This window comes from Mya arenaria, chromosome 11 (assembly GCF_026914265.1).
Source record: "Mya arenaria isolate MELC-2E11 chromosome 11, ASM2691426v1".
Taxonomy (NCBI): Eukaryota; Metazoa; Mollusca; class Bivalvia; order Myida; family Myidae; genus Mya; species Mya arenaria.
Window position 1 is genome coordinate 42,409,276 of NC_069132.1, and position 111,954 is coordinate 42,521,229.

The following is a 111,954-nucleotide window of genomic DNA, read 5'->3' on the forward strand; positions in this document are numbered from 1 at the left end:
TGTTCGCGCTGATGCCTCTGGCTCAGTGCCTGTGGACGTCCGTGCCCTACACCTGAAACGAGAAGATACCGAACTGTTCCTTGTAGGGCAGGTTAATGCCAGAAAAAGCAACCACGTCGTTCTCATGAGGTTGTTAATAATGCCTGCAGAATAAGCGTTTTACTAAATATTTGTGGACCATCCACAGTGCGTGCTTACTATATGTTGGTTATCCAGTTAGTGAATAAAAGTTATGAAACGGTAAAAATGACTTCCTTGATGTTAGTGTCAAAAAGTCCAACACAGACAAATGAAAGAGGAAATTTCTTAGTTAGTAAACATTTGGAAAGAAAAGTATCTTCATAAAATTATATTAGCCTAGTTGAGAAAACTTCCTGCACTTAGATCCAAATATCACTTTATCTCTTTGAAAGCTTAAATCAAATTAGGAAATCACGTAGAAGAAGATCATTACATTGTGTCGATTGAGGGTTTTTAGTTTTATCATTGTATTAGATGTATTGTTGGCCATAAAATCTCGGTGTCATTAAAATGAAATAGAGCTGTGTCGCCTTCCTTGTTTCTTTTATTCCAATTAAAAATAATTTCAAGTTATCCAAACATTTCGAATATAAAAATTACGCCACAGGCTTGCTTCATTTTAAAGTGTGTCTTGTACTTTTATTTAAATTGGTTCGATACCATAACGAATTTTCCATCAGAATAGCTGTCATCTTTTCCTGCGTAATTTTCAGTATTATTGCTATAAATCAGTATCAGTGTGTGTATACCACGTGATAAATTGCGTCATAAATGCTACGTTGGAAGGCAATATTTTGGTTCGAATGAATACTTAAAACAACGATATCTTCACTATTTCTTCACCATTTTAGATGAAACATAGCGCAGTCTACGCCTCTTACGGAGCCCCGCCTTCGTTACTTTAAGTTAGATTGACAACTTGATACCTTCAAACCTTTTCACAATACGGCCGTCTGACGGAGCAATGTCAAAACATTATTATGGAAACAGGTTTGTTGAAGTGTTTGGGGATACTAATCACCTAATCAAACTGTGGTAATAACACGAAGGCGGGGCTCTTTAAGTGCCATAGACTGCCCTTCGTTTTATTTAAAATGGTGAAGTAAAAGAAAAGTTATCTTTGATTTAAGTCTTCATTTTATGCAAAATGTTGCCTTCCGACGTAGCATATATGACGCAATTTATCACGTGGTATATACACACACTGAGTATTATTGCTGTTACATTCAGATTTACATTTTGCTGTGTTTTTCCTGTTTTTAATCACATCTTTATTATGCTGTTTTTTTTACTTAGAACTCCTATGACTTTTTTATATTTTAAATTTAAATTTTATATTTTGTTAAACTACGAATCGATTAAAATTTTGAAACAATTATTAAAGCATTGCTTTTCATAATAATTCAGATGCTCCTATTAAAGGGTAGTGCCATTCAATGATGTTGTAATAACTTGTGGCCCGTCCCATTTGTAACTTTTCATCATATATGTGTGATATGTACTTGCTATTGTATAACTTATAAAAACAAAACATGGTAAAATCATATTATCACAGATTTATATTTCATCTTTATCTCAGTGTTTTGCCCAACCGGTCGGGCGCAGAGCACACCAAGGAGTTTTGTCAAAACTTAAAGAGTGTTGTCCATATCCCAGCCGGGGAGCAGAATATTTGTCAAAATCCCGATGTTTGGATGAAAAAAGTCAATTTCAAGGGTGGTGGTCGCACCAGGCTTGTTTCAACAGCGTCGAAATATTGAAAAGCTCCGTCACGTTTAAATTCCCTTTTAACAGGATTAAGCTACGTGCACTATTTTTATGTTGGTATAATTTTTGGTATATCCGAATTTTGAAGAGTTACGTTGAATTTACGTTAATCACGATAACCTAGTTTAAATTTTGTTACATTAAGTGACATATCATTCACGGTGTCAAACAGCAAACTCGCGAAATGGCAGAAATCAGCCATCATAGAAAACAGCAATTGTGCTGTGATTTGATTTTTTCACTGACATAAATGGTAAGTACTATAGAGACATCGTCCCCAGGCACCGATGTAAACTGTTATCATTAAGAATTATTTGATTATCCCAAATGCCATGAAAATACATAGGAGGAAGCCTTAAAAAATATGATAATCTGATTAGCGTTAGCCATATGTCAGTTGTCTTGAGAGCTTGTCATGAGGGAGCCATAGTGTAAATGTGTGAATTTTGTTATATGTTGTTTGCACTGTTTTTTACGTAGTTGGGTGCATGCTTGATTTTTTTACTAATATGCTTTTCCCTGTATTTTTCTTCCTTTTTAAATTTACTTAATTATATAGTTTAGCTCTATTAAACTTACTTTGAAATTACAGAATAGTTTTTGATAATATGCATAACTGGAAAAAGCAAACAACATTGTGCAGCAAACTCGTTTTTAAATCGAGTCCATGCTTTGTGAATATTTACACCTTAAGTGTAATCTTGATAAATCCTTTACATAATATAATAAATGCCACGCTGTAAGTCTACACTGGTTATCGATCATAAGCATATTTTCCTAAACTGCTTTCGTGTTTGCCTCCCTTTACTATTTCAATAATGTATCTTTTCCAACAGTATGGAGTTAAAGATGCACTCTAACTCCCCAATACAAATTACCATAATTAATACAGATGTTTTGATATACCAAACAATATGAAGAGAAGTCGACAAAAATGAATGAACTTATGAACGATACCTAGTTTAATTTGAACGAAAGGTGCAGAAAACATGGTATATCTACCGTATGAGACTAAATTAGGTCATAGTAGATATTTTAGCATTCACCAATCAATTAAAAAAATGCGTTTTCAGCTATTCAATACACGGTTACAATCTTGTTATTAGTGTTAAATATTTTCCATAAACGCATTATTTAGTAAGTGTTTAAAGGTTTAGCACTTAAAAATTACGTTTGTTATACATGTGTATGTATTGATTTTGAATAAGAGTGTCACTTTCAAGGGACTCGCTCATGTCTTGGCACCAAAAATAGAGGGGGGGGGGGGGGGGTCCGGAAATGCATCTGAAAACATTTACAACTGATACTCGCCGAGTCAAAATTAAAGTGAATATGGCAGACGTTTGTTATAATCTGGTAGGCAAATTGTTAATGGTAGATGTGGGGAAGATAATCTTGTGGGTGAGTTTACATGTGTTGACAGTCAGGGCTGTACCGTAACTGTAAAATTAGTTGTATTAAAAATATTTCATCTTTTGAGGTTATAGAACCTAGCATTAAATCTGATCAATGTGTTGTTAATTATTGGATACAGTTTATACAATGTGTTGAAAAAATGAAACTTGATACTGACTCTCTCTTTGTATATATGAAACAATGACAAAAAAATGATTCATTGCTAAGAGACGGTTGAGGAATGAGATTGATTATGTAAAAACATTAAAAAGTCAACTTGTCCTGCATATATAGATGAAATTTTATAAGAGTTTACAAATAAGTGGATAATGTCACTTTTGTTTAAAAATGAATATACCAAATAGGTATAATAAGCTGAATGTTGATCTAGTGGTGAATATGTTGATGGGTAATTCTACCGTGAGAAGTAACATTATTATAGATGTTTAAAGCACAGGTACCTGGTATTTGAAATACACTTTTTGGTTCGAGCATTCGGTCCCTAATTTGTTCTCTTGGTCTGACAATTATAAAATAGTGTTCTTGTACTCTATGATTCAAATACTAAACAATACTTTTGTCGTATATTTGTACATATAAACTATTTTAACTTTTCCACATGATGATAAAGATTGTATTAAAATTTAAAATATGTGACCAAAAATCCACTATTTATTTGTTCAGCATGTGTAAAAAAGGTGTTAGAAACATAAAGACTTTAAGATATAAAGGTGTATTGGAAAATGTTTTAATTCTCTGAAGTAATAATAACCTGTTAACTGACACCAAATGATTTTTTAAGTCATTAATGACCAAAATTCACATTGTTTTCAATCAGATGACGATTTCTTATATTTTAAAGATATGTACTTCAATGAAAAACGATGTTATTAGTTTAACAGCACATTTATGAATAGCATACAATGACTTACGTGTTAGCATGTCATAGGGCATACAGAGTGAACTGGCGGATAATCATGTCCATACAACACATGCAGCATGATCACAAATGCATCCAAAATATTTTCGTTTACAAATGGTGCGGTTCCATAGTGGGGAATGTCAACAAAACTGGAACTCACAGGAAGTTTAACTAGTGTATGTAAAATATCTCAAACCTAACGCTTCTTTTTCTACTGTATTTGCACCAGGCCTTAAAATACATTTTGTTTTCATTAACCCGACCGACCCTATTTTTCCTCCATACCTTACACTGTTTCGATCGATATATGAATTTTTGTAGTAATTTTCCAATTTCCTAAATAAATGAATGTATTTGAATGAAGATGATGAGATTAGACCATTGTATTTCTACAATAGAGCTATGCCTTGATATTGGTCCTGAGGGTACAGAATCCCGGTTTAAAAAAAAGTAAAGAATAAAAAGGTAATGCTTACTTACCTACCCTATTTTCTGGAAATGTTAGTGGAAACAAATAAAAATAATGTTCTTCGCATCTGTCTACTGCATCACAGGTGGGTATCTCTTTTTAAATCTCAACACGGTGACAGTGAAGGGCCAATTTGCATGTATGTAAGACTAACAAGCGACTACATGTGCTGATTGGATTTACCTCATTTGGTAACTGCGTGGGTTCCACCGGTTACCACCGAGTCTATTCCAATATTGGTTTTAATATCTTCTGTTCAGGACAACCATAGAATAACAATGAATTTCTTCCATCACTGCTTGGATTCTCCAGCAACAGCGAAAGTCGTCTATTCCTCAAAGGACATTAAGAATAATATTTCGTTTCTTGATTGGTACGTTTGCGATTGCCGGTTGTAGGTTTTCGATCAAAATTACCGATAAAGCAAGTGCACGTTGCGTCTATGAAACGGTGACGATCAGTAATCTTGGTCGTACTACGAAAATCAGTTAACGATCGCCTTAACGATAATCTTTGAAACGCACCCCAAGTGTTTGTACTAGAAGTGTACAGTCGATTTTTAACATGAACGTGTTTATTTTAAATAAAGCAATGGAAATAAACTCGTTTGTGAAATTCAATAATATGGCATATGACATCATAATCTAAAAGGGATGGGTGATTTTAGTTAGAAAACAATGTTTTATTAATACCGGCCCAGCAAAGTTTTTTTCAATAGCCTAAATATGGGTTGCTGGCATCATAACACGACGCACTTTTCGGAATTTGTATATAAACGAAGCTTAAGTAGGTCACGGAATCAAAGATGGCAGATTGTCAAACATGTTATTAATTAACATAAATTAAGACGGATTGTTTTAAATAAATGAAAAGGAAATAAACTAAACTTGAATAATGACATGAGTAGCAATGATGGTTCTAAATTAAAACTTCGTAATCCCTATACAATGGTATATATTCATTTTGGGTTTAGCACATTACAGGAATAATAAGTGTTTATTGCAATCATTGGATACAGAATTATATTTAATTATCCATGCATGTCGGTAATTAATGTTGTTTTAAGTCCAGTCTAGATAATAAGTCATCGTTTTTAATATTTTCGAACATTATGTTCGTCAACAGCGTGTTATGAGTGAACGCCGAGAAGAACTCAAATGATGTTTGTAAAACGAGTGTTGCCTTCCAAATGTCTTGATTACAAGTTTATAAACTATTATTAACAAAAGTGTACATTTTCTTTTAGCTCGGATATAACCAAAGATTTCACCTATTAAAATCACGCTTTTGTCGGTTTCCTGGGCAGAAACCTTCTCTCGCGTAAAATCTTGCCAACGAGAGTGATTGATATAATGTTGTAATAACTTGTTTCACAATCGTTGTGAAATAAATCTGTTAAAACTAAACTAAACCTTTTTTTAATCTCTATTGAAAAGGCTTGAAAACATCCTTGAAGGAGATCGGGCCCACAAAATCTTAGTGGAGAGGCGAAATCCTGTACAACTAAACCAATCCCGCTCTACAAAGAATGAGGGACAACAAAATGGGACTTAAGAACGGTTGGTTAATGTGTTTATCGGTGAACGTTATATATGTTTTTTGTAAACTATATTTATTATCAATTTACCAGCAAAAATATAGCTATTGAGTGGGGTGTCATTGTTGTTTTGTCCATGTGAAAATAGGATGTATTTAGAACATTACCTAATACTAACTCAAAAGCGTTCATTCTGAGACGGTGTAAGACACAAGCTAACTACTCAAACAATTGATTAACATATATCTACTTATGGGCTATTTTATTAAGAAACATCCTTAAGAAACGAAAAACAAGAAAGAGCAAATATACAAACGCGTTATTGGTATATTGTTGAAATTTCAAAAAACAGATCATTGTTTTCGTCATATTATGCACAAAAATAATAAAGATCTGAATCGGGCATTAAATAATGTAAAGAACAACAAGTCGTACCAACGTAAATGAAGTGTTCAACAAAAGTGGGAAAATTTGGAGATAAACGTCCAGTCAAATTAGGTTTGTTACTCTAAAAACATTTATATTATTACTTAGTTTTACAGTTTGACATCAAAATCGCTGAAAAATACATTTGTTGGTACAGTCAAAGAAAGAAAGAAAGACATATAACTTTCTTGACTTTACCGGTGTGGGTTCGCACACATAATAAACATTTTTTATACCAGGCAAGGCAATAATTATATCCTACTAGAGATTCAAGCGAGTAGTTTCATTGCGTTATCATGATTTAAAACATTCGGTCAAAATCACAAGGAAAGCGGTGTGCTTTATTTAAGGTCCGATCTGGCAAGGGGAAGGAATAGAACCATTTCTACTCATGTTATCCTTTTACATAAGGTATGCCTGTAGAATGGGTAGTAGGGCAGCCAAAACGAGCCAAAATGCTGTCAAAGGCGTGGTGGGTGTCCCAGTGTTCCCTCCAGTTGTAGTAACGGGAGCTTAAAAGACATTTTGGAAATATATTTTAAAGACCGCCAACAAGTATAAATGGTCTGATTGAAAATATTTTTATTGAATTGGCAATATGAAAAACACGGTTAATTATGAGCGCTAAAAAGTATAAATCAACATATTTAATTGTGTTTTAAATAGGCGTTGAAAAGTTTAAATTGTCATTGAATTTGATTTTCCAATTGTGTATATATTTTGTTAGATGCTGAAAAGTATAAACTTTCAAAATGCATTTAAATTAATATGCACAGGAATGTATACTTTGTTATACTGAATACTGCTTATTATAAAATGATGTTAAAAACATTCTTACCAGTGGTGGTAGTAACGGTAGTAGAAGCACCTGCAAAGAAGGAAAAAAATGTTTTTTTATTAATTATTGTTCTCATATTTAGAACATTGATACCTGTAAATATAGTTCAACATTACTTGTAAACATAAGTAGAAAAGGTTTCACATATTCACCTGAATGGAAACAAAATATCAGTTTATCGTCATAAAACTTCTCTTAGTTTACCACTATACAGTAGTATTTTAAGTATTTTAATGGATAGACACACACGATATTGATTTAACTTAAACAATTTGTAATGATTGAGACATTTGGTAATACAGTATATTCTTTAGTAGGAATTAAATCAAGACATTTAGTATTCAAAAAAGGTTGAGCATCTTACTCTGTACTGGTGCTGTCCAAAGCAGCATTACGACCAAACAGCAAACAAGGAACTGCTTCATCTGTTGTAGAAAAAGAAATATTCAGAGAGATTGTGATGGTTTTACGTGTCTGTTCATTGATTAAACATGTTTAAATTCATTTTCTAAAGGCAACATATTTTCAGCAATGCATAGTCATGAAGGTGAAATCGGTTTGGGTATGTGGATCATTGAATAGTGCCCGCAAATTTTCCTTGCCACATATTATATTGCCCCTTTCATTTCCATAGCACGGTTATAGTCACAAATATTGATTGGCATAGTAAATGGCAGTCAGTTCAATAAAATAGGCTATATGTTCAGTGAAATCTACAAGAAAATCAGTTGAAATGGAAGTAGGATTATATTCATGACCATCCTTTCCCAGTTGTCTTTTTAGTTATAAACATGACAGGGGTATATCATTTGTACAGAGACTTTAACTAGAAAAAAACAACACATAAAAACAAGGGCATTAATTGTGCTTACTGGAATGAATATTTATATTAGCCAAGCAATATCTTCATATCAAAAGTATCTTATAGTTTGTACTGACTTAGAAATTAAATAAAAAGCTTAAATGATTTGTCCACTGATCGTAGAATGCTGCATATGGTACGAAATTCATGTAAAACAAACACAATCTAAAAACCATTTAAAAAGGACCATTCGTTGTATAGTTCTAAGACTTAAAAGAATTAAACGCGATGAACATTTTTGTGTTGAATGTTTTAATCCCTTTGCTTGAACGTTGTGTATAAATGTTAACAGTGCTACATGGACCCTTTACAGCTTGTCTTTTGTTTTGTTTATATATAATTATGTAAATACAGTGAAGTATGATTAACAATAATGTCTACCTTATACTTTACATAACTGGTAAAATCTCATAGTTTAAAAAGGCGAGGAAATTGAAGTGAGTTAGCCCCTTTTAGTCAGTAAGATCATACAAATATTACCCAACTAAGAGTAGAACCTTTTTTACAAAGTCATGTCGTTTTAGATGTAATATGTAATTCTTAACGAGAAGAGTAGTACATACTGAATATCGTGAGGCGAATTCATTGGCTGGGAATGTAGGTCAATGTCTTAACTAGATTTAAGAGTTTTAGAACATCAATTGGCCGATTTAATAAGTGAAAAATAACCTTCGAGAAAGAAAACTAGTGCAAGTTATATAAATATTGGATACGTTGTCCACAGGTCATCGTCCTAATTCACATGAATCGGTTGATAGAAGATCAATACGGACCAAGCCATATTTCTTTTGATTAGAATTACATTTACTCAACCAAACAATTAAACAAGTCAAGTCAAAGTTTAATAAGCACATTCAATTTTGAATATTTCCTACACACGAAGAACATACTAGATGGCATTTAATGACAATATAGTTGGAGTGAAATATGAATATAAAATAAGTGTGATATCAGCTTTACAACATTTTATCGTAGGACGAGAAGTATGAACCAAAACTATTCTTTACTTTTATCTGTAGTAGTTGAATAATTATCAGTAATATCATTAATAAAATAGTAATATTACTATTTTTTCATTGTCTCAAGACAACAAGTTCGGTCACATTTTGCCAATGGATATAATCCGTAGGTGTATATATATTTAGTAGTCAGTTTTATACAATCAGCTACAGATCTTGGCATAAATGTATCTTCAATTAAATTAAATTTCCTGATTCTAGACAATTCAAAAACAAATCTTTGCAAATCTGGAAACCAAATGATATATAAGCCGTAATGGTTTTGAAATTTCAATGGTTTGCTACGTCACCTAGATCAGTTTTGAAGTCATGTACATACATGAAATTTGTCTGTTTTAAGAAAGTGAAATCTAAGTTTAAAGTTAAACATTCTGATCTCCAAATACTATTTCGTCTCGGAAGTTGCATTAAATAGTAGGTTATTATGTTAGATACGGTTAGTATTAGTTACATATACTAATTTCTTGGTGATGAACATTAATAACTATTTTTGTTTTACTTTAGAAACAAAGACAAATGTCCAATAGCATCTTGACTCTTGGTAAGTTCCCTTATTTAATTGTCAGTTACGCAAATGTACGAGTAAAATATTTCTTCAATAATATCTCCTTTTCAGTTGAAAAATGTTTGGTAAACTTCATAAATCCGTTTATCTCGTTCAGCTTGTTAAAACCTCAATATCTAAAGATAACACATAACATTTATAAACAGTGGCAATCATAGTTTATATTTTTTTAAAAATGGAATGAAAATCATTTGTTAAGTTATTATAAAAAAGAAATAAACTGTACAACTTATTTTTTGAAGACATATACCATTCCTTAAAGATATATCATAAAAGAATTATTAACAAACTACTTATCAAATTAATAACATAATTGAAACAAGATTACCTTAAAGTATTTGTGCAAAATATCCGCAGCGGTATCCGTCTGGGATCAGCAGTGTGATTATATAACCCGGCAGCCAAAATTACTATGGCGATCTACCCAAACATTTGTAAACGGAAGACATATTTCGTTATCAGCTTGACAAAAAGGGGTTTTTTATGGTTCATTTTCAGTTAACATGTGACAAATAAAAATGTTAAGGAATGAAAGGGGGATTTTCACAAAACAGCATGTTAGTCTGTGCCATAATACTTTAAGTGTCTTTAATTATACAAAGCATACGAGCATTTTTGCGCTTATCTATTAGTTTAAACAATGAAACAACAAATTGCACAAGCACGTAATTTGCTTGGTTTCAAAGCTCATGATTACAAGGCTAAAACGTGGAGTTCTGTCGATACACGATGTGAGGACAAGGTGCCATTTTGCAAGGGTTGTACAATAATGATCGTACGTTAGTCGCTGTTTTATGGCCACTAGGTTGTTGATCCGTCATTGCTTAAGTATTTACACATCAATTTCCGTTCCTTAAATGAACTGCCTTTCGGCGATTGCGAATATTTTCCAATAAACACAAAATCTTCGGATATGTTCGTATCGCGAATAATCGCATATTAATATACATGCAAATTGAAAACATTATTTATCTTGATATTGTTTTTATTGTGCCAGCCGGCCACAAAAATACATCAACATGTTAGAAAGTGTTAATTTATGATATGTTTAATCAATTGTTGTCATTAGCGTTCCAATTTCACGTTTAAAAGTGATTTAAGGTTATTATTTTTCCCCGCTTTATTGTGACGAAATGTGATAAACTGTTTCCGGTTACGGTCGGGTCTTATTATAAACCAAATGGGTGAGAAAGAGTTACTGTAAGTTTTTCTTAAATAAAATAAAGTATTTGTTTACATTTCTTGAAAGAAAAAATGAACTATTGGTGTAAATATAAGAAATGAATTGAGTGATTGATTTCATTATCAGGGATATGAACGCAGTTGGGCTGGTAAAAGTATCTCAACACCCTTTAACCAGTCCATCTGCGTTCATTATCCGATAACGACACCCATCCCGCAATTTATTCTTTAAATAGTGTCCTTATTTCTGTTCGATTAGGACACTCGAAAAGGTGAGTAAACATTCATCTTTACGCTAAAACAAATAATTTCCGGTGCTGATTTGGCTAGTTTAATCAGTATCTCTAAGCGCTTGATCTCCTTAATCATTAATCACTCTCAAGAGATAACGGAAGACGACTTGTGTTCACAAGATTAGAAGTGTTTCAGCCCGTCAGTATTTTTTCCGCATTTAATGTTTAAAATGTTCGTCCTAAAAAATAAAAACTTTCAAATTGTCATCCTTTATAGAAAATATCTGACGATAACAGCTCACAGTGCAGAATCGACCCGTAATATTCACGAATATTATGAAGCAGTAACGTTCAAATTCGAGAATATTTTTTTAAACGGACATTCTCCTAGTATCCAAATGAATATGACGTGCATGGAATGCGCATATATTCAAACCTTTAAATCAGTATATTTTGTTTTGCTTCGAACTGTGTCATTAGGTGCTGAAAATCTAAAGGGTTTCTTGACTGTCGGTTCGTAAATGGGATTCAATCAATTTGTAAATATAAAGAACCCTTTTCGACTTTCGTGACATAACGACGTCATTCTCAGCATAAACGTATGTACCAATTGAATGGTTTAGTAAACACATATTTCATGCCGTCATGTTTTCTAGAAAAAAAAAAAATATATTTTTTAAAATGCTTTTATATTTTCCTCAAAAATTAGCGCATCTGCTGTATGATGTTCGTGGTAGCCCGACTGCTTCTGTGCTTTAAACAGTTAATGCAAAAGAAAAACGAGTGTGCACTAGACTTGCGCATTTGTTTATAGTCTTGTCACCCGCTCATTTAAAGCTGCACTCTCACAGATTGAACGTTTTGACTACTTTTTATTTTTTTGCCTTGGAACGAGCCAATTTTGGCGAAAATCCATGGCAACCAGTTATATAAGACTGCTGACAAAAACTTAGATCGCAGATTTTTTATATTTAAGTTCAAAAATTGATGTTTTATGCATTTTTCTTAAACCGTAAGTGGTTAAGCCATAAAACATTAATTTTCGAACGGAAATATGAAAATTTACGATCTGATTTTTGTCAGCAATCTTATATTATTGTTTTGCAGATATTTACGTAAAAGAATGCTCTTTCCAAGACAAAATAGAAAAAAGTTGTAAAAATGGTATATCTGTGAGGGTGCGCCTTTAAAGCCCAGTTAGCCTTAGGCTTATGAGATACCTTGATTAATTAACATTTCTACAATGAACGATATATTTCCTATATGTCGGTAGCCTAGCAGGGAGACAGTTGGTCCCCATTACTTAAAATGCTGATTGTTAAACAAACGGATATGATATAACAAACCCCTCTTCGACCTCCCGCGTCTTTGGCACACACCATTACCACTAAGCCAAGGAGACAAATCGAGTTCCTCACCAGTGCCATGCAGATAACACACAGGCACTCTTTGTAACCAAAATAGTTTGATTAAAAAAAGAGTCCGTCAATGCTGTGAGGCAACTACTTAAATCTAAATCTGAAATGCTACAGTATGAGTGTGGTTTATTTGGTCGAAAATATAAGTTAACAAATGTAAACTACTAACAAACACAGTGCAACCTTACTAGTAACAAAATACTTGACTATTACGATATCTGTGTCCTGTAATTGTTACCTCTTTTTACTTAAGTAGTAATTAACATTAAAGCTGTACTCTCACAAATTGACGGGACCTTTTTTTATTCGTTTGTCTCAGAGTCAGCTCATTTTAGCATCAGTGCCTTCAATGCAGTCATATAAGATAACTCACAAAATACCAGATCTCCCATAATATGGAAAACTGCCGAAAATTCCATTTATTCTTATAGATTTAGTACCACTTTTAGCCCTAAAATTTTCCAACGTAAATATGAAAACTGCAGTCTGCTTTTCTGTCAGCAGTCTTGTATCACTTGTTTACATACATCTTCATAAAAATCAGCTCATTCAAAGACAAAACAAATAAATAAAAAAGGTCAATACAATCAATCTGTGAGGGTGCAGCTTTAAATAAGTAAATATATGTCTTACCACTAGCTTACATGTGACGAACAATCCACACAAATTGTAACCTTATTATTTACAAAATGCACATTATCATGTGAATTATGTGCTGATAAAGAAACCTTTTAACGTTTTTAAGCAAACATGTTATTAAATCTTAACAGGTGTGCATATCCATAATCATCACCAAAAATCGTTTTTTCTACCGACGTACAAACAAGATTGTGCAAATCAAGTACCGTTATCTGCAATACAAAAAAAATAAGGTTCTTATCAAGGAACTGTCAAGATTGTGTCTGGCACGATTATAAATGTATTTACATCATATCACTGATCAGGCATACGATGATTGGGCCTAGAATTCAACCATAGTTGTCATATTGTATTTTTTTAAATATGAACTTCAGTGCTTTAATGCATACACATGTATCAGTTCATTTAATTGCGATTACGACGATGATAAAACAGTCGCTATTATGATAAAATAGTCGCTATTATAAGTACGATCACGTTTCCGGTAAATGATGGAAATGCATCAAATAATGTTTCCGTAGCAGAAATGGATGAAAGGCACGCTTCGGTTTTGGCTGTTTGGTATTATACTTGTGCGATAAAAGGCACGCTTAGGTTTTGGCTGTTTGGTTTTATACTTGTGCGATGAAAGACATGCTTCATTGTTTGGCTGTTTGGTTTTATACTTGTGCAATGAAAGACACACTTCTGTGTTTGGCTATTTGGTTTTACACTTGTGCGATGAAAGACGTACTTCGGTGTTTGGCTTTTTGGCTGTATACTTTTGCGATGAAAGACACACTTCGGTGTTTGGCTGTTTCGTTTATACTTGTGCGATGAAAGTCACACTTCGGTGTTTTGCTGTTTGGTTGTATACTTGTGCGATGAAAGACACACTTCGGTGTTTAGCTACTTGGTTTTATACTTGTGCGATGAAATACACATTTCGGTGTTTAGCTGTTTGGTTGTATACTTGTGCGATCAAAGACACATTTCGGTGTTTGGCTACTTGGTTTTATACTTGTGAGATGAAAGACACACTTCGGTGACATAAGGAAAAAATACATAACTACATTTTACTATGCAAGACCAAACATGTTTAAATTCATTCAATTATTAAACTCGGAAAATGCTGCATTTCTACGAATACTAGCTTTGTATTGCAAACATGCTTTTGAGCTACGATATACTGCTTTGAATAATAATGCTTAACTTTTAACATGTTGAAATCATTGATAGTGTATATATGTATATATGTATAATGCACTCTCGCATTATCAACTATTGCCATGCCATGTGTTATGTTATTGTAACAACGATGAACTGTATATGTTCAAGTTAACAATAAATGTTCTGTTCTGTTCTGTTCTGTTCTGTTCTGATCGGTGTTTGGCTGTTTGGTTTTATATTTGTGAGATGAAAGACATACTTCTGTGTTTGTCTATTTGGTTTTATACTTGTGCGATGAAAGACATGCTTCATTGTTTGGCTGTTTGGTTTTATACTTGTGCAATGAAAAACAATCTTCGGTGTTTGGCTCGTGGGAATATCCCCCATTATTTCCAAAGTATTATTGAATATATTTACTAAATTTGCTACACAGCTTCAGCAAAATGGTTGAGGGAGAGAACAATGTATTATATGATTGCATTTAAGTAAGTAAAAACGGCTCAATTAGATGTAATTATTTCGCAATTATGCAAAATGGGAAAGCTGTAATTATCCTTATCATAATAGATCATTATGCAAAATTTTCCAACAATAACTGTACAAAAATGACTATCGCAACAGACTTGTTTTTGTAAGGATTAATCGTGTTTTGTTATGCAGCATTAAACTTATAGAAACGTGTAGTTTGCACCCTCAAGATTTCACTAAAAGCAATACATAATAAGGGAATGATCATGTGATCTGCACTGGAAGACTTACAAGTGTGTTTGTGCTGCAGTAATATAATAAAAAGAATGTCGATCAGTCAGTGGAACCTCTAAAAGTCAGCGGATACGATATCTAAATTGAATAAAACCTACATACTATTGTGCGTGATAAGCAAAGTTGTTTCAAAAAACGGAGTCACTTACATGACCTGAAGACAAAATGAAAGCGAAAATGTTGGTTTTCTTACTCTCTGCTTTTGTGGGTGAGTACAAACTAATAGTTTACCGATTCAATCAATATATGTAAGAATTATTTTGTAACTGTTAAGATTTCGACTAAATATTGTATGATTTAAACATAGCATATGAAAACCGGAAACAAAGCGTACTCTACGCCGATTATGGATCCCTGCCTTTGGTCTTTTACCAGAGTTTGATTGCGAGGTTAGTTTCTTAAAACACTTCGACAAACCTTTTCACAATACGGTCATCTGACGGAGCATTCTCCAAACATTATTTTGGAAACAGGTTTGTCGAAGTGTTTGATGAAACTAATTTGGTAATAAAGCAATTGCGGTGCTCTTTAAGCGGCATAGACTGCGTTTTCTTTTATCTAAAATGGTGTTATAAAAGAAAAGTTATCTTTGATTTAAGTCTTCATTTTAAGCAAAATGTTGCCTTCCGACGTAGCATATATAATATGACGTAATTTATGAATGAATGAATGAATGAATGAATGACTGAATGAATGAATGAATGAATGAATGAATGAATGAATGAATGAATGAATGAATGAATGAATGAATGAATGAATGAATGACTGAATGACGGAATGACTGAATGAATGAATGAATGAAAGAATGAATGAATGAATGGGGTGTATTGGCAGTGTTTTTCGGAATAAAAAATATTGGCGGGTGGGGTGAGCGGGGGCAGCAGACCAGGGTGCAGTGCGCTGCTCGGTGGCAATGGTGTGCGAAAACTGCCCCGGGCACTATCCCCAGTGCTGAAGAATGCCAATGCGGGTGTATTGGCAGTGTTTTTCGGAATACATCTTGTGTATCTTGGAGAGTACTCGCTTATTTCTGGGAGTAAAAGATGGATTTTGAAAGGTTGTCAAAATTCTAATCACGCTTTTTAAATTTAAAGAACAGAAAATGGCATTTTGACTATAAACATTGGCAACGAAAAATTAGAAAAAAGCCATCGGTAAATAGCATCGAGCATTTTGCAATGAGCAAATAGCAGGTGACATTTTCCGGCCGTTCTCACATACATGCTTAGCTTGAGCGCATATAGGTTAAATACGGGATCCACATGACTGTATTGTTAAAACATTTCATACTTAATTATTTTAATACCAAATAGATGGTTGACAGTTTTTAATTAACAACTGACAAGTAGCATTTAAAATTGGAATGTCTCGACCAGCTTTCTATATTATGACTTGAACTCCATGTTTAACACTGCGGAATCAGTTTTAAAAACGCAGTGTGTCATCTTCGGTAGAGGTCGTTTCCTCACCCCCATCACTCAGATATTGCTGATCAGAGAGAGCTCGGAATATCTCAGCTTTTGTTGCCTGCTCCTCTGTTTCCATGCCAACGGGCACCTGCTCATCCTCGTTCTCGTCTCCGGAACCGATTTGGAAACATCCGTAGTCCAGCTGAACGTTATTCTCAACGCCCTAAAAGAACGAATGCAAATAATTACGTAATGTTATGACACGATATACGTGACTTAATCTTTATAAGTCGAATTTATGCACTAGTCAATTGTAACCAAGCCCCCCCCCCCCCCCCCAAGTCCGAGAGATACCGGGAATAGCAGGGGAATGGGTCGTGTTTTTACCTTTCAGGTGGCATCGCAGTGCCGATTGACAGCGTTGGTTTTGTTCGGAATAGTGGGAAAATGGCCTAACCTAGGATGCCCCTAGGGTGGGGGGATTTTGGCAGGGCTTTTACCAGCAGTTTGTCCCTGGGGATTTTACCGGGGGTTGACTGGACCGAAAGTCAAAGTCCCCGCTATTTCCCGGTCCTGGGGGACCGTGGTTACAATTGACTGGTGCATTACATTCAACTAATAACATTGCTGTGAACTAAACCGCTAGTGAAAAGAACTTAAGTTTAAGATTTTGGTCGATTATATACCAGTATGTGGTTTATACAAGGCCGATTTGTCGAACCCGACCAAGACGTTTTTAGTCGGCCGTTAGGTAGGGACTTACTGTTTTGAAACGAAATGATGGCTTGACTAGGGCCCTACTAGAGCGTAACTTAGTTTTAGCTCAGCGGTGAAATTATATATTTAAGTTTATATCAATAACTCTCTTGTCCATGTGCTGGAAGACACCAGTGCTTAGTCCAATGGAAAGTTTGTCCTTGATACAACTAAAACCCCACAATGTTTTGGGTGAGAAGCGCACACCTACATGTAAACCACTAGACCACTCTCATTCATATTATGCACCAGTCAATTAAACCCCCTCCCCAGGTCCGGGGAATAGCGGTCCAGCCAAGCCCGGATAAAATATCCGTCCTGCGGGGACGAACTGCCGATAAAATCCCCGCCAAATGCCCCCGCAACACAGGTAAGGCCCATTTCTCGCTATATTGGCGCAAAGACAAAAGCATCGCATTCACCGGCACTGTGGGACCACCCGGGAGGTAAAAACACGGCCGGCTATCCCCGATATACCCCCGGGACCTGGAGGGTGGGGCGTGGTTACAATTGACTGGTGTATTATATTGTCCGTCATTGAGGCAAAGAGAACATTGTTCAGGCTGTGATCGAACCCACGTCTGTTATCACTGGTGAGGGGAAGACATCTAATCTCACTAGATCAGCTTCACCCTTATCATCTTATAAAATATTTAAAAGGTATTTTAAATAAGAGTGATGTTCTGCTTTGGGGATACCTTGATGACTGCTTTGCCATCCAGGGCAGCGCACATACGCTTGTGTTTCGTGCTGATCTTGTACAATTTAATGCAAATCTTGGCACCAGGGGCCAGCTGGGACGCCGAGAAACATTCCTCCATTTCATTCATCTTCACTGAAATACGTAAAAGATAGAATCTTAAGTTATTTAAATGTATTCCATCCCTAAAGGAAGACTCCCTGTGCCGACAAGATTAGTTGGTTATAATCGTGAAAAACATTGTCTCAGACCTCTTGAAGGCCGTAACATATTTAAGTATGAAACGTACGTTACAGCAGCTCGTAAACAATAACCTTTAAGATGTAATGTTTAAAGTGACACACTTATTCAAAATCAATACATGTGCAGTATAAAAAACATAAATTTTGAGTGATAATTTTTAACTACTTACTATATACTATATACTAGTTAATAGTAATGCATATATTATATATATGAAAATAAAGAGTACCACTTCACACTGATTTAGATAGTACACACGTCTGTCTGAGGGTGGTAGTCGCAGATAATTGACGTGTAAGGGAAAGATGCTGTAAACGTACGGTCTTTATCCTTGTGGAGGCGAGTATCCATTCACTATGAAGAAGACCTAGTACTCGTCAGTCTGAGCGTGGTAGTCGCAGATAAGTGATGTGTAAGGGAAAGATGATGTATACGTACAGTCTGTAATCTTTTGAAAGAGAGTACCTATTCACTATGAAGAAGACCGAGTACTTGTCAGTCTGAGGGTGTTAGTAAAGATAAGAGGGTGAATAATGATTTATGTATACGTACGGTCTGTGTCCTTATGGAAGAGGGAGTACCCATTCACACTGAAGTAGATTGAGTACTCGTCAGTCTGAGTGGGTTAAGAATTGAGTAATAAGTAAGAATAAGAGGGCGGATAATAACTTATCTATACGTACGGTCTGTGTCCTTGTGAAAGAGGGAGTACCCATTCACACTGAAGTAGACTGAGTACTCGTCAGTCTAAGGGGGTTATGAATTGAGTAATAAGTAAGAATAAGAGGCCGGATAATAATTCATGTATACGTACGGTCTGTGTCCTTGTGGAAGAGGGAGTACCCATTCACACTAAAGTAGACCGAGTACTCATTTGCATGGGGGTGGAAGTCCACGTTCACGCAAGCTGGCGGTAGAGACAGGAGTTAGATTATTGGTGGTCGAATTAATCAATTTAAAGTATCGAACTGGGAATACAGAGTTCTATAAATAAAAAGTAATCGTGATAAAATGAATTATTTCATGCACGTGTTAATGTTAATTACATAGCTACACAATTATTGTAAGTCAATGCAATTCTAATTTCTATCAAGTATAATTACAATTAATAAAGTTTGAAAACGTTAAGAAGTAGCCGGCCAATACAAATACTCCCGGATCTTTATGAAAATTGTCAAAACCAATGATTGACAAATCGCATGTTCTCGTCTTACGTCAATAATTTGTATCGAAGAAAAAATACTTGGTTATCTATTTTACAAAGCCAACCCGCTTTAAGTGTATAAACACTGAGATTTGATTGTTAAGTTATATCCTCATTTAGTATCCGTACTTTTAAGTTCTATCTACTTTTTATCGTTCTATCAACGCAAACAGACGACGAAAACTCAACGAGAATTTATAACATGATAACAACGCTGAATATTTTTTTCCTCCATCTCATGCATTTATTCTACTGATTGCCATCAAACTTTGCACACCACTGCATCCGTATTATTATCTTACCGTTCAAGTGATATGTCTTCCCGTGTGCGTGCATCGTCCTCTGCACACAGCAATCAGCCCCGGAAATATGCGACTGACACCAAGGGGCCGGATCTGTAAATTTCGTTTTTATATAATATATAATATTTATATAATCGATTTTTCAAACCTATTTCATCATATCACTGCCAGGTGCGTAGCTGACTGTACGCAAAAAAAGCAGTTGCGTAATGAAATTTTGAAAGGTCGAAGTTTTTGTCATACCAAAACCCCCTAATTTGAAATAAAAACCGAAGGGGGCAGAGGGTGAAGGGGTTAAAATACCCCAAGGCATCAATCTGCGTTATCCCAAATTGGCCCTAGCTACACGCCTGAGTGTTACTAAAATGCATTTATACCTTCTAAACAGTAAGTTAAAAAACTCAATTTCAACAAATAAAAGCGTTGCCTAAATACAATCTTGGACGAGTCCCTTAAAGATGCTCTTAAAAATACGAACCTTTACTGGTCTTGGTTTTATGATACCAACCCACATCGTCAGAAGCAGATGCACCTAAAGCAAGGAAAAACAACGTTTTCATTGCACCCAATATGGATCTAAAATCTAACTACAAAATAGTGATTTAATGCCGATATTTTTTTTACTTGACAAAGCCACAGTAAATTCCCTCACGATACCCCCAGACAAATTATCACAACCAATGTTTGCAAATGCTTTTAAACTTTTTACCATCAATTTATGAGGAGAAATATTGTTAAAATTTAATATTATTATATAAGTTATACAATGTGTACATATATCTCGCAACTAACCTTCAAAAGTGGAAAGAAAAGTTTACTATTATGTATTTTGTCTACAAACCCAGCCCCTGTTTGAATCCATCGATTGAATTTTCAAATAAAAAACAGCTGACTGATATTTATTTAAATAAAAGTACGGCAAATTTGAAAACAAAACTGCCATCCCATTGGACAAAATATAATTTTGAACACTGATGGTGGTATAGTGCCCTTTTATAACCCCCATTCAAATGCTCTATTTTGCCGAAAACCGTTAGTTACGCTTCTTAAAATAGAATCATTGTAGGTTTGGATTTAGAAATATATGTTCGATTATGAGAATCTGTCAGTTGCTGTTAGGTATATCAATTATAAAAATAAGTTTAAAAAAACTCAATTTCAACAAATAAAAGCGTCGCAAACATACAATCTGTGCACAAGTCCCTTTAAGATGCTTCCAAAAATACAAACCTTTCCTGGTCTTTGTTTTATAATGCCATCCGACATCGTCAGAAGCCGGTGCACCTAAAGCAAGGGAAAGAGACGTTTTCATTGCACTCGACATGGTTCTAAAAACCAACTACAAAATAGCACGATATATTTTTACTTGAAAAAGAACAATAAATTTCCTCAATATCCGAGGGTACGAAACGAGGTATTGTCAGCAATTTTTATAAGCGATCTTATTTTATTTTATTTCCAACAGATACTGTTATGCAGTTTATACCAATGTTTTGGTCGGATGGGGTTGGGTGATGGATTAAGGGGGGAGCATATGGGATCAGGCTTTAGACATCCGACCGGGAAACAAACAATTGAAAAAATCCGGATTATACATTCCGAGATCTTTGTTTCCTAGAACTACTCTGACCCTAAATAGTTTGACATCCAAACCCTACCCTAATCCGATGGAAATTTGCAAAAGGTCAAAATCCCCTGGCAAAAGCTTGGTCGAAATCTACCCGAATATATCAAGTGTACGACCAAATACAACCGGACAAAATACCCCAATCAATGTTTGCAAGTGTTTTTTTAACTGTTTACCATCGATTTATCAGTAGAAATATTGTAAAATGTAATGACATTATATATTATACAATGTGTACAAAATATCTGTAAAATAATCTTCAAAGGTGGCAAGAAAAGTTTACTATGACACAGGGGGGTCATATCCGCCTTCACAAAACATGGGTGGCGTGATTTTGACCGTCTCCCAAAATTAAAACCAACATTTTAGACCGGTTTTGAATTTATAAAACATTAAGAAACATCAGAAGAATATATATATATATTTCATGTGCTTCCTTTACATATGGGAACTACACACTTTTTGACACGCCTTTTTCCCACAATGTGTCATTTACTGACCTCATGATATTTTATTTTACAATATACACCATTCACAATTTGAACACTTTGGTTATAAATAAAGATTTTTCATTTTTTTTTTGATTTGTCAAATTTTTAATTCATCAAGTTATAATTTCAAATATTTATAATTGACGCACTGTTGTGGCCCGCCTTTACCGGTACATGATCGGAACCACGTGTCCGGTATGCAAGAAAAAGACACTGTCCATCAATGCAACTGTGCAATTTTCAATTTTTAAATAAATGACAAAGTTTCCATGAACTTTAATTTAATGTCAAAGACCAAAACGCTATTATATATAATGATATGCGTAGCCACGTGTATTAGGATTTGAAATAATACGATTAAAACCAATATTGAAGTAATGATTGAAATTGACAAAATGACTGTATTTGAATTTTGTCAATATTGAAAAGAATCGCATTTGCATTTAGACGACTATATAAAGAGTTTTCAAAAACGAAATATCGAAAGCAGAAGCTTACCCTTGTCATTCCCCAAAATCTGCTGAAGCTGGCCCTCGGTCAATCCTTTGACACTGGCCACAAGAATAACGCCCAGCAACAACACACATAAAAACGTGGACATCATTTCGTCTGCTTTCAGATGAAACTCCGACTAGTCTCAATCAGACGGATGTTCGAGCTGCAGTTATACTGCTCGCGATAGCTATCAGAGAGTGTTTTTTCCGCAACGTGTCATGAAGTTTTAAATTCACCGCGTGAATTTTAATGATAAAATTCATTAAAAAAATGCAACGTTGCAAGATTGTGTCCGTTGATCTAAGTCTACATAATATGGCCACTGTTTACTTGCTTGTAAAGCTATGTTTAAAATTAATTAAAGAAAACAGCCGATTTAATGATTTAAAAAGCGCAAAGCTTGATCTCGTGTTTCTCTTATTTCAAGCACTATCATTTCCTATTTTTGTCTTTTATAAGTATTATATTATTTTATATATAGAATTAGTATGCAGTTATGCTTAGCACCAACTATTTTTGCTCTGTTTATTGTTTTAGTAGTAGGATTTGCTTTCACTTTCAAATCAAACGTAAGCGTGCAAGGACGAAATAATTTCCGAAATGACTAAACAAAATTACGTTTGCGTGCAATTTCCGCGTTTGTTCTTAAAAAAATACAATTTGATATACCTGACATTCATTTAATATCCTTTTAAGGGAAATAATGAACAGAAAAAAATATTCGTTTCAGTGTAAGATTAAATATATTTCACTTAGTGAACACCAAAAGTAAATGTTTCACTCGCGCCTACGCCCCTCGTGAAATATAGCTTTTGTAGTGTATGAGTTTGTAGTACGAACTTTCACACAACAATCAACCAATATTTTTTCTTACCCCACCCACCTTAAACATGGCTAACAACCACGCGTGGTCTTCACACTTTATTAGGAAAACCACTCGTTTTCAAGCAAATCAGACAGATCCCTGACAATGGGTGGTGACTGAATACCCATGTATCATAAAACAAACTCTAAAAAACCTTCTTTAAATCGAACGTTTATTCTCATTTGTTTTATTTACACGTTCGCATTCATTAAATTGCTACCAATGTTGTTTTCGTCATGTATCCATGCCCTGTTAAATTTAAAAATAAGTTCGTGCTTAGTATGCACTGAGATATGAGTAAATGATAAACTATCAAAAAACACACTATTTGATGCCTTTTTCTTCAATAGCCGGATATGTAATTGAGCTACGTCATTAGCTATCAAAACTTGTCTAAGCATGCCTAAGGTTTTTTAATTTCACATTCACAGAATGATGATGCCAGACGTCAATTTGACCCCGCCCACCTGTTTAAGGCGATGACTTACGTATGCGAGATGCTCTGACCCGTCGAGGCCCCTGCGGAATAATAATCTTCCCCATTGCGGACCCCCCTACGGCGACAACCAGAACGACCGATCGACCGACTGATAACCGATAGTTTTAACTTGCAAGCATGAAATATTTGAAACGATCACTTTCGTTATGTTAGCAAGCAAATAAAGGGAAACAAACAGCACTGTTCTATGTTTTAAATTTCATAATGAAAAGGGTTGATGGACTTGCATGTGGAAGTCCTACGATGAATTTTTCATTCGGTCTGTATTTTTCAACTTATGGGTCATTACTCTGCATATTCAGACTTCCTGTTGTTATGAGTGTACCATACTTAAAACTTGAATTATGATCAAAGTAAAGTTTCTTTTGCAAAATGACGCCGATGCAGATGACGCCATCACCAAGGCTACGAGAAATTTCAAACTATTTTCTACGAAAAATTGATAAGCTAGAAGGCTCTATATACATTTTAACAAAGTTCGGTAAATATTGTATTAGAAATGTTTAACTAAGAGCGTAGACATGAAAGAGTGATGCAATGAACGACCGGACGCAGAAGACGCATGATACCTATTCTTGGCCAAACTTTCATCGTTGCAAACTGGAATTTGGTCAAAGATTGCATCAATAGAATACATGCAAATATAAAATATTTCACACGTGTAGAAACAGAAAATAGCATAGGCTTTTATGGGCTAAGAAAAATGATCATATACGAATTGAAGAAAAACATACAGTTATTGTATAAAAAAAGTATTTTGGTTTTAAGGAGGTACGAACCTACGGCACCTAAACCACAAGGACACCGGGACTTTTTCAAAGGTGGTAAATATTTTGACCTCTTAGCAAAACATTGATAACATCACGTGATAATGTCAATCAACCAATCACCTAACAACAAAGCTGTTATTTAGTGATTGTAAGCATTAATAACGCCAATGCAAATTGAGGTATTAAAAGACGATATGTGAGCAAATACCTTCATTTCCTGACGGGTTTCTTATTCAGTTTTAACACTCCTTATGATTTGCTACACTATATTTAGTCTTACAAAAAAAGTTATTTTTACAAACACATGAGCGAGTACCTTTAAAGACGCACTTTTACTACCAAATAAGATTTACTACAATTAATATAATTGTTTAAATATACCAGCAAGGATGAATATATGTCGAAAACAATGGTTTTTATGAAGGATTCAGAGTTTAATTTGAGAGAATTGTGCAGAAAACATGGTATTTCAACCTTATGAAACTATAGTATTTAACTGTAAATCTTTTAGCATTCACCAATCATTTAAAAAAAATTTTGGTTTTCAGCTACTATATACACTGTTACAATCTTGTTATCAGTAATAACTATTTTCCATTAATGCATTATTTAGTAAGTTGTTCAAGATTTGTCACTCAAACTTTATTTTTGTTATGCATGTGTTTGTATTGATTTTGAATAAGAGTGTCACTTTATAAGTACAAACAATCTACTAACTGATAATTATGCACAAATAAGAACAGAACAAAAATAGGGTAGATACTAATGTTTGGTAAAATCAGAACAATACAGACTTGTCTTCTCGACACTACGCTTTATCCTGTCAACAGGGGCGATGTCTTGTAAAAAGTGAGTCTTGATCGAGAACTGCATTAAAATGTCTAATAAACGTGTTATTATCTTAATAAACAATGATGTCTTGTCAGATGAGTCTGTATTTTGACAAGAAAACACATCATGTAAACACGTATTTTAAGATTTAATGTCTTTTTAACATGAAAAGTCGTGGATGGACAATATGTCGGTTTGACATAATTAAACATCAGTTTGACATAATAGCATTTAACTTAAAAATACATACATGCTATTTTGACATGATTACATATCAGTCTGACATAATACCATGTCAGGGGTAGTTATAATCACATGTCGGTTAAACAAAATTACATGTCAGTCTGACATAATAACATTTAAGGGAACTTTTAAGTCTGACATAATAACGGTAGAGAACCCACGTGACTTATTGCTAATTTTCCCCTTTGAAATAACTATAAGAAAACAACCATAGCCTCTAAACTTGCATATTAAAATGCATCAATTTACTGAAAATATGATTATCGTATGAATTACTTACGGCTAACCCCAATTTTAGTAATATATATTTGTCAGGAGCCGTGTACTCCGTCGAGAAATCTTTTGATCAAGATTTCCAGGAAAAAGTTTAGGCTTTTGGAGAAAGTTCCATATAGCCGTAGATAGTGATGGTGTATGGTCTAATATGACAAAAATTATCCCAGTATTAAGAAATTTCTTTAAAAAACCTTCCTGAATAGACCTGTTGTTTAAATATTTGCACGCGTGTCGGTGAGCCATGTCAGTTACACATGCACGCGTGTCGGTGAGCCATGTCAGTTACACATACACGCGTGTCGATGAGCCATGTCAGTTACACATACACACGTGTCGGTGAGCCATGTCAGTTACACATACACACGTGTCGGTGAGCCATGTCAGTTACACATACACACGTGTCGGTGAGCCATGTCAGTTACACATACACACGTGTCGGTGAGCCATGTCAGTTACACATACACACGTGTCGGTGAGCCATGTCAGTTACACATACACACATGTCGGTAAGACATGTCAGTTACACATACACACATGTCGGTTAGACATGATAACTTTTCATTAAGACATAATGACATGTCCATTAGACATGAGAGCATGTCAGTAAGACAAAATAGCATAGTCAAAATATAATGTTACCCTTTGTCCGACGCCGTCTATGTCGTCGGCACACATTAGTTTCATATCAATAACTCATCAACGACTTGGTGTATAGTGTTTAAACTTGGAATGCACATTGATCATGCTCAGGCCCCAATTTCTCGAAACTTCTTTAGCTAAACAGCCTTAAGTCGCTTATTTCAATTAGCCAAAATACATACTAATAATGGATTTTGATAAATGAAAAATGGTTTCTTCTTATTAGCATACAGATTTTTCTTATATAATTTCTAAAAACTCTTAAAGAAGTAAATATAACGCATATTATAGAACAACAAAAAAGTGAGTTTAGTTTAATCCTGTTATAAGGGACTTAAGAAGTTTCGAGAAACTGGGGCCCGTAGATTAGCCGTATTGATTTTGAGCTGAAAATGTGACCTGTTTTGGATGAACTATTCGCGCTCTCGACAAGTGACACACCCGATTCGTGGGATTCTAGTTTTATTTAGCAGCCTTGGACAAAACATTTGTCAGATCATGCAAAATTAATGTTTTCACATTTTATATCACCAAAAATTATAAATGAAACTTGTCATTTTTAGTATTCATTCACACTGCAAACAATATTTTTTTTTGCCATTTGGCAAATAAAATTCAGACAGGAAGAATGCCCAAAAATATAGACCCAAGTCTGTCCCTCAAAAGTAAAGGTCAAACTTAGAGATTAAATTTCATAATAAGTACAGGAAATACGTAACACAATTAATTATAACATAATGAATTTATTTCAAAACTGTTATAATATCAAAATGGCGAAGTAAATAACTTAGACCTCAATAGGGTCAGAGGTGTAATTCTTGTCTTGGTGAACTTTCGATTCGTTATTAACGTTGGGTTTCTGTGTTCTTGTGTGCCAGACTAGAACCTGCAATAACACAACATTTGACTTTACAACATACTATACTCCTTCTACCGACCTTCACTGGGCCTAAACCAATATTTCTGGTTCGGGTTACCCGACCTTACCTGCGAAATAGGCGCCGACCCTTCAAAAAGATAGAAAGTATGTTGTTTGTTATGAGTGTGTTTAATACGTAGTTTTAAAACCTTTAAAGCTTAATTAATACTTAAGTTTTCATTAACGCCATACCCGGTCATTGATAAAAATAACTTTCTTGAATAAAGCCTAATAAAGAAAAAAGCCTACCTATCCGCCATGTTTTTGGATAAGTTGTAACCATAACAACACATTAATTTTTGACCATGTGAATACTTTCAATATATATCTGTATTCGGTTTGGAATCAGGTATATCAACAAATGGGGTTTTAAACATGGAACTAAAACGTACATCCATTTGCACATAACCGAAGAGTGTTTTATTAAAATAACTTGACACATGTGTTCCACATACCAAGACGATGTCGCGTGCAAGACCCCTGTCCCTACCTCTAAGGTCAAGATCACACTTAGTGTTTATTCACAATAGAGTGCTGCATATAAGGACATAGAGTATAGGTTGTCGTGTCCGGGCTGTAACTTTCCCTTGTATGGACAGATTTTAAAATAACTTGACACATGTGTTCCACATACCAAGACGATGTCGCGTGCAAGACCCCTGTCCCTACCTCTAAGGTCAAGATCACACTTAGTGTTTATTCACAATGGAGTGCTGCATATAAGGACATAGAGTATAGGTTGTCGTGTCCGGGCTGTAACTTTCCCTTGTATGGACAGATTTTAAAATAACTTGCCACATGTGTTCCACATACCAAGACGACGTGTCGCGTGCAAGACCCCTGTCCCTACCTCTAAGGTCAAGGTCACACTTAGTGTTTATTCACAATGGAGTGCTGCATATAGGACATAGAGTATAGGTAGGGTGTCGTGTCCGGGCTGTAACTTTCCATTGTCTGGACAGATTTTAAAATAACTTGTTATATTCAAGCATTATTGAAAGTTGTAACCTTTTCTTAGGCAAGCTATGAACGCCTACTAAATGCCAGCTACACCACTTAAATTTTGTGGCAAGGGAATGAGCTGTGTGGATACGTGGTAGAGCTGTGGCTGTTGTTATTAACACACGTGGGTACAGTGCACCACGTGATAAGTTGCGTCTTAAATTCTACGTCGGAAGGCAACATTTTGCTTCGAATGAAGACTTTAAACAAAGATAACTTTACTGTTTCTTCGCTATTCAAAATGAAACGTAGGACAGTTTACTCCGCTTACGGAGCCCTGCCTTCGGTCGTTTACCAAGGCTTGATTGAGATTTTAGTTTCTTAAAACACTTCGAAAAACGTTTTCTTCGAAAAACCTTTTCACAAATACGGCCGTCTTACGGAGCACTGTCGAAACATTATTTCGGAAACAGGTTTGTTGACGTGTTTGATGATAGTAATCACCTTATCAAACTCCGGTAATAAAACGAAAGTGGGGTTTATTATGCGGCATAGACTGCCCATTGTCTTATTTAAAATGGTGTGGTAAAATAATTTAGTCTTCGTTTTAAGCAAAATGTTGCCTTCCGACGTAGCATATATGAAGTAATTTATCACGTGGTATACACACACTGGGGTATTTTTTCTGATTGTTTTAAGAGTAATCATACATGCATTACGAAAATCGAAAAATGCGGTACTGTGTAAGTACACTCGTACTCCAGATTGGCTACAATTTCGTTTCAATATTAGGCGAACTGTGGTGTCAGCAGCTTTTCTCCCGATTCGGACTTGTGCATAGTTTAAGATCTGCTAGCATTTTAACTACATTTTCGGTGCGTAGACACACCACAAGCACATGCTGGCGCATGTAAATAGAACTGTTATATGTGTAATACTTAATCGGCACTGATACTTTCTCAAACACTTACAAGCTCTTCTAAAAATGAAATAAATACAAAGTTGTGGCGTTGCTGATCTAGGAATGACGTTGTGAAATAATATCATTGTATTAATGTCATGTTCCATAGTGTAAGACTACCTTTAATATAGAGCCCTAACAAATACTTCTTTTTAAATATAACCGAGCATATTGTATCAAGAGTTTATAAACCTTTGTGCAGTTGGCAGCCAGCGGTTCCAAATCGGATAGTTCAACACCGAGTTGTTGAATAAAGTCTGTCTCGTGATGACCCGGTGGCGCTGAGGCTCGGAATTCTACACTGGTGATGTTCTTGAGCAGTTGCAGGTTTACCGCAAATCCTGCCATGTCCGTGCTAAACTTGCGTGGGAATGACGTGTGCCAACCAACAACCTGTGTGTATAATACAAAGAAGTTGTCTATTATTGAATATGCAAATTGGTACCGAGTTAAAGAGTGTTTACGTTAGCATAGAGGCGACACACGTGTTATTTTTTTATCTCATTCAAACGACTTATGTTCTTTACGACTTAGTTATTCGTTAAAAATACTTAGTCACTCGTTTAAACAGAACAGAACAGAACAGACAGTTTATTAGACTTATACAATAGTATATCGTCTTAATACATGATAGTATACACAAATCAATGCCACGTGTCTAAACATTATAGTTTTCAAAAGAAATAATTTCCATGATTTCAAACAGTAAAACTAATATTTACGAATAATAAATAGACTATAGATCAAAAGAACTAATTAAATAAATTCATTCAATCAAACCTAATATGTATGAGTAATAAATAGTATATAGATCAATTTTTAACATAGGCAGTGAGGAAAAAAAACTGCATAAAGTTAAGTCACAATGTTAATTAATGTATTTCTAATAACAAATGCCTCTTTCATATATTTACAAACATTTATAACCTCCAACCTATCAGTTGAAGTAAGCATATTATGGAACTTATATACAGATGGATTAACATAATACAAACGTTTAATGTACTTTTTTCGTAATTGAGTATAACAACGACAAATGCAAATAAAGTGGTATTCATCTTCTATATCGTTAGTATTACAACATAAGCCTAATAACGCTCATTGCGAGGTAAATTAATACGAGCATACCTTCCTGTCTGAATTCTTAAAGGGTGTACAGAAACCCTTAATCTAACAAAATACAATCGCAGAGTTCTAGGTACAATATCTAGATAATGCTCATAATCTAAAGTGGGTTTAAACACTCTATACATATCTAAAACTGGACTATTACCAGCAGTTACACACCATTCTTGGTTGAATGTATTTACAATTCTACTTTTAAATTCACTAATGAATGTATTAACATGTATCGCATTGGGATTATCAAACACATATGCAAAACCATAATTATTTAACAAAGTTTTCACATTTGAAACCCAGTTGGTATAACCCTTATTATTGTGATCATCAAGTGCATGATTATACATAGACTTCAGAATAATATTATTGCTATTAACAATTTTAAACCAGTACTTAATAATGCGTACATATCTATTAGTATATAGAGGATATCTTCCTAGTTCGCCATATACAGCAGCATTACATGTATTAAATTTCACTTGTAACAATCGTTTACAAAATTTCAAATGGATGCTTTCTATTTCTTTGGATTTACTAAAACCCCATATTTCGGATGCATAATTAAGTATAGAACCAACAAAGGCATCAAATAATTGACAAAATATTTTAGGTTTAAGATCAAATTGCTTGCATTTATATAACAATGTGTTCATAGCCTTGAGGGCTTTTCCAACTAAATGTTGTTGGTTCAATACAAAAGTACCAGTATAGTTAATAACAGTACCTAAATAATTAAAATTATCTACAACCTCAATGTTATGGCCATTATAAGTCCATGTCTCATTTTGACGTGTTCTACCCCGCTTACGGAATACCATAATCTTTGTTTTAATTGTGTTTACTTTTAGTCCCCATGCATTGCAATATAAATTAAGGTTGTCTAAATGTTCTTGTAATTCCTCTGGTGTTTTGCCTAAAATGGCCATATCATCTGCAAAGAGTAATAAAATTAACACAATATCATCAATATTTAAACCTGAATAAACAGACGCAGTGTTATTCAGTAGGTAAAATTCCAAGTCCTCTACGAATAGAGAAAACAATATTGGGGACATTACCTCCCCTTGACGCAAGCCAACAGCATAACTGAAATAGTCTGAGTAAGAAGTTCATGATTTCACACATGATTTAACATTTTCATACATATCCTTTACTATTCTAAGCAGTTTGCCTTTAATACCAGATTTGTACATTTTTAACCATAGTGCATTGCGATAAATACTATCAAAACATTTCAACATATCAACGTACACAACGTATAAACGTTTGTTTTCATTTAAATAGTTTTCTACAACGGATGTCAATATATATATGGCGTCAACAGTAGAACAACCTTTCCGAAATCCAAATTGGGCATCAGAAATAGTATCATTAGATTTGCAAAATGCTTCAATACGCTTATTTAATATAGTAGTAAATACTTTGGAAAAACAACTGACAAGTGTAATTCCTCGGTAAGTATTAACATCATTAACAGAACCTTTTTTATGTAAAGGAATTATAACACCTTCAGTCCATTTTTCAGGAAAATAACCAGACAATAAAATACCATTAAATACATCACATAAATGACTAGATAAAATATCGACACAATCAATAAAGTATTCATTTAGTATACAGTCGCTACCAGCAGCCTTATTATGTTTTAAATGCTTAATTGCCATGTGTACTTCATTAACAGTCATTTTCTGTCGATAACAACAATGTTTCCTTCTACGAATTAAATCTTTATAATACTTCTTTCGTGAACAAAGAGTAATCCTATTTACATCAGATTTGTCTATGTTATAACTACGTAAAGCCTCTTGGTATAATAGCCTTGCGTCAACACAATCGTTATCAAACCAATCAGCATTTTTCATACAACTATTATCATCAAACGATGGTTTATTACTATAACTAAACACTTTAGAAAATAACGGATCTGCAATATCACGGATAGTCGTTGTAAACCTATCTAAAACACTATTAATTGACATTCTACTTGTATAGTCTATATTTTCAACAATATCGTTTAATACAGGCAATTTTGTAATTAATCCTGAACGAAATTGTTCACGTAGCGTATTATCCCATTTATATTTAACATCACTGAATGTCTCATAACTCGGTGAATAATTATTACAATACAATGAAAAATGTAACGGGGCATGATCGCTCCATTCAGTAAAATCACCTATAGTAAACTTAGATAACAATGAAAAATTACATTCCTTGGTCAATACATAGTCAATGACGGAAGAACCGTTATGAGAATAAAATGTATGTTTACAACTATCGCCAATTCTACCATTGACAATGCGTATACAAGAAGATTTACAAAGATCAAGCAATTTGATCCCATGACTATTGTTAACCGTATCAACTGAGGCCCTAACAAAGGTGTAGTCTGGAACATAATCAATATCATCATATACAGTGTTTACATTATCATGTACAATAAAATCACATTTATTACCAACCCTGCTATTTAAATCGCCAGCAATATATACCTTGCCAATTTCAGAAAAATACGTTATATCATTTTCTAGAATATCGAATAGATCAACATTTATAGTATTATAAACAGGAGAGTCAGCTCCCCAAATATAGCTTGCACATATATACGTTTAAACGGCATACGTATCTCATTTAAACGATTAATTTTGCCGCTAAAACGAAAAAAATATCGTAAAAACAATTTACACATCTCGTTAAAAAAACATTATTTCTCGTTTAATATACTAACGTATCCCATTTTAACGACTTTTTTTATCGATTCCTCCCTTCAAATCGTTCAATATATATGCAAAAAGCTACAGAAACATGCTCAGTAGCAAAAAGTTTAAACATAGACCCGGTTTAGTGGCAATGGGCAAATATATATATATAAATAATTGGTATGTTTACCAAGAATTGTTAGGTACCGCCTTGGAATGGTCAGTAAAATGTAAATTTACTGGGGGTTTAAACCAGTTGATGTGCACAAACCTCACTCTTATCCCAACAATTCTTAATAAAGATAAAACGCAAAAGGTAAATCTTATCAAAGTATGCATTAACTTGAGGAAACTTATCAATAAAACAAATAATAATAAAAAACGTAAAGGTAAACCCCAAGTACTTCTATGATTAGAGATCCCAACTCTATCTGCAGACGGAGGGAAACAATTCAGAGCACCTAATGCAAATACTTTTCAAAGATACGATGCAGTCATCGTTTGAAACCAAAAACATCACACACAGTGTGAAAAAATATGCCGAGTTGAGTGTATTATTATACAGCGTATTGGCTCAGCCTCCACGCTTTGGCCCCAGCTCCCTGGCTTTTGGCTCCAGCTCAACCCAGAAAAAGAGTATAAACATGCTTATTCCGGTAAACAGGCGGTTATTTTTATTCCCGACAAAATAAAAGCACTCGATAATACTGGTTTTATCTTAAATGTAAGCTTCTTGAGTGAAATTCAGCTGAAAATTGATGGAAATGTTCTCCTTTCGTTTGTAAACATGCATGTGTTTGATGGGAGAATCGGTTTAATAACTCAATGAACAATATGTTTACAAAATAACCGAAATAGGTGTGAAGATTAAACCTATTTATATGGCACTGCATTCCCCGATTTCTCAAATAAGCCCTCATAATTGTGATATAAGATAAAATAACGAGTCATACTTACGTTTTATGATGATATCCGTACTATGCTCTAGCTCGGAAGTGTCATTGGCTCTTTCTATACACAGCTCCTAAAAGAGCTGGAGCCACTGTTCCGAACCCGTGTAGTTACTTCACCCACTACCCTCGCTTTTGAAATTATTCACTCTGTGTGTAAGGTGCAGTATCAAAAACGTAACCAATATTTTAACAGGACATAATTGAAGTCTATTTGACTCATGCAACAAAGCATCCCGTCTTACAATAATACACAACATAAATAAAATATCATACATGTGTTTATCGTAACGAGGTGATAAATATTGAAAAAAAAGAAAAAGGAAAACGTGTAGTTTAAGAATATTGAGAATGCTTATCTAATAATAATTTAATTCAAAACATGTTACAGATTGCCAGAACGGCGTGTAGTTATTTGATAATGCACTGGCCTTTTTGTTGCTGACCTTTGGCGCCTCATATCTCAAGCCAGCGACCAGCCCAACTGGCCACACTGACACGTTCTTTGTGTACCGCATCTGTTGAGAGATATTTCGAAAAACAGCTTTAATTATTAGTACTTAGTTGTAAATATAACATTTTGTCCAATGCGAAGGAAGTATTTCCTCAATTATTCTAATAATACTTAAAATTACTACAGTAAATTAGCTGTCTGTGTCGCATTAAATCATTATTATTTTTAGTACATCGTAACTTTATTTAACTGTTACAAAGTGATTCGAACGTACATACATTCTAATATGTATGCATGTATGTATGCATGTATGTATGTATGTATGTATGTATGTATGTATGTATATAATTCTTTAGACCTTGCAGTCAAGGATAAGCCGTGAAAGTGCAAGCACTTATTTCCAACGGGGTCTTTTGTTTTGGCTGAAGGGACAGCACGCTGTAGAAACAGTGCTGGGATACAAGGAAGTCCAGGTTCGATACCCTAGCCTTTTTCGAAGAGACCCCTTGGTTCGTTTACGTGCTCGATGTAAAGCACCGATACTCGGGGTACAACTTTCCTGGGTTAAACTGAGAACACCACTTTTCCAAGCATTACCCTTTTAAATGCCTAGCACCAGGCAAGGTGCTACTTGTTCTAACTTTCAACGTCTTTTGGTATGGCGCTGCCATGGATCGAACCCACGACCTCCCGCTCCGTAGGCAGACGCTAAACCACTAGACCACGGTGACGGTTAAATATAGGGTCAACAGCGGATTATGTGACACTTAAGACTGAGATTTGAAGACTGTTTCGCTTGTGTGTGTTATATGACAAAGGTTTTTGCTGATAAAATATATTTTACCTTCCAATGTCATCAATATCGACTGAAAACTATACTAACACACATTTTAAGAATCGTTGCTTTGCACTGAACCAAGTAATTCGGTTTGATGGCAAGTCCAGCATACATTTTGAAGTTGAATAACGTTGCGTACAGTTACAGAAAAGATGAGAAGATTACCTCTTCGAAAATTCTGATGTCATAGGTGTTATCGTCGTCAGCAAAGTAGACAACGCCTGGTGTCTGAGCAAACTGTCGGATCCATCGCACGGCTTCGTTTCTTTGGCTAATGCCTCGAATTTCCCAGCGATTTTTTACGTTCGGTGTTCTCTTATTCAGATGTATGAACTGAAGCTTACTATTGAAGAGAAAGTTTCTCACAAGCTCAGTTTTGTTATCAGCATCTTCTACAACTATCCAGTGAATGTTCGGCACAAGACGTAAGGTATAAGACAGTCTTGTCAAATCTGCTTTCTGTGCAAGCCGAGAATAGGTTGCTGTCACGATATAAATATTGGGGATGTCAGTTTTGTTTTCAACATTTGGTCGTTCTTGTACCTTTGCTATATTTCCATGCCCAGCTCTGAAAACCTTTGTCCGTTCTATGATTTTAATGTTTTCCTTGTATAAATTAAAATATACCCAGAGTAGAAATGATCCAACGATGCAAATTAATATCTCCTTGTGATTATTTTTAGCCATCCAAACCATTGTTGCTCTTACTGTTGATAATTTTGTCGTTGTTATTGTTGTCGTTGTTGTTGCTGTCGTCGCTGTTGTTCTTGTTGTCAATGCTGATGTTGCTGTTGTGGTTGATCGTTGTCAGTTTCTTTTTGATAATGATAACATTAATATTAGTACGGCGATCCCATTGGCGAGTATATGAGTTTAAACACAAACGATAATCCGAGAGCGTTTAATACATCGCATCGTATGATTATATGTCCATCTTTTTCAAGATTTTGATAAGATGCATAACGCCAAAAAGAGCAAATTAGTGTATATATCTAAAGACGTTTAAACATTCAAACACAATTTATATTAAACATGCGTCAATTCGAATACCAAAACTATACGTTTTGCAGATGTTTTGGCATCACAAAACACTACTTATTTCAAATTAGTTTAAAATCCAATTACTATATTTCGTAACACATTTACATTTAAGAAACAAAATTAAAAGTTTAATTATATTTAATGAATATTTTTATGGTGTCCTTAGGCCAAAATCAACTATAGTGTTGTGTATAAAACAAATATGAGTATATGTTGACTGAACGACGAATGTTCAGTGTGCCCGAGGGTCGGAATCGCAAACATATGACTTATTTTCTTATATTTTACATTTAAAGGTCAGAAATTTGAATTTCTTTTAGTTGTTTTTTAATTCATCAAAACTTATCTTCTATAAACACTATTTTTTAATAAGTTATATTTGTTTTAAAATAAAAGATTAAACAGTTGTTTGTCTAAACATTTTATGTACTATGAATGGCGCCGATTTTAACGTCGTGCAATAAAATGTATTTGTGACAATACTGCAAAATACGTTTTATGTAAGTATTTGATCATGCGGTATTTGTCCTATAATGCACAATAATTAAAGTAATGAGCAGTGATTTCTCTTGAAAACACATTTTGTTGTTAATTATATACTTGTGTTGTTCTTCATGGACATATTGTAGACACTCATTTTATCAATTGAGCTGAAATGAGCTCGTTAGTGTATTCATGAATATATTGATTATCACAACCCGTTGATGTTCTTAAAGCTTATATAATTATGATTTTATTCATAAACGGATTGTAGAATACAACTCAGATACGTGTGTGGGTTTTTTTCTCATGGTCGTATTGCAGACCGCCACTCGTTTGTGTTCATTATATACCTGTGATTTTCTACATGGTCGTATTGCAGACCGCCACTCGTTTGTTGTTCAGTATATACCTGTGATTTTCTACATGATCGTATTGCAGACCGCCACTCGTTTGTTGTTCAGTATATACCTGTGATTTTCTACATGGTCGTATTGCAGACCGCCACTCTTTTGTTGTTCATTATATACCTGTGATTTTCTACATGGTCGTATTGCAGACCGCCACTCGTTTGTTGTTCAGTATATACCTGTGATTTTCTACATGGTCGTATTGCAGACCGCCACTCGTTTGTTGTTCAGTATATACCTGTGATTTTCTACATGGTCGTATTGCAGACCGCCACTCTTTTGTTGTTCATTATATACCTGTGATTTTCTACATGGTCGTATTGCAGACCGCCACTCGTTTGTGTTCATTATATACCTGTGATTTTCTACATAGTCGTATTGCAGACCGCCACTCGTTTGTTGTTCAGTATATACCTGTGATTTTCTACATGGTCGTATTGCAGACCGCCACTCGTTTGTTGTTCAGTATATACCTGTGATTTCTACATGGTCGTATTGCAGACCGCCACTCGTTTGTTGTTCATTATATATCTGTGATTTCTACATGATCGTATTGCAGACCGCCACTCGTTTGTTGTTCAGTATATACCTGTGATTTCTACATGGTCGTACTGCAGACCGCCACTCGTTTGTTGTTCAGTATATACCTGTGATTTCTACATGATCGTATTGCAGACCGCCACTCGTTTGTTGTTCATTATATACCTGTGATTTTCTACATGGTCGTATTGCAGACCGCCACTCGTTTGTTGTTCATTATATACCTGTGATTTCTACATGATCGTATTGCAGACCGCCACTCGTTTGTTGTTCAGTATATACCTGTGATTTCTACATGGTCGTATTGCAGACCGCCACTCGTTTGTGTTCATTATATACCTGTGATTTCTACATGATCGTATTGCAGACCGCCACTCGTTTGTTGTTCATTATATACCTGTGATTTCTACATGATCGTATTGCAGACCGCCACTCGTTTGTTGTTCAGTATATACCTGTGATTTCTACATGATCGTATTGCAGACCGCCACTCGTTTGTGTTCATTATATACCTGTGATTTCTACATGATCGTATTGCAGACCGCCACTCGTTTGTGTTCATTATATACCTGTGATTTTCTACAAGGTCGTAATGCAGATCACCACTCGTTTGTTGTTCATTATATACCTGTGATTTTCTTCATGATCGTTTTGCATACAACCACCGTTTGTTGTTCATTATATACATGTGGTTTTCTTCATGGTCGGATTGCAGATCACCACTCGTCTGTTGTTCATTATATACTGGTGATTTTCCACATGGTCGGATTGCAGACAGCCACAATTTTGTTGTTCATTATATACTTGTGATTTTCTACATGGCGGATTGCAGACCGCCACTCGCTTGTGAGTTGTTCATTATATACTTGTAATTTTCTACATAGTCGTATTGCTGACCGCCAGTCTATTGTTTGCTGTTCATTATATACTTGATATTTTCTACAAGGTCGTATTGCAGATCACCACTCGTCTGTTGTTCATTATATACTGGTGATTTTCCACATGGTCGGATTGCAGACAGCCACTTTTTTGTTGTTCATTATATACTTGTGATTTTCTACATGATCGTATTGCAGATCACCACTGGTTTGTTGTTCATTATATACATGTGATTTTCTACATGGTCGTATTGCAGATCACCACTCGTTTGTTGTTCATTATATACTTGTGATTTTCTACATGATCGTATTGCATTCACCACTCGTTTGTTGTTCAGTATATACATGCGATGTTCTGCAGAATTTCCTCTTTTTTGTTGTTCATTATATACCTGTGATTTTCTTTATTGTCGTTTCGCAGGCTTCCTCGTGTTTCTTGTTTATTATATACCTGTGCTTTTCTATATGGTCGTATTGCAGACTTCCTCTTGTTTGGTGTTCATTATATACCTGTGATTTTCTATATGGTCGTATTGCAGACTTCCTCTTGTTTGGTGTTCATTATATACCTGTGATTTTCTATATGGTCGTATTGCAGACTTCCTCTTGTTTGGTGTTCATTATATACCTGTGATTATCTTTATGGTCGTTTTGCAGACTTCCTCTTGTTTGTTGTTCATTATATACTTGTGACTTTTGTCATGGTCGTATGGCTGATAAACACACGTTTGTATCAAGAATGACATAAGCAACATATTTTTATTGTTTACGTCGCGTATTTGGTTTGCTTAATCGACAGAGCAATGTATAAACTTGGCAGCTCTAATAATTTGCGGGAGAACAATCACCAACACCAATGATACACAAACTCTTACCAAGTTTCCATTACAGTACGCTGCGTAGTGCTTGTCGTTGACGTCTTTCTCTTTACTGTCACCTAAGAAACCGTTTAACTTCCGTTTTTGTTTTCGAAGTTATATTAATCATCACAAGACGTCGAAAGCTTGCACAGTAACATCTTACACTATAATTATTATCATAAGTCGTTTAAATAGTCAGTGATGTACCTAAGCATACTACAGTAGGTGAATGTTATATGTCAAATGTTTTCGCATCATTTAAATGATGGAATGGAATCATTACCTACCACCTTATCTTTACTCAAGCCCTAACCATAACCCTAACACTCGCTCAAGTGTCCGGGCGTACAGTTCATAAATGCTTCAGTTACGCCAATCGTTATCGTTATTTTAAAACGTGCTTCAAGAAATTCAACAATACAAGTTATGAATGTTATATTTCCAACATGATGAACTTAAGTGTCTGCTGTTATCAGCTTGTGCAAATATTTAAGCTCAGTGTCAAAACTTTATGGACTTCCCTTGTAGTACAGTTATAACTTATTTGTGAAGGAATTTGCCTATGTATATTTGCTTGATCCACCATGTTTGTTAGGATTTCATGAATCGTATGGTATCTCGTTAAAATTCATAAGAAACATTTCTACCAAACCAATGATAACGCATCTAAACCTGTCTCTTTCTAATCGAGATCACGTGGCATTATATTTACATATGCATCGTTTGGAGTTTGTTAGAATATATGACTTGTGAGAACTACTCTTTATCAAACGTTGGAATGTATTAGTGGCCGAACCTTACTTTTGAACTGTCTCAAAGATCAGCCAATCAAATTCCTAAACTGTATACACCAATGGTTACAACAGTCCAGAGTTTTTGCCCTCAAAACTTATCATTTTGATAAAGCTTACCCAGGGTCAGTGTTTATTAACACCTCTGTGATAATGATCTAAAGCAAGCCACAGAGTTATAAATACTGACTGCCCAGCTGGTATTAAATTTCTAACACATGTTTCTGAGAACCGAGCTATACATCGTATTTTCACTTGTTTTTGTCGTTCAAAACATGTCCGAACCGATTTACCGGTAGTATAATTTAAATATAGAAGAATTAATTTTATTGCATTTCTTTATAATAAGACACTTAGAATACAAGATTGAACACTTCAATGTACATGGAGTGATCATTTCAAGGCCAGAGCATGAAAAATATCCCATTTTTTCAATATTCATTTTTGTTTCTTTTTAAGTTTATTTAATTATTTTTACTTTCTTTGAGACTCACTTGCTATAAACATGGATTGCTAAAATTTCAAATACATTAAATTATCATGAAAAACCAGCACTTTCCTATTTCAGCTGATACTTTGGACGTTAACACATTCTTGGTTTTTATTTTTTAAGAATGAAAAAAATAATCGAAAATGCGTGCAGTTTAAATGTTTTCTGACAAGATAACATTTTTTTTTTCTCTTGAATTGCTGCAACATTATATCGGTGTAATAAATATTGATTTTAATATCTGACGTGAATAAAATGAGCTTCATCATTATGTCTCATGTTCTTTTCAACAAAAGCTAATGGCATTTTATTAACAAGTCAATGTTATCAATTACCATCTAAACGCGTTCAAAACATACCGCAGGTGCAAATTTGCATACGTGGCATAAAAACGCAACATATCGTCACGAATAGATGATATAACTGTTTCATGATGTACTTCATACGAACATAAAATACAACGCATTTTAAAATGCAGATCGACAGCGCTGTTTTGATAAAATCTTCGTTTTATTTGGAGTCATAACATAAATACAATCACAAAACAGCTAATAAATGTATTTTATCTCTTTTCCCATATTAAAAGTCAAGTCAACCATGCATCCAGTGGAAAACAAGCTACATATGTTAATATTCTGGTATCAAACAACCCAATAAACATCTTTCCACAGGTCGAAACAGTATTTAGAAAGCATTGTATTTAGAGTGGGTTTTGAGTGGTGAGTGAGTGAGTGGATGTGCCGGTGTGTCGGAAAGTTGGATGAGTGGACGGGCAGGCGTGAGAGTGAGCGAGCGAGTGCCATGTTATCAGTCATATGTTTTTATTTTTTTTATTTTTTATCTTATTATCACATAAAGGGAATCATCGTTCAAACCGTTCAGCACTATCAGTGCTTTGATTAAACATACAATTCATTCATGACAAACTCAATGTGAACATACTGAAATTGGTCAGTACAAGAAACATCTGGGAATACACACAGTAAATAGCCCAGCAGGATGACATGCCAAGTGGTGATTTATTGACTGGTTCAATTTCATAGACTGATAAGCCTTTTTCTCAAAATGAGGAGTTCGGGAGGCAATTTCCCTGGACTAAATAATCGTGTTTAATAAAAACAGTTTTATAATAAAATGCAAACAAAGAAAATATTTATCGTTTTTTGAATGCCATTTGAAAATAACTTGAATGCTTGTACCGGAAATCGTTTTCATCCGTATCAGAAATAGTATACCGGTCACTAGGTACCGTTCACTAGGTGGGGTAAAATACCGCTTTATGTTATGTCTCCAAGTGGCGAAGAATACTTTCAGCCACAATATCTGAACGCGATATAAGTCAAGCACATAAGATATTTTATTAACAATCCAAAACAAAATTACTTGCACATCATAATATTGTAATTCATTCAGACTTCAATATTTGGATCAGAGGTGTAGTTGTACCATTTCAGGATTAAAGCCTCGTTCTTAATTGATGGTTTTTCCGTTTTGGTATGCCAGACAAGAACCTGCAAAACAAAACATACGATCTGAAGTGGTTACGTTTTAAACTGTTAAATGCTTGGAACCCTACTTTTGTTAATGTCATCTGACAATGCTTAGTTTCGTCGTGATTTGCTCTCCTTTCCTACATCTGTTTTGGTAGTTTCCCTACGTAAAGACGCCGCAATGTTTATCTTTGAAAGAGCGCTTTAGTTAATGTTCACCCACACCAAATACCGCTGATTTTGAATGTTGACTAGAATATTCAGGCTCAAATTTACTTTACGAAAACAAACGAATCATGACCTACCTACCTTTTTAATTGTACGGCAGTAAGAGCGGATACAAATTAAAAAACACACACGAAATTGGCCTTATAATGTCAAGATCAATTAACCAAACATCTCCAAGTACTCATGAGTGAGTCTGAATCCAAACAATCCAAACATTCCTGACACATGTCGAAATTTAAAAAGTTACCAGACTATAAGAGTAGACACAAAACTCCCAACCATATCAATACAAACTTTAGTGCAGTCGTCAGCCCGAGGCTCCAAATCTGACAATGTCACGCCTAATTGTTGAATGAAATCCACTTCTAGATATCCTGACGCCGCAGTGGCTCGGAATTGTGCACGAGCATGGTCCTCCAACATATGTAGGCTTACTGCGAACCCCGCCATGTCCGTGCTTATCTTGCGACGGAAAGATGTGTGCCAACCAACAACCTGTGGTGACAAATTAAATGTTAAACGTGTTACCCAGCAGGCATTACACAAATACTACTAACTGAGTAGAATGCATGGTTAATAAAATGAACCATCAAGTTGGGAAAAACAATAAAGTAATGGCTGCTGTCCTCAGATGGTTTAATGGTTTGCTCCTTTTCGATACTGGCCGAAGTGATTACCTTTTGGTGTTTCCTGATCAGGATGATTTTGTCAAACTAACGCCACATCGGGTACAAAATAAAACTTAATCTAAATTACTCTAATCCTGTTTATAATGGCATTTAGTATATGTACAATCTGAAACAATGGTTGTTTACAATTAGGATAGATATGAATTCCTACCGTCAAGATATTTTTTCCTATAATAAATATATTGAGGTCGGTGAGATGGTTGTTGGAGGGGGTGGCAATCATATAGTACGATGTTTACGGAATTTTGAGTAGTAATAGAAGCAAATCCAACAATTGAAATACGTTTCCCGATCAGGAGACACTGACAATCTGTTTCACTGCCTAGTTGGGTTTGCTCCCGATTGCAAAATACAAGTGTTTCCAAATCTGGAAATATCTCGAAAAAGTACCGATTACTCAAGAGTATCGCGAAGAAACAAACCTGAATGGTAGGATTTAAGATTCATCTTTCTAGTAAAAGCATTGTTTAAGATTGGCCGTAGCCTGAATATTCTTATGCACATGACAGTTATATCAAAATGGGACTTGTTGTTTTCCAATCTGCCAACAATCGCCAAAAGCTTCCAGATCGGAAATCACTTTGTTTTACAATCGGGCAATACCTTGCCAAACGTTTCCCGATTGCAAAACTTCCCGATCGAGAATCCCATTGTTTCCCAATCGGCCATTAAGATGCCAGAAGTTCTCCGATTTTGAAACACTAAAGTAGAATGTCATTGCTTCCCAGTCGGGCAATTTTCCCACACTGGTCATTCTCTATAATACTGGATGTTCCGAACATTTATCATCCATTAATACTTTTAACTGCGTTTTTAGTTATGCTAATGTCGTGAGATGTTTTAACTCTTTGATTTCTCTATGGACTTGCCTTTCCATTACGGACTTTAGGCGACTCGTATCGTATACCAGCAACCAGCCCAACTGGCCACACAGATATCTTCTTAGTGTACCGCATCTGTTGACAAAATATTTTTGAAACATTGCTTTTATAGATAAACGAATTCATTAAGATATTTTATGTTGGCAAAAATTGTTTTCAAACTTGGTTGAAATTGACCCGATATTCTTCCTTTTTTAAATCCAATCGTTATTTATTTCAAGAGCATTACTATCGCCAATTTGATCTTTTGAATAAACAAGCATATTGGTCACATCATATACGAATTTTTTTTTGCAGTAAAACGATGAAAGTGGTAGCAGGGTAGTAAGAATTAACTTTTATTTCAAATTATGGAAATCTAATTTGAAATAAACCAACTTGTTTTTTAATTGACCATTGTGTAAAATAATCCTACTAGGTAGTCTTTCTGAACCAGTGTTAAAAAAGACCTACTTGGTCTTCTTACTTACTGCTGTTAAAACAAACCTTTTTTGTCTTCTAACTGACCATTGTTTTAAACAAACCTACTTGCTATTCTTACTTTCCATTGTTACAAACAAAATACTTGCTCTTCTTACTGACCATTGTAACAAACAAACCTACTTGCTATTCTTACTTTCCATTGTTACAAACAAAATACTTGCTCTTCTTACTGACCATTGTAACAAACAAACCTACTTTGTCCAATGTTTCTATTTGAAAACAAAATGTTAAAAGGGTCGTTCAAAAAGTAATGACCAATAGTTATATTTAAAAGAAGCTATTTTAAAATTTAAACATAATGGATGAACAACAACAACAGAACTTGGGGGGGAATTGAGTAATGGATGATGCAATACCTGCTCCTGATCCATTCGAACAAGCATTTATAAACTTAAGACAAGAAGTACATCAAGTTAGCACCAGTTTAGGAGTACAAGGTGCTTCACGAAACATTAAAAGTTTTGATGGGGTAAATAAAAGTGAATATAGGCACTAGGTACGAGATATTGAAAAGTTCCAGACAATGAGGCAACTATACACTAAGACAATTGCATACTTTTGGCCTATCAGTCAGCAAAAGGGGCAGTCACGGGATTTATACAAAGATTTAGACGGGAAAATCTCCAAGCTACCTGTGTAAAATGTAATGTTGAACTTACAAGTAGGTTTAGCGATGTATCTGGCAGACATTTTGCACTAACTCTACTAAGGCAGATTAGGCAAAAACAAGTTTGAACCTATATGCAGAGCGTTTACTTCAGTATATCTCAGGAAGCGTTCGAAAACGAGCAGGCGCCTGGAGTACAGGCCCAACTAGTTGACATTTTCTTTAATGGTCTGCAAAATGATCAGCTGAAATTGACTATTCTCAGGAGAAATTCTGATACGTTTATTATGCTGTATGCATAGCAACAACTGAAACAAACTTAATATGATTGCTACTGCCTCATGATAGGACATTAATAACAAAAGGTCACCATTTTGGGACAAATATCAGTACCATGGTAACTGAAATTCTCAGGAGCCTATGGAGGTTGACCACTCCAGAAGTTTGCGTTGTTTCAAATGTCAAGGTCGAGGTCAGCGTGCAAGGAACTGTCGAAAAGTTGAAAGTGTAGCATAGTGGGACAACAGAAATGTCAGTTGCTACAAATGTGACGTATTGGGTCACATTGTACGCGAATGCAGAAATCACGGTCAACATAGTCATGGTCAACATCAGGAAAACTAGGGTCCTTTTCCTACGCCAATGTCGGTGGAAAAAAAGGGAGAGCAACATTGAGAGCGAAAATATACCTATTATTGTTAATGCTTCGGGTAGCCCTAATTCCAGTTTGATATATATTTGGAAACAAAAAGTCCGTGCAATTGATTTGTAAAGGGTATTTAAGGGGTTGAAAAATAGACCAAAACTACATGACTGATATGTGGTGTGTTTTGTTTATGCCTTGTATCGACATTTAACTAATTATGTATTTTATTTCTAAATTTGAAGTATGAAAGTTGAAGTTATTTTATCTATACAAATGTATTTGTATTCAACTTTCTTCGATAATATTGATACAGATGTTACTGATTTTGGTGTGAGGTGGTGGTTAAGATACATACTCCATCTCTGAATATAGCTAAAGTGGCGGAAATGTCAAACCTGGATTAAGTGGCCACCTGTCTTAAGCAGCCACTTTGATCATTTCCCACGGGTGGCCACTTAATACAGGTTTAACTGTAATGCAAAAGACTATAAACTTGCAAACAGCAGGTGATGCACCTTTAAATGTCCTTGGATGCGTTAATGTTGATATCACTGTCGTTGGAGTTTGTAGCAACAAGTCAATTAAATAAGAATATTATTTTAAGATTAGACTGGCTTAAGCAAAATGATATAATGTTGCATTTTGACCTTAGGTTAATGAGAATAAATGGTAAAACCTACTGTAGACCTGAGGAAGATATTCACAATGCTAGTACAGTTAGGATACAATACACTGAAATTATCAAACCAAATACAGCTAAAAGTTGTTATGGTAAAGTTAGGGAACATCCAGATGTTAAAGAAGGATCTATGTTCAAAATTTCAGAAATTGATAGAGGCTTTATTACAAATGAACCTTGACTGAAAATAATGAATTCAGTTATCAAATTGTCTAACAATATAACTGTTTCCACGCTTGCAGATGACTCAAATATAAACAAATTTAATTCTATATTTGGAAAGGAAACTTTTGCAAATACAGTAAACATGCAAGATCTGGATGCACCTAAACAATATCGTTCACAAATGGAGAATTTGATCACGCAGAATCATGATCTATTTGCAAGCACTGACGCAGAATTAGGTCACACAAATACAGTCCGCATGAAAATAGGTGTAGGTGAAAACAAACCCATTCAATCAGACCATATAGAACACAGATACAAAATTTAAATTTTATTGATAAGGCAATATATATGAAATGTTAGATGCAGGTGTTATAATCTCAATCAGATCACAAAGAAAAATTCCAATGCCATTAATAGATTTGGAATTGCTTGGAAAGGCAAAGTTCTTAACGAGTTCTTTAAAGCTGGTTATTGGCAAGTTGCCATGGGTGAGAAAGATAAAGAGAAAATTGCTTTCACAGCATCTGGTAAACGTCTCAATGAATGGCCTTTCAAATGCACCAGCTATTATTATTTCAAGAATTATTGTTAGTTGTACTTAAAGGTTATAGTGACTTTAGTACAGCATACTTGGATGACATTCTCATATTCAGTGAAACTTTCGAGGAACATATCATGCACATAACATGAAACTTAAGTTGAAAAAGTGCAGTTTTCAAAAAATAGAAATTAAGTATCTTGGTTTTACCATCAATTCCAGTGGCATCATGCCAGACTAAGGAAAAGTTGAAGCCATTAGGAAGTTACTACCTCCTTCTTGCGTAAATGAAGTTTTATAGGAATGACAACTTATTATAGGAAATTTATACAAAACTTTAAGTGAAATTGCTAGCATTGACTAGGAAATATTCACACTTTACTTGATCTGCTGTGCATCAAAAATCTCAAAGATGATGACTTGTCACACAAACTCAGTAAAACACAAATTAATTACTTTGTGAAAAAGTGTTACGCAATTCACTTTGCACTTCGAAAATTATTTATATTTACATAATTCAGTCTGTGTTATCAAAACATCGCTGTCCTCTCCAATATTTACTTGAGTAACCAATGCAAAACATGAAATTTCAATTATGGGCACTCACAATGGCAGGATACAGTTGTACCATTGGGTATATTACAGGTGTTAAGAACACGTGTGCTGATCTACTTTCAAGACATCCATTGCACACAACAGAGTCTGATAACAATTTGAAAATGTCACAAAGTGTATTGGCTTATGATTTTTGTCTGAATCAGACTTGGATGTTAATGTTAACTTCTATCAAATAAATCCCATAAGCTCCAATCAATTTGATCCTAAATAACTTGCAAGTTGTACGTTGACAAAATTCAGAAAGCTGATGGTACAGAATTATCTAACTCTGCAATTTGTCCTTCAAACAATCAAAAGACGATAAGATAGTTGAAATAAAAAATAACTTGGTATTAAATGGAGAGGGTAAGAAAGAGCTATTGAAACATCACATAGTGGTTGATGATGTGCTGTATTACTTATCCAATGCTGATGATGACCCAAATGTAAGGTTATTTGTTCCTTCACATCTGAAATAAATGGTCATTAAAGGATACCATGATGGTAATGGTCACATAGAGATACAAGAGACATTTGATTCCATTAAGAAAAACATTATTGGGAAAATGTATTCATAGAAATAAATAAATTTGTCACATAATGTATTCTTTGTCAAACAAGATCGTTACAAAGAGCTAAGCAGCACTTATATACCACCATATCCGTTTGCAAATATAAGTTTAGATTTGTCAGGACCATACACTTTAAGAAAACTGTCCTCAAATCGTTACATTATTTCCATTGTTGATTGGTATTCTGGTTGGCCAGGAGCATTTGCAGTGAAAGACAGGTCAGCTGAAACAATGGCACATTTACTCATTGAAGAAATATTCCCACGATTTGGGTGTCTTTTACAAATAGTTACTGACAATGGCACTGAAAACGTAAGCAAAATAGTTTCAGAAACACCGAACACTCTAAAAATAGATAATGTAAAAACATCAGTGTTTCAACGCAATCAAATGCAAAGGTCGGAAGGTTCCACAGAACCTTACATAACGTTTTGGCCAAGAAGTTATCTGATAGAGAAGACATCTGAATCGAACATTAGCTGCCATTAAATTCAACATCAGTGAGTCATCAAAATACTAGACCACTCTTTTCTTTTGTACAATTGAGATGTTGTACTTCCGGTCGATAACATTCTCAAAGCTCGGAAAAAATATCAAGGTGAGGAATTACACTTTTTTCTTTTAAAGAACAGAATAAAGTTTTTTGCAGGGTTAGAAATAATTTGAAGAAAGCTAAGAAACAACAGGTTGCTGATAAAGGTACACAGTCAATAGAATATGGGGTTGATGACATATTCTTTTACAAAGCTCACACTATGAATAAGCTTGGACAAAAATGGGTACCATACCATAGAATAATTGAAAAGACTGGACCAGTTCCCTATGTGATATCAAATCAATTGACTGGCGCATCATCCTGAGTTCAGGCTCGTGACTATAGACTTGCCAAATATTGATGAGTGGCAAATTCAAACGTAGACGATAGACTTTTTTTAGAAAAGCAGCCTATGCTTTGCCTCCAGAGTCAGAATCAGACACTACAAATGTATTAAGTGATCAATTTATTGAACAAGGGGATACTAGTGATTCACAAAATATTCCTTTGGCTTGATGAGCTACAAAACTTCGTGTGGGAAGGTCAGATTCTTCTTCGAAAGATCATATACCTTTAATGGAACTTTCAAAACGCTTAAAATTGATTCGATTCATCAGTCGACAGTGAAAGCAATGGGGATGCATCTATTTAAAAACATAAAAGTTCAATTGAAGAAAGTCACCTGTCGGTATATATCGACAAAGGTAAAACCTAATCATAAGTGCAAGAAATATAATACTTCAATTGTAAAAAGTATACTAAAGCTTATTGCTGATATGTTGTAGAGGTAGTAGACCTCGTACATGGCTTATGATGAGAAGGTATTTTTGTCATTTTTGTGTATTTTCAGAAATTAGTGGGCACATTTACTGTCATACTCTATTGTGTCTCTGACTAATGTGTTTAGTAGTTATACTATAATTGTTAAAGAAAATGTCCCTTTTCAAAGAGTGAATGAACCTCATGAAGTTGAGGGGCGCTGGTTGGTTACAATGATACACGATTTACTACCTTTCAATTTGGTCGTCAGTGATATCGAAACTGTAATAAAAGACTGGTATATACCAAAGCCGATTTCATTCCTGGCAACGATTCAGAGATAATGTGTAGAAATTGATATGTTGAATGGAACACTACAGTCAATCGCCTCCGGATTCGAACATTTGGAGAATATGAGTGCAAAAGGTGCAACAAATAGTACTATTCCACCTACGCGTGTAAAAAGATCACTACTTCCTATAGTAGTTCAAGCGTTGTCTCTTTTATAGATTACTATATACTTTAAATGTATATAAAGCTTAAATCGGATTACCACAGTTTACGATAATTACCCACTTTGTTTAACAAAAGAAACCAAAATATTTAGGACCTTCAAATGAGCATATCTGTTTTAAACCAGACAAGAGTTGAGGTTTCTAAAATACGCAGATCTATAATGAAGGTTATTCACGTTGTTCATGAATTAAATACAGCAATAAGTAAATTAAAGACCGTCCTCGAACAACGAATTGCTCGTGTTGAACAATTTATGCCTGTATTTCTGCAATTACAAATGATAAGTGATGAACTTAAGATGTCTACTCAAAATGCGGTGACTTACTTTTAGAATCTTAAGTCCGAACTGAACATGCTGTCAATAAGTCATTTACCAACAGGTAAAATTGAACCTAATGATTTATTAAATGCTTTTCTTGTAATCGAAAACGAAATGCCAGTAAACCTTGGTTTACCTGTTGATCCTATAATTGATATTTGGCACTACTATAAAATAGTATCTTGCGATACCTACATGAAATGAATAATTACTATTAAAAGTATTAAATTCGGGCTTGTAGTTTGGTATTGCACATTTAAGTTCACCCCGTAACACATTTTGACAAAGAGGCCTACTTGGTGTTCTAACTGACCATTATTTAAAACAAATATTCTTGGTCATTTAGCAGACCAATGTTAAAAACACACTTGTACGCGCCCAACCTGACTCCTCATCTCAAAACAATCCTTTGATGGTGTCAGAAATATAGCAACTGTTTAATAACTGAGACTTTAAGCCACAATTTATAAAACTGTTTGTTTGGCGTTTCTTTACCGACTCTGGCGACCCGATGTTTTAGCCTCTCCGGCTTTCTCCCCACACCCCTGTTCTTTTCGTGAATGAATTAAGAAATTGGTCAATAGAAAAAAACACAAGCACTCTACCAACCTTCCTACCTAACCATACCTTAAAACGTTAGTAGGGAAACGTAAAACAAACGATTTATAAGTATATATTTTGTAGATGCTTACAATGGTCTTAGGTTTCCATGTTAAGGCTAATGTATAGAAATGATTGTAATTTAGCGAAAATAATATAACCTCTTCAAAGACCCTGATAGCATATGTGTTATCATCATCAGCAAAGTAGACAACTCCTGGATGTTGTGCATTTCGTCTAATCCAGCTTATGGCTTCGTTTCTTTGGTTTACTCCTCTGTGATTTCGCCGAGCTGCCTTCTTCAGTGATTCAGTCCGAGTTTTGGCAAACAAGTGCGTATAATGTAGTTCACTGTTTGCTAAAAGATTCTTCACAATATCTGATGGTTGGTCAGCATCTTCTACAACTATCCAGCGAATGTTTGGCACAAGACGCAATGTATATGATAGTCGCGTCAAGTCTGCTTTTTGTGTAAGCCGTGTATGAGTCGGCGTCACAATATAAATACGTGGAATGTCTTTTCTGACATGAAGCGTTTGACATTCGCGTTCCTTTGTATACTCGTTTGGTACAAATATATTACAAAATAAACCTGCAAAATTTGAAAAAGTACATAACTCATTAACAGCTATTAATCAAGGTACAAAGTAAGCACAACTGTTAAAACTTTGTCAATAAAATGTTTTGCTAAATCTAAAATTAGAAATGAACGGTAAGCGATATTTTCAACGACAGTTGTAACGCCGATTTAATGAGAGCTTCATAAATTGTTACGAAGATTAGTTTTTTAAATGATTTTTTTTCCATAGGGATCAGAATAAATGTCTGGTAAGACGAATCTTATTTAATTGACCAGTTATTATGTTACGTCGAATTTAGTCAATTTCAAGCCTGTTACAGTCTTATGATAGTATCTAACCGAAAAATGATCGTATATATTAACTTGATAGCTACATAATTATCAAAAGAAGGTAATCAGAATTCTTTCGGCAGTAATTTGCCACCATCATATGTATGAATACCTACTTCCTTTGGTTACAAATAAAGTAAGGCAGATCAAAAATATTCCAACAATGAACAGGCGAGTCAAATTCCTCTTGATCATCTTAGGATTTGGCTCGATTTCCAAATTAGGATTCTGTCCTGTAATACGTTGAAGTGCTTATATGCATGTTCTAACCAGTTAAGACGTCGTTCAAAATTCATGTTTAAATAGATTATAAAAATAATGAAGTTAAATTGGTCTTCAAAAATGTTTCTTAGTTCTAATTACAATGTAGAAAGAAACTTACCATTTAGTTGCAAACATCATTCCGCTGATCTTAAACGTCCAAAACATTCTATCACACCGTGTCAGTAGGAAATTGTTGATTAACTCGGAATAATTTGGGTAAACAAGTTACTTTGCAGATTTCTATAATGTAATTACAAATCGTTTGTCAAAAATTACATTGAATGCCGAACTAAAGAATAGTTCTATGCACAAGATGTCGCCGGATCGATTGCAATGAACAAGAAGGCGTTGAAACCTGTTGCTACATCTTTCAGACACATCGTCTGGGCAAAATAAACCTTTTTACGGTATTGCCTAAGAAAATAAGTGTTCACTCTAAATCAACACAATCATGTATTTGATACTAGGAGCGGTTCTAGGGTCCTCCGATAGAGGTGCGCACTTTTGAACATACACACACACAGAAACAGAACATAAATGATGTAAATGTTAGTAGGGGGTGGGGGAATTCACGAAGAAAAAAATTTCATATAATTATATTTTTATTGTGACTTAAAGTAAATAAAAATGTTTTGTCATGAGTAACAGAAGCTTTGTCGAAGGTTGCCTTTGTAGCAGTGTTCTCACTTACTGCGTTTATTATAGATGTAAAAATCGGCAATACCACTTATGAATGATGTATCTAGATCATGATATACTCAATGGTATGTTGTTATTAGCTTGTACATTAAGATTCAAGCTCAGTCACAAGTCTTTACGAACCCTCGTAGTGCAGTTATTGACGTCGCGTGGGATAGGTCTCAATGTTGTAACATGGAGGGTCACGTGATCAAAATGGACCAGCAACATAATTATTACGAAATAAAACTATAAAATATGTTTAATAATAAAAACAACCTTTATTAACAACAAATCGTATAAACTGATAAAAGAAAAAGGAAACATCAAGATATAAAAAAGTACCGTTATAACACTCCTTGTGGATACTTCCGTTTAGAGTTGAACAACAAGAAAAACTTGCGGTGATGGGGTCGGTGGAATTACTGGAAAAACAGAATAACTGGCAAACTCTTTAAAGATGGTAAGTATATAAAATAGAGAATGTGAAAGGGGATGGCGCGGCTGGGGTTCGTCCTATATTGTGTTGGAGGGGTGTATAACATTAACCAACATAGTAATATTCTTTCACAGTGGTAGGTGATGCTATTGTCAAAACAGTGGCCGGGCAGAGGTTTTGGGGTCACCTGTGGGTAGGAATTGACCATATCATGGAAGAAACCATTCTTAGTAACACCTTCCAAAGATTTTTCCTATTAAGCTAGATAAAGTTGAATATGTTGACCAACTACACATCAATGTACTATGCTGTAGTTCCCATGTATATAATGATTCTTACAATTTTGCTATTTTAATATATATAATAGTTGATGTTATCACTGTGCGCAGTGCTCAAATCCATCTTAGTTTTATGTAATTTATTACACGAATATAATAAGGGACAGCTTTTGTAAATACTTTATATTTGTGAAAAAATGGAAGGTAAATCTTATTGATTTTAATTAATTTTAACATGTATAGAGATGAATAGATGTGTATACATACATTTTTGTAAATCTTAGTTTCATTATATATAAACATTACTATCCAGTGGCGAGTCGTTAACCCCCCCCCCCCCTCCCTAATTTGTCGAAGTGAACTTTTCATATCAATATGGTCTGGGACAATTCCCGGATAATGAGATATGGTGGTCAAAATCAGGGTCAATGTCGTGGTAACCTTAAAATCACCTACAGCTGAAAATCGGTTTCCGATCAATACATGATAAACGCTTAGGCCTAGAGACCACGAACTTGTTAGACTCCCTCAAAAATGGCCAGTAGTAACCCTAACTATTATTATGTCAGTTGGTCAAAGGTCAAGGTCGTGGTATCTTAAGCTGAAAATCCGATTTCGTACAATAACTGAAGAATGCTTATTTCCACGTACCTCAAACTTGGTATGATTTAATTCATATGCTTCCTTATAGTCATGTTTCAAAAACATTCGCGACGTCTTTGATGCTTTGCATAAAAATTAGTCTTGTTATTTGATGGAATGCTAACTAAACTTGCCTCTTCAGATGCCTGTTACGGTATGTATGTTATGGTTCGGAGATTGCGTAGTATCTCGTTAACATTCATTAGAGCCATATATATCTGAGCGATATTCATAAAACATCTTAAGCCATTTCTTTACTTAAATTAATTTCTAAAAGTTTCTTTATAAAATTACAAAACAAGATTTGAGCTAGTGACCTAGTATTTTTAACCCAAAAGACCCATATTTATACTTATCGGGGATATCGTTCATACAAATAACCTGATCAACAGAAACTATTATATTTGTGTGAGGAAAAAGTAACATTTTATAAATACATCAGCTTTTCCAATACGATCTGTCCCAGAGACCTAGATTTTGACCCTAGATGACACACTTTATCATCTAAGATTTCATGTACACAAATATTTTGAAAGTTAATTAAAATTTAAATAAAGATGAGATAAAAATTGTGAAATTTATTACCGTGAAATATTTCTTCTAAAGATTTGACCTAGTGACTTAGTTTTTGATCTGAGATGACCGATAATCACATATATTATATACCTCACATCAATTTATCCCTTCTTTGTATATATAAACTCGATCGGTCCATATATCACTGTCCGGACCTCGCCAAAAATGTAATATGGACCGCTGACGTCATACAATTGGTAAGTGCGGCTTGCTATTTTCACAACGGCGAAAACTTGTCGCAAGTAAACATTTTTAGCTTTGTTCAATAAAACACATTTAAATCGCTTTAAAAATATTGAATTGTAATGAAAAGTGTTCGTCATAATATAAGAAATATAACACACCACTTCAGGACATATGACATTATAAGGATCGGTCAGTCAGCCCCCGAAGGTGAATGGACTTCGGCTAACGCCTCAGTCCATATACACCTTCGGTGGCATATACACCTTCGGTGGCTGACTGGCCGGTCCTTATAATGTCATATGACCCTCAGTGGTGTGTTATATTTCTTAAATATTCAAGATTACATGCCGACAAATAGTCTGACCACATTACATAAAATGAAAAGTTCAACGCAGAATTGTTAATGCATTTTACCCTGTTTATGTCTAATAAAGATCATGTGGCATTATATTTACACATGCAAATATTGGAGTAAGTTGGAATGTATGAGTTACAGTGTACACTGTATTAACGGCTGAACATTACCTTTGAAATCAGCCAATCTTATAGTTCCTTAAATGTATACACCAATTGTTACAATGTTAATAATCGCGTTAATAATACTTAATAATTGGAATTTAATATTAAAAACTGCAACTTTTTTTCGTCATTTGAATGTCATTTGGAAATAACTTGTTTGTACCGACACTCGTTTTCATCAGTATCAGAAATAGTTTACTGGTCACTGGGTACCGGTCCCCGGTTGGGAGAGAATACTTTCAGTCACAATATCCGAGCGCGATATAAGTAAAGCCAAAGCGTATTTATTTTTTATCCAAAACATAATCGATTGCACAACATAAAACTGTTAATCATTCAGACTTCAATATTAGGATCAGAGGTGTAGTTGTACCATTTCAGGATTAAAGCCTCGTTCTTAATTGATGATTTTTCCGTTTTTGTATGCCAGACAAGAACCTGCAAAACAAAACAAACGAGCTAAAGCGGTTACGTTTAATTTTGCTTTATGTGTCGAACTAAATATGAAATCTGTGTTGCACACAAAGCAACGTGTTGGAACCCTTTTAATACAAAGGAGATGAAAAAAAAAGCAACAAGGCAGTCCGGAGGACGGCTATATCCCCGCCGTTGTTTTTAGTATATTTTGTTTTTCTCGCAACCTGACTGGTTCGTTGAATCTGACCAAAATTGTACACAACCACTGGTCAAGAGTGGGAATATAGGAAATACAAGTTGTTTGATTGGTAACCTAAATATTCTTGGATAGTTGAACATATCATAAAAGGATATTTGTTAAAGTTTTTCATATTGTGTGTAGTGTAGGTAAAATCAATGTCAAGGTTATTTTGGCTAAAATAGGAAGGAAAATGAGTCCTTGATTTATAACATCGCTGAAATAGCAAGCCTTAAGTATTTTCGATACAGTGATACATATATATTGTGGTAACGTCAAAACATTGTTTTACTGCTTTTAAAGAGAAAACACATGTTATAAATATATTATCACATTTTTTGTTCATTGTTTTTTTTATTAAGCTTGTTGCACATAATGATAATGCTTGGTAGAGGGCCGTAAGTATCAATCTGTGCAACTTGTTTAACACTTTCAATGAATATTGATATCTTATCCTCTATTTAGCATTGTCATAATATGGACCCAAAACTTAATGATGGATTACTGGCACAAATTGCATTTGGTTGGAGTTCTTGGATCAATTCAGTTATTATTGCAAAAAATACATGAAATGTATAAGGTCAATAAATCCAGTAAGAATTGACATGCCTATACTGCTAAATGTAAAAAGCCCGGACACAAGCATGTGAACTATGACCTTTAAATGTCATATGTGACCTTGACCATTGAGGTATGGACCCTGGTCAAGGTAACTGTTCATTGTCTCAATGAAAACAACATTTGTACCAAGTAATATGTTAATCCATCAATGTATAATTCAGTTATAGCGCGGACATGAGCATGTGTTCTCTGACCTTTAATTGTCTCGTGTGACCTTGACCTTTGAGATATTGACCCGGGTCAAGGTATCTGCACATTGTCTCAATGAGAACAACATTTGTACCAAGAAATGTGGTAATCCACCAATGCATAAGTAAGGTATAGCGCGGACACAAGCATTTGTACTCTGACCTTTAAATGTTACGTGTGACCTTGACCTTTGAGGTATGGACCCTGGGTCAAGGTCACTGCACATCGTCTCAATGAGGACAACACTTGTACCAAGCAATATGGTAAACAATCAATGCATAAGTATGGTATAGCCCGGACACGAGCATGTGTACTTTGACCTTTAAATGTCTTGTGTGACCTTGACCTTTGAGGTATGGACCCGGTTAAAGGTCACTGCACATTGCCTCAATAAGGACAACATTTGTACCAAGTAATTTGGTAATCCATCAATGCATAAGTAAGTTATAGCGCGGACACAAGCCTTTGTACTTTGACCTTTAAATGTCTTGTGTGACCTTGACCTTTGAGGTATGGATCCGGTTCAAGGTCACTGCACATCGTCTCAATGAGGACAACAATTGTACCAAACAATGGTAATCCATTAATGAATAAGTAAGTTATAGCGCGAAGTACTGGTAATCACAAGGGAGTCTTTTGGTATTTCCAACATTCTTGACACATGTCGCCATTTAACCGTTTAACAACAAGACTATTAGAGTAGACAGAAAACATAGCAACCATATCAATACAAACCTTAGTGCATTCTTCAGCTCGAGGCTCCAAATCTGACAATGTCACACCGAGTTGTTTGATGAAATCCGCTTCTAGATATCCCGACGCCGCAGTGGCTCGGAATTGTGCACCAGCATTGTCATCCAACAGCTGTAGGCTTACTGCGAACCCCGCCATGTCAGTGCTTATATTGCGAGGTAAGGAGGTGTGCCAACCAACAACCTGAGGTGACAAATTAAATGTTAAAAGTGTTACCCAGCGGCCATTAAACAAATACTACTAACTGAGAAGGTTATGCATGGTTGATAAAATGAACATCAAGTTAGGAAAAACAATAAGGTGATAGCTGCTGTCCTCGGAGGGTTTGATAGTTTGCTTCTTTTCGACATTGGCCGAAGTGATTACACTTCGGTGTTTCCTGATCACGATTTTCTTTGTCAATTGAACGCCCAATCGGGAAACACCTAACATCTAAATCTAAATTAGTGTCCAGTTTATTACGGCATTTAGTATATGTACAATCTGAAACAATGGCTGTTTACAATTAAGTTAGATTCCTTCCGTTAAGATGTTTTTCCTATACCAGATATATTGAGGTCGGTGAGATGGTTTGGGGAGGGGTGTCAATCATATATGGTATGTTTACAGAATTTTAAGAAGTAATAGTAGCAAATCAAACAAATACATTTCCCGATCAGGAGGCACTGACAATCTGTTAAAAGTGCTACCCAGCAGGCATTAAACGAATACTACTAAGGGGAATACATGTTTGATAAAATGATCCATTTACTTAGAAAAAGCTGATGTCCTCGGAGGTTTAATGGTTTACTCCGTTTCTATATTGGCCGAAGGCATTATCCTTTTCTGGCAATTTAACCTCCGATCGGAAAAAAAACAACAAAACAAACATTTCAATTTATCTTGGTGTCCTGTATATTACGGTATTCAGTCCACGGACAATCTGAATCAATGGTTATGTACAAATACGATATATATGAATTCCTACCGCTAAGATTTCTCCCCATAATAAGTATATTGAGGTGGCTGTGATGGGGAGTTTGAAAGATATGGAATGTTTTCAGAATATTGAGTAGTGATAGTAGCAAAACAAAATAATTACATTTCCCGATCAGAAAACACAGACAAGATGTTTTCACTGTTTGGTTGGGTTTGCTCCCGATTTGAAAATACAAGTGCTGCCAATTCGGGAAACATATCGAAAAAAGGATTTCTCACATATATGGGGAGGAGGGATCTGAACTGATGGTTTTAGGTATAACCTTCTAGACAATAAACATCGAAGTCTAAAGATTCTTATGGGCGTGACATTTTTATGATAAATGGGCTTGTTGTTTCACAAACGGGCAATACCTAAAAGTACAACACTGATGAGGAAACATCCTCCCAATCGGCCAATAAATTGCCACACTGTCCCCGATCTGGAATCCCCTTGTTATACAATCGGGCAATGCCTTGCCAAAAGTTCCAGATAATAAAACATTGATGGAGAACCCTCTTCCTTCGGCCAATCGGCCAATAAATTGCCAAAATCTTCCCGATCGGGAAATACTAGAGCGGAATCCCATCGCTTTTAAAACGCTTTCCCCCACTGGTCATACGGTTGATGGTTGTATCTATAATACTGGATGTCCCCAAATTAAACATCCATTGATACTCTTTACTGCATTTTTAGTTATAATTATATCGTGGGTTGTTTTAATTCTATTATTACTTTATGGACTTGCCTTCCCATTGCGGACTTTAGGCGCCTCGTATCGTATACCAGCAACCAGCCCAACTGGCCACACAGACATCTTTTTAGTGTACCGCATCTGTTGACAATTTATATTAAAACATTGCTTTTTAAAGAAACGTGGACTGATTCGCAGATTTTATGTTGGCAATAATGTTTTAAATCTTTGTTGAAATTGTGTTCTTTAACTTACTTCTATCTATAAGTACCAGAAACTCGTTTTTTTTTTGAAAATGCAATCGTAAAATAGTTATATTTTCAAGAGCATTACTATCGCCAAGAAGATACAAACATACTGTTCACATTATACACGATTATGTTTTTATTTATATGTCTAAATCTATAGTATTTAGAATTAACTTTTGATTCAAATTTAGGGGACCTAATTTTAAACAAACCAACTTGGTCTTCCTACTGAACATTGTTCAAAATAAACCTTCATGATTTTCTAACCGACCATTGTTCAAAACAAACCTACTTTGTCTTCTTACTGAACATTGCTCAAAACAAACCTACTTTGTCTTCTTACTGACCATTGGTAAAAATAAACATTCTTTGTCTTCTAAATGACCATTGTTCAAAATAAACCTATTTGATCATCTTACTGACCATTGTTAAAAACAAACCTACTTGGTGTTCTCACTGACCATTGTTTAAAACAAACCTACCTTGTCTTCTAACTGGCCATTGGTCAAATAAATCTACTTTGTCTTCTCACTAAACATTATTAAAAACAATCCTACTTGGTCTTCGTTCTGACCATTGGTCAAAACTAAATCTGCTTGGTCTTCTTACTGACCATTGGTCTAAATAACTTTACTAGGTCTTCGGCCTGACCATAGTTCAAATAAAACTACTTGGTCTTCTTCCTGACCATTGTTCAAAATAACCCTACTTGGTCATCTTCCTGACAGTTGTTCAAAACAATCCTACTTTGTTTTCTTACTGACCATTGGTCAAAATAAGCCTTCTTTGTCTTCAAAATGACTTTTGTTCAAGACAAACTTACTTGATCTTTTTATTGACCAAAGCAAACCTTCTCTATCATCTTACTAACTATTGTTTAAAACAAACCTACTTGGTCTTCTTACTGACTCTTGCTACAAACAAACATACTAGTAGCTGGTCTTCTGACTGACCATTGTTGAAAACAAACCTACTTTGTCTTCTAAATGACCGTTGATCTTAACAAACCTACTTGGTATTCTAACTGACTATTTTTAAGAACTTGTATGCGCTCAACCTCACTTCAAATTAAAAAATACCTTTGACGGCATCAGGAGAAAGCAACTATTATATAACTGAGATTTTTATCCACAATTAATAATAAGTTGTTGGGCGTTCCTCTACAGACTAATTATAATGCATGCGCTTCGATTGTTTTAGCCTCTCCAGCTTTCATATCCCCCTCTCTCGTTCTTTTCCTTTAGGAATTAAGAAGTTGAGAGAAAGAGTAAAAAACACTCTACCAACCTACTTTCTAACCACACCTAAGAGGGTGGTAAGGAAACGTCAAACAAATGATTTATAAGTTGTTGCCTCATTGGTTTATTTTTGTAGAATGGTCTTAGTTGTGAATGCTAAGGTTAATGAATTATACATCATTAGTTCTAATTTCAAGGGAAAACAATATAACCTCTTCAAAGAGCCTGATATCATATGTGTTATCATCATCAGCAAAGTAGACAACTCCTGTTTGTTTCGCATTTTGTCTAATCCAGCGTATTGCTTCGTTTCTTTGGTCTACTCCTCTGTGTGGTCGCCATCTTTCAGCAGTCTTCTTCAGTGATTCAGGCCGAGTTTTGGCAAATAAGTGTGTGTAATGTAGTTCACTGCTTGCTAAAAGATTTTTCACAATATCTGATGGTTGGTCAGCATCTTCTACAACTATCCAGCGAATGTTTGGCACAAGACGCAATGTATAAGATAGTCGCGTCAAGTCTGCTTTTTGTGTAAGCCGTGTATGAGTTGGCGTCACAATATAAATACGTGGAATGTCTTTTTTGACATGAAGCGTTTGACATTCGCGTTCCTTTGTATACTCGTTTGGTACAAATATATTACAAAATAAACCTGCAAAATTTGAAAAAGTACATAAGTCATTAACAGCTATTAATCAAGGTACAAAGTAAGCACAACTCTTAAAACTTTGTCAATAAAATGTTTTGCTAAATCTAAAATTAGAAATGAACGGTAAGCGATATTTTCAACGACAGTTGTAACGCCGATTTAATGAGAGGTTTATAAATTGTTAAGAAGATTAGTTTTTGAAATGATTTTTTTTCCATAGGGATCAGAACAAATGTCTGGTAACATGAATCTTATTTAATTGACCAGTTATTATGTTACGTCGAATTTAGTCAATTTCAAGCCTGTTACAGTCTTATGATAGTATCTAACCGAAAAATGATCGTGTATATTAACTTGATAGCTACATAATTATCAAAAGAAGGTAATCAGAATTCTTTCGGCAGTAATTTGCCACCATAATATGTATGAATACCTACTTCCTTTGGTTACAAATAAAGTAAGGCAGATCAAAAATATTCCAACAATGAACAGGCGAGTCAAATTCCTCTTGATCATCTTAGGATTTGGCTCGATTTCCAAATTAGGATTCCGTCCTGTAATACGTTGAAGTGCTTATATGCATGTTTTACCAAAGGCTATGTGTTCTAACGAGTTTAGACGTCGTTCAAAATTCATGTTTAAATAGATTATAAAAATAATGAAGTTATACGTAAGTTTGTTTTTTATTTGAATTGTAGGTATTATTCTAGATCGCAAGAACATATACATACATACATACATATATATATATATTATAAATTGGTCTTCAAAAATATTTTTTAGTTTTAATTACAATGCAGAAAGAAACTTACCATTTCGTTGCAAACATCATTCCGCCGATCTTAAACTTCCATAAACTTTCTATCACGCCGTGTCAGTAAGAAATGGTTGACTAACTCGGAATAATTTGGGTAAACAAGTTGCTTTGCAGATTTCTATAATGTAATTACAAATCGTTTGTCAAAAACTACATTGAATGCCGAACTAAAGAATAGTTCTATGCACAAGATGTCGCCGGATCGATTGCAATGAACAAGAAGGCATTGAAACACGTTGCTACATCTTTCAGACACATCGTCTGGGCAAAAGAAACCTTTTTACGGTATTGCCTAAGAAAATAAGTGTTCACTCTAAATCAACACAATCATGTATTTGATACTAGGAGCGGTTCCAGGGTCCTCCGATAGAAGTGCGCACTTTTGAACATACACAGAAACAGAACATAAATGATGTAAATGTTAGTGGGGGGGGGGGTGAAAGGACTTCCCTTAGAGAATGTTTATCAATTTATTTATTTTATTTTTTTTAAAATTGATACGTACAATAAAATCCACCCAGATATTATTCAAATTTTAGAAAAGACGGAAGACTTTCATGGTTGTAATATGTATACATGCTCTTTAAACAAGACCGTCGGCTGATTTTTAATATCAACATTCTCAGTTTCTGACCGAGTTATGAATATTTTGTAGTAAAGATTATCTGTAGTTTTGAAGTTTCTTGCCCCTCAAAATTTTCTTATAACTGACGGATACACTTCTTTACTCGTCACAGCAGAGGTTGAAACGTAATCTAAAAATTCACGAAAAAAAAAAATCATTTAATTATATTTTTATTGTGATTTAAAGTAAATAAAAAAATATATTGTCATGAGCAACAGATGTTTGTCCAAGGTTGCCTTTGTAGCAGTTTTCTTACTTACTGGGTTTATTATCGATGTAAAAAACGGCAATACAACTTATGAATGATGTATCTAGATCATGATGTACTCAATGGTCTGCTGTTATTAGCTTGTACATTAAGATTCAAGCTCAGTCACAAGTCTTTACGAACCCTCGTAGTGCAGTTATTGACGTCGCGTCGTGTAGGTCTCAATGTTGTAACATGGAGGGTCACGTGATCAGAATGGACCAGCAACATAATTATTACGAAATAAAACTATAAAATATGTTTAATAATAAAAACAACCTTTATTAACAAACAATCGTATAAACTGATAAAAGATAAAGGAAACATCAAGATACCAAAAAACGTTTATCTTGTACCGTTATAACACTCCCTGTAATGGGTTTTTAATAATTCGTCCTAAAACTCTTGGTTTACCAACATAGTAACATTCTTTTATAGTGGTAGGTGCTGATATTGTCAGAACAGTGGCGGACAGAGGTTTAGAATAAGTAACACCTTCCAAAGTTTTTCCTATTAAGCTAGATTAAGTTAAACATGTTGACCAACTACACATCAATGTACTTTGCTGTAGTTCCCATGTATATAATGTATCTTCCAATTTTGCTAGTTATCACTGTGTTCAGTGCTCAAATCCATCTTACTTTTATGTAATTTATTACATGAAAATAATAAGGGACAGCTTTTGTAAATACTGTATATTTGTGAAAAATGGAAGGTAAATCTTATTGATTTGAATTCATATTAACATGTATAGAGATGAATAGATGTGTATACATACATCTGTGTAAATCTTAGTTTCATTATAAATAGACATTACGATCCAGTGGCGGGTCCCCCCCCCCCCCCCATTAAAGTGTCGAAGTGAACTTTTCATATCAATATGGCCTGGGACAACTCCCGGATAATGAGATATGGTGGTCAAATTCAGGGTCAATGTCGTGGTAACCTTAAAATCACTGTATCAGAAATAGTTTACTTGTCACTGGGTACCGGTCCCCAGGCTGGAAAAAATACTTTCAGTCACAATATCTGAACGCGATATAAGTAAAGCACATAACGTATTTTATTTTTTTTATCCAAAACAAAATTACTTGCACACCATAATACTGTAATTCATTCAGACTTCAATATTAGGATCAGAGGTGTGGTTGTACAATTTGAAGATTAAAGCCTCGTCCTTAATTGATGATTTTTCCGTTTTTGTATGCCAGACAAGTACCTGCAAAACAAAACAAACGAGCTAAAGCGGTTACGTTTAAATTTGCTATATGTGTCGAACTAAATATGGAATCAGGCAAGACAACGTGTTGGAACTTTTGTTATAAAAAGGAGATTGAAAGGAAACAAAAATATAAATGGTTTAAGATCCGGACTATTTATTGGCACTATTTTCCTACTGGACCCTATTTTTGTTAATGTCATCTGACAATTATTTCGTTATTTGCCGTCCTTATTTATATCTTTTTGAAAGACGTCTTAATGTTTAGTTTTGATAGAGGCTGTAGTTATAGCGCTGTTTTTGATGTACAAAAAATGTATTCAGCTACAAATTTACAAATCAAATCAATCCCGATCTACCTACCCTCTTAATTTCACGATCGGCAACAAAATGTCACGATAAATTTACCATAGATCATGAGGTACTGGTACTCATGAGTGAGTCTTTTAGTTAGTATTTCCAACTATCCAGACACATGACGCCGTTAAACACGTTTAACGTCGCAATGTTCCAGGCTATAAGATTAGACACAAAAGTCTCATCTATATCAATGCAAACCTTAGTGCAGTCTTCAGTTCGAGGCTCCAAATCTGGCAAATGTCACGCCGAGTTGTTGGATTAAATCCACCTCTTGATGTCCCAACATCGCAGAGGCTCGGAATTGTGCACGAGCATTGTCATCCAACAACTGTAGGCTTACTGCGAACCCAGCCATGTCCGTGCTAATCTCGCGAGGGAAGGAGGTGTGCCAACCAACAACCTGAGGTGACAAATTAGTTGTTAAAAGTGTTACCCAGCAGGCATTACACAAATATTACTTAATAGGAGGATTGCATGGTTATTAAAATAAACCATCAAGTTAGGGAAACAACTAGGTGATAGATGCTGTCCTCGGAGGGTTTGGTGATCTGCTCATTTTCTACATTGGCCGAAGTGCTTACTCTTCGGTGTTTCCTGATCACGATTCTCTTCTCAATTGAACGCCCAATCGGGAAGCAAAACGAACAATCAAATCTAACTTAGTGTCCAGTTTATTACGGCATTTAGCCTATGGACAATCTGGAACAATGGCTATTTACAATTAAGATAGATTCCTACCGTTAAGATGCCTTTTCCCATACTAAATATATTGATGTCGGTGGGATGGTTTGGGGAGGGTCGTTCTGTTTACAGAAGTTTGAGAAATAATAGTAGCAAGTCAAACAAATACGTTTCCCGATAAGGAGAAACTGACATATATATAAGTATCGGGGGAAAAAACCTTGAACGGTAGGATTTGAGATCTATCTCTTTAGTATACACATATTTTAAGATTGTCCGTAGCCTCAACATTCTTATGCACATGCCAATTTTATCAAAAAATGTTGTATCCCAATCTGCCAATAAATTGCCAAAGTTTCTCGATCGGGAATCCCTAATTGGCCAATAAGTTGCTAAAAGTGTTCCGATTGGGAAACATTGAAGGAGAATGCCTTTCCTTCCCAATCGGGGTATTTTCCCTAGTGGTCACTTGAACATGGTTGTATCTATAACACTGGGTGTTCCTGACATTTATCATTAATCAATACTTTTAACTGCGTTTCAGTCATATTTATATCGTGGGTTATTTTAATAATTGTAATTATTTTATGGACTTTCCTTCCCATTGCGGACTTTAGGCGCCTCGTATCGTATACCAGCAACTAGCCCAACAGGCCACACAGATATCTTCTTAGTGTACAGCATCTGTTGACAAATTATTTTAGAAACATTGTTTTACTTACTTTTATTTATAACCACAATATACTCATATTTTGGGGGATAATCCAATCGTAAAATATTCCAATTTCCAAGGACATTACTGTCGCCAATTCAAACTTTTGAAGAAACAAGCATATTGTTTACATATTAAACGCGATGTTTTCTAATTGTTCCCAGGGGCCGTATTCAATATGCATCTTAGTAATAATTTTCAACTAAGTGAAAAATTGCCATTTTTCTAATTTGAATTTTAAGAAAACGAACAATGTTTGTAAACCAAAAATATGAAAATAAACAAGAAAATGGTCCAAACAATATATGCATATGAATAAATCTGATGAAAAGTAGCTTGTATTTAAAATAATCGTTGTCAAAAATTACGAAATTCTCACTAAGTTGAAAATATTCACTAAGATGCATATTGAATACGGCCCCTGAGCAAATAACACGTAAACGAATCCCTTTCAAAATTACACATTTGAAATTCAGTCCAATCTCAAAATCAACTCATTTTACCATAAAACAACAAAATTAATTGAGAAAATATCGATGATTTTACACATTTTAAAACCGCATTCTATCATTGAATATATTGATAATGATCATTGGTCTAGATTCCAAGGGAAAAATATTCTACGGCAAAAAAATGTACTTGAGTACAATTCATTGTCTTTTTAGTTTTTACAATTACTCAAGTATATATTTTGCTCTAGAATTAGTTTTCTTTGCAATATTTTTAAAATCTTTCAATAACATATTCTACGAGAAAATACATTTTCAAAAAGTATAAAAGCATACAAGATTTTGAATAATACTATGCTTTTATGCGGTAAATTGATTTGAGATAGAGATTGTGCTTTAGTATTTTCGTATTTTTTGGGCCTGGAATGCAGATTTATTCCGTAAAACGGTGACAGTGGCAGCATGGTAGTAAGTTTTACATTTACTTTTAATTCGGAAGACCTAATTTCAAACAAACCAACTTGGTCTTTTTACTAACCTTTGTTAAAAATAAACCTTCTTGGTCTTCTAACTAACTATAGTGTAAAACAAACAGACTTGGTCTTCTTACTGACCATTGTTCAAAACCAACCTTTGTCTTTTTACAGACCTACTTGGTGTTTTTACTGATCATGGTTCATTTCAGCCATTGATCATTGTGTTCGAACCAATTAAATAAGACGTCGTTCAATATTTATTTTTTAATAGATTATGAAAATAATGATGTTATATTTTAAGTTATTTCTTTCATTTGCAGGTTTTATCCTAGATCGAAAGAACACATACATACATACATATCACTCATACGATATTTTATCATTCAAGGTCACTGTGACCTTGACCTTTGGCAAAATGACCCCCAAAATCAATGGGTCATCTACTCGCCAGACCCAACCTCCAAGTCAAGTTTAATGGCCATGGACGCAGGCATTGTCGAGTTATCAGTCGGACAACCTGTTATCTTTCAAGGTCACTGTGACCTTGACCTTTTGCCCGATGACCCCCAAATTCAATAGGTGTCATCTACTGGTCAGTCCAAACCTCCAAGTCAAGTTTGAGGGCCATGGTTGCAGGCATTGATGGGTTATCACTCGACAACTTTTTATCATTAAAGGTCACAGTGACATTTACCTTGGACCCGATGATCCCTATAATCATTAGGGTCATTTACTGGTCATGGCCAGCCTCCATTTTAAGTTTGATGACCATACGTCTAGGCATTGTTGAGTTATCACTCAGACAAGCTTTAAAATCCTTTTACAATGAAAGTTCACTTGGTCTACCGACGGACCGACCGACCGACATGTGCAAAGCAATAAACCCCTCTTCTTCGAAGGGGGGGGGGGCATAAACATATTAAATTAGATTTTGATGAGAGTGTTAGTAGATAAATGATTACAAAAACACTCTCGGAATACTTTTCCCATTCTCATTCACCAGAGGTTCGATCATGATAAATCTATAGTACACATAGCATTATCACTCTGGTGAACTGCAATGACTTTTTTAACAGTAACGATTATCATAATTATTAAAATGTGTCTGGATTCAACGTTCAAAAGTAGTTTTACATCCTGGACGTGTTAAAGGAGGTTAAAATGGCGTGGCGCATGGGATAACACCAGAACAATCGACTCTTTATGCTAAACACCTTAAACAAGAGGGCCCGATTGACCCCGCCCTAACGTACATACCCCCTTACAGTGAACCATTGCCATATTTTCACTTTCAAATTTTTCACTTTTGGTGCAGTATCCATGGTTGCCCTACCGGTCCTCCATAACCAGCCCGAAAATCAACTAGGACCACAGGGAACACCAGACAGTATTATTCTAGGTATTTCAATGAACTAAACTCAACTTTGAAGTCTGTGGAAATTATGCTTACAAAAAATATTCCACAAATATAAAGATGTCTCTTACCTTAAAACACCAAATGCATCACATCCACTGAACACGATATCCGCTCGTTGGGAAATCAAAACATGTTTCTGTCCTCAAAAATCGAACAACAGGAACAAGAAAATGAGCACATACACAGTCGTATCCCTGATAAACATGCTAAAGTCACAGGAAACAATGTATTATTATTCGGGATTGAAGAGGCCCGTCCTTCATATCCAAGAGAACGGCAAGAAATATAACTCAGAAAATTTCTGAAAGAAAAACGACAAAACAATGAGTAGAACTCGGGCGAAAAACCAATAGACATTGAAGATTTTTCAACAATGTAAGTAAACAAAGTGATCATAAAAAAGCAGCCAATTCATACAGAAATAGACCTATTGTTGCCATTTTAGAACGCTTTACTGATAGAGAAGCTGTGCGTAAGGCTGGAATAGTACTAAATAGAACCCAGAAATAATACAAAATACACTAACACTTTCCAAAATAAATTGAAGATTATACCCAGTGGTACGCAAACTTGCCGAACACACCGAAAAAGTCAAATTGGTAAAAGACAAGACTATATGTTAACCATTCCCTTTACGAAATTGATATGGGTCATTGCATTGACAAACGCGGTGACCGGCGACAATTTCGTTCATCGAATTCACCACTCTACGGCGAACAGTGCAAACTTTACAAGAACGTCCCTCGAGTGGGCGTTCCACGAAACTCCGAGCAAGCGTCCAACCGGGCGATCCCAGAGTCGATGCCCAATCAACGTCCCGTATAACTCTACAACATCTACAGTTTCATGTTTTTTCCACTTAAACAATGCAATATACATTAGATATTACTATTATTGTTGTTGTATTTTTTGCTTATAAAACACCTTTGTTTGGTATAGAATGTGACGTTTCGGGAGAGTGCCGTAACTAATGTTGGCATAACTCGTGGCCCAATCTCTTTACATGCTTGATTTTATAATGTCGGTCTAAATATTGTGTTGAAATTTGTATTGATATTGTCATTGTCAAATGTGTTCTCATGCAATGTATTATTAAATTAAAACGTCCCATACACTTTTTGATATCCCAAATTGATACCGGGTACTTGCAGTAGTTGAACGATCAGCAAAACGAAAAGAGGTCCCCGCTCGAGAATGACAACATTAAGCGTCAAACCGTGGACAATATCGATAGCAATACCACAGCAAATGACGATGAAGCCACATCTAACCCCTCGAATTCACATGAAGGCCCACCCCCTCGGAAGAACCTCAAGATCTCACTGACAATTTGACCACACATAATTAGGCCAGGCTCGGAGATACACAGCAAATGACGATCTTATCCCTGAAATTCAGATGACGGCACCTCTGAAGAATCCCCCGTGGAACCTCAAGATCTCACTGACAATCTGACCACACAGAATTAGGCCAGGCTCGGAGATTGTCACTTTCCACGTGTAAACTGACCGGGAACGTTACCCGTGATCGTGAAAACGGTTTCTTTTGTCATATTATCGACCATGAGATTTATATACATGCACCCATATTCGTTTAAGATGTGTAATAGTTATGTGAATCATAGTTTAAACACAATCAATTATGACAAATTTGGTAACAATTTATGTTATTGCAGCAAGCATATATCAGCATTGTTGCATAAACCATTTTATGAATCACATCATTCATAACTTAATTTACAACACAATGCACTTCGATGGCCTCACTTCAAAATGCCGAAGCTGCAGTTTTTCTGTCTCGGAAGTTTTACGTCACTAGATTCATAAAGTCGAGCCGCGTTTAACAGCAAAATGCCGAGTAAAAAGTCCAATGAAAAAATGGTGTTGTATCATGTGATCAAAATGTCGAGCGATGATTGGACATCTCACAGAGAAGCAAAAATGCCGAACCTTCAGAAGTTGTAACAACAAAAATGGTAAAAATGTTGTTGGTTTTTTAAAATATGTGCGATCAAAATTACCAGGATTAAATACTAAAAACGTTGTTCCTGAAAACATTGGATTCGGTAACTTTAACATTTGGAAGTGAGGCATTCGACCTGTCTCACTTTTTGAACAGATTTGAAATCACGTGCTATGAATTGTTTTGTACAATATTTGGTCATATGTTTCTGAAAACGTTATATCATTTTCCTTACTTCCAATTTTTGAAAAAGTAATAGTGCGCTTTGATATAATTAATGTTTGTTTATTAAGTAGTGTATGTTATCCCTTACGTCATGGTCGATCATTTGGAACTCCTCGGCCATTTTTAATCGAAAATAAGCCCGGATGTATATGGACGGTTTACAATGTCAGAAATCTTAACATTTAACTACGCTGCCAGTAAATCGAGTAGTAATTTCAATTAAACACTTAAATTTAATTGCTTTACTCTTGGGAATCATAACTATTCATTGGCAATCATATAAATCTTAGATATACAACATACAGTAACACGTCAAAACACTACTATTATATTATATTAACGTATTATTTTACGAACTACTTCTACTGATGTACCGGCATACCTCAGATGAGGTTTTTCGATGGAAAATGGCCGAGGAGTATCGAAAGCCGTAAAATGAGGGACAGAAACAACGCTCTAAATGTCCTTACGAACTGTTTTATTGAAACGGAGTTTACGCAAAAACCTTACGATCTTTCTTGAAACTCCCCAGAACTACGAAATGACTAGTTCCCGACCCGAAACATGTTAATACGGGTCTGTGAATCATACCAAAGGAACATGTTTCGCTGCTTTTAGTCGAAAAGGGTGCATTTTATTTTTTGTTTAATACATGTATGATATTTACATTAAAAAGCAATTTTGAACTTCAAAAGCAATAGAGGCCATTATCTGGTACAGGGCAACCAGCAAATGTTTTCAAGCTATTTACACAGTTTCATACCACAATTGGAAATGAACTTCACCTTTGATCTCAACATATTGAAGGAAAAGTTACAGGTCAAAGGTAACCTATCGGTTCTAGATAAAAACATTCTCAATTATTATGGCGACATTTTTTAGAACGCGTTTACTGTGGCCTTGGCCTTTGACCTACTTACCCCCAAAACAATAGATGTCATGTAATTGTCAAGGACAACCTAACACTAGAGTGTCATGGTCCTAGGTAGATCCGTTCTTTAAGTTATTGCAAGGACTAAGTTTTGAAGATTTTAGACCGTGACCGTGACCCTCAAACGATAGAGGTCATCTGCTGGTCAATGGCAACCTACCAATTAATGAAGTGAGTAAGTTAATGGCTGCACGCTGGGGGTAGGATTAATTTGTTATTGAGCCCAGCACAGATTGAGTGTTTTGACAACTTTTTTTTTTATTTTTCGTCTTTGAATGATCCTTTCTTTATAAATGTCTGGAAACCAGTTATACAAGATTGCTGACAAAAGATCATATGGCCGTGTTTCATATCTACTTTCGAAACGAAAATTGATGTTTTATTGCTTAAAGTGTTTACTAGGGCTTACAAATAAGAGCTGTCACAGTGTGTGATGAATGCCCCCGAATGTGACATTGACCTTTGAACAATGTGGGGAAGAAAATAGCAATGAAATGTGTGGATAAGGCAAAGAATGTTTATGAACAAGTGGAATATATAAAAACACTAATAACCTCTCATTGATGTTTTGACCACATATACGCCATGACCTTAAATGCAGCATTCCATAGTATTCGAACATTGTGATCTTGACCTTAGAGGTAGGAACACGTGTCTTGCACGCGACTCATCGTTTTGGTAAGTCAAACACATGTGACAAGCTATTTTAAAATTTGTCCATACATGAAAAAGTTACAGTCCGGACATGATCACCTATACTCTATGTCCTTATTTGCAGCAATCCATAGAATTCAAACACTAAGTGTGACCTTCACCTTAAAGGTAGGAACACAGGTCTTGTATGCAACACATCGTTTTTATATGCAGAATACATGTGGCAAGTTATTTTAAAATATGTCCATACATTAGAAAGTTACAGCCCAGACACCACCACCTATATTCTTTGTGCTTATATGCAGCATTCCCTAATATATTTAAACACTAAGTGACACTTGAACCTTAAAGGTTTTAAACACAGGTCTTGTACGCGACACATTGTCTTTCTATGCCAAATAAATGTGGCAAGTTATTTTAAAATCTGTCCATGCAAGAGAAAGTTACAGCCGGGACACAAGAAGTTGAGCCGGACACACAGACGGACAGCTATGCATTTTCAATATGCCCACCTTTGGCAGCATTACAATTGCAATTGATAATATCAGTTCTACTGTTAGTAATCTTATATGACTGAATTGAAGGCATTGATACCAAAATCAGCTCCATTTATCTCACTGACCAACCAGTTCCATTAGCAGAGCTGTGATTACATGTCCTTCTTTTTAATTTGAACTATGAACATCGTGTGGAAAATGTGACCTTTACATATATATACTGAATCAAACAATTTTTCTTCTTTTGAGTTCTTATAATATGCTTAAATTGGAATTTAAAGTAATTTATTTACACTTTTTAGAAAAACATGCCAAATTGTATGTGGAAGTTACATCATTTCAGAAATGACGTCATAGATTGTGTCCAAGCCCTGTGTGCGCTGATGTTTGATTTGGAACCAAGAGCAGGCTAAAGTTTCAAAACAGTGAAAAATATCAATTTTATTTCACTGATAAATTCCTATAAACCATCGGAAAGCATAAAATAAACAATTATTTCGAACTTGTTCTAGAACGCACTACACACAAACAGTTAAACAAACATCGGTCAGAAAATGTGACCTTAAAGTCTTAAAATCGTGTTAACCTCTGACCTATTGACTTTGTTTTTGACTGCACATTGCCTGTATTCTAGCATGACCTAGATTGCAATGAAAGACACATTCTGACAAAGTTTTATAAGAGTGTTGAAAATGGGTCTGCCAAGTGTTAACAGGGTTTATTTTTGAATTTTTGACTACTGGGCCTGTATTTTTCGTTGTATTATTAACAATCAAACAGTTGGCTTTGCAGAAAAGAAGACCAAACTCAAGCCAGGGGCGTAGCCAGCTTAACACACCTATGCATGTGCGTAACATCAATTTGAAATATGAAAAAAAAAAATATGACCAAAAATGGCATCGAAGTCGAGGGACAAGCTAAAAATTGATATCAAAATAAAAGGAAGATCAGCTAAAGTAAGCATTGCTTCTATGTGCTAGATAGCTTACTGAGCCTAAATCAATCACTTGGTAACTACAAAGTCGGCGGCTTTGAACCTATAAATCCCTCCAAATACACCGAAGAGCTCTTCATGTTAGTTCCATTTTTTCCCCTATGGAGTTCCCCTGAACCACCACCTTCTACAGGAATATTCCCCTCCCACACCTGACCCCTTTCGTGCGGAATATTCAGTAATGCCTGGCCACGCCCCTGGAAGCCGCTCATAATATCTCATCATGAGCATATTGTGAGTAGGTGAAGTTAAAAGAAGACAACAGTAATTCACCTGATCATATACATGTTTTTACAAATCATACAATAACATGCAAACAAAGTCATAGTCATACAAAAAATAACATAAAGAATGGAAGCAGAAATTGTAAATGGGAAATATTACATACAGTATTAAATTTTGGCAGTTTTTCCACACAACCTATTTTTCTCTTTAAACTTAAAAGTTATCAGTCTTTGCGGTAAGATCATTGGATATTGCACACATCAGACACAATTTCGTCATGGTCTATCACTCAGACCTCAATATTGGGATCAGAGTTGTAGTTATAAAGTTTAAGCATTTTTTCCTCGTTCTTCAGCGACGATTTTTCCGTTCTTGTGTGCCAGACTAGAACCTGAAATGGAAGGCATTGAAATTTAAACTTCAGTTGCATTTAGATAAATTAGGGTGAGGAATCACGTGACTTCAAGGGGTTCTCACATGTGTCACCACGGGTCATAACCTATGTAAACAAAGTCCAGCCACCCACTTATCCACTCACACTTATACTCACACTAATTCACTCACACTAATTCATCCACACTTATCCACTCACACTAATCTGCCCACACTTACACACTCACACTCATCTGTCCACACTTATCCACTCACACAAATCCACTCAACTTAATTATCCACCCACACAAATACACTCACACTAATCCACTTACACTAATCGAATCACACTAATCCACCCCTACTAATCTAGTCACACTTATCCACTTACACCTTCCGCTGACACTACTCAATTCACATACACTTATCTACCCAGACTTATCTGACCACACTTATCCACTGACACTTATCTACTCACGCTTATCCACCCACACTAATCCACTCAAGCTACACAACTAGAACAGCTTAATCTTCATTCTATATTTCGTGTGATATTACACAAGTTGACCCAATACGACTCAATACAATCACTCAACACTGACGTCAAGGACAACAAGCAGTATTCATCATTCTTTAAAGTACATGAAGACAAGTTAATCCAAATTTTAAAGGGAGCTGGTGGTGGTTTGAGGTATAGTTGTCTGTCTTTCAAACTAATTAAAAAAAATGAGTCTTAGACCCCACCCCCGACCCTTAGCCATTCAAACAAAGATGCTCATTTTTAAGAAGGCAACATACTGGAGGTGATTCATAAAAAGCTTAGTTGTCTGAACAAAAAATTGAAGGTAAGAAGGACTAACCTCTATATAGAAATAGATCGGTTACATCTTTCTTTCGCTAAGCCCTTGAATTATGCTAAAGTGAATTACATGTAGATGTCTCATAAACTAATAACCTTTGTGCAGTCATCAGCCCGGGGCTCCAAGTCTGACATCTCAAGCCCAAGTTGTGTAAGCAAGTCTGACTCCTGGTTTCCCCGCCCCGCAGACATTCGGAATGCTGCCTTTGGATGGCTCCTGATCAGCTCGAGATTGACAGCAAAACCGGCCATATCCATGGCAAACTTACGCTGAGGCTTCCAATAAGTATGCCAGCCCACAACCTGAGAAATAATAAACGCTTCAAATTAGAGCTCCAAGTGAAACTAATTAATACCCCTATTACATTTTATCAATATGTCTGAATAACACATTCAATGGCCCAATTACATTAGCTGGGGGGTGTTTGACTAGCTATTGCAATTTGTTTGGTACTTTCAATGGTAAGATGTCCATAAGATGGGCCAATATAAGTTAATCATAAATGTTTTTCATTTCTTTACCCACTTGCCTTTTTATTTCGAACCTTTGGGGACTCATACCTCAAGTACCCAACCAGCCCAACCGGCCACACAGAGACTTTCTGGGTGTACCGCATCTATTCAAAGATAGCATGTATCATAAAAATTCATTATGTTGTGTTAAATTAGAATCTACATGTATCATAATGTTGTATTATAATAGAATCTACATGTATCATAATGTTGTATTATAATAGAATCTGTATGTATCATAATATTGTAATTATAATAGAATCTGTATGTATCATAATGTTGTATTACAATAGAATCTACATGTATCATAATGTTGTATTACAATAGAATCTGTATGTATCATAATGTTGTATTATAAAAGAATCTGCATGTATCATATTGTTGTATTACAATAGAATCTACATGTATCATATTGTTGTATTACAATAGAATCTACATGTATCATAATGTTGTATTACAATAGAATCTACATGTATCATAATGTTGTATTATAAAAGAATCTACATGTATCATAATGTTGTATTACAAAAGAATCTACATGTATCATAATGTTGTATTACAATAGAATCTACATGCATCATAATGTTGTATTACAATAGAATCTACATGTATCATATTGTTGTATTACAATAGAATCTACATGCATCATAATGTTGTATTACAATAGAATCTACATGTATCATAATGTTGTATTACAATAGAATCTGCATGTATCATAATGTTGTATTATAAAAGAATCTGCATGTATCATAATGTTGTATTATAAAAGAATCTACATGTATCATAATGTTGTATTACAATAGAATCTGCATGTATCATAATGTTGTATTACAATAGAATCTACATTTGTATCATAATGTTGTATTATAAAAGAATCTACATTTGTATGATAATGTTGTATTATAAAAGAATCTACATGAATCATATTGTTGTATTAGAATAGAATCTGCATGTATCATAATGTTGTATTATAATAGAATCTACATGTATCATAATGTTGTATTATAAAAGAATCTACATGTATCATAATGTTGTATTATAAAAGAATCTACATGTATCATAATGCTGTATTACAATAGAATCTACATGTATCATAATGTTGTATTACAATAGAATCTACATGTATCATAATGTTGTATTATAAAAGAATCTACATGTATCATAATGTTGTATTATAAAAGAATCTACATGTATCATATTGTTATATTACAAAAGAATCTACATGTATCATAATGTTGTATTATAAAAGAATCTACATGTATCATAATGTTGTATTACAATAGAATCTACATGTATCATAATGTTGTATTACAATAGAATCTACATGTATCATAATGTTGTATTACAATAGAATCTACATGTATTATAATGTTGTATTATAAAAGAATCTACATGTATCATAATGTTGTATTATAAAAGAATCTACATGTATCATAATGTTGTTTTATAATAAAAGAATCTACATGTATCATAATGTTGTATTACAATAAAATCTACATGTATCATAATGTTGTATCATAAAAGAATCTACATGTATCATAATGTTGTATTATAAAAGAATCTACATGTATCATAATGTTGTATTACAATAGAATCTACATGTATCATTATGTTGTATAACAATAGAATCTGCATGTATCATAATGTTGTATTACAATAGAATCTACATTGGTATCATAATGTTGTATTACAAAATTGAAGATTGGACAGAGGCGATAGATAAAGATTTGCAGGTTGATACAGTTTATTTGGATTTTAGTAAAGCGTTCGATAGTGTACCGCATCGTAGACTTCTGAAGAAGGTGGGATCATATGGAATATCAGGAAAAATACTAGTTTGGCTTCAAAGTTTCCTGAGTGATCGCTTGCAACGTGTTGTATTGAATGGCCATAAATCAAACTGGAATTCAGTTATATCCGGAATACCTCAAGGATCTGTCCTGGGACCAATTTTATTTATAATCTTTGTAAACGATCTACCTAATGTAGTAAGAAGTATATGTAAGATGTTTGCTGATGACTGCAAAATTTATACTCCTCTTTCTTCGAGAGTGGATCAACAACATCTTCAAGAAGATATAGATAACCTGTGTCAATGGAGTAAGGACTGGCTTTTAAAATTTAATGTGCAGAAGTGTAAAGTAGTTTCTTTTGGTCGCAAAAGAGTTGACACCGACTACCATATGACTGACAGAGATGGAAATATACAACAGCTTAAAAAGGAAGACTCTGAGAAGGATTTAGGAGTACTGTTTACTGAAAGTTTGAGTTTTGAAAAGCACATCAGCAATACTTTGAACAAAGCCAACATGATTATTGGATTAATAAGAAGAAAGTTTACTCATATTGACAATACTCTATTCCTGACCTTATACAAATCACTGGTCAGATCGCATCTGGATTATGGAAACCTGATATATTTCCCAATAACAAAGAAGTGTAAACAGATGATTGAAAACGCTCAGAGAAGAGCAACTAGATTAATTCCGGATTTGAGGGGATTGACTTACAACGATCGCCTACGAAAATTAAACCTCCCATCTTTAGACTTTAGAAGGAAAAGATTCGACATGATTCAAGTGTTTAGAATAGTACACAATATTGATGACATTAGTATGACAACATTTTTCACCTTTGCTGACAATAGTGGTACCAGAGGACACACTTTGAAATTATTTAAACCTAAAGCAAGGAAATCATTACGTCAAAATTCTTTCAGCAATCGTATAGTTTCAACTTGGAATAATTTGCCACATGAATTAGTGAACACCACATCTGTGAATGCCTTCAAGGCAGGTCTTGATAAACTTTGGAAAAACAAACGGTTTGATACTTCTGAAGTATATTAAGTCATACCGAAGGCGGAGAACTTACAGACGAAGCAGTTTAAAGGGATTAACTAGCCTTTTAGGGCTAAAGAAGTTCCCTAGACGACAAAAGGTAGACAAAAGGTAGGTAAAAGAATCTACATTTGTATCATAATGTTGTATTACAAAAGAATCTACATGTATCATAATGTTGTATTATAAAAGAATCTACATGTATCATAATGTTGTATTACAATAGAATCTACATGTATCATAATATTGCATTATAATAGAATCTGCATGTATCATAATGTTGTATTACAATAGATTCTACATGTATCATAATGTTGTATTACAATAGAATCTACATGTATCATAATGTTGTATTGCAATAGAATCTGCATGTATCATAATGTTGTATTACAAAAGAATCTACATGTATCATAATGTTGTATTATAAAAGAATCTACCTGTAGCATAATGTTGTATTACAATAGAATCTACATGTAGCATTATGTTGTATTATAAAAGAATCATGTATCATTATGTTGTATTATAAAAGAATCTACATGTATCATTATGTTTTGTTATTGTAATAGAATCCGTATGTACCATTATGTTGTGTTAAAGTAGAATCTATATCATGTATTATTATGTTTTGTTAAAATAGAATTTGTTTGTACCATTTTGTTGTATTTTAATTGAATCTATATGTTAATTATTTTGTATTATAATCTGTGTGTATCATTATGTTTTATTATAACAGAATCTGTATGTATCATTACATTGTGTTATAAAAAAATCTGTATGTATCATTTTGTTGTGTTATACTAAAATCTGTATGTATCATTTTGTTGTGTTATAATAAAATCTGTATGTATCATTTTGTTGTGTTATATTTTTTGTTGTGTTATAGTAGAATCTATATTCATTATTATGTTGTATTAGAATAAGTTCTCTTTGTATCATTATGTGGTATAATATTAGAATCTTCATGTACCATTATTTTGTTTTATAATATTAGAATCTTCATGTATCATTATTTTGTTTTATAATATTAGAATCTTCATGTACCATTATTTTGTTTTATAATATTAGAATCTTCATGTACCATTATTTTGTTTTATAATATTAGAATCTTCATGTACCATTATTTTGTTTTATAATATTAGAATCTTCATGTACCATTATTTTGTTTTATAATATTAGAATCTTCATGTACCATTATTTTGTTTTATAATATTAGAATCTTCATGTACCATTATTTTGTTTTATAATATTAGAATCTTCATGTACCATTATTTTGTTTTATAATATTAGAATCTTCATGTATCATTATTTTGTTTTATATTACCGTAGAATATTCATGTATCATTATGTTGTTTTATTGAGAATCTTAATATATCATTATGGTGTCATTATAATAGAATCTACATGTTATATTACATGGTAGTATTGAAAAAGAAATGCATACATAATTATGTTGAATTACATGTATATGGATTAAAAGTTTTTGCTCCATTTCTGTACATTAAAAGCTGGCATCTTAAACAGTTATATATACAGTGTATACATTACCATTCATATATTACACAGCAGTTGTAATATACGTTACACTTTAGTACACTGTTCAAGAGTTACGCTAGAGATTGGTATGAAACCACTGAGGGTGTATATGACTACATCCGATAATTTCGATGACTGAATTAGCGTCATTTATGCTGGCGAGAAATTAAAGGTTACTGTAAGAAAATAAAATGTGAAAGCAAACTATACCTCTTCAAACAGTCTGATATCATATGTATTGTCATCGTCAGCTAAGTAAACAACTCCTGAGTTCTTCGCATTAAGTCTGATCCATCGAAGGGCTTCGTTTCTTTGCAATACACCCCTTGGCTTCAACCAATTTGGGTCAGTCTCTTTAAGTTTAACATTTGGTGGTGTACTTGCAAATAAATGTGAACAGGACAGTTTACTGTTAGCAAGCACATTTTTCACAAGATCTGATTTGTGATCAGCATCTTCTACAACTATCCAGTGAATGTTTGGCACAAGACGTAATGTGTAAGATAGCCGCGTCAAGTCAGCTTTCTGTTCAAGACGATTATGGGTTGGTGTTATAATGTATATACGAGGAACGCCACTGTTGTCCTCACCCTGTAGAGTATCAAGTCTTCTTTCCAACTTTTTAAGCTCAGCTGAAAGTTCATCCTTGTGCCTTTTCAGGACTTCTATCTGCGATTTCTGGGACTCAGTTTTCTGCTGTAGGATTTGGACTTTCTTCTGTTCAAGTTCTAGGCTATCTCTGCTATCATCACACCACAATCCTAAAAATATGATTAATTTATTGTTTAAAGCTGCACTCTCACAGATATACCGTTTTTACAACATTTTTATTTTTTGTCTTGGAAAGAGCAAATTTTGGCGCCAACCAATAATAAAAGATTGCGGACAAATTTCAGTTCGCAGATTTTCATATTACTGTTCGAAAATTAATGTTTTATGGCTTAAACAGTTACTAACGGTTTAAGAAAAATGCATAAAACATCAATTTTTCAACTAAAATATATAAATCTGCGATCTTATTTTTTGTCAGCAGTCTAATATAACTGACTTCCATGCATTTTCAAAAAAACTGGCCCTTTCCAAGACAAAAAAATATAAAAAGTTGTCAAAACGTTCAATCTGTGAGAGTGCAGCTTTAAATGATGAATTTAAATATTTTTTTCTGTCTTGCACTGAGAAATTTATTTACATTTAAATGTCATTTACATATATATATACATACACACTGTTTTGTTTTTGGACCTAAAATTAGCTTTCCCAGCAATGCAGCTGAAAAATCTTATTTCATCATTATTTTACTCTATGATATCAAAATTCCTGAAAACTGATACAATCATATGTGCAAGTCCCTTTAACATGTTTAAAACTTTTTATATCCAAACTAGCTAGTCTAGATGTTAAACTAAACTTAAAATTAGTACTTATACAGCAACTACACTGTCTGAATGCAATAAATTTATTTTCACTAAGGCCTAAAAAAAAATTGTTTGGTTAGGGTTACATCCTTTAAAAAAATAGGTAGGGTAGATAGGCTTTTTATTTTTTTAATTTTTTTTTTATTAGGTTTTATATAAGAATATAATTTTCATCATTGGAGAATGGTGTTAAAACTATCTTCTGTACAAGCATTTAAGGTTTAAACTTAATATTAAAAAGCAATTAAAAAAAAAAGAAACTTTTTTTTTTTTTTTTTTTTTTTTTAGTTTCTCATTTTTTTTTCAAACTGACTATAAAAACGGTAGGGTCGGCGCCTATTCCGTAGGTAGGGTCGGGTAACCCGAACCAATTGTATTTTTTTTAGGCCTAATATAAATTATATAGTTGTCAGTTAAATAGCTGTTGTTTCTTTCTTTAGCCACAAACTGCAAACACACTTTGCAGTTGAAATATGGTGTTCAGTGGGAAGAAATTACAGAGATACTTCAAGGGACTAAACACCAGATAATACAATTGCAGAAAAAAAGAAAGAAAATTGTTAAAAACCTACATAAAATTGACATCATCTTACTTATTGATGTATAACATCGCTTACGACACATGCATCTTTTCCAGTTTTTGCGCATTTTTCCAACTCAAAATTTACTGAGGCTGTCTACTACGTAAATTCCGTAAAGTTTAAAAATACTGTCAGTATATTTATCTGTAATCATTAACAGAAATGAATTAAACTATGGTATAATATGCTATTTTTAAACCCAGGAAACCCAGACAGGAGGAGACAGCAACATGTTGCATTCATTGTTTTAATCATGTAAAATCATGTATTATTAGCCTCCTACTAGCTTGCATTGACAAATCTAGGATTTGTAATAAGGAAACACTGTATTTCCCGATTTTTTTTCTGTTTGGTGTCTAGTCCCTTTTATGAAAATGACTGCTTTATCTACATAATACCAAAGTTGATGAATATCCACAAGAAGGCAAGGGCTGTTCCAGCAATGTACAGGTTAATCAGTTTTCTTTGTATCATTCTCACTCATTTTGCTGCTGCTTTCTCTATACCATTCTTAACCATTTTTTGCTTAGAGAAATACTGGGCTGCTATCTCATTCAACTCCAAGCTGACACATTTTCTGAAAATTTAATATACATTGAAAAAAAAATCTACATATTTAATCAAAGTTGCAAAAATACAAATTTCTGAAGATTTATTTAAAAATTTACAAAAACACTTATTTCAGAAGATTCAATCAAAATTATATAAAAATACAAAGAGCAAGATCAAAATGGTTTCACTTGTCACATGGTTTTGCTGAATGATTAGGTAAGAAAATATTGGTTCGTTCACTGAATAGTCAATAAGTTTAACTTATATATATAAAACTTATAAGGACTTTATTTATAGCTTGGAATTGCACCAAGTTGCACCATATAACTTCCAGCAGGGTATTATCGATTATTACCCCTAAAAATCTCATTTCAACAGAGCAATTATAGAAATAGAAATGAATGAAATATTTCATCAATCACAAACATTTTTTTTCAGATGTTTTATGTATAATTTTCTGAAGGGGACAAATTATAAGAAAGTGAAATGTCATTTCTGTGAATTTTACTGATTATGTAAGTCATGTGTAAATTTGTTTTTTAAAATAAGCAAACATTATAAATCTTATCAAACTGATTTTTGCATCAGGGGCCTTATAGTGAAACTTCATCCGAATATATTTAGTATTCCTCGAATTAATCAAGAAAAATCCCAATTTCTCGGCAAAAAGAAATGCCTAAGCAGGTAAGAAATAGGAGTGACAATTGTCTCCTTTTAGCAGACCAAAAGTCCAAGATAGCAAGATGATTCAAACCCAGTTTAAAAAAGACTGTCGCATATTCTACGGCCTAGATTGACAGACAAAACGGCTTTGAATGAAATATGACAAATAATGACCTACATAGAAAGATCATACAAATGAATTCAGAAAATACTGCCTGGATTGGCAGACGATACAGCAACATTGGTGTACTTTACTCTTAAGGCCAAAAAAATAATTGTTTGTTTAGGGTAACCTTCCCAATATTTTTAGGTAGGGTAGGTAGGGATTTTTTTTTTTTTCAAAATCTGTCGTAAGTTCCGAGTGTTTCCTTGCACATGGCAGTCTTTCCTACATTACTGTCATTGCCTGACTTTGTTTTATCATATAAACAATAATTCTGATCGTCCAATTTGCATTTATCCGCTCTTCGTTACTCTCTATTCACTAACGGATATTTTTTTGCTCAGAAACGGAAAAAAATAGTTAGGGTCGGCACATTTTTATAGGTAGGGTTGGGTTATCCGAAACAGACATTTTTTTTAGGCTTAATCTTTGACTGGATTAATTAAGCACAATCATTGTAAAATAAATATGTTAAAACTAATCTAAACTAAGCTTGGATTATCGTGTTTAATCACTGGGCCATATTGTCAGCTGTTCGATGTGGACATCCAACGTGATATTAAGGTCCATAATGTGCTAAGATGTACAGTACATGTATTTGTATGTCTTCGTCTTGACTCTTCATCAATTCGTTTTATGAATTATATACTAAGAATATAATAAACATCTATCTAAAAGCGTGCGCATATACTCTCTTCATCTGTTGCGCTGTTTATAGAATCAGTAATGACAGATTTTGTTAGTTAAAGTTAAAGATATTCAAAACACCCACGACAACTGAAATGTGGAATCAAGCTTCTGTCATGATCATATCAAGCTTGAACTCAGTCAGACGCTTGTTTATGAGTCACGTTAACGCTTGTGTAAAATATACGCAAAATGTATTAGAAACGGTCGCGCTCGACAAATTGCGAAATACCGTAAACTCCACGCAGCGCTTACTTCCCTTACAATACATTTATTTTCATTTTCTTCAGTTTAGTCCCCAGGAGAAATCATTGGCGTAGTTACACGCATGCATTTTCAGAATATAAAATCATTAAATAAAGAATTTAAAATTAAATATTAATTACGGCAATTTTAACTTTTTACTGAGAAGAAACGAAATATTAGGTGAAGCAAATTTTAATATAATATTTGGATTATATTCATGTTTATGTTAGTGTTAGAAGTAGTAAATTAGAAGTGTCGGTATAATATGATCTTTTCGACCACCAGTGCAAAATTGTTATTTGAACGTAATGTGTTTAATGGTTTGACAAACACGTAATGTAACGGACCTATAAACCACAGTTACACAATATTTGTTGGCCATGATGGATAGATACAAATGTATTGTAGTTATTTTGTGCCCAACTTCTGTCTGTCCCTTTTCTCATATAATCAGTTGTTTCCTTTAATACGCTTGCGGTGAGTATGTGAACCAGCCCTAGTCACTGGCATGTTTCATCATTGTATGTTGCTCCGTCACAGTTTCTAGTTCGGTTGTCGTCATGGCTAGTCAGTTAACGCTTTCCTTAAATCCGTACTCGACTTACCATGTCAGGGGCGTAGCTAGGGCCTTAAAACTTGTCGGCCCGATGATTCTATGCGAGTTTCCGGTGGACTTTTATATGCACATTACACACACTTAGTTATATTTGCAATGATACCAATAAAATCAAGCAATACTTCCTGCACGTAGTTTAAATAAACACCAAGTTTACAATGATTAAAATAAAACAAACTTTTGAGTTGTTCAAAGTCTTAAATTTGAGTAGCTATTAGTTTTTATTGCATTTTTGGGTGATTAAATGTGTCATTTCTCAAAAAAGATGTAGGCACTGGCCTACAATGCCTATATATAGCTATGTCACTGTTGATGTTTATATTGTGTCAGTTACATACTTGCTGCAGTATATGTAAAAAATAATACATTGACGACATTTTATCTTCCAAAAATAATGAAGATTAAAAGAAAGGCTGAATAAAAGTTCACTTGTCTCTCAAACATTATTTTAAACCGTTTCTCTGAAAACGAGTTTAAAAGCGTTTTATTAATACCACGTGGGACCAATAATTCTACTACCGGATATAACTTCTGTTTATGTTGCTCTACAGCTCTAGCGGAAATTTAAATACATTAAAGATTGCTTGACGCGTCGCATATTCATCCGGGTAAATTTATTTCATTAACCGGAAGTTTTAAACAACATCCGGGCATTTTACACAATTTGAGCATGCCCACAAACGCTTAGAAATTGACCTTCATTAACTTTAATCAAACTGTTTAAAGTTCTTTTCTAGTATAATATACTCGTAATGATTTAACAGAAAACAGTAACTGCTTCCGACCTTTATTTTGTATATAGTCAATCGTATTCATGTCCGTTTTCCGGGGCATTCGATGATTCATCGCATGGCGGTGCCAGAAAGTTGAGAAGGAAAGTAAACACATTTCGGCGAAGATTCAACAGGTAATTGAGGCTTTGATAGTAAATGTTATACATGGTGTTTGTTGTAAGTTGATCAACATTTATTCTTCTTTGGAATGAGACTAGTAATTACAAATGATTTGCATTTAAAATGCGCATGAGTCGAAGCCAAAATCAGAAATGATTATTAAGTTTTCTTCTCATAGACTTTCGAATTTACAGTCTGTCATCATATTTGGCATATTTACTTTTGTGAATTAGTGGCATGGCTTTCTGATCTTGGGTGATCTAATTGATTGTAGCATTGACTTGCCATGTTAAAAAACTGATTGCTTTGTAAAGCTACTAAAATAATAACTGTCTTGTGTTTGGCGTGAAATTCTCAATATTAGCCTGCATGAATTCAGGAAATGCAAACTAGCTAACTTCATAAGAACAATCAAGAATTGATGGGTATTTGACAGTTGTTTTATCATTCATGTAGGCCTTTGAAAAGGTTAAATTGGAGCATGATCATAGTGTTAGTTGGACTTCAATTTGATAACTTTAATCTGTTCAAAAATGTTGTTTAGTTTAATATCTTGCCAACTCCTAATAATCGTAATAAAAAGGTTTCGTTTATATTCAGGTTAAAATGGGTGCATTCCTTGACAAGCCAAAGACGGACAAGCATAATGAGGGTGGTGTTGGAAACGGGTTGCGCTATGGGCTTGCAAGCATGCAGGGATGGCGGGTAGAAATGGAGGACGCCCATGCAGCAGTCATTGGGCTCCCGAGCCTCAAGGATTGGTCTTTCTTTGCAGTTTTTGATGGCCATGCTGGAGCCAAAGCTTCAGCTGTCTGCTCAGATCAGCTTATGAATCATATCATCTCAAACGGTGACTTTCAGAAATTTGATTTGAGCGCTGGAACTGAAACACAACCATCTCTTGAGGCCATCAAGTCAGGAATTAAAGCTGGGTTTTTGAGCATGGATGAAAAACTAAGAAGCATGCCAGAAGTGGTTAGTGGACAGGATAAAAGTGGTTCAACAGCGGTTGGTGTTATCATTTCACCCACACATATTTTCTTTGCAAACTGTGGTGATTCGAGAGCGGTGCTGTGTAGTGCTGGTAAGTGTGCATTCTCAACCGTAGATCACAAGCCAGTGAATCCAATTGAGAAAGAACGTATTCAAAAGGCAGGTGGAAGTGTGATGATCCAGAGGGTTAATGGTTCTTTAGCTGTATCACGAGCCCTTGGTGACTTTGAGTACAAAAATGTGGAAGGGATGGGCCCCTGTGAGCAGCTTGTGTCACCCGAGCCTGAAATATTTGCCTATGACAGAGACCCTGCGGACGAATTTCTTGTGCTAGCTTGTGATGGTATATGGGATGTCATGTCTAATGAAGAACTGTGTGACTTCGTCGGCAATCGCCTGCAAATAACGAGCAGCATGGAAAATATTTGTAATCAAGTGATTGATACATGCTTATATAAGGTACATGTATTAACATAGTTTAATTGTTATGCAATAAAATTATTACTAGCCATGGAAAAGCAGAATAATTACATGTACAATACCGATTGAAGATTTTATTGCATTGCTGGATAATGTTTTGTTTTTCTATTAATTAGGACAACAAGCCAATTATTAAGTAGGACAACATGCAATTGATAGAAGACGATTAATTTGTAACTCTATATAATTTTCTATTTCAGGGTAGTCGGGATAACATGAGCATTGTTATAGTGACTTTCCAAGGAGCACCCAAGCTTTCAGAAGAGGCTATCAAAAAAGAGGCAGAGTTAGATGCAAAAATAGAGGCAAAAATTAAAGGTAACAAGAGTTTGTCAACATTTATTGCTTTTGATGTTAAAGGAAAGTTGATTGTTCCTGATTGGTCAACAGAATAGACCACTTTTTGAAGGATGGTCAAGATTTTCTTCTAAAGTTCATAAATTTGTTTTTTTTGCCATATATTCCATCTGTTAAAATTTAATTTTTTTTTTACCTATATCTTCCAGTTATTTACCTGTCATTATCAAAATGGGAAAATGATGTAAAGATAATTTATCATAATACTAAATAGCCAAAATTTAAAACATGTCTTTGAAGCCTAAAACGGGTTGAAATTAAAACACGGAATTAAAGTTGAATAATTTCAATGTTCTCATTTTTAGTTTTTGGCACTGCAATTGTATAAAATAATTATACATGTACATGTTTTTGTTTTTCAGAGACCTTGGAGTCTGATAGTTCACTGGACACAGATCTCCCATACTTGATGCACGTCCTCAGCGACTTGGAGGGTCTACCCCCAGGCGGGGGACTCAGCTCCAAGTAGGAATTTTACACATTATCAGGGTTTTCACTTGCCGTCATTGAGATTAGGCTTAAGATTATAGATAGGCAAAAAAAATGGTTTGGGTAGGGTTACAAAAGCTGGTCACATAACCAGAATCAAATGTATATTCTTTTAGGCCTGAATCCTTACTGTATTACTCGAGATTGGGAAACAACAATTGGCTCTTTTTTATTATCTTGAATAACTAGTACAGATATGCTTAATTGCAATCTCTGGCTCTTAAAGTGCTTCAAACCCAGGAGCTGAAAGAGGGCCTCTCCTTTGACCCCCACCAAGGCGCTGCAGTTTTTTCTGACCAATTTTCAGACTAAAATTCTACTCCATTCCCATTGTTAACACAGATAATTAGTTCCCAAATGTAAATCAACATTCCCTAAGTCAAAATAATTATTTTTCTCAATCCATCTCATGCAGAAGCCCCATTTCCAAAATAAATAAAAAAACTACGCTGGACTTGCCCAGCCAATTGGCACACTCAGTCACAGGGACCTTTCTGTTTTAAGCTCAGGGGTTTTTGCTTTCAGCCATTCTTGGCCCTGAGTTGATTTGTTGTTGGCTAATAAAAATGTTTATGAGTCTTTCTATGTTAAATTTAAATCTTTGTCAAGGCTTGTGGAATTTATTATATAGGTGATATATTGAAAAAATTAAAAAGGTTTTACCATAATTGTAATGACTTTCATCATTAAAAGACTTAAATACTTCGTTCAAACATACAATCCGGACAGAGTTTTAAAAAGTGATAATCAAGAAGATGTATGTAAAATGTATATTATATCCATGTTACTTAATCTATATATATATTTTAACAGGAGAGGGACAGTTGAGGCCATTTTAAATAAATTGCGACCACCAAAGCCAGAAGACAATGTAAGTTTGAAGCCTCTACCAAGTATGTAAATCACCTTCCAGTAGAAATGATATCAGTGTTTTTTTCTCTCATCTTTTTGTGGATCGGTCCAGGGCCATTTAACTTTCGAAAATAGTGAAAGGACAAATTGTGAAAAAGCCTGATTTTTAAAATATTGGGGCCGATTGTTTAGAACTTTGATAAAGTTCACAAGGTTGTTAACCCCTGCTTTGTTAACTTTGTAATCATTATTGCTCTGGAAGTTTCATGGATACACTAAATGCTCTGCGAAACGCGAAATTTCAGACAACTGTATCAGCTGTACTCATACTTGTTTTATTTAAATATATGAGATTATCATAGAATTTTTCACCTATGAAAGGTTAACATCCATCTCATTAATTATGTTGTCATAGACAATTTTGGAAGTTTTTCACTGAAATGTTGAAGTTTAAGCCTTCCGAACACTATCTTTTTTCACTATTTTTCAACTAGGGTATTAAAAATCAAATTATTTGCAAATTTAACTTGCCAAATTCACTACTTATATTATAATAATTCATTTCTTGATATTTGAAACTTCCAAGCTTACAACATTGGAAGTTTTCTTCAAAATTATGGAAGTTTTTTTACTTCTAAGCAATCAATTTTGGAAGTTTTAACCCATTTCTAGGAAGTAATATACATGTACTTCCAAACTTCCTTTAACAAAGTTCTGAACAATACGCCCATCAATTATTAAATAAGTGCTTAAAATATGGCTAATACCATTTTTAACAGTAAACTTTATGCTTCATTACACTAATCATAAGAATTTACAAACTTCTCATTCTGTGAAGAAAAAAGGAAAATTGGTTGCAAAATATATTATTTTTTAGCTGTGCGAATTTTGCTCCTAAAATTGTAAAATAAGTAGTTATTTTTGAATTTTGAATGTGGCCCTATTTTGGCTACATATTAGGTAGAGAGAAAACACTGGATATGCTGCCTCTATGGTGTGGTACAGTTGCTTTCAGTTTCTCTGCTTTTGAAAGAATGATGAGTGATGAAAGTCTTTATATCAAGCTATAATAAACTTGTACATGTATGTGAAAAGAAAAAGAGATAAAGACTTGTCATTGTGGAAATAAGTGGATATAAGTTACAGTGACAGGGAAACCCATGAGATTAAAGATATTTGCCAGTTAAATATCCCATACAAATACCATTGGAATGAGAAAATGATGGTCGCTACAGTTATCATGTTTTAAAAGAATGAATATTGTGTACAATATAATAAACTATAAATAATAATTACTGTACCTTTTAGTTTTTGAAGCTCTTAAATTATTTTTTACCAATTGATACTGACAACAGCCTGTAAGATTTTAATATTCCCATTGATTTTCTGCTGAGATTTTTTCTCATTAGGGTTTTAGCTTGACAGTTATGGGTGGGTGCTGCACCCTGTCTTTTGTTGGAAGCACCATTCTGCCCTCTTGAAGACCAAAATGTGCACCCTCTTGCCTTCAAAGAGTTAAAGAGTTTTGATTAAAACATGAAATATGATTATGAATTCAAACAAACTTTTGTCCCACAGCTTCCTGTCCCCTTTCTGCAGCACCCTGTCCTTTTTTAAAACTCCGCTAAAGCCCTAGTATATTTTATAAGTATAACATGTCATGCAGATCACCTAATTTTGGTATAAGTAAACAGTTCATTGTGCTTTGTATGGCAGGCTACGTAGGAAAGGGAGGTAAGAATGGAAGACACTGATGATTTGTTTGCAGTGCCTGTACACAGTGTTGTAAATTAATAGTTTCACACTAGTTTATACTATTAAAATATTGGACAATACATTCACAATTTTGAGATATGTAACAGTCACAATTTTGAAAGTGTTGTCTAATAAATGTATTGTTTTTGCATGGTTTATAGTATTTTAGTGGAATTATGAGACAAAAAGTTTTTTGTTTTTTTAACTTTAATAGGAAAACCTTGTTTGAAAAGTCTAGGTCATTAGATTCTAAGTATCTGGAACGTTAGTAGAGGTTGGCTAGGAAGCTTAGCATCAATGAGTCATGTCCCGACTTTACCTTTGCCATGCATAGGAGGATTTTAAAATTACTGAGCACAAGTGTTAACCATGTTCGCAAGTGGGTGCAAAGCCAATGTGAATGGGTCAAAAGTCAAGGTCATACTTGAGGATTTTTCTTATTTTGGCTTGTCCTGGCTGTAACTTGGCCATGCCTTGGGGGGTAAAAAATAAGGGATGCTGGCAAACTGTTTTTGACTGTTAAATAACATGGCAAAAAATAACTAAGTAGCAGCTATGTCATATGCAAAACCACTGTTTGTAGTTTATCAAAGGTCAAGGTCACACCTAAGGTTTATTGATCTAAATAATTTATTTTGGCTTGTAATTGGCTTAAACCTGGTCTTGCATATGGGAATTTTAGTATAACTCGGCACAAACCAGGAATATTCAAACAAAAAAAAGTTAATTAATTCAAGAACTTTTCACAGAATCATCTCATCATATCTATTCAGCATTTGGACTCAACATTGATAGTGTTTTGCAGACAAAGCTCTGGTCTAAGCACAAGGAATCATATATTATGCATGTACATGTAGGATTACCCTTATCCATCTGTACACATATCCATCACTCGTTCAATTTGCCCAATCTTTCTGAATGCGCATATTCAAAACCTGGTTTTTCGTCACATGGCAGCATGTCTAGTTCACCAATTGCAACATTTATCGATTAAAAAAAGCGCATGTATTACATGTTGCATACAGTTTGGAAATAAATATTTTATTGTCATTAAACAATATTGTATCAAGTGTTTCATTGTAATGTTTGTGTTAAAATTTCAGTAATTAGTCTTATAGGCATAGAGTTTCTGCTCAATAGATTGCTTTGAATCATCTATGCATGCAGTGTTTTTTTCTGGCCCTTTTTGCGGCTGAAATTTGGCCCCATTCTCTTCCTGAAGTATTCATTTTACCCCTACCCAGGTGAAAAAAAATCCCCTTTAAAACCCCAAAACTACTCTTTTTTTTTAAGAGGAGCATTGGTCTCTAAACATTAAGCATATGTAGCAGTATAGTGCCAGTCATGGATTTGACTAGTACTGGTATAGGTTTGTTGAATAAAAAGTTTTAATTTTTCCCCTTTTTGCCGAACATTGCTTTTATTAATCCCCCTTTCAAAGGGCCCACCTCCATTCCCATTCAAAGTGGAAAAAAACACTGGCATGCTTATTTTTATAAATAATACTTCTACTTAAAGGTACATGTATCTTCTTGCATTCATTCAATCTTTATATTATGGGTAGTGTAGAAATTCAACCATAACATGTGAAGGTGAACACATACTTGACATACTAATAACTTTTTCCTGGCTCCTTTTTAAATGTTGTAAAAATAAACAGCAGAAATGGCTGTCCAGTATCAAAGTATTCTACTTCTTTTCATACTAAATTAATGTGCAAGAAGTCTTTTATTTGAGTACTTTTCAGAAATCTTCTATTGATAACAATAATTTGATTACGATATGTTGATACTGGTTCATCAATGAAGAATGAGAGCAAACAAACGCTATAGTAAATTCAATCAGGGTTCTCATTGTCAGGGAAAAGTCAGGGAATTTTTAAATTGGTCATGAAAATGTTGACAATGGGCAAAAGTCAGGGAAATTCGGAACATGTCAGATCGAGGGACGTGGAAACAATTTGTAGAGGATAGCGCAAAGAAGAATGTAATGCTGAGGTTGCCAGGTGACGCTAGTTCCAGGGCTAAAAGGCTACTGATAGTTTGGTCAGTGGAAGATGCGATTTGGTCAGGAAAAGGCCAGGATATTATATGTTGTATGATTTGTTGAACCCTGTCAATGAAAAAGATATGGTCAAACATACAGAATTTTACTACAGAAAATAGGCTATACCCAGAGATAAAATAGTGTGGAAAGTCAAGTTAAAAGAAAACAGATGCTTTGATATGCAGGGAAAAATGTTATATATTATATGTATCATTATTATCTTAATTTTAGGACGAGGATGGTGGTTCACCGATTGTTTGTTGTATCATTATCTAAATTTAAGGATGAGGATGGTGATCACAAATTGTATGTTTCATCATTGTCTAAATTTTAGGACGAGGATGGTGGTACACCGATTGAATGATGACCATCATTACATCCCTGGTTTGTGTGCAGAGACTGAATGTTCTATACCTCTACTGGCGGCTGGGCAGCGAGACTACACAACCGCCCTTACACATGCTACTACACTCTACACATACTGAACACACGCCTGGATTGCGCAATCCTGCTCAAAGGACTTATACAGTTATACTTGTACAAACATCTGTAATGTTTTGCTGGTTAATCAGGGCTTTCACTAGCCTAAGGTCTTTGAGCGCGAAAATGACTTTTGTATTAATATCATGAGTAAATAAGTATATCTGATATTTTCAGTGATCAAAATAATTAGCGTATGCCAACAAGCTCAAAGCAATCCCTGAAGCTTGTAAAAATATCTGGACAATGTTATATGGTTATATCTAGGCTTGTGGGATATAGTCTTATTATATGAGTATATAATTTTCACTTGTTTTTTTCAAGAAAACCTTATTTTCGATGACTGTATTTTTAGTGTGATATCATTTATTATTATTTTTAGTCAATTTTCATGATTTTTTTGAAGTTTTAAATAAGTCTATTGAAAGCCCTGTTAATCTGAAAAACTGACTGAAAAGATTGATCAAGGTTGGTAGAATAAAACATGTCTTAAAAATACATAATTTTTATAATCAGATTCCTAGAGTCTTTGATTATAATTCATTCCTATTGCAAAGCCTGTAATTATATGTATGGCACATGATAAAATTGCGTCTTTCCTAAAAGTTCATGAATAAATACGAGACGGTATTGTGCATAAGTTTCACACATACAAGGGCAACCATTATAATTGGACCTTAGAGGTTATTGAATGACTATTCTTTGCAAATGGTAGCATGCTAGATTTATCAATCATAATGTAATTTACATTTGTACCTTCATAACAATTGCAGATATTAACTGTAGGGATATCTTATAGCTTTGCAATTTTTAAATACACAAACCTTTTTGTATGACCATGTTCTAATTGTGAATGGTCAGTCCATTTCGTATAGACTAGTTCACTGTGTTTTGTTATGTTGTCTTATTAGATGAGGAATGCTAGGCTTGCTAGGTCGAATTTGAAAACAAAGACCTTACAGAATATATGTTAGTGCTATTTGACCATAAAGGTTATTCAATTTAAACATACAGACCCCAGGAAGGCATTTTCTATTTTGAGTTCATGTTTTTCTCGGTGTATTTTGAAAAATTACCTATACCCTTGGAATTTAGTGTAGATTGTCATAAAATCAAGCAATGTTGAAAATATAATTGGTTCAACAAACTTTACAATTTATTTTATTCATCAAAGTCAAAGAACAGAATTTCAAACATTTTTGTGAAACATTTCTGATCTGGGATTTTTTTTTAACATCTGGGGAAAAATCCTATACTTTAAGGCACTCAGAACTTTTTGATTATTTGCTTTAGAAATCGCTGGGAAAAAAACCTGGGACTTACCCTCATGGAAAACTCTCATCGTCAATCAACAGGACTATTCTTCTATAAAGTTAAGTTTGCCTTCAAGGGGAATGGTGTAGTTGAATAGCTCTCTTATATTGATAAGTTTCTAAATAAAAAAATATTGAATGTCTTTAGACTTAATAATTACTGCTGCTTTAACCATTAAATCTCAAAATAATATTGTTATTGATATGATAGATTGAGAATGTGTGTGTTTGTTACTAATGGAAAAAACAACAACAATGATTAAGTTATATCGTAACTTTTTGAATTTTAGTTAATCATGTTTACTATAGGATAAAGATGCAATGAATAATTCATTTAGGGCATTGTTTTCATATTTTTTGTATTCCTTTTCATTTGGTATTAAACGAATCAATATTAAGATGTCATTGTATTTTGCAATATGACATCAGTCTGCCCTGAAATATCTTGAACATAGGCATATCAGCATTGAAAATAATTTCTGAACAAAGGCTTATCAGCATTGAAAATAATTTCTGAACAGTTGAAAGGCTTATCAGCATTGAAAAATATTTTCTGAACAGCTGAAGATATTAACACTTAACATCATCATTAATGGTATGCTTTGCTCGAAGGAGTTTATATGCAGTTGTTAAAATCATTGTAAAGAATTATTCACAATTTCAAATCATGTTCGGGAGAAATTGATATGAATCCTAACCAGTTTTATACCTTATAATTATTCAAGTTACAATGTTGTATTCTGATTATGCAGATAACAAAAAAATAGTTAAAATTCTGTGTTCCTGTAGTAAAATGTACTACAGTGTAAATTCTACCAGGTTTTAACTGACATATGCGAAATTGGAGAACAATAATTACGTACCATACTTTGTTTAACATGAGAATGTATTAAGTTCAATTAAACATGCTTTTATTTGTCCAGGGTTATCATGTGACTAGTAAATCTCTCCATTGATTTAGCAATGATGAATATATATGAATTGCCCGCGGTTTGTCGACATTTTAATTAGGGTTATTCCATTAATACATACAACACATCACAGGAAGGCATTTTCAGGTCGGAGATTTACTCTTAAAAACTTCTTGTCTCAAAAACCAAACAGAAACCTCCCCTGTAAAATTTCTTTATTTTACCTTCCTTAGATAGGCTGTATGTTAAAATGGAATAGTGTAAGTCTCAGATACTTATTCTGGTCAACTTCTTTAAACCATTCCATTATTTTTCTTTTTATTCAAAATTGAAATATTCAGATACAATCACAGAAAGCACCCAACTGAATAATTTATAGGAATGTTAACTAAAACGATGTTATTTTGTCCATCTTGTTAAGTTTTTTTTTATGTTTTGTATGTATTAACCATTCATTTAGCATATGCTCTGATTTCAAACTTACATGTAAATGTTTGCCATTGTGAGAGAAAGGCATTGCAGTTTTATGTGTTTATATATTGTGCTCATGAGATCAATCAGTTCTTATACCTTTTGTATGGCATTGTTCATTTAGTTCAACCTCTGATGCATATTTAATAATTATGTTGATAGAATTTTGTTGTATGAAAAATGCAAAACTCTTCGATAAAATTCTTTCAAAAAAGAAAGTGTTTTTATAGAGCAAACAAGAATAATTGTTTTGCTTGGAAGCAATTATACTATGTACATGTTTCATTGTCATTGTTTCTTTTCACGAATGCACCCAAATCTGTTTTACATTTATTCTTGATTTAGTTTTTGTATTGTTCAAGTATACAAGCGCTAAATTGAACTCTGTTATAATAATAAATGTGCATAAATGATCTAGCGAGCATCTGAATGTTTGTAAGATAGTTTCATATCCATTAATATTAAATATTAACTATTGTCTATTGCCTGTTTTCATTGTCTCCTTATACTGGTTATAAGTAAATACCTTGGTGCCATAGCTAAGGCCACCCTTAAAGGGACAATAGTTTATGGATCATTGAAGGTATCATAACTGAGCCCATCCTTGAAGGCACCATAACTGAAGCCATCTTTGAAGGCACCATTATAGAGGCCATCTTTGAAGGCACCATAACTAAAGCCATTTTTGAAGGCACCATTATTGAGGCCATCCCTGCAGGTACCATAACTGAGGCCGTCCATAGAGGTACCATAACTGAAGCCATCTTTGAAGGCACCATTATTGAGGCCATCTTTAAAGGAACCATAACTGAGGCCATCCTTGAAGGCACCTTTATTAAGACCATCTTTGAAGGTACCATAACTGAGGCCATCCTTGAAGGTATCATATCTGAGGCCATCCTTGGAAGGCACCAAAGCTGAGGCCATCCTTAAGGCAACACAGCTGAGGCCACCCTTGAAGGCACCATAACTGAGGCCATCCTTGAAGGCACCATAACTGAGGCTATCCTTGAAGGTATCATAATTGAGGCAATCCTTGAAGGCACAATAACTGAAGGCATCTTTGAAGGCACCATCATTGAGGCCATCTTTGAAGGTACCATAACCGAGGCCATCTTTGAAGGCATCATTATTGAGGCCATCTTTGAAGGTACCATAACTGAGGCCATCCTTAAGGCAACATAGCTGAGGCCACCCTTCAAGGTACCATAACTGAAGCCATCTTTGATGGCACAATTATTGAGGCCATCCTTGAAGGCACCATAACTGTGGCCATCCCTGAAGGCACCATAACTGAAGGCACCATTATTGAAACCATCTTTGAAGGTACCATAACTGAGGCCATCCTTAGAGGCACCATAACTGAAGCCATCTTTGAAGGCACCATCATTGAGGCCATCTTTGAAGGTACCATAACCGAGGCCATCTTTGAAGGCGCCATTATTGAGGCCATCTTTGAAGGCACCATAACTGAATCCATCCTTGAAGGCACTATAACTGAGGCTATCCTTGAAGGTATAATAATTGAGGCTATCCTTGAAGGCACAATAACTGAGGCCATCCTTGAAGGTACCATAACTGAGGCCATCCTTAAGGCAACATAGCTGAGGCCACCCTTCAAGGTACCATAACTGAAGCCATCTTTGATGGCAGAATTATTGAGGCCATCCTTGAAGGCACCATAACTGTGGCCATCCCTGAAGGCACCATTATTGAAACCATCCTTGAAGGTACCATAACTGAGGCCATCCTTAAAGGCACCATAACTGAAGCAATCTTTGAAGGCACCATCATTGAGGCCATCTTTGAAGGTACCATAACCGAGGCCATCTTTGAAGGCGCCATTATTGAGGCCATCTTTGAAGGCACCATAACTGAATCCATCCTTGAAGGCACTATAACTGATGCTATCCTTGAAGGTATCATAATTGAGGCTATCCTTGAAGGCACAATAACTGAGGCCATCCTTGAAGGTACCATAACTGAGGCCATCCTTAAGGCAACATAGCTGAGGCCACCCTTGAAGGTACCATAACTGAGGCCATCCTTGAAGGCACCATAACTGAAGCCATCTTTGATGGCACAATTATTGAGGCCATCCTTGAAGGCACCAAAACTGTGGCCATCCCTGAAGGCTTCATTATTGAGACCATCTTTGAAGGTACCATAACTGAAGCCATCTTTGAAGGTACCATAACTGAAGCCATCTTTGAAGGTACCATAACCGAGGCCATCCTTGAAGGTACCATTACTGAAGCCGTCTTTGAAGGTATCATAACTGAGGACATCCTTAAGGCACCATAGCTGAGGCCATCCTTGGAGGCACCATAACTGAATCCATCCTTGAAGGCACCATAACTGAGGCTATCCTTGAAGGTATCATAATTGATGCCATCCTTGAAGGTACCATAACTGAGGCCATCCTTGAAGGCACCATTACTGAGGCCATCCTGGAAGGTACCATTACTGAGACATTTTTTTAGGCACCATAGCTTGTAGGCACCATCCTTGAAGGCAACATAACTTGGTCATCCTAGAAGGCACTATAACTGAGGCCATCCTTGAAAGCAACATAACTGAGGCATCCTTAAAGGCACTATAACTGAGGCCAAGACCATCCTTGAATGTAGCATAATTGAGGAAAACCTTGAAGGCACTATAACTGAGGCCATCCATGAAGGTAGCAGAACTGAGGACATCCTTGAAGGCACCATTACTGAGGCCATCCTTGAATGCCCCATAACTGAGGAATCATTTATGGCCCCATAACTGAGGCCATCCTTGAATGAAGCATAACTGAGGCCATCCTTGAAGGTCCCATAACTGACGTTCTTTTTTAGGAGTAAAACATACGTTCTTGGTGAGATGTTTTGGGGTAGGGAGAAGTTGAACAAATTTTACAAAAGCAGATTTTAAATAAAAAAGCATTCACATTCTGTCGGAAAAGTCTGTCGACATTATTACATTTGTTTTTGTGTTTAAATACCTCGAATACCTTATCAACAATGTCTGAAGAGTTCTTGATATCTTTTCAAATAAGATAGTTATTAAATTTAATTTTGTATTAAGACATTTCCGAGAAGACGTAAATGCTTTTTGATCGGAAATGTGATAAAATCTTCTTTCGTAAAAAATGCTCAACTCCTAATTACAGCTTCGCAGGTTGCAACTGATATATGAATGATGCTTGCTAAAAATTGAACATCAAAACTAAATATATTTTTTTAAACATTTTAAATTTTGGTACTTCAAAGACGTTCGCATTGTGTCCTGCGCATAAGATATATCATATGAGGCCACCTTTGAATGCATCATAACTGAGACCATCCATAAAGGCACAAAAGGAAGTTCACACGTACCCGTACAAGTAGTGTTTCGCAATCATTGTAAATCAGTTACAACACCCAATTGTTGTACAGTGATGCAACTTGTCAACGTCGACCGATGAACATTATATAAAATTGATTCCGATATATGTTACATAGCATGTAGCAATGCAGTAAGACAACGTGTATTTGGATCGCATTTTGGAAGTAAGTGGAATCAATGCCAAGGTCGCTGCTACTAAAAATAGAAATATGGTTTCCACTCAATATCTTTTGTTCGAATCGACGTTTAGGGATGAACTTTATTGTGCAGGTAACTTGCGTAAAGCCGTAGCTTTAGGCCGAGGTCATTGTAGTTATCACTAAAAAGGAACATTGGTTTCCGTTTAATAACTTAATTGAGTTGGGAATAACTCTTGGTATATAGCAAGCCAATAAAAAGACGAAGAACGGAAATGATTATTTTGGGGTCAGTCGGATCAGTCAATGACGCTGTTATTTAGAATACAGTTTCCACTCCATTTCTGTTGTAAAGTCCACTGGCACCGGTTTTTCAAACAAATCTTATAATTCCTTACTAAAAATTATAATACCGAATATGTGAAAAATATTGATTTTTTTAAATATGCACTTTGTACTGTATATTATACTAGTATAATATACAGTACAAAGTGCATATTTAAAAAAAATAGTTTTCAATATTTTTTCACTATGCTAAGATATTAACATAAATGTATTTACATGGAACATTTAACCAGATTTTTTAGACTAATAATAAAGGGCCATTATTTGCAAAATACAGTTATATAACTTGTTTATTCAATTACGTTGGGTGGTTGAATACCATTGTATAAAGTCTCAATGCAATACATCAAGTAGTTGCTGAGATATTATCCTATGTGTGCTAACATGCAAGACCTTAAGTCGCATAATAAAGGAGCAAAAATTATATAATATGAAAGATAGAGTTATCTTACTTGATTAAAGAAGAAGGTTAAATAGTTGGGAGCATATGTGTAAAGTTTCAAAGTAATACATGATGTATTCGCTGAGGTATTGACTTAAAAGTGGTAACAAGCAAAACCTTAACCAGAATTTCTATGTCTAAAGAGGGGGACATTATTTGAATATAATGCAAACTAGAGTTATCTAACTTGGTTAATTAAGTAGGTTGGATGGTTGAGTACCATCGTATAAAGTCTTAACGCAATACCTCAAGTAGTTGCTGAGTTATTAATCTATGTGTGCTTACACGCAAAACCATAACCAGAATATCTTAGTTAAATAATAAAGGGCAATTATTTGCATTAAATGCAAACTAGAGTTATCTTATTTGGTTAATTAAGTAGGTTGGATGGTTGAGTACCATTATATCAAGTCTCAATGCAATTCCTCAAGTAGTTGGTATGATATTAACCTATGTGTGCTTGCATGCAAAACCTTAACCAGAATTTTGTAATGCGAATAATAAAGAGCAATTAATTGCATTAAATGCAAACAAGAGTTATCTAACTTAGTTTATTAAGTAGGTTGGATGGTTGAGTACCATTGTATCAAGTCTCAATGCAAAACCTCAAGAAGTTGTTGAGATATTAGCCTATGTGTGCTTGCACGCAAACCCTTAACCAGAATTTCTAAGTTGAATAATAAAGGGCAATTATTTGCATTAAATGCAAACAAGAGTTATCTTACTTGGTAAATTAAGTAGGTTGGATGGTTGAGTACCACTATATAAAGTCTCAATGCAATACATCATGTAGTTGCTGAGATATTGACCTATGTGTGCTTGCATGCAAAACCTTAACGAAGGTGTGACGCCAACGCCGACGCCGCCACGTTGGTGAGTAGTATAGCTCTCCATATTCTTCGAATAGTCGAGCTAAAAAATAGGTTCAGTCAAATAACATTAGATACAATTGGTGTATCGTAATGAATCATGTTGTGAAGGAAACTTTCGTATATGTAAATACATTACTTTATTGCTCTATAGGTTGGTGGGGTCAAGGCAGTAGTCATTAAAAATCGAAAACTGGTTTCTGCTCAATAGCTTTAGGTAGAAAGGAATAGATAAGGATGCAAGTTGTTGTCTTTGAAACTCATGTGTAGACATTTATTGCTATTGGTGTACTACGGGATTGCATTTGGGGTTACGGTGGTCAATGTCAAGAACATTCGAATTGAATAAGCCGAATAACATAGAATGTATGTAACATAGAATGGATATATAAATCGAATAAAATACAATGCCAGCACGGATATAACAGTTTTTTACCAACAACTAGAAGAATGACGTTAAAATGACTAAACTTGGTATATTGAATAAGGGGATTTAGGGTACGAATAAGGCAAGGTCAATCTCAGTATTACATACCAATAAACACAAAGTTGCCAAATTTCATGATTTCCGGCACAAATTAAAAACCTGGTATTGCATTGCGTCGTTTTTAGCGATTAATATTAAAAATCATGTTCACAAGCAATTCGAATACAAATTTACCGTCTAGTTAAAAAGGCCCTGACTTTATAAGACTTTCTATTACAAAAGTTAATGTAAAACTTTGCAGCAACAAGAACAGACAAAATGAAAATCGGTCCAAATAGTCCAAAAAAGGACTGAAGGTTGAAACAAAATCCCACCACACAACCGGCCAGCAAAACGAAAAGAATGCAAATACTTGTTGCTCGAGCAACGTTCTCAAATGAGTTGCTTTTAATGTTGTCATTTGTGTCCGACATGTTGTTTACTTCATTTGCTTTTTCCATGCCTGTTTTCGGTGTTCCATTCACATTTCTTGCGGTCATAGAGTCGATTCTTATATCTGATTGTAACTTCCGGTCCTGTAAGAGAAAGTCGTTGCCATAGTAATAGGCAACTTGGATACCGTTAACGTAAGCAACGCTTGTTGAGAAGTAGCACATAATGACGTACTGCAGTGGCATCACCAGACCGTTTGTTGATAGAAAGTCGGTTGTCTTGCCAACCATCGCTATGACAACGGAGCTGGTCGCCTGTCCACTAGTGGACTGTAACTTCATGTTCAGGATAACCTTTGAACGAAAATGAGGCTTTAATACAATATCATAATTCTTGCAAGGCCGTATGTAGATGGACAAGAAAATACAAAAAAGATATAAAAGATATAACTGCAGCGTTTTCAGTAACTCAATAAGAACAGGCTACCGACCAAAACGAATGGTTAAAGAGACTTCAAGGTCGGTTCAAATTTGCCTTTTATATCAAAGAGCTCATTTCTTGAAGCCCTAGCTCTTACTCTTGCATTTTGGACAATTCAACCAAAAATTGAAAAAAATCAGTTGTTACTTGTTAAGCCAAGCTAAAAAATGAATATGTGAAGTGTAGCGTTCTTATCATACCTTATCCAAACGAATACGGATATTTCCAAATGCTTACATTACCTGTGGAAAGGTTTCGATACTCCAGAGCGCGATTGCCGCGTATTCCACAAAATCTTCTAGGTGGAAAATGATCTCCACGGCAACAACGGCTACCCAGAGTAGGAGGCAGCCCGCTGCATAGAAGATCTTTTCCTTCCGGTTTTGCGTTCCGTACATCCAAAATTGCACTAGCAAAGTGATCTCCAGTATTGGTGAGTACACAGAGCTAATCTGGGAGTACAACGGAACTTGTATGTACAGGAACACGAAGAAAAGATTGATCAGCGACGCCGTAAAGTTAGCAGTTGCCCAAAGAACACTGAGACCGCGAACGGATCGGCGCTGGAAGTTTTTCCACACTTGTGGCAGCAGGACGATAAACCATATAGCGGTGCTGCACAGGCCACATACGTTTGCGGTAAGACATGTCCATCGCGGCCACTCGGGCCGGCAATTCTGCTCCAGAATCCAACCTTCCGTCGCGTTATTTTCGGTAGACATCCGATAGTGTATTGAATACTAGCAATTCATAATCACTTGTTATATTGTATAATCATAACATTCCTTTGTCTATCCGAGGTAAAGGGGAAGTAGAATAGAATATATAAAACTGTGTATTCTATCGCGAGCAGACTTTATCAGCTAGTACATCGACATTTAACGTTTAACTAGTTCATGTTAGATAAAAACAAGGCGATTCCTATATAGCCCACATCACTATGTGGTTGAGGAATAAAGACATTTTAGTTATTTTGAATAATTTATTTACTTAAAGACCCATTATCTGCAGTTAAATGGGATGAAATATATATATATATATATATATATATATATATATATATATATATATATATATATATATATATATATATATATACTGACGAGAAAAAGAAACGCCTCATCGAAAAGTGGCGTTTATTTTGTTGCCAAGTTTACATTTATATGCAAACGTCCAAAATGTACATGTATTCTGACCAAAAAATCCAACCAACCGAAACTAGCACGATTTTATTCAGCCAATTGTTTAATTCACGTACCTGCTCACGTTTTTCTCGTGCACTCCGTGCGTTTTAACCATGTGGATTTATCAAGTAAATTCTACACCGATACATGTGCTAGTCGACATACAACCATATATCCGTGTCTTTTTTGACAATAACCCAGTTTCTGATAATGCCGAAGCTAAATAGTGAAGAGAGAACCAGGGTTTTGGCAATGCTTGAATGTGGGCGAACGCAAGAACAAGTCGCTAGACGTTTTAACGTCTCTCGTTCGACAATATTACGTCTCATTCGACGTGTTAGAGACACGGGAACGTTTGCCGATAGGCCACGTTCAGGCAGACCCCGTGTAACGTCAGTATGGCAGGATAATTACGTACGTCAACGCCATCTACGTGACAGATTTGTGACTGTTGAATCAACGTCACGCGTAGTAGTAGGTAACCATGGACGCCCTGTTAGTCGACATACGGTGAGAAATCGACTACGAGAACGGGGGATTAGATGCCGCAGGCCGTACCGTGGTCTAGTGCTTACGCGACGTCATCGTCAACAACGTGTTAATTGGGCCCGCAACCATCGCGGTCAGCGCTGGCAAAATGTAGTGTTTAGTGACGAGTCACGTTTCAACTTGTCGAACGCCGACGGACGTATTCGTGTCTACAGGCGACGTCATGAACGCTACGCTAACAATTGCGTTCTGCAGCACAACCGTTACGGTGGGGGCGGAGTTATGGTCTGGGCAGCTATCAACCATAGATTTAAGTCCCAACTCGTCGTTTGCCAAGGTTACATCACAGCCAGGCGTTACATTGACCAGATATTACGTCCTGTAGTTGTCCCTATGCTTCGCCAACGTCAGGGCCTGGTATTCCAGCAAGACAACGCGCGACCCCACGTAGCACGTGTCACCATGAACTTTTTACAGGCCAATAACATTGCCGTCTTGCCTTGGCCGGCGTGTTCACTAGACTGCAATCCGATTGAACACGCCTGGGATTACCTTGGACGACGGTTACGTCAACGTCAACGTCAGCCTGCCAACGTCCAGGAACTTACAGCAGCGCTCCATCAGGAGTGGGCCAGAATGCCTCGGTATTTGCTACGTAACTTGTGCGGTTCGACGTCGTCTTGCTGCTGTAATTGCCAGTAGAGGAGGTCCCACGCGCTACTAAGCATGTCCGTGAATTTGCTCTGAGCATACATTGAATTTTCAATATTTTAAGCATAATGTGACCATGAAATGCTGTATAATCAATTATCAATTCTCTTAAATGATAAATATTGTAAATGCCACCGTTCTTTTCTAATTTTTAATCATACTTAATAAAATATAGTACAAACAGTTTGAATGAGGCGTTTCTTTTTCTCATAAGCACATATATATATATATATATATATATATATATATATATATATATATATATATATATATATAATGAAAGCATATGTAGGGGATACCTAAACATATGGATCAATTAAATTTAATTATAAAAAACTATTTAAATATCAGAAAATATCAACAAGTCGGCCGTCGCCGTTTAGGTCCGGTATAATCCTCCTTTACTATTGAAACTATTTCGGCATTAATTATTTAATTGGTAATATATAAAAATGTTTTTAAAGAGCTCATCTCACATAGTCAAGCTGTGTATGTTTAGTAATAGTTTCGATTCTTTCTAATACTGGTATACCCTACAACTGATGGTTGCTTAGTTTGTTGACGTCTTTGACCACAGGCAGTGGCGTAGCTACATATTGGCATTGTAGGCCTGGGGACTGGGCCTACCACATTTTTTAAAAATGACAATGTTTAAGTAACCCTAAAATGCAATAAAAACCTATAGCTTCTCAAACACTTTGAACAACTCAAAAGTTTTTTAAAAGTGTTTTATTCTAACCAAAGTTTGGTGTTTATTTAAACAACGTGCAGAGTATACTGCTTGATTTTATTGTAATCATTGCAAATATAATAAAGTGTGTGTAATGCACATATAAAACCCCAAACTCACATAGAACCATCGGGCCTACAACTTATTTTAGGCCTAGCTACGCCCCTGACAGGTGTAGGTATTAGCAAGTGAAACTTTTTCTTGTCTATCGGATATAAAGACGTAAACTTATCTTTTCTATTTATTGATTCAATATTTCATGTAGAGCCAAAATGCCGTTAAAATTCTATATAATGTGTATATGGTCCATTTGTTTCTGTGGAAAAAACTTGTCTATTTCCGTAAGTGCCATATCGAACTATGGAATTCTGTCCCGTTTTAACATTGGCAATTGCCACTGTCTTTTCACATTTTTCAACAAACTGCGTATATAACCTGAGCCCATCGTCCTTCTGTACGTTGCCATGGTACTGCATGACCTTGCCTTTTAAACTGCCTCCCAATGTTGCCTGGGGTATAATCATAACGTCCCCGGGAAGGTCAAGAATTGAGACAAGACGTCCACCATCGGTCGGTTCGCTGAGGCGAGCCTCCAGGACAGATTTCACTGTAAGGGAAAAAGCAAGATCGGAGTTAAATCATATAAATGTACGTGTATCGGGGTTCATGCTCAAAAGCTTATTAACTAGATTTTATACGACAATGAAAATGTATATTATCACCAATGGATAAACAGACTGCATGAGAACAGTTCGTGTATACATACATGTACTAACGCAAATAAATAAATTGAAAAGAAAATTTTACCTGGAGCTCTCATACTTTAATAAGGGAATGATAGTCAATTTGTAAATGATACCAACATATAAATAGGTAATAGTATGTTAGTTGGTTGATTAGTTGGGGTTTATCTCGTCGAAATGCTTGCGTGATGTTCATATAACACAATAACTTAAGCAGGAGTTGCATCGCTTCGAGTTGCATGCTTGCGTGACGCCTATATCACACAATAACATAAGCAACGAGAAGTGTAACAATTTTACAGACCAACAGACTAACACAGCATTTCTATACGGAATCAAAGAACATCTTTTAATACGGACATTCTTTCTGGATGTCTATAATTATGTTTAAATCATGCTATATTTAAGACAAAAATTTAACAGATTCGATAATATGTCATATCTATACTGAGCATTAATGCAGAGTAATGTATTTAATTACCCATTTTATCAATCATGGTTTCCGATGCTCCTTTTAGAAAACATACGTATACGATTAATCCACGACCGATCTGTAAGAACAAAATATAGCATAGCTTTCTTTAAGTCATTACTATGCTTCATGCATTCCATTTAAGAAATTCGGACGCTTTAATTTATGTTAATACGAATTCAAAGCTTGCATACTTGCACGATTGATTTAATGCAATAAAACTCAAAATAATGCTATTTTTTATTTAAATACGACTCAAAAATGCAAATCTTAAGACTTCTATGAACCGTAACTAGCTTTCGAAGTACATGTGTTGCCTTTTCAATAAATCTAATCTAATCACTTATATAACTAACATGTACGTAAAAATTTGGTCATCCTGTAATAGATATATATTGAATGGTTTATATGCAAAATAAGAGTTTTCTTAATTCATGGCCTCCAATTTAATACACATAAATGATTAATTAATTTTAGATTCAAAGAATGATTAAAAGCAATGTGATGGCAAGATATCAATTTGGGGTCAAAACTGCTCAACTAAATTCGGGCAACTGTGTGCACAAGGTCAATGTGAAGGGTTCAACACGTAGGTAAAATGTGCTTCTATAAAACTGTTACAATGTACATACAGCTTCATGCAATCGAATTTTGTCCATTTACTTCACACAAGGTCCCTTGTCATCACCCACCTGCACGTATTCAGCGTCCTCGCTCTCCGTGGCCGGCTGCACCATAAGCCGGGCAGACAGACACTGCTGCAGAATTACCCGCGCATATGAACTGCCGTTTCCGTTACCTTCCGCTGACATTGGTGTTTTTGCAAATAAAATGTATCGAAGCACACTGAAAATAAACACACATCTCTTCAATAAGGTTGTCACCCGCTCCTTCCAAAAAATCCGGAATACCGCTTATAATTAGACCAGAATCGATTGTATTTGGATCAGAATCCGGAATACCGCTTATATTTGGACACGAAAACCGCTTAAACTCTTATTCAAAGTCAATACATACAAATGTAATACAAACACCATTTTTGACTGATAAACCTTTAACTACTTACTAAATAATACATTTATGGAAAATATTAATTACTGATAACAAGATTGTAACCGTGTATTTAATAGTAGAAAGCCCAAAAATATTAAATGATTGGTGAATGCTAAAAGATTTACTGTGGTCTACTATCGTCTCATAAGGTAGAAATACGGTGTTTTGTGCTCATTTCTTTTAAATTAAACTCGGTATCCTTCATAAGAACCATTGTTTTCGACATTTATTCATCCTTTTTGGAATATTAAAACAATATTATTAATTGTGGTAAATCTTATCTGGGAGTAAGAGTAGTCCAAATAATTGTACGTTGACGGATTTTTTTTTAGATTTTTGATATGGCAAATCCTTCACAAATTGTTTAGTATCAAAAGTGGGTAGTTGTTCCGATCAGGATTCCGGGTTAAAGCATATAGCGTCTATAAAATATCTTAAAAACAAGAAATATTACCAGATAATGTTATTTTATATTAGTTCCGTACACAAAAAAATAAATATCCAACTTATAATTATGAGTTTGACGGCTTTTCTTCATTTCATTCTGTCAAAACATAACGATATATACATGAAGGGCACCTGCAAGGCTTTAGGGCACAGTTTTAAATCGCTCGGAACATTTCGGCCATGGCCGAGTTGTTACGATTGTATAAACGAGGTCTATCTCGAAGCTTTGTCGGAGGAGGCCGAGCTATTACGATTGTATCGAGTTGTTCCCCTTCGCATAATTGTTGTCTGTATCAGTCAACTTTCGTTTTATTGGAAAGGTAAACAACTTGTTTTAATGCATTAAATGCTTGTTGAGTGCAAAATAACATTTTACTTACATGGTTAAATATGAATATAACTCTTTATGATCAATTTCAACCATAAAATACTTCACTTAAAACAATTTCAATATTTTTAAAACACCCCCGTTTTTTGCACATTCCCGTTTAGACGTTAGGGATTGGAAGAATCCCGTATAACACGTCTATTATTTTAGACTAGGAGTAAGAGTACATCTTTAAAACATCATTAAAAAATCCTGAGCGGCATGATAATAATGTCCTCCGGCGTACAGGATAACTTAGCGGAAGTCTAAAATAATAGACGTGTAATACGGGGTTCGTCCAATTCCTAACGATTTGCCATATCAAAAGTCGTAAAAAAATCCGTCAACGTACAATTATTTGGACTTACTTAACAGCATCCGTACCAAAGGGCGGTGGTGTGGGAGGGGCTGACAGCCTTTTCATTGGTATGTATTTGTTAACTACAAATGTTTTTTTAATGTTTGAGAAGCAGAATGAGGAAAGCATATCATTTTATTAAACTATTACCTGGTAAAACTTACCACACAATACCGACAATATCAATATCAATTGACTCAAATAAAATCAATCAAACTTCGCCGACAACTTCTGGATTCTTAAAACTAGTCACTAGTAACTTCCAGAACGTATTATTTATAATAAAACAGATCTGTATTTCCTTCAGTCATTAAAGATGATGATGAAATGCATACCGAATTATACACTGAACAATTGGAATTTACATGTTTCGTTTTCTTGTTTACGTCGTTGCAAATGTGAATATTCTTCAAAGGGGAGCAACTAATAAACACCCTTACTTGTAGAGTATATTAAACTGAACCGTACCATATGCGTACCGTGTTTGATATATCGCTATCCAATGAGAAAATTGTTAGGTCGACTAAAAATTCACTAGATAAATATCCTTATTTTGTTTTTAGGTATCGATAATTTGTAAAGTTTACACATAATGTTCAGTGCAAGGCTAAAAAGATAATTCTGAGTCCTTATTGTACACTACTGTATATATTATATTGATGCTAGAAGGGGTGCACCTACCTGACGTGCGACCCTTCAACCAAAAACTTAACAATATTGGCCCGAAACCTTGTCTGAGTGGTTTGGAGTTCCTGCTATTTTGATGTTTTGGCTATTTTCAGTCTTAAATGATGTTGTTTTTGTTTAGATCTAGCGTAATAAGTGGATTCGTTCAACATTACATGGACGCTTTAGGGATAAATGCATTATATTATTACACTAATATTTTGTTGAATACTTTCTTCAAATAAATTATTTTGGCGTTCAAACGAAAACTCGATGTTCTTGCAGGTCGTGCTGGATTACAATTAACATGTTGGAATGGGATCGATCCTCGCTTCTACTGGCCGCTTGTCAGCGGTTATTTGTCAGAGATGGTCAAAGTAATTCTTTGGTTAAACGACCATGTGCTGATATTTATTTCCAAAATATAATCCCTTTATTGGTCAACTGAACGACATTTGACTGGTTCTCATAAAACAATCCGGTGGGGTATGTCATTCAGACTACACATGCATTTGTCTGGTGCCCAGTCTTCTCTATAACAATGCGGTAGAGGCATGTAATTCAGACTACACCTGTAGTTGCCTGCCTCCCTGTCTTCTCTATAAAAATGCGTTTGGAGCATGTAATTCAGACACCACCTGTATTTGTCTGGATCCCTGTCTTCTATATAACAATGGGGTAAGGGCAAAATAATGCAGTCTACAACTGCAATTGCCGGGTTCGCTGCATTCTATATAACAATGCGGTAGGGACAGGTAATCCAGTCTACAACTGCAATTGCCGGGTTCGCTGCATACTATATAACAATGCGGTAGGGACAGGTAATCCAGACTACACCTGCAATTGCCGGGTTCGCTGCATAATATATAACAATGCGGTAGGGACAGGTAATCAAGACTACACCTGCAATTTCCGGGTTCCCTGAATACTATATAACAATGTTGTAGTGGCAGGTAATCCAGACATCGCCTGCAATTGTCAGTTCCCTGCATATTGTATATCAAAACCTGTTGGGGCATGTAATTCAGAATACACCTGCACACTATAAAACAATGCGGAAGGATCAGGTAAGCCAGACTTCACCGGTATTTGTCGACTTCCCTGCATACTATATAACAATGCGGTACGGGTTAGTAATTTCGACTACATCTGCTTTTTTTGGTTCCCTGCATACTATATAACAATGAAACCGTCTCCGTGGCCTAGTGGTTAAGGCATTCGCCTACGGAGAGGGAGGTCGTGGGTTCGATCCCTGGCACGTCATACCGAAAGACGTTAAAAGTTGGTACAAGTAGCTCCCTTGCCTGGCGCTTGGCATTTAAAGGGTAGTGCTTGGAAAAGTGGTGTACTTAGTACTGGTTTAACCCAGGAAAGTTGTACCCCGTGTATCGGTGCTTTACACAGAGCACGTACAAGAACCAAGGGGTCTCTTCGAAAAAGAGCTAGGGTATCGCACTCGGACTTTCTTGTATCTCACCACTGTCTCTTCCGCATGCTGTCCTTTCAACAAAAACAAAGGACCCCGTTGGATATAAGTGCTTGCAATTTCACGGGTTATCCTTGACCGCAAGGTCTAAAGAAATACATGCATTAATACATACATACATACATACACGCACGCACGCACGCACGCACGCACGCACGCACGCACGCACGCACGCACGCACGCACGCACGCACGCACATACATACATACAGCGGTCGTTCGAGACCGGCGTTCCCTCGAGGTCGGAGCTTGGTTGCGAACTTTTTTCCTTCTATTTTCATATAAAATATACCCACGCTGCATCGAAACCTAATTATGTCGAGCAGTCGAGCAATATCCTCGGCCCCAAGTACACAAATCGTGCACAAAACCTTATGGCTCCCTCGAGGACATAATTTCACACCTTTTCCCGAACGCGTGTTCCAAAATAAACAAACAATTGCTAGG

The 111,954-nt window shown here is 34.9% G+C and overlaps 8 protein-coding genes and 1 long non-coding RNA gene across 18 annotated transcripts; 1 reads left to right on the forward strand and 8 right to left on the reverse strand.

Moving 5' to 3' along the window:
* Positions 1–6,129: 6,129 nt before the first annotated feature.
* Positions 6,130–10,947, reverse strand: LOC128208191 (uncharacterized). Its single transcript, XR_008256869.1, has 4 exons — positions 10,150–10,947; positions 7,740–7,800; positions 7,376–7,405; positions 6,130–7,049 (listed from the first exon to the last, which is right to left on the reverse strand). It is a non-coding gene; the product is annotated as an uncharacterized LOC128208191 (long non-coding RNA).
* Positions 10,948–16,486: 5,539 nt separating this feature from the next.
* On the reverse strand, positions 16,487–22,604 carry LOC128208192 (uncharacterized). Its single transcript, XM_052911629.1, has 7 exons — positions 22,435–22,604; positions 21,049–21,102; positions 20,297–20,350; positions 19,819–19,911; positions 19,127–19,219; positions 18,068–18,204; positions 16,487–16,836 (listed from the first exon to the last, which is right to left on the reverse strand). The coding sequence occupies exons 1-7, from the start codon at positions 22,538–22,540 to the stop codon at positions 16,630–16,632; spliced, it is 744 nt and encodes a 247-aa protein (XP_052767589.1). The 5' UTR covers positions 22,541–22,604; the 3' UTR covers positions 16,487–16,629.
* Positions 22,605–27,341: 4,737 nt separating this feature from the next.
* LOC128208547 (galactosylgalactosylxylosylprotein 3-beta-glucuronosyltransferase 2-like) lies at positions 27,342–36,135 on the reverse strand. Its single transcript, XM_052912102.1, has 4 exons — positions 35,605–36,135; positions 34,579–34,665; positions 29,569–29,769; positions 27,342–27,440 (listed from the first exon to the last, which is right to left on the reverse strand). Exons 1-4 carry the CDS (start codon positions 36,133–36,135, stop codon positions 27,342–27,344), a joined length of 918 nt encoding a protein of 305 aa, XP_052768062.1.
* Positions 36,136–42,268: 6,133 nt separating this feature from the next.
* Positions 42,269–52,606, reverse strand: LOC128208193 (galactosylgalactosylxylosylprotein 3-beta-glucuronosyltransferase 3-like). 2 transcript variants are annotated; one of them, XM_052911630.1, is made up of 6 exons: positions 52,529–52,606; positions 52,263–52,379; positions 51,398–51,828; positions 44,206–44,292; positions 42,942–43,142; positions 42,269–42,440 (listed from the first exon to the last, which is right to left on the reverse strand). In XM_052911630.1, exons 2-6 carry the CDS (start codon positions 52,339–52,341, stop codon positions 42,339–42,341), a joined length of 900 nt encoding a protein of 299 aa, XP_052767590.1. In that variant the 5' UTR covers positions 52,342–52,379; positions 52,529–52,606; the 3' UTR covers positions 42,269–42,338. The 2 variants fall into 2 exon arrangements, with proteins under 2 accessions (XP_052767590.1, XP_052767591.1); XM_052911631.1 differs by lacking the exon at positions 44,206–44,292.
* Positions 52,607–56,006: 3,400 nt separating this feature from the next.
* Positions 56,007–62,634, reverse strand: LOC128208194 (galactosylgalactosylxylosylprotein 3-beta-glucuronosyltransferase 3-like). The gene is made up of 6 exons (XM_052911632.1): positions 62,543–62,634; positions 62,168–62,284; positions 61,297–61,733; positions 59,653–59,739; positions 57,929–58,129; positions 56,007–56,166 (listed from the first exon to the last, which is right to left on the reverse strand). The coding sequence occupies exons 2-6, from the start codon at positions 62,244–62,246 to the stop codon at positions 56,065–56,067; spliced, it is 906 nt and encodes a 301-aa protein (XP_052767592.1). The 5' UTR covers positions 62,247–62,284; positions 62,543–62,634; the 3' UTR covers positions 56,007–56,064.
* An 11,630-nt stretch (positions 62,635–74,264) lies between these two features.
* LOC128208195 (galactosylgalactosylxylosylprotein 3-beta-glucuronosyltransferase 3-like) lies at positions 74,265–84,540 on the reverse strand. Of its 3 annotated transcripts, none has more exons than XM_052911635.1 (6): positions 84,485–84,540; positions 82,733–82,911; positions 80,549–81,099; positions 75,983–76,069; positions 75,549–75,755; positions 74,265–74,612 (listed from the first exon to the last, which is right to left on the reverse strand). In XM_052911635.1, exons 2-6 carry the CDS (start codon positions 82,806–82,808, stop codon positions 74,511–74,513), a joined length of 1,023 nt encoding a protein of 340 aa, XP_052767595.1. In that variant the 5' UTR covers positions 82,809–82,911; positions 84,485–84,540; the 3' UTR covers positions 74,265–74,510. The 3 variants fall into 3 exon arrangements, with proteins under 3 accessions (XP_052767595.1, XP_052767596.1, XP_052767593.1); XM_052911636.1 differs by having other exon boundaries at positions 84,404–84,507; XM_052911633.1 differs by lacking the exon at positions 84,485–84,540 and adding an exon at positions 84,305–84,473.
* A 1,344-nt stretch (positions 84,541–85,884) lies between these two features.
* On the forward strand, positions 85,885–96,778 carry LOC128208196 (protein phosphatase 1B-like). 3 transcript variants are annotated; one of them, XM_052911639.1, is made up of 7 exons: positions 85,885–86,168; positions 86,755–87,606; positions 87,828–87,945; positions 88,347–88,449; positions 89,287–89,344; positions 91,042–91,059; positions 93,358–93,371. In XM_052911639.1, exons 2-6 carry the CDS (start codon positions 86,761–86,763, stop codon positions 91,048–91,050), a joined length of 1,134 nt encoding a protein of 377 aa, XP_052767599.1. In that variant the 5' UTR covers positions 85,885–86,168; positions 86,755–86,760; the 3' UTR covers positions 91,051–91,059; positions 93,358–93,371. The 3 variants fall into 3 exon arrangements, with proteins under 3 accessions (XP_052767599.1, XP_052767597.1, XP_052767598.1); XM_052911637.1 differs by lacking the exons at positions 91,042–91,059; positions 93,358–93,371 and adding an exon at positions 93,461–96,778; XM_052911638.1 differs by lacking the exon at positions 93,358–93,371 and having other exon boundaries at positions 91,042–91,065.
* Positions 96,779–101,649: 4,871 nt separating this feature from the next.
* Positions 101,650–103,593, reverse strand: LOC128208197 (uncharacterized). Its single transcript, XM_052911640.1, has 2 exons — positions 103,045–103,593; positions 101,650–102,675 (listed from the first exon to the last, which is right to left on the reverse strand). Exons 1-2 carry the CDS (start codon positions 103,522–103,524, stop codon positions 102,121–102,123), a joined length of 1,035 nt encoding a protein of 344 aa, XP_052767600.1. The 5' UTR covers positions 103,525–103,593; the 3' UTR covers positions 101,650–102,120.
* A 2,551-nt stretch (positions 103,594–106,144) lies between these two features.
* On the reverse strand, positions 106,145–109,767 carry LOC128208198 (D-aminoacyl-tRNA deacylase 2-like). 5 transcript variants are annotated; one of them, XM_052911645.1, is made up of 4 exons: positions 109,692–109,767; positions 107,824–107,977; positions 107,141–107,210; positions 106,145–106,523 (listed from the first exon to the last, which is right to left on the reverse strand). In XM_052911645.1, exons 2-4 carry the CDS (start codon positions 107,941–107,943, stop codon positions 106,195–106,197), a joined length of 519 nt encoding a protein of 172 aa, XP_052767605.1. In that variant the 5' UTR covers positions 107,944–107,977; positions 109,692–109,767; the 3' UTR covers positions 106,145–106,194. The 5 variants fall into 5 exon arrangements, with proteins under 5 accessions (XP_052767605.1, XP_052767602.1, XP_052767603.1 ...); XM_052911642.1 differs by having other exon boundaries at positions 109,521–109,743; XM_052911643.1 differs by having other exon boundaries at positions 109,507–109,743.
* Positions 109,768–111,954: the final 2,187 nt, after the last annotated feature.

Bases quoted from the DNA above. Each gene is read 5' to 3' on its own strand.
- LOC128208193 (XM_052911630.1), bottom strand. From the start codon at position 52,341: ATGATCAAGAGGAATTTGACTCGCCTGTTCATTGTTGGAATATTTTTG. The intron at 44,293-51,397 runs GTTATATTATTT...TTTTGTCAACAG, and splicing joins CTATCAGGGTCTTTGAAGAG to ATGCGGTACACTAAGAAGAT. The intron at 43,143-44,205 runs GCAAGTCCATAG...TTGTCACCACAG, and splicing joins CTAAAGTCCGTAATGGAAAG to GTTGTTGGTTGGCACACATC.
- LOC128208194 (XM_052911632.1), bottom strand. From the start codon at position 62,246: ATGATCAAGAGGAATTTGACTCGCCTGTTCATTGTTGGAATATTTTTG. The intron at 61,734-62,167 runs GTAGGTATTCAT...CAAATTTTGCAG, and splicing joins TTTATTTGTAACCAAAGGAA to GTTTATTTTGTAATATATTT. The intron at 59,740-61,296 runs GTTATATTGTTT...AATTGTCAACAG, and splicing joins ATATCAGGCTCTTTGAAGAG to ATGCGGTACACTAAAAAGAT.
- LOC128208196 (XM_052911637.1), top strand. From the start codon at position 86,761: ATGGGTGCATTCCTTGACAAGCCAAAGACGGACAAGCATAATGAGGGT. The intron at 87,946-88,346 runs GTAACAAGAGTT...TTTGTTTTTCAG, and splicing joins AATAGAGGCAAAAATTAAAG to AGACCTTGGAGTCTGATAGT. The intron at 89,345-93,460 runs GTAAGTTTGAAG...TCTAAATTTTAG, and splicing joins CACCAAAGCCAGAAGACAAT to GACGAGGATGGTGGTACACC.
- LOC128208192 (XM_052911629.1), bottom strand. From the start codon at position 22,540: ATGATGTCCACGTTTTTATGTGTGTTGTTGCTGGGCGTTATTCTTGTG. The intron at 21,103-22,434 runs GTAAGCTTCTGC...CCCTTGCTTTAG, and splicing joins GATTTTGGGGAATGACAAGG to GTGCACCGGCTTCTGACGAT. The intron at 19,912-20,296 runs GTTCGTATTTTT...CGAAATTTACAG, and splicing joins TAAAACCAAGACCAGTAAAG to ATCCGGCCCCTTGGTGTCAG.
- LOC128208197 (XM_052911640.1), bottom strand. From the start codon at position 103,524: ATGTCTACCGAAAATAACGCGACGGAAGGTTGGATTCTGGAGCAGAAT. The intron at 102,676-103,044 runs GTAATGTAAGCA...TTTCGTTCAAAG, and splicing joins GTATCGAAACCTTTCCACAG to GTTATCCTGAACATGAAGTT.
- LOC128208547 (XM_052912102.1), bottom strand. From the start codon at position 36,135: ATGGTTTGGATGGCTAAAAATAATCACAAGGAGATATTAATTTGCATC. The intron at 34,666-35,604 runs GTAATCTTCTCA...ATCTCTCAACAG, and splicing joins ACATCAGAATTTTCGAAGAG to ATGCGGTACACAAAGAACGT. The intron at 29,770-34,578 runs GCCAGTGCATTA...TTATACACACAG, and splicing joins CAAAGGTCAGCAACAAAAAG to GTTGTTGGTTGGCACACGTC.
- LOC128208198 (XM_052911641.1), bottom strand. From the start codon at position 109,422: ATGAAAAGGCTGTCAGCCCCTCCCACACCACCGCCCTTTGGTACGGAT. The intron at 107,978-109,366 runs GTAAGTCCAAAT...GTTTATTTTCAG, and splicing joins TTTGGTACGGATGCTGTTAA to TGTGCTTCGATACATTTTAT. The intron at 106,524-107,140 runs GTAATTAAATAC...TTTCCCTTACAG, and splicing joins AACCATGATTGATAAAATGG to TGAAATCTGTCCTGGAGGCT.
- LOC128208195 (XM_052911635.1), bottom strand. From the start codon at position 82,808: ATGATACAAAGAAAACTGATTAACCTGTACATTGCTGGAACAGCCCTT. The intron at 75,756-75,982 runs GCAAGTGGGTAA...ATTATTTCTCAG, and splicing joins CAAAGGTTCGAAATAAAAAG to GTTGTGGGCTGGCATACTTA. The intron at 74,613-75,548 runs GTTATTAGTTTA...CTTCCATTTCAG, and splicing joins GGGCTGATGACTGCACAAAG to GTTCTAGTCTGGCACACAAG.